Below are 144,179 nucleotides of genomic sequence, written 5' to 3'. Positions count from 1 at the left end.
CGTGCGTGGAGCATCAACATGATCCGAGTTTTGACCTTGTTACAAACTTCACCGAGTGCTGGTCACGAAATACACACAAATACAAAGGAATGCAATTAAGGTTGTCATAAAACTGTTTCAAGATTTAAGCCCAATGAACAATTTCTTGGCTTGACGTCCAAACTTCCCAAAAACAGTCGGCTTCGACTCAAGATTTGACTCGAAATGAACATCCACATGATCTGAGTTTGGACAATTTCTACAAACTTCGCGGAGTGGAATTCACACATAATATACTAAAAAATGCTTTCAAAGTGAGCTTTCAAAGTGCGTGGTCATGGTTTCAGAAAAACACAACACCAAAATAGTTCAAGGTATTCGGAGGGAAGCCGTCGTATTCAACAACTTCACGCATCATAGCCATTTTATGCCACTGAACTAACCTTATCATAATACATATTTGAGTGGGTTGTCACAGATGAATAATATTGAATCGGTGGGAACAGAATCTGCCTCGGGTCAGTACATCAGATATTTGACCTTAAGGTACAACGTTGAAAAAAGAAAAAAAATTGTTGCGTCGGGGATTAACAAGAATAATTAATTTTGGTTTTACACCGATGTGTGTTTAGCACTGAATACTCAGTACTTTCCCGAGCTCTGTGAACAAAAACCAGGCATATATTACTCGGGTGGGGTTCGAACCAACGACCATTTAAAGCATTACAAGGTTAACAAAGTGTATACAAATATAGTGTTATTCTATTTTCGAAGGGGGGGGGGGGCGGGCTAAAGAACCCTGGTCCCTTTGGTTTCGCGAAGCATGGGTTCAGACTGACTCAAGTCGTTTAATCATTCCAAATGGTATTCCTGGCTGATGCACCAAACTAAATAAACTTCAGTAGCATACAGTTAACAATGCTTGGGACATCTCGCACTATATAGGGGAAATTATATAGTGACTCTTGAACTTTTATCCTCTGCTCAATTTGATATGGGAAGTTCCAGTGCCCGTTGAGTCATTTCCCCTCTAAATAAAAACACCCCTTAAACACCGATGCAATCCAATGGGAGACTTTTAGGACGCTTGGTGGCAGCAGACTTACCAGGTAAAATCCATTGTTTACGGTAATGTTCGCGTGCTCAGAACTACATAAACAATAGACCTTTTCGCAAATACCGGGGCGCGCGCGTAAAGCTTGGAATTAGGTGCATTGTGGTCTTGCTGGTATCCAAATTTGATCCATATATATTCCACAATGCACCTCATTCAACAGTCTGCGCTTGCGCAATGGTATTTGCGAAAAGGTCGTTGGAAATTGACCTGGTAAGTCTGCTGCCACCTAGTTTTCAAAAGTCCACCATTGTCCGAGCATCAATCTTGAACATTGTCCCTCCTCTGGCAAATAGGACAATTTTCAGGGCCTATGTCATCAAAAATTTCCAAAGTCGTGGGTCAACAACGACCAGTACAATAGGTCACAATTTGTCAAATGTTGACACTGTACCCCCTTTTGCTTGGCTCTTAAATCAGCCTATATACAGAATATTTCTAGGGCATACATAATGAGGCAGACGCTCCATGTTTTCTCACTATTTATTTGGTTGCTCTAATGTTATATTTCTGTCGACACTAACTGCACTGTCACAACAATTTCACAACGTTTGCTGTTTCACATAGCAATTGGCATAAAACAAATTCTCTCTTTAATTCAATCAAAACAATATTTTCAGCCGAAGGTCGAATGACAAACTCGATACTAAAAATCGACACAAGTCATAAACAAGTTGCTTATAATATTAGGCGCCCAGCACCTTTTCTTATAATCATTTTCATTGTTGGCCCTTATTTTATTTAAACATATACTGATGGTTAAAAGTCATTTAGTAAACAAGCAAACTATGTATACAAAGCATACTAATTGGCACAATTTAATTGGTATCATCTTGTTACTTCTAAAAAGATGTGATAAAATTTGTTTAAAAAAAAAACGAAACTTGTGGTAATAGCAGCTGTTTTCAGCTGGTTTGGGGACTAACACTAACACACAAAATGTACGGTATTAACTTCATTCATTCATTCATTTTTATTAAAAAAACAACTGGCAGCACGAAGCTGAAAAATAAGTGTCATGTAAATGTAAATAGAAATACTACAAAGTATAAATAAATATATACAATATGAACTTTTACAAGTGAGCAAAGTTGCGTTTGGCACCAGCTATTATTATTTTATTATTTTAAATACCCCACAAATATTGTCCTTTCATCATTATAAAACAAATGAATTCATATTAGATATGGTTTTAATCAACGTACCAAACTTCGACGTTCCGAAAAATTCAAGTGGTTTACCAAAATGTATTACTTCGAATCCATAATGTTTTTTTGGAAACGTGTGTTAGTTGCGAACCAAAGGATAGTTGTTTCACGGTGTCATGAACTAAATGATAGCGAATTATTTTAGTCAAGAACCAGTTCCATCTGTGTTCTGTTGTGCAGTTCTAAACCAAAAACACCCTTAATAGTACTGCTGACGATGACTAGAGCAAGCTAGTCGAAATGTTGAGCCCAATTTATTTTTTTTCTGAGGGTTTTTAGTCCATTCTATGTTTTTTTATTTTCCATTGTTGTCCCTTCCTCTTATCGCTGCGGTGTTTTGTTGTAGGTGTAGTTTTTTGTTTTCAATAGTCTGGTTTTGCTTGTGTTTTAATGATTTTCTATTGTGTGATTCTAAAATGTTTCAGTGCAATCACCTTTTTATATTGTATAATTATATTTTTATCGTTGGCAGGGGTCTGGTTTTACACATCTTTTGATGACAGATTTATACTTTTGTTTTAACCTTGACAGCCCCTGTACAACTTGTAACTATTGTGTATGTCTAAAGATTTAAAATAAAAAATAATTAAATAAGAACCGACTCCGCGGGAGTACAGTTAATCACGATCCTATAAGATAGTCCCCGCCTATTTTCTATAACCATCCGCCCAGGTATAAATAGTTAACAAGCAGGACAGTTCTTTTCAGAACTAAGAAGTCTCCCGAACACCCGAACAATGTACTCCGCGGTAGTAGAATTAAGCGAGACAGTTCTCTAAGAACAAACTCTACCTGGCAAAGAGATACACACACACATGGTGTTACCGCAAACCAAACATTATTATATTAACACTGCTGTTCTTTCTCATCCTCACATCAAAGTTACAGTCTCCACTAGGACATTGCCGGTATCCTAGTGAGAATTGTCCGCCGGAGTAACTGTCATGGGCTGAAGAAGGATGATTCAAATGAGGGAACCATCAGAAGAAGTGTGTAAACAGTTCGCCGTATTGGGGGGGGGGGGGGGGTCAGGGGGACAGCGGCGAAAAAAGACCGCTCGGCAACGGCAAGTTACAATCGTTGTGTTTGTAGCTCCGCCCACGGTTTAGAACATTGTGTTTACCATGGAAGTTGATAGCGGTGAAGGGCTCGTCTTGAAGCAGTAACTCCACACGTGCATATATAATATAGGCTGTCACTCGCTAACGAGTAAGACTATCGGGGTGTTGAGTTTCGGAGTTTGGGTTGGCAAGCCTTCTCATTATGAGAGTATAGGCCAATCCTGGCAGATGTTTGACGGCCACAGTATCTGCATTAGAGGGATGCTTCCTCGGGATAAACCGCTCTCTCGTGACGCCGCATCATCCTAATCTCTGCAGCTTCTGCCCTGGCATCCTCAGCTGACGCAGCCCCACTCTTGGTTAGTGAACGCCATGTGGGCCTCTCCTTGGCCATGTCTTCTCAGGTGTTAGTTGGAATCCCAGCTGCTTAGGGAAGACGTTTCAGACAGTGCCAAGCCGCTCATGTGTAGAGATCTATACTACCAGCTCCCAGCTGCTCAAGCCTGCCAGCACCGCCAGAGTCTCCATCGCCATGAGATTTTGAACCATCTCCTCACCTCAGCCTGATCCCGAAGGCCTGCGCCATGCGTTTATAGTGCAGCATACGTTGAGATGTAGCGACACTCTCTGGGTTCCAGTGGTATGTATCCAACGGAGAAGCCTGGGCTCGACAGCTGGAGAACACAAGAACTGCCCCGCACGTGGTCAGAAGAAAGAGAACCCCTTCCACTGAGGTGGTTCCAACCATGCCATTGACCAAGCAGTAGTTCATCTGCCATGAAGGGATACCAAACCACTGCTGCCTGGTTTGGGGATTTGTGGTCAGAGTACACCGTCTCCTAGATGGGTGTCCTATAGCAGCCACACGTGCAAAGACTATAATAATGATGATATGTATGGAATTTATGCCCCTTTGGCGATCCATAGCTAGGTCTTAAATCTACAGAGGTGGATTTCACAAAGAGATAAGACTAGTCTATAGTCGAGTTAAAACGAGTTACTCATCCCTAACCTAAGACTAGACTTAAACATTATGTATAGGACATAGTCCGAAACTAGGTCCACCTTTGTGAAATCGACCCCAGGTTCCAAACCAGTAAAAATACATTCCTTACATTTTTAATAAATAAGCAAAAAGTAAAAGCTTTCTCCAGAAGTCGATCAGAGCATACTGATCGAAATGTCGAGTTGAAACCAACGGTTCTTTTCAGAACCACCCCAACTCATTAGAGATAGTCATTACATGGTGTTGCCGCAAACCTTTCCATGTATAAAAAGTATATCGTCTCGTATTCTATCATCAAATCGAGAAGCTAAGTGGTTTGAGCGTCCTGTTCCATCGTTTCTTGCCCTTATATTTCTTCAGAGCAATCCGATCCATTAACGTAGTCTTGTATCTTAACCACGTTTCTTGCCTCTCTAAGTTCTCGCTCGCATCCTCCTCGGACATAAACTCACGAACCTGGTGAAAACAAATCAAATTAGAGAGGACAAATTTCGTGTAACTCATTTACAGCAGAGTGGAATTAATCGTAAAATTATTTCTAAGAAATCACTGTAATTTGATTTTCTTCTTGAATTTGTGTTCACATGAGCTGATTTTATATAATACTTGTATTTCATGTATTCCCTGCACAGTTATCCTTGGCACAATTAATCCATTTGTATTATTTCAGCGAATACATGACTACTACCTACGAGCTTCACCTTTTTACTCTGAACAGCAGTGTACCAGAAAGAAAAAAATAATAAAATAAAATAAAAATGCCAATCAGACTGCCACTAATAACGACCAAATCTAACTTATCGAAAATACACTTATTCTTAGAGTTTAATAAATGAAGATGTGGCAGGCGGACTGGGTAACATCTCTAATTGGTTCAAAAAGTTTGGTCAACTCACAAAGTTGAGCAACTCTGCTTTAGCCAGTGATTCCTTTCACAGAAAGTGCAAAACGTGTGCATTATATAAAAATGACAGAATGGTGGAAACCAACACGTCTTTGTGTACATACCAGGGTGTCCAGTTTGAGTGTGGTGACTGTTCCAGCGTGGGTTCGAAAGAATCTCTTATTTATCTTGATGATTTCTGCTCCTTCACTCACCTAGAAGGGGGGAAGATCACATCAAACAAAAATTGCATTTATAATAAACATTGGAAGGCATTTCCTTTTTGGTAGTTTTCAATCTCACTAAGAATTTAAATTTACATGCATATGTTGTCTGTTTATACACTAAAATTACATCCCGTATCATAATTGATCCAGTTCTGGATCCAAGGGGGGGGGGGGGCAGACCCTTATCTGAAGCAGAGTGACACAGAAATTGATCATGTGTCAAAGTGACGCAGAGTCTGAGCTAACACTTCAATTTATCAAAATAAAATAAAAATGGGTAAGGCCCCCTGGGACTCGGCATCAAGTTGTTTCTGAGTCGGGAGTTTTATAGTGTGGTGGGTGCATCATAAGATATAAACGGACTTAATTTATGCGATTATAAACCTTACCACACTAACGCCCGATGGTTCACTGCTAGCAGTACTAGCTACGTCATTTAAACCCTGCAAGAAACGGAAAACGGTAATTCATATAAAACTCAAATATTTCTAACACTTTCTGCCATCAAGCAACTTGACACAACAAGCCTAAATGTCGTTGCACCATTCAAGTTTGGTGGGTACAATTATAAGAAACTGATTGTTCTCGACTTTAAGAGGTTATCACGGGAACAATACACAGAGAACATTAACTATGACTTACAAATATATCTCCAGTTGTCATCCCATCAAGCTGGATGTAGGCTCTTCTTTGTGCAGAGGGTTTACCGACATCAACCTCAACATGCCGTGCAAGTCTCCTTCTACTTGGCCCGTCTCGATGCTTCATGAAACAGCCGTCTGGTTGGTTTGGTTCATTCTGATCCATGAAGGAGAGGGGAGGTAGGCGTGGCTTCGCATTGTGGCGGGATTTTAAGGAGTTTGTGCTGAGACGTCTCTTCGTTCCGAAATCCTTAGAGAGAAAATTAATGTCCTTAGGCAAGACACTTAACCATTGCTTAGTCCTTCGGATGGGACGTAAAGCCATTGGTCCTATGTGTTGTGTAACGCATGTAAAAGAACCCAGTGCACTTTTGAAAAGAGAAGGGGTTCGCCCCGGTGTTCCTGGCTGTGGCTGCTTAATGCGCCGTAACACCTTGTAAACCCTTATAAGGTGCTAAATAATTGGGTCTCAAAACTCATCTTTCTGAAAGTTTGTATTTACTCAGCGCCTTGAGTACCTTGTTTGGTAGATACGTGCGCTATATAAGACTTCGAAATTATTATTATTATTATTATTATTATTATTATTATTATTATTATAAGTAAGATACCACCTTGTTTTTTTGCCCCCAATTGAAATTGGGCTGTTCCAAATTAACAATTTATCTTCAGATAAATGCATATATAATATTGTGAAACAACGAGTTTTTATAACTAAACTATCATCTTGTTTGTTTCCCAATTGAAATTAGGCCGTAGTCAAATTAGGGAATGTGGCTCAGGGATGATCGTAATGCAAAGATGCGTAGTGGGCCTTTAGCAACACCCATAGCAACATGCGTAACCGTAGCCACGGCTGCCGTATAGTGTAACCATTTTTTTTAGTTACCAAAGGTATACCTACCCTTAAATTGTAAAAACAAAGTTGCCACAGAGATAGTGGATTTATGTGGTCAAGAACCAACCAACTAAAGACACGGGGACATAAACAGCATTTTAAAGGCAGTGGACACTATTGGTAATTACTCAAATTAATTATTAGCATAAAACCTCATTTGGTAACGAGTAATGGGGAGAGGTTGATAGTATAAAACAATGTGAGAAACAGCTCCCTCTGAAGTGACGTAGCTTCCGAGAAAGAAGTAGTTTTCCACGAATTCGATTTCTAAACCTCAGATTTCGAATTTGAGGTCTCGAAATCAAGCATCTGAAAGCGCACAACTTCGTGTGACAAAGGTGTTTTTTCTTTCATAGTTATCTCGCAACTCCGACGACCAATCGAGCCCAAATTTTCACAGGTTTGTTATGTTATGCATGTTGAGATACATCAAGTGAGAAGACTGGTCTTTGACAATTACCAATAGTGTCCAGTGTCTTTAAGAGCAACAACAAGGAAACCAAGACGTCTCCCTATCCAAGTCTTACCTTAACAATCAGAGAATCCTGACTATTGAACGCCTCGTCACCTGGAGTACGTCCAATTAGTGCTGTTGATAAACATCAACAAATATTTATGGGAAAGAAAATACACCAAAACACCTCAAAAGCATTGGACAAGTTTGGTATAGATATACTTAAAATATTTATTAGCATAACAAATGCCTTGGCAACGAGCAACGGAGAGATGTTGATCGTATAAAAAATTGTGAAATAATGATTTTCTCACTAAAACATTTGGATATGAAAAGACATCAGGTCTGAAGCATTTCTCAGACAGCCAAATGCACACAGCGTGTGCAACAAGGATGTTTTTCTTTCATTATTTCGTGCAACTTCGATGACCAATTGAGCCCGAATGTTCACAGATTTGTTGGGATACACCAGCGAGAATACTGGTCTTTGAAAATTACCAAACGTGTAAAGTGCCTTCGACTTTGAATATGTTGTGGGTTTTAGTTTAGAAAATATAGTCTCTAGAACACACTACACGGTATTACGAAATAACTTGCAATTGGAACTATTTTGACTCGATCACTGCAAGGCTCCCATACTTACAGTCAAGAAACTCGGAGTCCGGTGGCGATACTATAGAAGATCTTAGACGTAATCGTGACGTCATGTGACTAGGCAATCCTGGTGTCTTTACAAACAAACATACAAACAAACAAACAAACAGACGGGGAAAAACAAGAAAATCGTATTATGACATGTTAACATAGTAGCAGTAAATAAAGTTTGAGGTACACTACAGTGCACAACTACAAAATATTAACGTACATTGATGTGACAAAAAAGGGGAAAATATTAATTTACAATTATGGAGAATTATTTATAAAAATAATGAGGAAAAAAATCACATAGTTTATAAAAGAAATCAACAATCACAAGGAACTAAAGCAACTAAACCAAAACAAAAAGCGAGAATCAAAAATCTTATTACATATTTACGTATGAATAAAACATTGTAATTACCGCTGGTGTTTCTCTGATGCTAATACCAAGGGTACCGACGTACGGGTTACCAACACTGTTGGCTTTCTCCACTTCCAAAATTTGACTCATCTACAAAACAAGAGAACAATATTTACTACCAAGCATATAATTATTTAAAAAAAATATCAGAATTCAGCAGAGCGTGAATGTTTTACCTAATGAAGCATAAACTAAAACTTTTGTCAATATCATGATAAAGAAACCACTTCATCTAATCAATAAAAAAGAAACTCCAGGAGCTTCGTAACTGTTCATAGTGTTGTTAATTATTGCTGTGGGCGCCGAGGGGTATTTCGAGGCCTGGGAATGGATAAAACAAAAACAGTTTTTGTTTGTACATACCTCATTATCATGGCCAAGAACTCTCTGGCCTTCTTTTACAAGTTTCTTCAATCCAGCTCCAAGCATAGCTATACACAGTAAAATAAAAACAAAATAATAAGTTTGGGAAATTAGACTTTTTAAAATCAACATTCATTTTGAAATATTTTGATTGTACTTTACGTGATTGCTGTGTCATTTGCAACAACATGTTAATTTTAATTACAGTGAATACAGATGATTAAAAGCACTGAACACTTTTGGTAATTACACAAAATAATTATTTTAACTGAGCAAAACGGCTCCCTCTGAAGAAATGTAGTTTTTGAGAAAGAGGTAATTTCTCACTCAAACATTAAAGACACTGGACACTATTGGTAATTGTCAAAGACCAGTCTTCTTACTTGGTGTAGTTCAACCTATGCATAAAATAACAAACCTGTGAAAATTTGAGCTCCATTGGTCGTCGGAGTTGCGAGATTACTATGAAAGAAAAAACACCCTTGTCACACGAAGTTGTGTGCTTTCAGATGCTTGACTTCAAGACCTCTGAGGTCACGAAATCAAATTCGTGGAAAATTACTTCTTTCTCGAAAACTACGTCACTTCTGAGGGAGCCGTTTCTCACAATGTTTTATACTATCAACCTCTCCCCATTACTCGCTACCAAGTGAGGTTTTATGCTGATAACTATTTTGAGTAATTACCAATAGTGTCCACTGCCTTTAAAAGACTACAGACTTGAAGCCCTTGTTGGGGCATATGAAAGCACAAACATGTGTGCGACAAGGGTGTTTTTTCTTACACTATTTTCTTGCAACTTTGATGACTAATTGAGCCAATTTTTTTTTTCAAAGTTGTTATTTTATGCATGCTGAGATATACCAAGTACTACTGGTCTTTGGCTGTTAACAAAGGTGTTCAGTGCCTTTAAAACATTACTGTGAATATAATTTTGATGGTAAGTGGGTGTACTTACCGTCTGCATGCGACGGCTGTTTGACGTATCCAAGTTTGTCTATCCCCTTTACCTCACTAAATTTGGTATCACCTTTGATATCTGCAACTAATTGCCGTCGTATACATTTACATTTACCCTGAAAGAAAACAATTGTGAGTTTGTCAATACTTGGTGTCGTAGTTAAAAATAATTGCATTCAAATAATCATTATTAGACCATAAAAGGGGTAATTAAAGTGCTCGCATTTACATTAAATTAAATTGAAACATTAAAAATATATAAAACGGTCTGAAAAAATTGGTCAAACTATACAATGACTTAATCTAACCACAGCGAATGCTATCTTTGCAGAGGTAATTAATTGTGATAAAAAATTATACAACCAGAGTTATATGTGAAAGTTTCAACTTTGAATTAACTCACAGATTTGATGACGTACATCCACCGTGTATTGTTCGTATCCTTTGTTACAAGCCGTTCTGGTCTGTAAACAACAACAATGTAATAGCAAAGCTGAACAAATTGTTGAACATTAAATGGTAAAATTGAGAACAAACAAATAACAAGACACGTTTAACGGTGGCAGTGCGAGTTACTTTTGGTATGAAGACTCCCTTTCAAAGGCACTGGACACTACATTGGTTACTCAAAATAATTGTTAGCAAAAAAACTTATTTGGTAGCGAGCAATTGAGAGCTGTTGTTGATGGTGTAAAACATTGTGAGAAACGGCTCCCTCTGAAGTAACGTAGTTTTTTGAGAGAAAGAAGAAAATCTCTCACTGAAATATTTGAAATGAATTCGATACCTCAGCTGAAGTCTCGGATGCAAAGGCATCTGAAAGCACACAACTTCTGCGACAAGGGTGTTTTTCTTCCCTTATTCTCTCACAAGTTTGATGACCAATTGAGTTGAAATTTTGACAGGTTTGTTATATTATGCATGTGTAAGGATACACCAAGTGAGAAGACTAGTCTTTGACAATTACCAAAAGTGTCCAATGCCTTTAAAGTGCTGGAAATTCAATATTTCGAGAGGGAAAAAATATTATTATTAATTTACCATTTTGATGAAAGATGGAAACAATGCACAATACGAAGAATAGGCCAAGTAAATTATTTAAAACTAATACATGTTTTGCTTACTACACATTTATTGCTCACTCATAAAATTTGTATTCTATTGCCTCAGGATGGTTGACGAAGAGCTGACAGGGAAATTCCATGAATAAATATTGCGATCTGCAACAAAATAAATTGATGAAAAAACAATTATTCGATTACCGAGATTAACTAGTTGATTATCTTCTGAAAGGACATAATATTGGCTGGAGGAGTCAACACCAATGTTGAGGAATCGAGAGACTCAAGCCGTAGTCGAAGCCAAAACCGGTAAGGAAGATAGTCTATTGGTCAGTCTATGGTCATAAAGACATTCTCACTGTGTATCGATTAGATATCATCTTTGGCTGATGTCCTTGGTTTGATAACAGTAGATGAACTGATTAAGCCTTAGTTGTAGCCATTGTGATTAGATTCAAGCAGGTGCACTGACGTCACAATGACATGGGTTTATTAATGAGAGGTAGGAGCTGTAGGCCTAATGCTATTTTTCAAAACCGTTTCACAAAATACTAATTTCAAACAGCAGCCTTCATAATAATGTTATAAATGAAGCCAGTTTATCTGGTCGGTGATCAACGACTGTAGAGGTAGCCTTGCTCAAGGCAGTCTTAATAAGGTTAAAGCTTCATTATGATGTCAGCATTGTTATGAAAGTTTTGCTCACCTTAAGAAATCTATCGGCGGTCCTGCGTGGGAGTTATGGAGATGAAAGAAATCCTGAAAAGTACAGCAATACAAACCAACATCAATCAAACAAATAAATTCGAAGAGTCTTAACCACATGCTCCAGAAAGCACTCTCAATTATTGGTTCGTATAGTTTACATCATGAACTGTTTGTTCTGAACAGGATTATTACAGGATATATAACACATCTCTCTAGTCCTTCCATTACGAAATAACAGGTTATTAGGTGGGCAGGTGTGTCCAACAAGTTGGCACCATGTACCACTTCTCTGTGTCTCCCTCAGTCCGCCAGTGATTCAGGGTGCTAGGGACAGTACACATGATGCTTTGACGTCATCAAGCGGACATCTTAAAGGTAGACCAATGACGAAAAAATTTGAAAACGCACAGATTTCTACTAGCGGGACGCACAGGGTTGGCCAATTACGCACAGGGTTGGCCAATTACGCACGGAGTTGGTCAATGACGCACAGGGTTGGTCTATGAACAACCTTTTTTGACCTCTAGGCGAGGGCGCCCTGCCCTACTGAAACGACGTCATGCCGAATGATACGGGGGGGGGGGGGCTTCTCACCTCTTTGTTCAAGAGAAGAACCTCTACTGATCCTTCGCATATGAGACTAGATTGGCGATTCCACTGTTTCTCCAACTCTTCAGGCTGAGTACAACAGGAAAACCAGATTGGAACATGACAGCATACAAACCAAAACTCAAGGCAGGTGTTAAGGCCCCGAAGTCCTATTTCTCAAAGAGCTTAAGTGGACAAGAATATTAACTGCTATGCATAGTGTAATGTCTTAACACAAATCTCTTTTGGTAAAATTTACAACTCATCTTAATATAAAATCAAGCCCAGGTCCCTCCCATACTTGATCTTTTTGCTCATTGGTGCAATGTAACGATTAGGTGACAAAAGTGTTTGTATTCTTTGGTCGTATACTCACATCCGTAAAGGTGCCCTTTTTAAGATACCCGAGAGACTTCGTCACTTTACCGGTTTGAAGCTCATATTCTCGCTGAAGATTAACTAGAAAAAAATAGAACAAAAATGGTACCCGGTCAATAAAAACAAACTATTTCTGCCCTATATACAAAAAGCTTCGATCATCTCAAATGTGTGTTGATACCACACCATGTAATGGCTCACATCCTATAAAAGTATAGGTTGTATATCGTATTCCACCATGCAACGTTTCAAATTCTACGTATTGCTTTTTGTCAACGTAAAGAAATACACTATGTACCTTTTCCGGACAGAATGTAGTAAAATCTATCTGGAGGTCTGCCCTGGTGAGCGATGATTCTATCGGCGTCATAACGCTCGTAGGAGATACGACGAGCTAACTCCAACTCGGAGTCACTTGGAAACATCTTGAAGGCTTTGTTTGCTCGAATCATGTATAAAATCTGTAGCAATAAAAAAAACTCGTAAATAAGCATATCAAGTAATCAAAACAAGGGAAATTGACTGGGTAATCTAAACAATAACTTAGAGTTAAACAAAGGCAAAATCGGACCTGCAACCTCCGGCAAGTCCCAAAAGTTTGCTAGCATTTCTGATAAAATGTTACTTAGAACATTGGTGTCATAAAGTATTTGACAAAGGTGTAAATTATAAATCTGTTCGAAAAAAATTGTATGTATAAGATAGAATGTAGTAAAATAAGAATGTGGTGAGTAACCTACGTGTTTCAAGTGACCAGGAGTTCGGTACTGCGGCTGCGTAATGAGATTCATCTGTAAATCCCAACCGATCTATAGAAACAAGATTTGTTTATTAATGGTCAGCACAATATCAAGACAAATTTAATTGTAGGTATTTAGTTTATCAATTTGGCCAACTTATTGGAAGTGTAGAGTAAAATGTATATATGGAAAATACAAATTAAAGAACAGAAAATAAAGATACGTAGGAGCAACTTATGAAAAGTTCAAAAAACAACAATGATTGGAATGAAGGTTTGCCTCCTTAAACTTTCCGGCTCAGAAATGGCCCAGACCCGGGTCCCGTATTATTCTTTGTTGTCAGTATGACCAGAATCTGTGTCAAAATTATCCATAATTGGTTCAATCCGAGTTTAAACCTCCGTTTCTTTAAACCACTGACACCGAAATTGGTCAGTTTGGCCCAGAAATGGTTCAGCTTGAGGTAGACACATATGAATCAGCTTGACCGCGAAATGGGTCAGGTTCCTGTGGAATCTGGATCAGTTCTGACCCGGGAATTTTAAGAGTGTTTGAAAATGTTCAAGAAATATTTGACTCGAACATATTTGACTCGAGACTTACACTTGCTCTTGTTGCTGATGGCCCCGAGTTTAGATGTCTGAGTTCCGACTCGTGAGTACCTGTTGTCTCCTCCAGAGATGCTGATCCCGTTCGGGAACCAGACGAAAGGTTCTCAAAAACGTTTTCTGGCTGCGCGTACCTGTTTACATAAAGTACATGCAAGTTCAATAACTCAAACGAACAACAAACAAGTGCGAAGTGCAAAGGGTATTGTAAATATATATTGATTTGAAGTAACACAAGGATATGTATTGTGTGAATGGCATAATAAGCGAGCCTATCAAGGCGTAAGAAGTAGTATATTCCGAAATTAACGACACTCATCAATGCACCATAACATGCTTATTGATTGTACACAATGTTCATTATCTTAAAATAGTTAAACAATACAGTGCGGTGTATAGGTATCCGAATAAAGAATTGGCGGTGACTGTATAACAGAGTGGACTTGAGAACAAAAGAATATTCCACACAATGCTCTCACTGTCGGTACCATGGACAAAATGAAAACAGGGAAAATAAAATGACTCCATTATGGGAAATTAGAAAAACTGGATTGCACCACAAGGCAGTTTGTGTACAAAGTCGATAATCTGGTGTCCAAATTTGCAGTTTTTAGTGCGTGGTGCTACTTTCCGAAAGTGTATTGTCTTTGATGTTTCATATCACAGCTAATAATATACTCCCCAAGTGTGATAATTCTGAGAGCGTATAATTTGTAAAAATGTGTAAAAGATATTTATAAAAAGAAAAATGTTTTTTTTTTAAAACGACAAAACGTGCGTCTTACTTCCTCCCCTTCCGACAACCTCGTACCAAGATAAGGACCATAGTCGCAGCATATCGGAACCTTTGAATTGCATGACTCTGTGAACGAAATTAAATTATACAAAACAAAACAAAAATCAAACGGCATATACAACGGAGACTGGTGAATTGCTGATAAGAAACAAAGCTTCTCTCTAAAGACTCTCTTCTCGGGCTAGATCTAAGAATTTATAAATCTAAAGATAATATCTCAATACATTTCATCTGTTTACGACATCTCAAAACTTTAAAGGGTATATGTACTTTTTCCTAACAAAAAACACAATGTCCACACATTTACATTAAACTTACACAGTTTGAAGATTATGATAGTAGAAAGCTGACCTTGAAATTTTACTTACTGAGGTGCTGTAGTTTTTGAGAAATGAGTAAAGTAATAATTTTCGTCTCAGTTTTAGCATGTAAAAACGTATTAACCAGTTATGCTATGGTTTTGGTCTAATATCATAACTGGCTAAGAGGATTTTACATGCTAAAATAATTTTGGTCGTATGAGACCAAAATTATTTTGCAATTTGTTTTACTTATTTCTCAAAAACTACCCAACTATAGTTAGTAATATTTGAAGGGAAGCTTTCCACTATCATTATCTTCAAACCCTGTAAGTTTAGTGTAAGTCTGTGGACATTTTGAAAAAGTACCCGAATCCTTTAAAGACAAGGATTTTGTTAAAAAAAGAAAAGTTACTCGCGGATCTTTTAAAGAGGCCTATAGATCGGAAAGTTTTCTTAAAATTATATTTTATAAATTAATTAACCCGTTATTCACAATCTATCAAATAATAATTAATTTATATTCAAATATTATTCTTTGGGATCACGATCAGCTTACCCACCTTCAAACCTCTTTCTTTTTGTCTCTGTCTTCGATAAGTATGCGGTGTCACTACCGTCAGTCGCTGATGAGAAAACAAGCAAGAAAATCACATTATGATATAGAATAAGTAGGGAAAACATTCAAAAGCCATCGTAACGCGAAGAGAAATTGATTTATCGAAACAGGGCCAAATTCCATAAAGCTGCTTAGGCAGCAAGTGGTGCTTAAAGGCAGTGGACACTATTGGTAATTACTCAAAATAATTATTATCATACAACCTTTCTTGGTTACGAGTAATGGGGAGAGGTTGATGGTATAAAACATTGTGAGAAACAGCTCCCTCTGAAGTAACGTAGTTTTCTAGAAAGAAGTAATTTTCCACGAATTTGATTTCGATACCTCAAGTTTTATCTCGCAAATTCGACGACCGATTCAGCTCAAATTGTATGCTCACGTTGAGATACACCAACTGTGAAGACTAGTCTTTAACAATTACCATAGTGTCCACTGTCTTTAACAATTTTCTTCGAAGTAAAAATGAGCAGGATACAGTTATAGATGATACACATGGAACGGTATTTTTGATGGTAATGTTTATCTGGTAAGCATAATTTTGTTGGATTTGTTGACAAATTTTTGCGCTTAAGCAGCTCTACGAAATTAGGCCAGAGCCCGTGACTTGTAATTTAAATAAGTTCAGTTGTTTCGTCAACATTTTGCATAGATTCAATGATAAACTTAGGTTCTTATTGACAAATCAGTGCCCAAGGCAACAAAAGAAAACACCTGAGTCAACTACATCCCAGCCATAAACAGGATTACAGGATGCTAATGTAATTAGAGGCACTGGACACGTTTGGTAATAATTGTCAAAGACATGTGTTCTCACTTGGTGTATCCAAACATAATTGTATGCATAAAATAACAAACCTGTGCAAATTTTGGCTCAATTTATTATTGGTCATCAAATTTGCAAGAGAATAATGAAGAAAAACACCCTTGTTGTATTACTTTGTGTGGTTTCAGATGCAAAACAAAAGGCTTCAACTGAAGTATTTTATTATTTGAGTGAGAAATTACCTCTTTCTCAAAAACTACGTTACTTCAGAGGGAGACTGTTTCTCACAATGTTTCATACTATTAACAGCTCTCCAATGCTCGTCACCAAGTCAGTTTTTATGCTAAAAAGTTATGCTGAGTAAATACCAATAGTGTCCACTGCTTTTAACGAACGAGTCTTCAAGAAATGTGACGCAACATCTGAGAGTGAATATTAAAGAGGATAATACTATGCTGATCATATATAGCGGTCTGGAGGTTTGAGTTATTTCTCCATATACCTGTACATGACGTCGAAGTGGTGTGTTTAGTCTGGCTACAGCGTTGTCTACAACCCTTGGAGGGTCTGTAGTATGAGACATTCCTCCTACCTCCTTAAGACGTCTCTTTATCGTCTCCATTGGATCTTCCTCTGCAAACAAATGATCAAGATGAAAGAGAAAATGAGAAAAGGTATGCCGATGTGCATTGCTTACATCGCAAAACAGTACAGTATAATTGCAAAAAGGTAAAAATAGTCATTGCTAATGGGGTTCACGTTATTCCCAGAATTATTTCATGGGAGCTTACAAATACCCTTCCCAACGATATGTTCTGATGAGAGTGGACATGAGTTGGCTCACGAAGCAATAAACTCGTTGGCCTAGAGACAAATATCGTCACTGGTAATAATTAATTTACTGACGTGCCAAATGATATCTCAATTCAAAGAGAGGTATCGATTTAACCAGTTTCATGAGTTTTTACAACAGTTTTGATGACGTGCCCGATGAGGTACCTTATCTTGATTCAAAGTGACTATCCGATGTGCTTTAACCAGAACAGCAGTTTTGCCAACACTGACAATGGTGTGGGCTTAGCCTATATATTGTACTGATTCAAACATCTACAACAAAAATGAGCACTCCAGCCAAACTGCAGATGCCATTGATATATGGCGAGCTGCCCATACTCAGAAGTATCAATATTTCAAAACCCATACTTTTGCATCATTACAAATAACGTGTCTCCACAAACAACCGTTTTGCATTCATCAAACACTAAGTAAATGCACAGCACAAGCAACAACAACCCGCGTCGTAAAGTCTACTTCATTAAGTTCTTTCAATAAATTAAAACAAGAGCGCTTCCAATCATTAACTCATCGGTAGCTGCCACTTGATCTACAGATTATACACTTGAGTCTGTAGTCATCAAATTTCCGTCGACGCCTTTTACATTATAGCACTAGGCGGTAGGCCTATCGGTATTCAACCGTAAGCTTTTAGTTACCATAAGAACCGGAAGTTGTTTTTAACTTTTTATTACGGCAGGTTTTAGGTGATGATATTGTGCATTTGGTGATAGAAGTTTGAATTTGTATACGTGGTCAGGGTTTGGAGGAAGGATGGTCAGAGTATGCCATGATAAAGATATTTGAATCATGGCCATCACAGATTTGCGAAACAGTATAAAGTTAACAAGCAATGGCAGCCATTTTGAATATTTTTTAAGTCGCTTGTAATTCTACCAGCTTGCTTTCAAATGTGTGATTTCCACAGCTCAAAGCCGATTCTCTGTCTCATTACATACTCTGATCGTGGCATAATTGCCCCTATCTGACCAACTATAAGGCAACTAATAGATGAAGCATAAAAACATGGAGATGTTTATCATGACGCATTTTAGGACTGTCCCAAGTTATGTCCAGTCTCTTGAGAAATTGAATACCAAAATGCAGCTGATCTATTGTGGGAATAAACATAATAGAACAAGAACCATAATAGGAAATTGAGAAAAAAAAAAATAACAAAGCAGTCATCAACATAAATGACCAGCACAAATTCAATATAAATGGAAAGCTGTACACGTAAGCGACCGCTACTGCATGATATCTGCAGTTATTAATTTGAATTGAGTTTATATCAACGGTCACCATATCAACGCAGGGTTAATTATCTTGAATATGATCAAAACAGATTGACGCTCGTCCTAAGAGGCTTTTGTAGTGTCCACATGGTTGACTAGAAGGCTAGCATATGGGTGAAGTCCTCGTTGGTGAACTAAATGATCGGTTTGTGTCCAATGCTCACTAATTAAAAGTTCACCGGTGTTTCAACTGGGTTCTTTAGTAAAGGCATTGGACACCTTTGGTAATTGTCAAAGACCAGTATTCTCATTTGGTGTATCTCAACATATGCATAAAATAATAAACCTGTGAACATTTGAACTTATTTGGTCGTCGAAGATGGAAGAAAATAATGACAGAAAAAAACAATCTTGTCGCACAAGTTGTCTGCTTTCAGATGCTTGAAATCGAGACCTCTGCTGAGGTATCGAATTCAGTTCACATATTTTAGTGAGAAATCCCATCTTTCTCAGAAACTACGTAACTTCACAGGGAGCCGTTTTTACAATGCTTTATACTATCCATTTCTCGCTACCAAGTAAGTTTTCATGCCAGCAACTATTTTGAGTGATTACCAATAGTGTCCAATGCCTTTAATGGCAGTGGCATAGTTGTTCATGTTTGAATGGAGTTGGTTACGGATTGACGGGAAATTGGTAACGGATTTGATCGCAGATTGGGACACGGGTTTTGGTGGGATTTGATACGGTAACATTTTATAGCATGGCATCGGCAACTGGTTTCTTGATTTGGTAAAGGGAGTTTGATGAAATTTACAGACATGGTGGAACGATGGTACAAGGCTGGTACATGGAATTGGACTCTGAAATGTTGGACTCTGAAATTTGATGTCATGATATGCCTCAGAGGCAGAAACTACTCTATTCCAATTTTGTACATACTTATGGCCGACACGTTTATGAATGCTCTTTCATTTATCAGTACTGTAGCAACCTTTCGTGCAATAAAACACTATTTGACCGACAATTCCATCGTAAAAATAAATCAGATTATATAGCATATTGCTATACATCCATGATTATCTCAGCACATTTGAACGTATTGCTTTGTCCAAACTCACAAACTAGCTGTGTGCAGATCCAGAATACAATAATGAAACTGCATCATATTATCTGAACACTTCGATTATTAACTAGGTAAACATTACCTTGCATTTCACCATCGCGGTGCGTAGCCATGTTGTTTAACCCCTTGTTGATTATCACATAATAGGCAACTATAATAACCGAATTGAGAAATCCTGTTAACAGCTTTGAAAAACCAGCTGTTCTATTTCTAAAGCAGTGTTGTATGTTTCTTTTTCTTACTGCACATAATTATAATATGTACTAAACACAAAAACTATGATTGGGCCTAGTTCACAACTTCCGTCTTTACAAACGTTGCCATGCCAGGGTCGGGTAGGCAACAAAATAAAAACTCAGAGGTCAACTATTGTGGCACCAACAAAACATTTGATTTTTTTTCGCAGTGAAATCGCTCTCTGTGGGGCTGAATTGTACAAACATCGGCTAATGAATAGATTTACTTGAATTTTATTTGGTTGCAAAATAATCCAATAAGGTCGCTGAGATTTGTTGAATTGTTTGGTTTCAAACTATTTGTTTGTAACACAGTATTGGCAAACCTTAAAGTTAAATTGCCCGACGTATACAAATGAAGAGACCCATTTTTATTTTGTTTTTCTCTGATGTCATCAGATATTTTAAGATGTTGACTAATAATTTTGCACCATTTTAACGTGAAGTTAGAGGAGCCTCCTGCAAACAAAGATTGGTACAAATTCCCCTTCCTCCCAATAATGGAACAAACTACCACAAGACAATCGCGAAGCATCAACTATTACTTTTAAGAGTAATCTTCAAGCTATGGATACGGGTAATATCATCAGGAGGGGGGGGGCCCACTTCATATAAATCATTGCTGCTCAGTCACCTGCACGTGTACATCCCGATAATGTGGATGTGGAGATAATGCAGTAATTCACCAGAACCAGAACCCAGGACTATATCTATTGGAAAATTATTACATCGCAAATTATATAAAGACATAATATTATGGTTGGTACGTGTGTGTGTATGTAAAAAATGAACGGCTGATTTCGAACCTAACATAATTGACCTTACCGTTTGCTGTTCTATTATGATCGTGAGGCCAACCTTTGCTGCTTCTTTGAACCATGCATGTGCCAAAAGGACTATGGGAACAATTACTGATGTATTTTTATTGATGCGTTTTGTATTTTATCTTAATCGGATTTCAGGTATAGGTATATTGATGTTAATCCAACCTTTTTCTGAAACGGTCCAGGACAATTGTGAAGATTCAACCTTGGCTGATAATATTTTGTTATCGGCAAGAGACAGTTGTCAATATTTAATTGCAGATTCATTACAGCTTATGATGATAATTGGTTTAAACTCGTATGAAATACTAAGCTGGTGCTTCAGATAAAGAAGTCTTCTAAATCAAAAAATTCAAAAAAATTCGGTTTGAAGTTGATAATCAGAGGGGTCACCTATAGCAACAAAAATAAACGCCCGGTCAGAATTGACCCGGATCCGGGTCATGAGGTTGTTGGTCCTGACTCTTTTCAGGATCAGTATGACCCAGAATCTGTATCAAAATAACCCAGAAATTGGTAATCAGTACGAGATAATCTGGGTTGAATCCTATTTGTTGACCAGTTACGGTTCAAACCTGACCCATCAGACCCCAAGGGACCCGGAATCTCAAGTCTGACATGTATGGGATCAATTTCATAAAGCCTGTAAGTTAGTACCCATAAAAGTAATGTGCTAAGCACATAAAAAAACCTGCTCAGCAGAAACGGGTACTATAGTCAAAACTCTATAAAGTTAACATTGTTGCAACTGGTGCCACACCCATGTTTTGCTAAGCAAAGAAAAATGCAGTATTTACTGCTTAAAGGCTTTATTACATTGGCCCTGTGAGTTTTTGAAGTGCCTTACGAATAAGCTTACCTCTTTGCTTTTCCACCTTGCCTCTCTCCTCCCACCATCTTAGAAACTGGGCTTTGTACATTCCTGAATCTCCCAATCCTCCATGACTTATTGAAGTTGAAGATGCTCCTCCTGAAGCCATTGGCAATTGAGCTGCGTACGAATCCATCTCAGCTCACTCAGACGAACTCGTCCCAGCGGTTTGATGTCACTCGGTTATTTAACTATTTCAATGAGTCAAAATTAAGACGTAAAGATTTGTATATGCTCTATTCTATACAAAATATACTAAATACGAAATTGTGATTGACGATGAGAGGCACACATTAACCTTGTTGCTAATTAAATCCAATGAGTTATTTTCTTCCATAGCTCTATTACACTCACAGGTAGAGTATGCAAGTTTTTCGTTTTCGATAAACCATTTTCCCAAACTACTTATCGCTTACCCGTTCTCTTATAAAAAGTTTGATAATAAATACAGCAGTCCAATATGTTGATTTCTTTCAACCTTTTATGAAGTATTGACGTTGTTGAAGACGATTAACTTATCGTCTAAACATAGAGCAAGGAACTCACAATTCTCGACGAGACAAACCAAGTCAACCTGAAGAACCAACCAACAAATAAAGTCCGTGCACGGATCAGTAGGGCCTATGTTTTCAACTCTTTTTCTGCATTAACTCATTAAGTCAAGTCCAACAGGTAGATTTTCCTCTAAATTATGCGGTAAGCCTCATAATATAGCAAACGGGCTGTAATGTAATTTACTGTGAACCTTGTGTTGTGACCATTACACCAGTAACCATTACACCAGTAGCATGTTTAAAGGCCCTGGACACTATTGGTTATTAATCTTAAACAAATTGTAAGCATCAAAACTTAATTGGAATTTAAAGAGCTGTCGATAAAACGTTGTGAGGAACGGCTCCCTCTGAAGTAACGTAGTTTGTGAAGGAGGTAATTTCTCACTGGAATAATTATAGAAGAGTTCAGCTGGTTTGAAGCCTTCTATCTGAAAGCGCATAAAGTTGTGCAAAAAGGTTGTTTTTTTCTTTCATTATTCTCTAGCAACTTTGATGACCAATTGACACTAAAATGTGCACAGATTTGTTATTATGCATATTTTTGGGACACATTAAGTGAGAACACTTGTCTTTGACAATTACCGAACGTGTCCAGTGCCTTTAAGCCAGCAATCGACGCCAAATATATACAAATAAGTGTTTCATTACAAAATACAGTCAAACTGCAGAGAATCTGAAGGACTTACTCAATGAAGGAATCCGACATTCGATATCCGACCTCTTATTCTCGGCACAAAGAAACCGCTCCCGCTCTACTCCCCGCCGTAACTTTATCTGATACCTTCTCTAATTTGAGGAAATAATCAAAGTTCAGCGCATCGATTACTGAGAAGTGATTTCCTATGCATAGATGGCAATCTATTGAGACATTTCCTCTATTTAAATGATTGTAATCAAAAGCTAGAAATTCGTTCTGACAGCGCAGAGCAACTTGCAGGAAACTCAGTTTACGGGGCAACGCTGGTGCGTGTTCTATGTCACAATTAATTAGACCGTTCCCTGCCCTCATTCCCCGGCTCGTCTTTAGACCTGCACTCGTCTTATCACTGCATTGTCACCTGTTGCGACGCAACATTTGTATCTGGACGCGATCAAAGTGCAAGAGTAGTATAAATAACAGTCATATAAATATAGTTTTGCCCTAACAGACCTATTACATTGTTTAACATTGTAAAAACTGCAAACCAACATTGCACGTATTGGACATACAACATTCATGAACTGCAAACTTATTCGAGTGTCAGCATTGTTGCTATCTGTGTAATTAGGTAAACAGTACCAGACTCAGGTCGTAGGGCATTCTTTTATGTAGCCGACTCCGTAAAGCAATTAACATTATAAGGGTGGGGTTGGTTGTTATACCCGTCACAGTCACGGTGCATGTAAGTAATTTGTGTACAAAAAGGGAGCGGGGAACCTATGTGAGCAACCATAATCCATTTGGTAAAAGGTGATAAACACAACAACAAAATCACTTGGACAACATGAATAATGGTAGACACCTAAGGCATGACATTATTTTTGTCATGAGAAACAACAATCGGATTTTTTACTTGGAATTGCGCGTATTTTTTTTTTCTTCTTCACTTTTCAGGGCATTGTTATAGAAATTTTGCTTTATTTTAAGGGACAACAATATAACCATGCAGACCTAAGTAATGGAGAATGTCATATTCCTGTGGATGAATGCGCCGTCTATTTGTTTGTGTGTTTGTTTGTTTTTACAGTGTCCTCAACCACATCTTAACAAAATGGCGAATGGTGTTGTTGTGAACATGAAAATACTTATGTTACGCTTTTTGTGTGGTTGTGATTGCTAGTCGGTGGTGGTGGGATGGAATTTGGTTTTGAGACATAAGGTCCACAGGTCGAAACACTATTCCTATACCCACCCTAACCATGTTCAAATCCTCGAACAGGGGCACGGAACATAATTCTTTGTATGCCTAAAGGGCATTTTAGTTAATTCAGGACTTTGTCAAAAAATATTTAAACTACTTTAATCATCCTGAAAAAGGTACCAATGTAATGGAAGTTTGGTCGTCCATCATAAACTGGCACGTATAGCCGAAATTGATCAACTCGAACTGAGATTCAATGAAAACAGGTACTCTTTGAAAATAAGGCTATGCTAAAAAATTCTTGAAAACAAATTCGACCTGCTGTAAATTTAACTTATTTACTGTGTGTTGTATATTTAAATCTGTCAATAATAAACAGAGAAACAAGTCGAAAACCTGGGATACCTATTTTTTAGAAACCCCATAAAAACAAATTGCAAGTCAATCCCGAATTCTGTGACCCTGGGTCGTGGGGAGGATAACGCCACCAACGTTGACAACTCTCTCACTCGACTTCCGCGTCAGGGACATTTCGAAGTTCGCTCGGTCCCATCCTCTCATCCTCGTCTGGCAGATTCAAATTATTTTGAAGATGAAAAATACTTTGAAAGTTGAAATGAAATACGAGAGGGCGAGTGTGAACGTTCGATTAACTCTTTGTCAGGGGCTCACCGGAATGAGCACCGCCGGGTCGACCAAGGGAAGCCAATTCGAACCGGAACCACCTAACGTACCCACTGTTCCTACAGACCACAAGTTACCCTTGCATTCATAATGACCACGCCTGTATTTAATGCTATTTATTATCGAAACCTCCGAAAATCCACTTCGCAACTCAAGATTACATCCAAATTTTGGTAACCTTAGGGTGCATTTTTTTTAAAGTCATCTCTCGTATTCCAGACATATGCCAGACTATATCAACTATTATATACTATCCATATGCAAATCCCAACGCCCATGATCAACGCCTACATGATTCAAATCGACAGGATTCTGGGTAAAGTCATAACACTGTAAACCATCATGGCACACCAATTTGAAGCAATACAGTTTACCATTACACGTATAAAAGCTGGCATAATATACAAAATAGACATAAATTACAGCATAGCATCCACCTTGGCAGCTTGATTTATTTACTATACTGTTTTTACTCATGGATTGCCGTATTATATTTAAGGGCAGTGGACACTATTGATAATTACTCAAAATAATTATCATAAAACCTTTCTTGATTGCGAGTAATGGGGAGAGGTTGAAAGTAAAAAACATTGTGAGAAATAAGCTGAAGTGACATAGTTTTCGAGAACCAAGTAATTTTCCACGAATTTGATTTAGAGACCTCAGATTTTTTTTTACTTCTTGTAACCACAGTGCGACATATCTCGCAACTTCAACGACCGATTGAACTCAAATTTCCACAGGTTTGTTATTTTATGCATATGTTGAGATACACCAACTGTGAAGACTAGTCTTTGACAATTATCAATAGTGGCACCTATGCAAAATGGGCATTGTAACTCAACAACAAATAAGACGACAGTAAGACAGAATTATAATCTTCCGGTAGCGTGATGCTATTTTATTTTCCAGAAAACATCTTAAACCCCACGAGTCCCAACATGAATAAAGTCAGCCCTGAATCTGTACACGCCACAGATTCATGTAGTGTTGAGACACTTCAAATCTCTACATTCCATCAGATCACCTAGTACCAGGTCACTTTGGAACACTACATTCATCAAAAGCATCAAAAAGTTGTCCGCAAACCCCCAATATCTTTATAATCATCTAGTCCTCGCTGTCTACGTTGACTGTCTGTAATCCTGTGGTAGAAAAAAACAAAAGAAGAAAAAGTATGAGAAACTGAAGATCAAATATTTGTAGTTCCTTTTGAGTTCTACTAGGCTGGTTTCATATTTAAAGTACAAGTTCAACACAATTTAACCTTATAGTCAAAGCAGGGTTTGCCCTTGACATTTTTAGTGACTAGTCAACGCAGTCACGTAAAGTTTTGTCAAAATCGCCTGCTGGCCAAAGCAGTCCCAACGTTTTTTTAATTTGTCCATAACTCATAATAAACACGAAAAGCTTATTAGTTTTGACAATAGGAGACTTTCCAACGCTAGGTGGCAGCAGACATACCGGGTAAATTTCCATTGTTTACGTAGTTCTGAACATGCGCATAATTCTGAGAACAATGGATTTACCCGGTAAGTCTGCTGCCCTCTATCGTCCTAGAAAGTCTCCCATTCTGTAGATGTTGTTATTGAATTAAAGGGTTTGGGTACTTAATTTCAACAGATTTACATTAAACTTACATGGTTTGAAAATAATGAAAATAGTGGAAAGCTTCCCTTCAAACATTACTAAATAAAGTTCTGCAGCTTTAGTCAGACAAGTCACAAAATAATTTTAACATGTAAAAACCCATTAACCAGTTATGATATTATACTATAAACATAACATAACTGTTTAATGCTTTTAAATGCAAAATCTGAGACGAAAATTAGTTGCTTTACTTATTTCTCAAAAAGTACAGCACCTCGGTGGGTAAAATTTCACGGGAAGCTTTCTACTATCATTATCTTCAAACTGTGTAAGTTTAGTGTAAATCTGTGGACATTGTATTTTGTGTTGGGAAAAAGTACATAGTACAAAGTATCAATTTTGAGATGTCAATGTTGTAGCCAAAGGTGGGCGGGCGGTGCCAGCCCCTGAACTAACAAATTTCTCCCAGCACTCTGAGCAAAATACACTGTACTGCCCAGAATAAATTTCCCCCAGATTGCACTTCAGCAATGATGGCCCCATATCTAAACATGAATCATTTTACTGAAATGCTCGCCTCTGGTGGACTGAATTGGATTTAGCGCCCTCCACTAAAATTGGTCTAGCTACAACACTGGTCATAGTAAAAATAGATGAAACACACTTTCTATAGTACCACAACCAATGAACACATGGAAATCTTAAAAGTACAGAAACCAGACATGATACTTGGTTATTTGGAAACATTTTAAAAGAGGAAAGTTTCATTCAGTAAAAAGGCTGCCCTACATGTGGTATATGCTAATAAATAAATACACTTTAAGGTTATTCAATCTAAATTTGTATTTTTTGTTTTTTTCAAAGGGAAAACAACCCTGAAAATCAGTCGGTAGATGGCATACCATGCAAGCTGAATACAATACAGTTACATTAAAAAACATGTAAAATGGCAACAGATTTCACCTATTTACAAGACAGAAACACAATTCAATGCTTGTTGATTGAAGAAAAAATCACAAAACAACACAAATTTTGAAACTTCAGATTGCAGGAGGGAATGAAGACTAATTTGGTTGATGTACAACAATCCCCCCCCCCCAAAAAAAAACCTACAACAACAACACAACAACAACAACAACAACAACAAAACAACAACAACAAAACACGTGCAATAATGTACATACCCTTGAATGTTACAACATCGACGTGGGTGACTAACGTGTAAAGCTTGTTGGGAGAGTCTTCATCCTCATTTCTCTTTCTGGCCAGACGTACCCTTACTCTGAATGGTACACTCCTGTCAAAGGTCAAACAAATTTCACCAGCATGTCAACACAGGCCAGAAGTAATGATAGACATTGTAATAATTTATACACAAACCCAAATTATTGGATCTTAAAGGCAGTGGACACTATTGGTAATTACTCAAAATAATTATTATCATAAAACCTTTCTTGATTACGAGTAATGGGGAGAGGTTGATAGTATAAAACATTACGAGTAACAGCTCCCTCTGAAGTGACAAAGTTTTTGAGAAAGAAGTAATTTTCCACAAATTTGATTTAGAGACCTCAGATTTAGAATTTGAAGTCTCGAAATCAAGCATCTGAAAGCAAACAACTTTGTTTGACCATGGTTTGACAAGGGTGTTTTTTCTTTCATTAATATCTCGCAACTTTCACGCCCGATTGAGCTCAAATTTTCACAGGTTTGTTATTTTATGCATACGTTGAGACACACCAACTGTGAAGACTAGTCTTTGACAATTACTAGTGCTGGGCGAATAGTGAAGTTTTTGTATTAAGACAATGTCACTCGGTTCATTCATAAAAATAACCAGATCTAATTTTAAGATGGCGATTTGCTTTTTCTTTTCATCGTGATTGACTCTACGTGTAGGAAAACCTTTTTTTTTATCTTTAAACAAATTACGTCAGCAATGTCCTTGTTTTAACTCTTCATGGAAGGTGAGCATAGTTAAATTCTCAATTTATGCTGTCTGAATAGAAGTTTCATAAGGATTCAGAAAAAACTTTCCTATCAGTTGTCGCCCCGATAATCGCGGATAATAGGAATATCCGGTTACTTGATTGCAATTACAGGACTATCTGGTTTACAAATCGATACTCGTGCCCCTTGCGGATATCCGGTTAAGAAAAAAAAAAGGCATTCGCGGTTACAGATACGAAAACCTACTCGCATTTAACCGGATATCCAAACTATTCGCCCAGGCCTATAAGACAGGGTGTCCAAATTTAAAATAGGGTGTCACTGTCCAAACGACTCCCATACACCCCTCTAGCTCACACATCTTGTTCCTTAATAAACATGTACTAGAAGCTGATCGTGACAATGTAATTATCCGCAGTCGTTATTAATTTTGTTACATTTTAGCAAAGTTTAACCAGCCTGTACAAAACATTAATTGACCTGACCTGACTCCTCTGGACCAGACGTGCTTGTTGAGTCTTGTGTCTACTCGCACATCCTCTGTTCCCATCATCTTCTTGGCGAATTTGCGGATCTCCTTGATGGCCCTTGGGGCACGCTTCTTGAAGGAACTGGAAAAAATAAATAAAAAATCTTATTAAAATTTTCGTATTTCTTCTACCTTCAGAGAAGGTTTATCTCATTCTTACAGGCATGAAATTTCAGCTGTTAAGAACTTATCACAGGAGGCAACTTGGAGGCAACCAACTGCAGTACATGCTACAGGAACACTTTGGGAGCACAGTTCGTACTTCTAGCGAATCCGAAATGAATTTTGTTGCACAAATCGTCACAAATAATTCGCAGCAGTTGAACTATGTGTTCAACTCCTGCTAAACATTTGCTGCGAAAACGGCAATGTGACATCAAAATTCGCTTCACATTCGCAGGAAATATGAACCAGGCTTACTCTCCAAACAATAAAAATTACGATCCCCATTAAGCTTGGGCGATATCGATTTATTTTATTCACGATATATCGCTGACAATATATCGCGATATTCAATATAATCGCGATTAATGAAATTTGACATCATCAGTCTTAAAACTCCAAGTGAAAATTGTAGAAGAGACAGTCCTAGCATAAGAGAGGTGTTCTAATGACCTGTTCTTCTGGTTTTACTCCAAACCTATGGGGTGCAAGATGTCTCAGCTAGCAAATACATCGCGATATTTAATCGATATATCGATATACCGCGATTATCGATATTTCGATTAAAACCAAATCCATCCGATATCGTAATCGTGTCCAAATTAATATCGCGATATTCGATAATATCGTGATATCGCCCAAGCTTAATCCCCATGAACAATATGTGAACAGTCAGTGAATTCTCTGCCTTGAATTGGTTGGCTGTAAATTGCCTTGTGTGACATGAACCTCAGGGTTTGATGATAGTTGAAGACTGACTTACATTCCATGAATGCGTTTATGGAGATGGATCGTGTACTCCCTGGTCACCACCTCGTTCAGGGCGGAGCGACTTTTCTTCTTGTCCGTTTTCTTGGCCATCTGAAACAATAACAAATTTAGAAACTGTGAGTGAATTGACAAACAAATATCAGGTTTACACAATAAGACTCCACAACACTAAACGATGTCATCTTTGCTCAAATTGAAAATATCTGTATGTCAGACAAGCATTCCACCTCTCAGCTCTCACACGATCGACGCACTGCCACCAGACAGAGTTTATCAGTCCGACGAGTAAACATAGAATATAAATAATAGCTCGGACATGTGTAATAAGCGTGCACAAACAAAATAAGAGAATTTTGACAATGACAATGATATGAAAACAGAGAGTGAGATTAGAATCTGATTCCGATGAGTATCGAGTATGTATTTTTTTTTTTTTTTTTAAGTGTGCAGAGTGCTATTTTTAGCTATTCTTTCCAATTCTTCTCTTGCTCAGGATCAGAAATGCTCAGTTTTCAGTCTCTAACTAATCATGTTTCTAATGTTCAATTCTATTTCTAGTCTGAATCTTCTCAACTGAATGAATCTCAATCCGTCATCTGGGCCCAATTTCATGGCGCTGCTTACCCTGAAAATCAGCGTATACGACACCCACTATGAGCTGTATGACAATGCAACTTGTAATGTAAGTGCAGAATAGTGGGGTTAACCGTTAACAGAGCCATGAAATTGGTCTCTGCGGGTTATGTCCATATCTCACTCTCCCAGTCTCTTTCTCATCTCATGTTTTTAGTAAAAATAGTAGGATGGATGGATTGGTTGTTCAGTTTCTATCTTTGCTCTTGTTGTAAACTAAATGTAAGTTGTTGCAAAACGTTACATACATGGCTGCTTCAGAAACAAACATACGGTTTCCATTATTTATTTAATTCTACAGGAACTGTACCTCTAGTTTTATTTGTTGTAAAAGTAGGGGCTTAATGTAATTTTAGTTAAAGCCTTCCAACGCCAACACACACATGTACGTACAAATTTACGTCGAGTACGTACAATATTATTATGTTGCTGTTGCGGAATTTGTGTCCAGTTTGTTTCGCTTTAATCGACTTCACACAATCAATAATTGTCGAAAATATCAGCAAAATATGATGGGGAAAATTCTTTAATTTACGAAAATTCCTAAAAACATGGCAAAAAAATTAACAACAAGTTGATGTTCATAGATTTTAAAAGATATTTCTGATCGGTAAATACCTTGTACACGGATCGGCATTAAAAGAGGAAGCTCAAAGCATTGTGGGTCGTCACGACGACTGTTTCATATACAGGAAAATAAGTCGCGCTGTGTTTACGACGGCTGTTCATCCAGTGGAAAATGAATCCCTCGTCGGTCGCATGATGACTTTTATAATCACAATGTTCATAATCATTCTAGGCCCCTCGTGATTACTTCTGTGGCATTCTCAAATAATGGGACGTTTCCATATGATGTTTGGGTTTCCGGTGTGGTGGGATTTCGAGACTGTAACCCGGGAGATTCTGTCCCCAACTGTGTATAGCGCCCTCTTTTGAACCTCCTTCAGCAGCAGCTCACGTTCATTTCCCGTTATCGGGGGACACATTATTAGGGACAAAATCCTCCGGTGGACAGATTTCCCTACAGAACTTTATCACGGTGTGGCCATCTTGATTTTACTCCATTCTAACTAATGTTAGCATCCATTACTGTTATTGGAAACAGGGGACATGACCAAGACGGTGACAGCGTGATAAAGGTCTATGCAACCGTCTTAGCGTGAGCCTCGTCATCAGTGAGTTTTGGAGCAGTGTGCTTCGTACGCCGGTGTAAATATCTATAGAAACGGATCAGCTCATCAGGAGGGAGCTAGCCCGGAGCAGGACCACTACTCCACCAGACCCCCATCCAACCCCTATAAATACCGATGTTTAGCAAACAAAGCCATGCCATATTATTTTTTGAAGAGGATTTTTTTTAAGGGGGGTCGAAGAAAAACGCATCTTCAAGCGAAAACTGTTCCCTTATTTCAAATGTCCGCATCTGATTATCCTTGGCATGAAATAATGATCATAGCGCAACAATCGACGTGGATCGACTAAGTATTTAGCCCACCTCGTTAGACTGTGTAGGTATGTATGTCGATCTTATATCTTATAAGACCGATATCAGACGATACCACACAACAAGCTAGGTGGGATAGACCTTGCTCTACATTTTTCCAGACTACCCATACATGATTTTCAATCCGGATTGGGGGCACGGAAATCAAGAACATCCCCCTCCACCCCCCGGAGTTACGCCATTATGGATTTACAACGTTTATTAGTTTCGGGGCCTGCGCTGAACACTGCATTATGCATTATGATGACGTCACGACCATGAAAATTAACTTAAGTTTCTGCGGCAGTTTGACGAGTTTTTTTTTGTTTTTCTTATTTCGGTATTATACTGATCGAATGTCTTTTTTGTGTCACTGTGCAACTTGAGAGATTGGCTGATAGGTTCTGTTAGGACACTATCATTGGTGAATACCCAAAACAATTGTCAGCATACAAACTTACTTGGTAACAAGCAATAGAGAGCTGTTGTTGATCGTGAGAAACGGCTCCCTCTTACTTGTCCCTCTAAACACTCTAAAGTAGTGTAGTTTTCGAGATAGAAGTAATTTTTCCCACAAAAATATTTTGAATTTGATTTGGAGACCTCTGTGAATTAGATTTTGAGGTCCCGAAATCAAGCATCTGAAAGCACACAAGTTCGTGTGACAAGTGTGTTTTTTCTTTTATCTCGCAACTAGCTTCGACGACCAATTATTGGAGTTCAAAATGTCCACAGGTTTGTTATTTTGAGCATAATCTTGAGATACACCAAGTGAGAAGACTGGTCTTTGACAATAAAGGTGTCCAGTGTTTTTAAGTTACATCACCAAAGACAGACAGGGGCTCAGTCTTATCATAAAGACCCACCCATTTTGTTTCGAGACGCTCAAGAAATCGACCACCCAAATGGCGGAAATGGTGGACGCGCATCTTTTGGCAAAGCTAGATGCGTTCTATGATGGGATGGGAGGGGCTGAAACCACTGATCCCCTTTTACAGTCAAAGTCAAATCAAGCATTGTTTCGTACGTCACATCATAAAGGTTTTCTATGGTAACATCGAAGGGCAAGGCCAAGACAGAGCCTGTAGTCACATTTCGTTGATTTGTTTTAAATTAGGCGAAAGATGACGCGGGCTCCATGATGCAGAAAAGTGCGTCATGTTGCCGAAGATATTGATGTTCCTGCCTGCCTTGGTGTAATATGGTAGTATTCGTGCGTAGTTAGCACGTGTGCCCACCATTAGACCAGACCAATAGACCTAGCATACAATTAAAAAAGGTCGCTACATGTCGGTCGACAGGGCATGGGTGTGTGATTAGTGATAAGATACACCATTGAAATTGTCACGTTGAGTGGAACGTGATCGAGAAAGGATACTAAACTTGTACATGTCATGCATTCGAAATTCACTGTGCCGCGTGCGCAATGACTTCACTGCCAACTGATTTTGCGCAGAGTGCTGTTTTGCGCACTTGGGTGTAATTGAGATGGGTGCAACTCGAAAACAATGCAATTAAGTTTCGAAAACACCCAACTAATGGGGTAGTGCAGCTTGGGGGTAGTTCATCCTTCTTGAAAAATATGAATCACAGCTCCGCTCAGTCCTGTACCGACTTCTGCAGAATATTCGAACCCGTCATCCGGATTGTGACAGTTAGCCATAGCTTGAGTATCACCTATTACCTGACAGGTCATCGCATGGTGCTACCGCAAACCGAAATATATTGAGTACAGCATGGATGAATAGGCAGTAACTTAAGTAACACAATTAATATGGTTTCTGTTTAGTACTTGTACCTCCATGTTTTTTTCGTATACCCTGAATAATATAATAAAATATTATGTACTTTTTGAGCTAGCTGCGTGCACTTTTCAAAATATACATCAAAATAATTGTAATAATCACTTGTCAAACACGTTTGGTGCTCTCTATAGGCTTAGTAAATTAAGCCCCCCCCCCCCACCATATATTAACGGAAAAATACATTAAATAAAATAAATAAAAATAAAATAAAATAAATGAGACAATAAATAAAAAATTAAATCAATCAATCTATGCAGCCATACATACGCATTCAATTCTTTTGTCGCATCTGAATCCCCGGTCATCATAAAAAAAGGTTTTAAAAAAGTAAGCATGTGACAACTTATTTTAAGAACGATTTTATATAGATTGAAAGAACATGTTGAAATGAAATTATTTTGTCAAATAAAATTATTACATTTTTTATAACAACTTGTATTTTGTGCCGTCCCTTTGAAACGTAGTCAACGGTGTCCGCAAGTATATTAATCAGTCTTTTATTCAATCGTTGCATAATGGCGAACATGAGAGAACTGAACATGTAACAGCATGACCCACAAGAGTTCGATGAAACGGTTTAATGATGAAAGTATATAATCCGTAGAGTAGCCAGGACCATGGAGGTAGGATTAGCCCAGGACCTTTGAGAAAACTACGTCGGGTCAAGAATGATATAACTCCCTGATGGCAAATCTTAATGTTGTGTACTGCGCAGCTTCAAGATGCACGCGGGATGGATCTGCGCATGCATCCGCATCAAGACCTTGAGGCTTGTTTACAAGAAGCGTTTGCTTTTGTACACAACGAGCGTTTTTGAGATTTGCTGATTGAAAAGTCTATAGATTCAGTTCACCACCGTACCACCGTGTACAGGTTGTACTAGTTACCGATAACTACCGACAAGTAGCGACAACACAAGCAGAAGCAAAAACACCATATTACACAATCACCCGACCGACACTATTAATTGTTTTGTATATTATGCTTAGGGTCCTAAATCTCACAAGAAATGTCGGAAAAATGTGTAATTTTCACCGATGCGGTTAGCAGCCTAAAACTTTGAGTTGTTCCCATATGCACTGGTGACTTACGGGGTCTTCCTCCATGGTTCGAAAGGAGAAACAAACGTAACCAACTGGCACTTGCAATAGTAGTCCCCTCCCTCAGAATGTTTATAATTAGTTACTTATGGTTGATTGAAGAAAGGAATCTAATTTATTAAGTGTTGTTTCTCGTTCATTTGTTGATGACAAAAGGAGAAAATCCCCAAAGTTAAAATGAGAAATGTATAGGCCCTTAAACATACATAGCAAAATAAATCTTCTAAATACTATGTTTTTTGTGTGCAAAAAAGGCTTCAAGAATAATTGAAGGGGGTTGGGCTACTAAATTAGTGCTGTTGCTTTCAATTGGAAAAATCCGAAATTATGTCTTAACGTTTTAGGGAATAATTATTTTATTTAGATGCACTAATGAGATAGCAACAAAGATTGGATCAGAAATGAAACTTCCATAGTAAAATCATTCTCTCTAGGTTTTTGTTTAAACAAATTTCTGTCTATTTTTTGTTCAATTTGACATCTTGCAAAATGCCCTCTGCATCAATGTGAACCGCAAGAAAACATGACACCCCGGACGATGACTAGTCGAAACGTTGAAAGTAGTAGCCGATTTCACCTTCTGCCCGGGTAGTTAACGGGAGTGCAGGACAGTTCTTTTATGAACTGAAAAGTCTTCCGAAATCCGAAAATCTACTCCGCCAACCAAATAATGACACACCTATTGCATAATGACGGTCCCTTGTGATGGAGATTGACCTGCATGTCGTCTCGGCAGTGAAAGTGAAAGTGAAGTGCGCTTTTGTTTTTACTCGAAAATACCACTTTCTGAGTCGTTGCGTCAATTTAAAAAAAAAATTAGAGCGAGTAGTTTGAAGGTTATTGCCTTTTATACCGCCATGGTTATTGTGCTGTTAGTACTTGTCAGTACTTGACGGTATATGTCGGTATATTTTTTAAGACCGTGTTGTGTCGTGCGCGCGGTTACGGACGGGTACGGTACAGGTGTACCACCGCGGCAACAAATCTCACACAACAGCAGTGTAATTGTAAATGTACACACACACACACATCGATCACGCAACAGCTAGCCTCATCCAGGGCTAGAATTGACGGATGACAAACAAATAATATGACAATCAGTCCATATTCTACAATCCTCATGTGACTATAATCACTGTCATTTCCTCTTCATTTCCCTCTACGAATAACCAAAGAACAAAATGGACAATCTTCTTAAGAACCTTGGCGGAGTGACACTGAAATCTCTACTGGAGAATCCGAGTCTTTTGCAGCCTCCGCAGTTGGCTTCCCTCCACCTCGACGACGGACTACCTGCCGCTGCTATGGCCGCTGCGGCCACCCTTGAAAGTGTCGCTGCGGACAACGTCACTAAGGAAAAAGAACGCATTACCAGCAGCATGACCGCCAAAGAACGTAAGTTTTACGGCCATTTTGTCTCATTTTCCCCTCTTTAAACTTTAATGTGATTTAGTTGAACCATAGAGTAAGGACTCTATGGTTGAACAGATCACATGACCTACAAAAATTTTGGGCATTTCATTTTTACAATAGCTGGTGGGGGTTGGGGCGGGGCCGGACCAGTGGGGCACAAAACGAAAATGAGAAGAAGAAAAATAATAGTTACTAATACACGCCTGTTTTACTTTTACTTAAAAGTTTTGCTTTCAAATTGTCGTATTCTTAATGTTACCTCCAATTTGTTTAGTTTTTAAGTTTATTATCATGAGTTGGATTTAAGTTGAGTTGAGTTGAGCACCATGCAGCAGTTCAAAATTAAGGATGTATTTTTCTTTTTTTTTTTTTTGGTGGGGTGGGGGGGGGGGTAGTCGTTATTTTTTTATTATTTCTTTTACATTTTAGTTTGTTATTAGTAAGTTACTGCAAACCTTTCCATATCTTTTTTCCATTATAATGATTTCCACCATGCAAAGTTTTAAAAACCTACTAATTTTTGTCATCATTGGGTTAGCTAGCGGGATGGGCAGCTTGAGAACATTCAAGGATAGGAGTTACTCTTTTCCTAAAACTATAAGGCTCCCCCTCCCCGCTCACACCGGGGGGGGGGGGGGGATTATAGATTTTAGAAGTAGGATTCATTATCAAACATGAAAAATAAACTAATCACAAATACTCATCAAAACGTATATTGAATGTTCAACTTCTTGCTAGAAATCTCAAGGGTTGATAAAAGCTATGGCAACAACACATCAATAACTGAAAATTTAGACACTACACTACATCGTTTTACAGACATGATGTTATAAAAAGCGAGAGGCTCTACTTTATTACGACATGAAATGAATCATTTGTGTTTACAAGTATCAAGACAAGCTGATAATTCGAAATAAGAGTGGGAAAGGTTGCTCTGACTTATAAATCAGGTTATGTTTTACTTTTCTCCCAAAATACAGTTCTTGAGAAAAAAGTAAAGGAAGTCGAAGGCGACTTCTTTGCACCGACAGATTTTGGAGCAGCTTTCTTGGGACCCAACTTATGGGACAAGACGTACGGTGATGATGATTTCAACTTCAAACTGGAATACATGGAGTTAGATGAGTTTCTATCCGAGAACGGCCTCCCAATGAGCTCTGTGGATAATGTGTTGACAATTGAGCAACAAAAGGAAGAGGACATTTCTAAGAAGGACTGCGAGGAAGTAGATTCTAATGTCTCCGATGTGAACTATCAAAGCGATTCTGAAATTCCAGGTAAGGGATTAAAAAAAAAAGGAAAAAAAACCTGGTCGGAAATATTTTTGTTTCAGTGGTGTGTCGTGGCCAAGCAGTCTTCTGCATTCAGACTCAAGTTCTGATGGTTGAATCATCAGAGTGTGGGTTTGAATCCTGGTCGTGACATTTGTGTCCTTAAGCAAGGCACTTAAAAATAATTGCTTCTCTGAACCAAGGTGTATAAATGGGCACCTGAGAGGGCTGGGACAGTATGGGGCTGGATTAACCCCTTAGTGCTAATTAATTAGGCAGCTTGGGGGCTGTACTGTATGTTCCCCAGGCTGCCAAGAAATTTGGAAATACATGTTTGCCAGATAAACAGATTTATAAAAATATAGTGTTGTAAAGTGCCTTGGTCTAGCTACTGTGCCAACCATTTTACCTGTTGGAAATTTCCTCAAATCACACTGGCTAGTCAGTAAGTTTAGAAAAAATCATATTAAAAGATTTTCTGCTGAAAAAAAAAGTTGTCTGAAAATTTGCTATGTAATGTTCATTTTCCTTTTCTGAATCCACCTAAAGGGACAAAGCAATCCATGTCGTAAATATTTTTTAAATCTTGATATTAATAGCCGTTTCTTTGTGCTTTTACCAGAATCTTTAGAACCATCTAATTCGCACCATGCCGCTGGTACACCGAGCCCGATTAATGTGGATGTTAACTTTGACATGGATGCTACTGATGCTGCCCTAGCAACAGTCCCGGGTCAAGACGTCTATGATCCTCGTACTAGAACCTTCTCAGAAGAGGAACTGAAGCCTCAACCCATGATCAAGAAATCTCGCAAGGTATTGATATAGTTTCTCTTGGTGAGAAATGCACAATGAAACAAACCAGAACTCGAGGTAACTCTGGGGTTGAACCTCAAATAACCCTGGAACAGAAAACCTATTTTTAAAAACCTCAGGGCTGTAGGCTTTGTTTTTGAATGGGCTAGGGCACCTGTATTTACTCCTTGGTAAAGGGTACCATGTATGAGGGAATTGTATATTTTGTACTGGAGCATTTCAAGGGCACCAAGGCAAAGACCAGGGGGGCATGGAGGCATGCCATAGTTGTCTCCGTGAAGTTTCAGGCCTGTACAAATAAGCTCGAGTTACCAACTTGTTTGATTTTGTAATCCTTCCTTGATAATTGTTTAAAAAAAAGAATTGCCACAAAACATTTAGTTCTGTGTTCCTCTCAAATTTCTCTATGTCCTCTTTGCTAAAAATAAAGGATTCAGGACTGAGAGTTGTTGCCCCAAATAACGATTCCTTATCAATGGTATTGGAAAGGCATTCCAATCTTATCCAAGTACAATCATTTTACATGTAGTTTGAAGCAGAGGAAGATCAAGGTCACTTGTTGGCACATACAATACGAAGTTTCAAGGTTTTGTTAGATTGGCGGGATGGAGGGTGGGGGGGGGGGGGATGGGTGTTGGTGATTTGGCGCAATGTCTTTCATCATAATCACTTTGTTATTGCATCTTTTTCTGCGTCATTAAAAAAAAGGTTGCAGGCTATTTGCTCGTCCTTATCCTTGGTTGCATAAAACAGTTTTCTTCTTGCCCTTTCAACTTTATCTAACTGTAGTACTCAAAGGTTTCTCTTTCAAAGCAATTGTTTTACATTGCTTTGTGTTTACAAAGACATATTTTACTCACAGCTGCTTTCAGAATTCATGTATTGATATTTTCCCCCTATTTGAATGATTATTTCATAAAGGTGTACGTTCTTCCGGACCAAAAGGATGACAAATATTGGGACAGACGTAAAAAGAACAACATCGCTGCCAAACGCTCACGGGACGCCAGGCGTATCAAGGAGAATCAGATCAGTATGAGAGCAGCGTTCTTGGAGAAAGAGAACAATGTCTTGCGGAAGGAGCTATTGGCAGTCAAGAAAGATAATGTCAACCTTAAAGGAATCGTCAAGAGCTATGAAAGAAAGCTTGGAATACAGTGATCATGAAAACAAAAAGTTGCAAAAAAATGTCAAGAGGAGATCTTAGTGCAGCAGGACTTGAGAGTTTTTATCTTGAAAGAGTAGACATGACTCTTTGTAAATTAAGAGTGACTTGCATGTACCTCATTTCTACCCAGAAGAACTTGTAAGATTGATAAAGTGATTGCTTGGCATGTTTTGTTCAGGTTTCAGAAGAAGGAACAAATTGCAGTATTACTCCCTCCTCTTTTCTCCCCCTACCCAAACTCCTCTAAATTTAATCTTTTAAATTAATTTTTTTTTTATGTCTGGCTGTAGTAAAGATGTTTTTTGTTACTGAGCATTGCACACAGATCACTGTATGTCTATGTAAGTTTTATTGCAAAATTGTAAAGGTTTTTATCAATGATTGAAGGTATTGCAAAGTCATAAACTTCTCTAGGTTAATATTGCAACAGCTATCATGTTGTTGGGTACTGGTGAAAAGCAACAGGGGGGGGGGGGGGTTGTTAACACTACACAAAAATGTCTTAGTATGGCCCCCCTAATCAATGACAGGACTTGGTAAAGTGTTTGCCTAAAGTTGTGGCTCTGTGCCAAGCTGTCATTTAGGAATGTGACCTTATCTTTTGATTCAGCTCTAAAATAATTATACAAGGTGGGGAAATTTTCACCTGAAACTTGAAGAAATTTTTTACAGTAGGACAAATATTCGGTGTTGTAGTTGGCGTGGTCACGTTAATGTTTGGACAATAAAAATGTATATTTCTGTAAAAAAAAAAAAAAAAAGACTCTCGTTAAGACTCTTGGAAAATGTTTTTCTGAAAATTCATTGCAAAAAAAGAGAGCAAAAAACAGGTCTGTGGGCTCTTCCTCTTGTTTAAGAACATTTTTTGAACTTGGTTTTGCCTTCACATTGTAAATATTTGAAAAAAAAACATATACGCTTTATGTTAGTACATACTCTTAGTTATTTTTTTGGAGAAGGACTTGGTAAGATTTTGGGTTTCCTCAGACTTGTTGGTGTGTGTAAACCTTTTTGACCGGGTTTGGCTTTTGTAGACCATTACTTGTTTTACCCCCACCACAGGTCTGGTGAGTCACTCTTATTGTATATACTATTAAAAGTGGTTTACATTTACATTAACCCTCCCACCATTGGTGCCATTTTGCTAGACAGTCGACCAATCTTTAAAATGCCCCATACTGTCTGGTTTGAATGTGAATTTGACGATTTAAACTTGTGCATATTTCTCATCTGCAATGCAATGCAATGCATTAAACAAAAAATAACATTTTTTTGCAATTCATTGCTGTCATGAAAGCATGGTACCAGCAAATTCTGTGTGCCATATGTTTTTGAACTGATTAGAATTATTAGTAAAAAGTACATGCTATGATTAATTAGATTCAAACATTCTGCTTCTTCAAACATTACAGGGATTTAAATGGATCTTTTGTGATATATAAAAGGGATTTCAGTTAAAGCAGATAAGATAGTACATCATTGTGTTTGTTAAGTTGTTCTTCGTTTTGAGAGATTACCAAACTTTCATCCAGTTTTTAATGAACACTTTACGGCCAACCTTTGTTCAAGTTTGATTAAAAACACAGAAAAACAATCAATCCTTTGTCAGAGATTTTGATCATTATCATTTTCAGGTGGCCTTATTTTGATTGCTGCGCCAAACAAAGAAACATTGAGTTGGGATATTTTGCTCATCTCGATTTAATTGGTAGTTTTTCAGACCATGGAGCTCCATGTCCCCAGACTGTTTACCATGGAGAAGTGATGTACATTACGAGTTGAACTTTGAGGCATTGCATGGTGAGGTATCAATGTATATTCTTATTAGTTAAATTAGTGTTCCGAAGTCCACTTCGCGACAGTATTATTGCGAGACCACGGTAGTTCGAAAAGGACAGCAATGTACAAAGTAAAGTACATGTACAATGTAATAACAACAGAAGTACAAATGGGGTGTGTTTGAGCGGCTGTCACCAATAATTGTATTGGTCTTTGACCAGTGATGACCACTTCAACCAAAACAGTTACCTGTAATTAGTTTTTGGTCAAGACTGCCAACACCATTGGTGTTATCACGAACTGAACAAATAGCCACACTTAAAAACAAAAATAAATGGTTATCAATCACTGATGCTACGGAGGAAGGAAATGTACCTAACCCACACTTCGTTTCAAAGAAACATCAGAAAATGGCAGAATGCTCGTTTGGTTCACTCTATGCTGGTGTGGAAGGCCAAAGACAAACTGAAACTTAATTGTTACTTGTCCACTGTATCAGTTATATATACACAGAATGTGTACACAACAGGAAACAGTCAGGGATATATCAATTAAAAAAGGTAGAACATGTATTTGCATTTTACTTGGTGATTGGAAAGTTGCCAGCTGCCGCCTGCATATCCCACCCACTACATGTACATTGAATGTTTCGTAACAAGTACATGTACGTACGTGTTACCATAGAGACTATTCTCTATGGCGTTCCCATGTATTACATAACATCACCCGTATATTTTATACGCTGTGTACACTATTAACGAACGTCTACAGGACAATTTTCAGCTACAATGTAGCGGTACTATTTAGCCATGACCTTTGACATCAGAATTTGATAATGAAGGGGGTTCATCTCATTAAGAGGGATTATAGTGATCTTGTGGTGGTGGGGACTTTGTTGCAGATAAAAATAATGTAGTTGTTCCTGCTTCGCATCGGTGCTTTATGCGTGAACAATCAGTTAACAAAAATTCTACTTTCCATGTCTAAAATTAGTGACCATTTCAATCCATTAGAGCATGGAGGAACAAATTAGACAGAGCAAGGACTTGCTCAATGGCCTGAAGCCTTCTTACTCCATTGTCTTGGTTCTTCCATTGATGAATACATGTACATGTAAACTAATATTTATTCCTCCATGGTTCTTCCTTCGTGGTCAGCGGCCATTGCCAATCTTTGGTCAGTCAAAGGAAAACAGAGTTTAATATATTATTATCTTGTTTTGTCTGCCGGGTAGTTTATTCTTAAATTTAGGCAAATAAACGAATAAATCATTTGTAGCCAATTTGGTGAACAAACATGCGAATGTTAGTAAAATACTTCGAAATTGACTCCATTCAAATAAAGGCCACAGAGTAATCACACAAATTCAGCATTTAAAATAAAATTATTCTCAAAAACTTCGATACACATGTACAATGTACGACATGTTATTAACTTTAATCAGACAACTGTTATTAACACATGTACAATGTACGACATGATTGTTATTAACTTTAAATAACTGTTATTAATCGTTTTTCTGAAAGGCCGATTACTATTATTTTTTTTTTTTAATCCCTCGAAAATGGAGTGAGATTGGTTTTGAATAATTTACTGAATAAATTAAAGGTGTGGGGAAATGGAAAATAAGAAGTGCTATAAATAACGAGCAAAATCAGCGTATGCTTCTTCATTTGTTGTGGTTGAACTTTTGTTCATCTCATGCATTTTTGGTATTAGCCTCAAGTACTCCGGGGATAGCTAGGAGTTATGACCGGTCAGTGCCAGCGGTGAGCCACAATATAATTAGGATGTCTTTATTCATGAAGAGTATATGTATAACAACTAGTTGCCTGCAATCATTGCTCAAATTAAGTCAAATCGGGGGTGGTACAAAGCGGGGCCTACAAAATTAGTTTTTAGACGAGCAAATTTCAGTATTCGCCTGTTTTCTTATTGAAGAGTACAATGCATCAATTTGTTTTATGTTTGGATAATAATGGTTTATACGACGTCGTCTTTTTATCAAATGTGAGGCAAATTTAAAAGGGGCAATTCCTAGTGATTTTTGAGCTGCCAATAATGAGACAAAATCTATCCTGTTGAACCATCTACTCTTTAAAAAATAAATGCTTGAATAAAAGAAGAACCTAGTGCATCTTAATCTCTAAGAGGTTTGCCCTCCGTTCTTAAATAATAGTCTTGCCAAATCATGGCGACGGAGAATAAAACGTTCAGCCATTTTTGTGTGTGAATTGTGGATGAGTCTTCCATCACTGATGACCAATAACTGTACTGCACTCGGATACAGGGTATTGTTACTTTAAGTTTAAGGTGGTTTCCTCCAATACGAATTAAGCCAGGATTTAATGGGTCTTAAGCTCTGATGACGTCACAATTTGTATACCGCTATGCAGACCAACAATTATGGCGGCTCTGCTCCACTGTCATCTGTACCAAGTTGCAACTTATGCAATGTAGTAAATAAACCGTGACGTCATCAGTTCAATGGTGTATGTGTACAAGGTCGATGTATTGATCGGAAAAAAGCCTTTACTAAAGTTGGAAAAGGGTCTGTGTTTTATTTCCATTGTATCAAAGCCACAGACCGTGCACTTAAAATGCATTGCCTTTTCGAGTAATTCTTAACTTAACACTGCCAGTGTGTGTTTGCGTTCTGGTTTATTCATCAGGGCTATGTCATGAATAATTTAACAGGCTTACGGCTTATGCTGAGGTTTGTTATTGGTCTATTAAAATAACCGTGTGAATTTGTACATAGTGTCTATAATTATAGTACTTCATAACATCTATTTATGCATAATGTAAAGCATATGTAAATATCTGGAGATACCATAACATTTTAACGTACGCCAAACATTAGTACGTATGCTACATTACAGTTGATTTTCTGTCAATGGAATTGATCCATAAAACATCAACTTAAAGTGTTTTCTTTAAAAATGCACCCATTGTAAATTGTAGGCTACCGGTTCGTTTATACCTGAGAGTAACATATTTAAACATTTCTTTTGAACTTAATTTCATCACGAAGCTTTCCATCAATCATCAAGTACTTAATAACTTAAACTGTTGCATCATATTATTTTATTTGGTGTTATGTTAGCAGACCTGCATATTTCATTTTTGAAAGGGCAGGGGGCACCAACGCCCTTTCTCCATAAAGGGTATAAAACAAACCTATAAACTTCTACTGGGACATTTCAAGGGAACATAATAAGGCATTGACCAGGGGACATGGAGGCAATCGCCTTCGTTATCAGACCTGTATAATTATTTGTGAATTATGTTTGCATAGATCTCCGAGTCCTACGCTATATGGTTTTTGTTAAACAGACTGGTGAGCCACTCAACTACCTACAAGCTAAAGTCCTCCTCACATTTTATTTTTAAATTCTATTTTATTTTCTCCATTTGTAATTGTCTGCACCTTGTGTTTCTAAGTGCAGTTTGTACTCACCATTACGTAGGCTATGTATGTCTTGACTTTTGGAGGAGTTGTACAAAATAAATCAGGTTATTCGATACACAAGTTGTTTGGTGTTGTCATTTCTTTTAAAATTCAAGTCTGAAATATAGCAGACGGGCTATAATGTTAAACCCTTAAGAACAATTATTAAACTTGGTAAAATTTAACCCCCTGGAGAGTAATTGTAAAACATTGTTAGAAATGACACTCTTTGAAAGAGGTAAAATTCACAAACGGGACCCACGGATGAATCTCCACTTGATTCTTCACTTGTAACCATGGAGGTAGGATTGCAACTGGATGACCATCAAGACGTTCTCCTCCTTTGTATTGTATTCCGATCCACGCTTCGGTATACCACTGATAACGTGGACTTGTAATATTCATAGGCCTTGTATCAACTTGGGGGCCTCTCACGAAAAAAACAAAATAGATTGTATCCATGCTTCGGTGGCTCTGTGCCTGGTACGGACTGATACCAGTGATAACATTGACTTGCAATCATGGGCCGAGGTATCAACTTGGGGTCTCACAAAAACCAAAATCGATTGGAGTTTTCCTCCAACCCCAACCCCATACCCCATCGATCCCCTCTGCTCCTTTGTGTGTCATGCTTCAGTGGCTCTGAGCCTGGTTCAGACTGTTACCACTGATCTCTAAATAAAGACTAGAGATCAGTGAATGGTACCCACTGTAATCTTCTGTGGCGCAGTCAAAGCCAATCTTATACGCATTCAGATCCATGATACTGCTCTAGAATTGCTCTAGAGTTGCAAGGGTCGTGGGTTCGAATCCCACCCGAGTAATATGCCTGTGATATTTTTTTCACAGGACTCGGGAAAGTACTGAGTATACAGTGCTAACACACATCGGTGTATGGGTAAAAACCAAAATTAACAGATCCATGATGAATGATTCGTATGGAATATTGGTACGGGGCCGGCTCAAAATAAATTGAAAGAATGTGCGCATGAATGATTCGCGGCTGTTTCCAGGCAGATCTCTTTCATTCTGAGATCAGTGTAAATCAAAAATTTGTTGTAAATGGCCAGACGTTTTGATCCTAGCAAATTCTTTCTCGTCGAAGGCTGTAAAAGATTTATTGAATAGAGATCAGTGGATGCCATTATCTAAAGTTAATTCCTATAACAATGTCAACACCAATGTTCGGCTTCCAATATCCACCCATTTATCATCCACAGGACCACAAAGGCCCATGGGATTTAAAGCAAATGCAAATGGATCTACCTGGCGACAATAATTGAACCAAGCTATATGATGCAATCATTGTATAAACTTTGCACAATGTGAGAATTTTTTTCAGGTGAGGTTTATCACCATGTGAAAATCTCTCTTGGAGGAACCGGTGTCGCATGCAATATTATATGTCCTGTATGCAATACTGTCCAGAGAACAGTTTTGCATATGCAATAATGCCCGCTGGACGGTTTTGCATATGCAATTGTGTCCACCCGGACACATTTGCACATGCAGTTGTGTCCGCCCCGTGCAAAACCGTCCTTGCAGTAAATTAAACACCCTTGGTCGACAGAATATGTTCGCCATGTTTTTTTACAAGCTATAAGTGCATGTCATGAACGACATGGGAAATGTTCGGTCGTTGGGTACCGCGGTGTTGGTTGACAACTCAACATTTCGACCGGTATGCTCGGCATGCTCTGATCGTCTTTTTTTTATTGACTACATCACTTATTTTTTCAACTTAAGTCATAGGTCGGACATGGATAAACGGTGCCAGATTATTTTCAAGACAGTAACCCAAATAACACTTTTCGATTCTTTGTTTATGCCAAGATTACCCTTTTTTAATGACCGAAAATATATTGACGGAATCTGACATTTTATCTTAATGATGAATCAATAACATCTTCCGCAATCCTTACGTCACACATCGTTCAATGTGTTCCCTATGGTAACCATGAAGGACGACATGGTTTGTATGGTATCCAAGTTGACATAGTTACGCAGGGATGAGATGATTTCAGACTTGTATCTGAATTCAGACTTTTTAAGTCAGATAATAAAGGAAAACGCTCATCTGCGCGTGGGCGACACTGGCAAGGATGGATTAACGAGAAACCTTATTTTTGAACTTTGGCCGAGGGCGCCCTACTCAAATGGCATCCAACGGCAGGATAATAACATGACAACTGCCAAGTGTAACTGCATCACTGTGCCATCCAGCCGAAATGACCCATGGTAACACTATTGCACAAAAACAAATTGATTTGTCAGACGTTTCGATCCTGGCATGGTCTTTCTTACAGGCTTTTATGGAAGATGTTAGTAATTTCAAACACAACAATAGACAGGCTACATGCATTGCATCCAAGTTTACTAAAACTTTTGCGCCCATCATCAAATTATTAAAAATGGCAATCACTCAATGGGTTCCTATCTTGCTTTTCTAAATTGAATTCAGGTTCAAATGGACTCTTAAAATGAAAACAGAAAGAAAAGATTATTAGATACAAACAAAAACATGTGGATCTTCCTACTGCACAATGAATAATCAGTCACACAGGAGAAAATAAAATGTGTTGCCATTCCATTGTTTTTAATTTCTACTAAATAATCAATTCAAAACAAAAAAATTATTAGTTAACAGATATATTTACATGACTACATTACACTAGCAATGACAAACATCTACTTTGTTGTAATGTTGTTGGATTTCGTGTTCATATTCCTGTATACAAAAATTAACTAAAAAATAACACAACTTTAATTTGACCTGTCAAGTTCTGAATAATTAGGACCTCAATAATAATACACACTTGACAATATTGAAGAATTACCTCTTATTACCTTTAAAAGAAAGTCAAATCAAAGCATTGAATTAACATTACGAAGAGTTATGTTCTTAAAAAAAATCTTTACAAATTCAACAACATTTTGACAATAACATCTTGGATTTGCAATACCCCTAAAGTATCAAATGTTGACTAATATAATACTTCTCAATAAATTTTCTCTACACTGACTTTGGATTGATCCAAATCCTACCCATTTACATAAACATAAACTTTCGCAAATCGTTGAACTTCTTTTCCAATCTTGTAACCGGTATTTCCTCCAATCCCCGCAGTACAGAAAACTTAATTGTATCCGATTCACACACAATTCAATCTCTCAAGACTATAAAATACAAACTAAGGAAATATTTCTGATTTTTTTTCTCAAGTCTGGAAAACATGTCGGCTCAATCGACCTACCAAATCTCAATAGCATTTCATTAAAAAAAGGATATACAAAATGAACTTCCTTAATTGTTATTCAAAGGAGAGGGTCGAGGGGAATAAACTGGTTGACTGTTACAATCTATCAAGAATTTCACTTGAACACCACATCAGTACCCAAACTCATTGAGCTGCTTTACGGACTGTAAAATACCCAAAAAATTGCTCAGCAGAAAGTTGTTAAGTAACGTAATCTGTTTATATGAATATTGGTCTCTTTTGTTAAAAGCTTCCATCTCAATCCATTTCCACATTGGTTCAATTTCAATGCAGCCAGACCTTACTGACCAACCCACTGTAGACCTACAAAGATTCATATTTAGTCAGATATGTACAACCATGTGTTTTTAGAACCCTTGGCCACAAGCTTTTAAAAAGAAATTCTACCACCACGAGCCATTTGAGAAATGGCAGACACAAAAAAACAACACTATTAGAGTTGGGGTAAATTTATGTCTATGTACACCCAATCCAAACAGTGCACTCATTTAGTATCGACCATATCTCAGAAAGGCTCTACTTTAAGTAGGTCGAAAGTTGGCCAAGTGAGATTGCAAACAGCAAGACCATCTTTAATATTCAACACAGTGTCCAATGCATCCCCATAAACCTAACTCACTCTAGTTACTTTAAACCTCTGCAAGCCTTTATTATTACAACTCATAAAACATGAAGCTATTCATTCCAAAACAAACCCGTCATTTCAATCAATGTGTTGACGATTTAAACCTTTATCACAATGCAGCCATCTTTGTTCTTTCCTTCAATTCAAACCAATGTCACCAAAGTGAGGCTTACAGGTAAAAATAGTAGTACGAACCCCTTTTTATAAATTGAGAATTCAAACTATCAGAGTCAATGTGTATACAGGGAATCAGACGATGATGACTGCAGTGTGATATAAAAGTCTATAACGAGCAAACAGTCACCGTCTGTATTAATACTTGATTCAATGGAATGATAAAAAGACTGAGATCATTGGGTACCTTTGCAAATTACATGTTTCAACTATTTCATTTAAGGGATTTATGTGTAGATAGACCCAGCATGTAACTAAATACACATCACAGGTGAACAATTATTTCTGATTCAAATGAAATGGTCTTGTTGCAAGCTTGTCTCAGAATTGAAAGTGGAGCCAACCACAGGCACCAGGCTATACAATATCTGTATTCGCAGTGTGGCTGTGGCTTAATCTCCACATTAAGCCTGTGTCTGAATTAATGGCTTTGACAGTGGCTACAACTGGAACACCAAAAACTTCTATTCTCCAATGTTGTTGCCGCAGCCAATGGCGATAGCGGTAGCCTAAGTCGCTTGACTCTAGGACATTGCCTTTTGTTGAAGCATAGAAGGTCCCCAGCAATAGCCGCAAATTAACTTTGAAAACAGCTGAACACTATAGCAATGCACTTGTGTGACTTTGGTTATGGGTGAAGTCATTGGATTCAACAACCACATTAATGGTTAGGCATTCACGATGAATAAAGTTATTGCCACTGTAGCACTATGCATTAACAGACTGACTCAAGTGTAAATGTTTGAGGCTAGTCAAGCTTTATTCTCGACAAGCCTCAAACATTTAGAAGTCGTTACTTTCTTTACAGCCATTATCAAAGTACTTGTTTCAGTCACAAGGCCATTTCTGAGTTGCCAAATAACCAGCCATAGTCTAGCAGTAGCTATAACAAACATGGCCTTAAAGGCAGTGGACACTATTGGTAATTACTCAAAATAATTATTAGCATGAAACTTTTCTTGGTGACGAGTAATGGAGAGAGGTTGATGGTATAAAACATTGTGAGAAACGGCTCCCTCTGAAGTGCCATAGTTTTTGAGAAAGAAGTAATTTCCACGAATTTGATTTCGGGACCTCAGATTTAGAACTTGAGGTCTCGAAATCAACCATCTAAACGCACACAACTTCGTGTGACTAGGGTGTTTTTTTCTTTCATTATTATCTCGCAACTTCGATGACCGATTGAGCTCAAATTTTCACAGGTTGGTTATTTTATGCATATGTTGAGATACACCAACTGTGACGGCTAGTCTTTGACAATTACCAATAGTGTTCACTGCCTTTAAGACCAGTTATAGAGATTTGTTATATAATTGTACAAATAACCCAGAGATTACCCAGAAATATTACATAACCCATGGCTGCAAACCCAATTTGAAACACAAACGAATACAATACCAAATGTGACAAACAGTAAAAGATGATTGTTATATAATTGTACAAATAATACCAGAGATTACCCAGAAATATTACATAACCCATGACTGCAACCCGATTCAAACACAAACAACTGCAATACAAAATGTGACAAACATTTTAAAACTTAACAATACAAAACTTTTTAGATTCAACATGCCAATGCTGATTGAATTGTAGGATTTTTCGATAATGTTTCAAGTTAAAGATATAGGTCCTTTGCAAAAGCGTGACGAGGCTTCGCCTTAGGTTCCACCAGTTATTAAGGAGCTTTCCCTACAGGGCTCTGGCTGCCAAACAAGACCAGGCAATGGTTTTTAGAAAGTGGCCATCATGGAACTACATACAATATAATATCCACATCTTTTCTTATAATTGAGTTATGAATGGTTGCATTTCCATCGACTCACATGAACAAAACAAAACAATACATTAACAAAACAAACAAAAAATAATAAAAATGGTGGACCTGTGCTGTGCACACATTGATTATTACTTGTACATGTACATGTACTTATTAATTATGAAACATGTACCTTCGATCCATTTGCATTTACCTCTTCATTAGTAAATTATGTATATATTGTAGTTAGATGCTCTTTTAAATAACCCTAGCCATTAAGAATAATTACAGGGGTAAAAGGTCAAGGGAGTGGTGGCCTAATTAAAGGGACACGCTGCCTTTGTTCGGTCGAGTTGGTCCCCAAAAAAGTATGAAGCCGTGTGTTCTGAAATCAATATGGTCAAAAACTTGAATGGTACAAAATAGTGCCGTGTTAGTTCACAACGTACATGTATAAGAAAAAACGGTGCCATTTTGAGGCATACTTGTGTGGATAAAACTTCTTTCTAACCTTATGCATTTCATAACAATTGGTTCCAAATGCTTTCATAGACCAACTCGCCCGATCCAAGAAATGCGGGTGAAAGGTCAGGGGAGTGGTGCCCTCATTAAATACCTGTCACTCCTCCCCGACATAAAAACACCCAGAGTGTCCGCTCAAATTGTTAAAGACTTAAACAAGAATAAATACACAAACAAATTTTATCCATACAATTAATTCCTTACAAAAATAAATTTACAGCAATTTTTAAAAACGGGTCTTGATTACACTGGGTTTCAACCTGTACAAAGCTTTTCCATTAATTACTCATTTCTTTTTATGTAAACCCTCAACGAGCCTTAAGAAGGCCAACCAACCTTAAAGAAATTTTAAGAAACAAAATGCAGTAAGTTGACAACAACACAACTTCAGGATGCACTCGTGACAAAACTAAGCTAAGGCAAGCAAGTATTTCCAGGGTTAAATTTCATACTTAAGCAGATAATATTGCTTAGCAGAATGAGCAGGATACCAGTCACAAATTGTACATGCATTGTGGTGTTTTGTCTGGTAACCCTGTTCTGGTAAGCATAGTTATGTTCTGCTAAGCAATGTCTTGTGCTTAAGCAGCTCTATGAAATTGGGCCCTTGGCACCAATCAACAGCAATGTAAATTGTGTTGAGTCCTGCTTGGTAACCTACTTCTGCTAAGCATTGATCGCAGGTCTTCAGCAATTCTGTGTATGTAGTGCTTTATGAATATGCATCAGCACACTATACGAATACTAATCATATGCAGAACCAAATCTTGCATTATTCATGAAGAACAGAGGCAGACAGTTTTTAGAAGAAAACAAAAACCGAACATGAGGAAGATGCAGCTTCATCTCATGCAAGTTGGCCCTAACATATATAAACAGTAGAATTCAAGTAAGTCAAGGATGAAGAAGACCAAGCAATACATCAACTGTGTTACTAACCAATGTATCGAATAAGCCGGGCAATCGTCATGGCTAAAATTCATTTTTTGAACCAAATGTCTGTAATGTTTCAACCTGAGCATAAAGTCAGATGGATATGTAAATGCTGACCCAAAATAGCGTCAATAAATAAGATTAAGGGACTTCAATACAAATCTGTGTAAAGTTTCATTGAAGTTAAAAACACAAAATATCTCTACTCTCCCGAAAATAATTAGGGATGAAAAAACACACACCATTTCCAGAATAGCCTTAATTCTAAAAATGGAAAACCGTCTTGTGAAGAAGATTTTCGCTCCATGAAAACGCACACACAGTTTTATTGTAATGTTACAAAATCGAGGGCTAAGCAAAAACAAAAATCCTGCTTTAGAAGTATCAATAATGATTAAGTAAAAAGTATTAAGTTAATTTTGCGTATATCGGGGAATTACCGTAAAGTTACTCCTATATCAGGGTATAAATGCTACTCCTTTTCGGGGTATAAATGTTACTCATAATAACGGTATGATATTTAATGAATGAGTGTTCCTGTAATGTTGACTATTACAGCCAAGCTACAACAAAATTTTGAGCAGAAAATAAATGCTTAAAGCTTGTAATAGCTAAGCACTTTTTAAGGGAACCAGTCACAAACAATGCACGTCACATACTACTTTGGTTGGTAAGCCGTTTCGGTTCAGCCCTGACTTTTCTGTGCTACCCCGATAATGAAATTAGGTCACTGATGTCAATGAAGACCAATAATTAGCTGAGATTTGCAACTGAAAGGTTACTAATCAAAACACTGTCTCATGTGTAACAATCGTGACTGGTACCCTGCTTAGCTTTCAAATTCTGCTTAACTTCAAATTCTGCTCAGCTTCAAATTCGTTAAGCAATTCTGCTTAAACATCTCGATGAAATTGGGTTCTGGCTTCACGTTTTGCCCCATGGTGGAATTGTTCCGAAAGGGGAATGTTATTGATGAACAGAGAGGATATTATTAAAGACATTTAAGGGCTGCATATTTACAGGACTGATACCCTATCCCCAACATCATGAAGAAGATGATGAAAGGCCCTGGGTACCGGTCGAAGGATTTTGGAAGTTCTAGAGTACTGTGTTTCAACTCATGAGTGACATGCTGAGCATAATACCACTCTGCCAGGTCAAAGGTCAAACTCTCCAAACAGGCTGCGTATCGGCCGTTGGTTTCACCAAACTCTTCCTAACTTAGGATTAATCTTAGGACTTAGAACAAGTTAGGTTCTGCATTGAAACCATCCTAAGTTAGGATGAGTTATTTGTCCTCGAGATAGGATTAAGCCCAGTTCATACATGTACTTCCTGCGAATGCGATACGAATGTTGACGTCAAAAATTTGCAACGAAATTCGCACTGAGTTGAGTTGTGCTCAACTCTCTTCGAACATCGCAGCAAAAGAGGGGTTGTGACGTCAAATTCACACCAAATTTGCATCGCATTTGCATACCCAGGAAGTATGATACACTCTCACCAACAGTCTTGAGACTTTCATATCGTGTTTTGAATCTTGAGTAATGTATTTTTTCATATTCTAACCGTAACTCTTGAGAATGTGCGGAGCGTTAGAAATTTCTTTAGTAAATATGCTTCACTTTAAGTCCAAAATTGACTTCCTACACACAAACCATGACAGACTAGACTACTGGCTATGGTTCACTGCTGTAAATGTTGTGTAATGTACATAGCTGCAACACTCTGTTTTTTAAACTGTCTGTACACTGATGTCTCGATAATCGACATTGAGTATATATACAGGAAATTAAATGATTGATTCAAAACATCCACTCCATACTGATGTCTACTTGTAGAAAATAAGGTCCGTTAAACAAACATCAAAATTCCAAAATAAAAACAACCAATTGTAAACTCTCCGTCTTTTTGTTCATTCAGTAAGCAATCAAAAACTGTTTTCTTTTAGTGTGTGTGTACGTGTGTGTACCAATCGCATGATACAATCAGCGCCTCTTTAATGACGTGTATCCAACAAATCTATGGATACACAATTTGTTTCACACATGAAACAGTCACTATACATCAACATCAAAGTGTACTGACCAATTCACAAATGCATATTTGGTTTTATCTTCTTAAATATAGTTATAATATACAGTGCAATAAAGTGCAACATATACACAACTACACCGTATGCACTCAGGCACAAGCAAAGACCCAACAAAACAACTTAATGCTGAATACTAGACAAAGAATGAATGTTTTATGGGTGCAACAATGAGAATATTTTAAGGAGTTGAAACATGGAATGTTCGATTCAACGAGGCGAAAGTGACTGGAACACTCCATCTCTTACTGTAATTCTCCCAAATGCAAAGAGGGAAAAACATTCATCATTGTTTGACATAACATCCAAGTAGATCTTAAACATTTGGTTGAAGGATAAAATTGTAAGAACAAACAATTTGTAAAATGTTTTCCTGGCATCCGGAACGATGGCATTTTGTACGGGATGAAAACACGCATGGTGTATAGAACCCGACAACAATCCTCCAGTCAAATGACAAGGATTTAATGCGGGACTTTAGAGGCTCGAGGTGGCAGCAGACAGGTCAATCCATTGTTCTCAGTAATGAGTGTACATGTATACGCAAAACTACGTAAACAATGGAAAAGTACCTGGTAAGTCTGCTGCCACCTAGCATTCCAACGTCTCCCATTGGGTGTTATACAACTTTGTATGACCAACAGGTATAGAGTGTGCAAATCTTGAGTGTATTTCAACATCTTGGGGGACCTAAGGTGATCACAGTTCCACATACATTCCTCAAACTTGTGAAGAAAACAAAAGCTGCGCACGTCAACTAAGCCCATTGTGGAACAAAACTTGCGCAAACATTGTGCAAACAAAACTAGCACAGTCTATTCAGGATACTGAAACTCTGTTAATTGCGCAACAACAAAGTACAACAAACTGTAAACAACCATCAGAAACTCGCGCAGTATGCAGTAAATAAAAACATGAACTCAAGCTCTTGGTAACAATCAAGTCTGGAATTCATGAGAAATGTTGATGACTTTGTTTGTGCCTGGAATTGTGTTTTCACAACATGGCGATTTGGAATATTTTGTCATTATTTACAATTTTTCACAAAAGATCTTCGTAGATGTGTATCTGACTACTATTTATCTCTCTTGACATCGTACATTTATATTATAGCCTCATAGGAAATACTGCAGCCGTGTCCGAATCGACGGCTACAGCTAGATTGCCACTTCATCATGCATTGAGGTATAGGGCGCCATTAGCAACATATGTACATAGCAACAGCCGTAGTCGTTGCTGTAGACACCAATTCGAACACGGCCCTACTACATTTTTTTACAGATGGAACCTGAAAATGAGTACTAATTTGAAGTTAGTGTACCGCATTGGTGACGATGGTTAAACTTATTATAGTGGAACTTTATATGTTAACTCAACTAACATCAAGATGCATGTATGGCTTTTTTTCGCTACTTTAGCCAATAACTTTTTTGGTCATTGGCCAGTTGATAACCAATGGCCAATTCAACAGAAACGATTCGTCACAAACTTGAAAACGCACCCAGTTCCCACTTCAAGTATCCAGAATGGTGCAGGTACTGGTCTTTAAATTGGTTTGTCTGTTTGGGGAAAGAATGCAATGCAATTTGAAATTTTCCTTTCCAATCCAAACGGAAATTTAGTTCAGGATACCTGTCAATTATTCTTTTCTCTTCTAAATATACTAATGTTTCACTTGACTTCAGTTGACATGTACATGTAGATGACTAAGCCAATATTATCACTGCACATTTTAAGTTACTAGTCTTTCAAATTGTCCAATGCTGTAAATTTATCTTTTGTATTTGCTCGACCAAAGAACCAATTTGAATTTTTGTACAATCCCTTCGCTAAAAATAACTGGTTTCTTAAATAAAAATACTTACAGAAAAACTGAAGGCAGAAACGCAGCCGACATTTTGACAAAAATACCAAAGGCGCTAAAAGTGAGGTCTGCATGTTTGCCAAAAAATTATTCACACCAATTTTATCAGACACTAAAAGGCTATTTTTATACATGGCACAGATTTGTCTGTAATTTTGTCCTTTTTGTTACTAGAACGCTAATTGGTTTTAGTTCACATATCAATTCAGTGAACGATTCTGTAGGTATAAACGAGGGGGGGGGGGGTCTGCAGATCAAATGCAGATTCATAACATCATTTACATGTATCAAATAAATTCACCTGATTCATAGATTACCTAATTCAAATAGAGAACATGTTTCTGCTAATGTTCTGTTTCAAACATCCGTAAGACCTGTCCTCTCTGTGGAGTTCAATCCATAGATGAGGTTGTTTTGATCACAATCGTGAAGATTAACCGTGAATTAAGCCGTAGGCGCTTCAATAAAATGGTAACTTAACTCAACAGTGCCGTTAAAAAAAATTACTTTATTTGACAAGCCATCTAGTGGGAGACATCCTGTTGACACAAGAGAAGTTGTTGTTGCCGGTTTTTTTGGAGATTGGTCGTTGAAGACAGAGAGAGTCGGAGAGTAGGGGGGGGGGGGGGGTGAACAAGAAGAGAACAAACTGAGACAAACATGACGTGGAGACCCTAGCTTCATCACACAAGTACACAGCAGTTACTTTCTTCTGTTTTTCCTCGGTTTCTCTGTCCTGTAGCGAGGGAGAAAAAAAACAAAAATGAAAATGGAGAATTAGAAGTTAATAACAAAAGACTGTCACTCAAAGTTTCCTGTGACTCAATGGGTATTTTTATTTTATTTTATCAAAAGATACCAAAGCCTGGAACTTCATCCTTGAGAGGGTAATGTCAATTACATTTTGCAAAGGGCACTTCCAGTGGAAAATCTTAAAGTCTATATGAAACTTTTGAAGGGGCACCAAGGCCAAGACCAGGGCAACAGAGGCCATGGCCTCCGTGAAATTCCAGGCCTGATACTACATTTCAACGCAAAGATTTAAAGGCAGTGGACACTATGGGTAATTACTCAAAATAATTATTTTCATAAAACCTTTCTTGGTTAAGAGTAATGGGAAGAGGTTGATATGGTATAATACTGTGAGAAACAGCTCCCTCTAAAGTGACCTAGTTTTCAAGAAAGAAGTAATTTTCCACAAATTTGATTTTGAGACCTCAGATTTAGAATTTGTAGTCTCGAAATCGAACATCTGAAAGCACACAACTTTGTGTGACAAGGGTGTTTTTTCTTTCATTAATATCTCGCAACTTTGACGACCGATTGAGCTCAAATTTTCACAGGTTTGTTATTTTATGCATATGTTGAGATACACCAACTGTGAAGATTATTCTGTGACAATTACCAATAGTGTCCAGTGTCTTTAAATAATCTTGCTATAGAAATAGTTGGTAAGTATTTCTAAACATTCTAAGAAAGGTTTCGCAAGGCTAAGGATACATACAAACACGTCCACACTTTGTGTGTTCGTGTGAGGCGTAACCTCAGATATCATGCTTTGCATGAATGTTGACAACAGAAACGGGAGGCCATCTTTCATGAAGTGCCTCATTAAGCTTGGGGCGAACCTCATTAATCTGAAAACTTACTTGTTATAAAAGAGGTTTTGTAACGACATGTCCCGTGTAAGACTTCATAATGCAATCAAACTTGAGGTCGGTTTCACAATAATTGTGTTCATCTGATCCAACTATTCATGTTCAATTACTACTACGAACTGATTCCATGGACATGATGAAGGCAAAACAAGCAAGCTTTGTACTTGTTTACCTTTGACAGAAATTAATTTAAACAAATTTGTTGCATTTCACAGGTGTTACTCGTTTGATTAGTACCAGATGCAACAAAAACTACCTGGGTGTGGGTTCAAATCCCGGTCGTGACACTTGTGTCCTTGAGCAAGATACTTTACTATAATAGCTTCTCTTCACCCAGGGGTAGAAATGGGTACCTGCAAGGGTCGAGGTTGATACTCTGTATGAAAAAACACAAGCGCCTTACAGGCAGCTCAGGGCTGTATACTCCCAAGGGACACTAGGCATTCTTTGCTTATAATGTGCAGACAAATGCACAAATTTGGTAGAAAACTACTGAGTATACACATCGGTGTATGGGTAAAAACCAAAATTAATCATTCTTTATCCCCGATGCAAATTTAACATCTATTTTACTGTACATAAGTGTACAGCTTAATGTCCCATCCAAAAGACAAGCAAATTGTGGTAAAGTACCTACATTGTACATATGTACCTTGCCTAAGTCAAAGGACACAAGTGCTCCGACCGGATTTAAACCCAGTTAACCCACACACTGTTGATCGATCAGTAAACACAAGAGCTTGAGTCTGGTGCTCTTAACCAACCGGACACGCCACAAAACTAATGTTGACTCTAGGAGACCATTTAGGATGATAAGATCTAGGTAAACTCATTGTCCTCAAACCCTGCTCAAACTATGCAAACATTGGAAAATTACCAGGTCTCCCTTATACAGCCACCAACTCGCCTTTCAAATTAATTAATTTGCTATTTTCAATAGGTATTGTATATTCTTATTAAATGTATGTGAAGCAGTTTTTGTCAATGAACAATAATCCACCCAAAATATTTCTGAGAATGTTTAACGTCTTTTTATATTTTGATTGAAGATTATTTATTCCGTTTGAAATGGTTTTTTTTTTGCAATTTTTCACTTTTACTAAGTGTAATTCAACGACCACTTTGGCTTGTGGGCCATGAAATTTGATGACAATTGCTTTGGTTGCACTATTTACATAAGATGGACATCAACTGAATAAGGTTGGGTTATCATCGCCCATTTTATGACAAAATTATGTAACTTCAATGCTTTTGTTTCCGTTAGTTAGTTACCTGCTCATGTTTGTTGTGTTGTCATTTAGCTTTCGAGAAAGACTCTGCTAGGGTAGAAAGGTCAGGCCTTTTAACTATTTGTTTTGGCAAAATTATGTTACATAAGATGCAAAACAACGCAGCGAACACGAGATTCAAGAGACGACTCTGTCCGGTTCTCAATGTTGTTTGCATTCCCCAAACATGTTGCAAGGTCTTATTGTCGTAGCTTCCGTACATAGGTTACCGTGGTAACATTACACGATGCACATTTTCAATGAAAGAAAAGCTAATTGCCCTGTGGCTTCAAGGCACTGATTGGTGGTAAGATATAAATGCTATTGAGAGTCAATGTAATCAGTATGTACTGCATCACACTTATTGACAGCCACAACTAAAAAGAAGAAAACAGACGGCTGCTACACATTACACTTACTACTAAAGGTTTCCAAAGAGACTTCTCAGTTCTGAAAAGAGCTGTGCCGCTTTTTCCCTACTTCCTGGGCGGAAGATACAAAATCGTCTCTACTTTAGCTTATAGGATCGTTTTGTAACTGCTCTACCAAGGAGTCAGTGAGTTCTTAATTGGTCTCAATGTTTCGACTAGCTTGCTCTAGTCCTCGCCAGGAGACTAATAATTAGCTGCAGGTACAGAATTTATCTAGAGCCTCGGATTTAATGAGAAACTATATTCAGTTAGGCAGAGTAAAAAAAGAAACATGGAAGGAGGGGCTTTTTATTTCAAGATGGCCGCCATTCTTTTTAAAATGTCAAACATCCATTGTTTTTTCTACTGCTAAAACACACAATACACAAATGAACCATTTTGGAAATGATAATCAGACAAGACATTCTATTATTTTAGCTGAGAGCGTTTAAATAACCCTTTTTTCATAAAAAAAAGGAAAAAAAAAAAGAAAACAAAAAGGAGGCGGCCTCTAAAAAGGAAGCGGGCGGGTACGCTAAACATGTTTTTTCTTTTACTTGGCCTTACATACAATTTTTCCAAGGCTATTTTAGAGAAAACACATCTCATCTCGAATCAAGGGAGAGCTTAAGAGAAGTCCGGTTTATACTTCCTGCGAATGCGAATGCATTAGAATTTTGACTACAGAGCCCTGTTTTCGCTGAGAATGTTTCGCAAGAGTTGAACACATTTCAACTGTAGCGAATTCTTTGTTGCATATTTGTGACGTGACAATTTGTATTGCTTTCGGAAGTATGGCTTTAAGGTGTTTGGTTCATCACACAAACACCAAATGACCCCATGCACCGGCAAAAAACTGTTCTTACTTTGTTTTACTATATCTTGATTTAAAGGCAGTGGACACTATTGGTAATTACTAAAAATAATTATTAGCATAAAACCTCACTTGGTAACGAGTAATGGGGAGAGGTTGATAGTATAAAACATTGTGAGAAACCACTCTCTCTGAAGTGATGTCGTTTTCGAGAAAGAAGTAATTTTCAACGAATTTGATTTCGAGACCTATTTTAAGATTTAGAATTTGAGGTCTCAAAATTACTTCGGAGTGAAACGTCGCTTAAATCGCTGTATACCATACTATCGAAAGCTGCTGTAGGCTTCTAACCAAAAGTTATTATTGCCATTAATTTTAAAAGTGATTACAAAACGTATGCCTTCCCTTTAAAGGATTCGGATACTTTTTCAAACTGTCCACAGATTTACAATAAACTTACAGGGTTTGAAGATAATGATGGTGGAAAGCTTCCCTTCAAATGATACTAACTAAGGTTGTGTAGTTTTTGAGAAATGAGTAAAATAAGTCACAAAATAGTTTTGGTCTCATGAGACCAAAACTATTTTAGCATGTAAAATCCCCTTAACCAGTTATGATATATAGCATAACTGGTTAATACGTTTTTACATGCTAAAACTGAGACGAAAATTATTACTTTTATTCATTTCTCAAAAACTGCAGCACCTCAGTAAGTAAAATTTCAAGGGAAGCTTTCTACTATCATAATCTTAAAACTGTGTAAGTTTAATGTAAATCTGTTGATATTGTCTTTTTTGTTAGGAAAAAGTACATACCCTTTAATGGGAAGGTACACGTTTGGTAGATACTCAAAACAAATATTAACTTAAAATTGACTTGGTAACGAGCATTGGAGAGCTGTTGATAGTATCAAACATTGTGGGAAACGACTCCCTCTGAAGTAACATAGTTTTTGAGAAGAGGTTATTTCTCACTAAAATAATAAAACACTTCTAGCTAGAAGTCTTTTATTCCTATCTGAAAATTACGAAAATTCGTCCAACAAGGGTGTTTTTTCTTTCATAATTTTCTCGCAACTTCGATGACCAATTGAGCCCAAATTTCCACAGGCTTGTTATTTTATGCTTATGATGGGATACACCAATTGAGAACACTGGTCTTTGACAATTACCAAACGTGTACAGTGCTTTTTAAGGCAGTGGACACTATTGGTAATTACTCAAAATAATTATTAGCATAAAACCTTTTCCCTTAGTGTCTGTTTATTGCTTTATTGTTCATTTGTTGTATAATCTGCATTGCTATTGTTCGTTTAAAGCGCTGTGGTCTAAATGAAATGGCGCTATATAAAAACCCAATGTCTTGTATTGTATTTTATTGGTGACAAGTAATAGGGAGAGGTTGGTGGTATAAAACATTGTGAGAAACGGCACCTTCTGAAGTGCCATAGTTTCCAAGAAAGAAGTAATTTACCACAAATTTGATTTAGAGACCTCGGATTTAGAACTTGAGGTCTCGAAATAAACCATCTAAACGCACAGACCTTTGTATGACAAGGGTGTTTTTATCTTTCATCCATATCTCACAAGTTCGATGACCGATTGAGCTCAAATTTTCACAGGTTTGTCATTTTATGTATATGTTGAGATACACCAACTATGAAGGCTAGTCTTTGACAATTACCAATGGTGTCCACTACCTTTAAGACCCTTATGTATTGATGTCACAAAGCAACTGTAAGGCATATATCGCCCACACACAGATCCTTGTCATGATCTGTGAAACATGCATCACATTATGTCATCCTTTATTTTGCCATGAATACATCTGCGACGCTCCAAATGTTTTCATACAGGAGTTCTATATGGACATGGGACGTTTCCAAAATAATCTTCCCTCGCCCATTTGTTCAAACGAGGCAAGGTCGTTTCATCTATGAAAATGTGTGTTTCTTTGAAGTTGAAAAAGGAAGCCTCTGAACATTTTTGTGCAGATGAATTACATTGACTTTTTAATTTCACTGGCTTGCATTTGACAAGCGAGGGCGCCGACATAGTGGTTTGGTTGTATAACTTGTGACGACAGCATCAAGATTTGGATGGAAAAAGGATGCAGAGAAGATGGACAAATTCCAATGTGGTAATTGCCTCACGTTTCAAAGGGGACACTTTTCTAATAATATCTTCTGTGGTTAATGAAATGTCTAAGGCCTCGGAGAGAGACTCTCATGAGAATCATAATGTGAGGTGATTTCCACTTTTTTGCACGTACATGTACATGTACACAGTCTGCATGTACATGTACAGTACAGTACTCGCCGACACTACTCGCCTCATGAGACCTAACTTAATCAAGCTTCTTAAGTCGGCCTCAAGTCGCACATTTTGCTCCACACACCTGGAATGCACTCTCCACCTCAGTCAGGAAATCCGACTCTCTTTGAACATTTATGAAGTGTATCAAACATTCTCTATATCCTATCTAATGTGCTGTGTTCTTGACGTAGTGGCGCTATATAAATGCCCTATATGCATGTATGTACAGTAAACTACATTTGATTTTAATTGGTATGTTGCAACTATAGACAAGGTAATCTGCATTGTACATTGTATTTCTGCTCTCTCAAGACACATAGGGCGGGTAAACCTTTGGTAATAAGAAAAAGAAAAAAAAATGACCAGCACCTGCTGATAATGTATTTTAACACTTTGAGAAACTATATTTCCTAAGAAATAAGAAAATGTGGTTTTACAGAAAGCCACTCAAAAGTAATATTTGATAGTTTGGCTGGTAACCTTATTCTAGTGAGCATAATTGTATTGTACTTAGCTACTTTTTAATTATGCATTTATAAGCAGCTCTATGAAATTGGGCCCTGGGCTACATTTCACAAAGCATTAAAGACAATGGATACTTTTGGTAATTGTCAAAGACTAGTCTTCTCACTTGGTGTATCTCAACATATATACATAAATAACAAGCCTGTGAAAATTTGAGCTCAATCGGTCGTCGAAGTTGCGAGATAATAATGAAAGAAAAAACACCCTTGTCATACGAAGTTACGGCTTTCGGATGCTAGATTTTTAGCTCGAAATCAAATTCGAGAAAAATAACTTCCTTCTCAAAAACTATGTTACTTCAGAGGAAGTCGTTTCTCAAAATGTTCTATACTACCAACCTCTCCCCATTACTCATTACCAAGTAAGGTTTTATGCTAAAATTATTTTGAGTAATTACCAGTAGTGTCCACTGCCTTTAAGATAAATTGTCGGTATTACCATAGTGATGTATCGTGACATCACACTTTACTTAGCAACTACATTTGATTTGCAGTTAAGATCAATCTAAGCTCTTTGTGAAATCGACCCCCGGTCGACAGGTTTTGATAATAGTTTCACACAAACCTTGTGAATTGGGCTCTGGGAGTGTCTCCCTGGCCATAAGATGCATCACGGTTATCTTTCCTGCCGGTAGCTGCAAGGCTGAAATGAACAAATGAAAAAAAAAAAAAAAAAAAACCAATTAAACTGGAGGGAAAATGGTGTACATTTAGCCACACATTTTGTAGTATTAAGTGAAGATCAAACTGATAAATGACTGGATGAAAATGAAAAACAATAAGCTGTCCTATCTAAAGTGAAGTTTGAAGCTTTGCATATAAGTGTGAATAATATACACATAATGAATGTTTATGAGTGCAATGGTGCGAATATGTTCATGAGTTGAAAGATGGAATGTTCTATTCAACTAGGCGGAGCCGAGTTGAATGGAACATTCCAGCTTTCAACGAATGAACATATTCGCACCATTGCACGAATGAAAAACATTCATTATTTGTTTTATATAACATACAAGTAGAACTTTGTCATTTTGATTGAAAGAAACAACTTCCAAAACAAACAATTTCAACTGTAGAAGCCGAATGCTAGTAATTTTACTATGCTTTCTTGCAGTAACACCTGCTGCGTTACCAAAGACACGCGCACGCAGTGATGTTTTTACTCAGCTTTTTCGTTCCATCCGAAAAGTACCATTGCACGCTGGCAGCGTGCCAGCGTGCAATGGTACTTTTCGGATGGAACGAAAAAGCACGGCGAGTGACTCAGCGTGCAATGGTACTTTTATTTGCTATCACGTGACGGACAATCCTCCAATCAAATGGCAAGGATCTGCTTGGGTGTTATATAATAGGAAATAACTACATGTACGTGTAGGAATAGTAAACTTGCAGGTTTAATTATGTTTTAGATCTGTTTCATGGGAGTGTTGGCTCTGAAAGGAGCCGCTTTTGTCTCGACATTTCAAATAGTACAATCTGGTCGTCTTCAGGAGTGAGAAAATTTTTCAGAGCCAACATTTCAACAATTACAAAAGAGATTAAATACATGGTTGTACCCGCATGCTAACCATTTATTTACAGTAATTTCTTGTCCTATCTAATTAAATAGTAAATAAAATATGGTTTAGTACTAACGGAATGAAAGAAAAAAAACAATACACTACACTGATTAATTAGTAATACGATTCGGTACAAACAGTGTACACGTATGAATATAATCAACACCAGGCCTTAATAATTACAATAGTAATAATAATACTACTAATAAAAACAAATTAATAATAATACATTTCTAAAACCCCAATCCCACACGCTTTACAATGTACATGTAAAAGCAGTCCTGTTTTACAAATACAAGAAAACATCAACAAAGAAATTGATAAATTGGGCACTAGTAAGCTCCAACTCAATTAAAGGCCATTATTATGGCAAGAAACGCTTGCACAAGACAACACAAAACACACACAAAAACATCTGGCATAAAAAAAAGGAAAATAGACAGTACATGTTAAAACGGAAGTAAACAATTTTTATAATGGATAAGTAAAAGAATGAACAAAAGACGAAACATGTAAAGAATGTTCTAACTTAATATGTACAAAATAACTACTACATAGTACTACAATCCAATACATATGAGCCATAAACTTTGAAAAATGAAATTAAAATTTCGACGGAAAAAACATCCTGGTAGCAGAATAACGAACACAAACATTTAGTATACCAACTCAGCTTAAATTCATTGGTTTCCCATGCGTAACTAACTAAGGCCTAACCCAATGTATCATGTCTTTGAACGTGACCCAAATTACCTATCTTAGTGAAAAGTTATTTCACGGTCTAGACATACAGTATACGAGGGAAGGATAAGGGAACAAATGAATGGAGTACAGACAGAGTGATTCAATCATGTAAATACTGTAGTAGTGCAAACAAATTTAATATCCTAGCCCGACGTTTCGATCTTAGCATAGTCTGTTTGTCTTCTTTTTTTCTTTTATAAGCCTTCCAAGTTTTGTTAGCCTTTGAGAAAGACTCTTAAGCCCGGTTCATACTTCCTGCGAATGCGAGGCGAATTTGACCTGAATTTGACGTCACAACCCTCCTTTCGCAGCGATATTCGCAAGTGAGTTGAACAAAGTTGAACTGCTGCAAATTATTTGTTGTGAATTTGTGACTTCAACATTCGCATTGCATCGCATTCGCAGGAAGTATGAACCAGGCTTTACTAGGGTCAAAACGTCAGGCAATGATCTACTTTTTGCATTTACATGTATACCATGGTTGGTAAGTGGTTTGCAACAGCTACATTTCTCAATCTCGTAGTGTCAGAGTATTGATAAGGTCATACTGACAGAGAATCAGGGTGCTCCAGAGGTTTTTTTTTTTCAAACTAAACCAGGGCATTCTTGAACCAAATTTTGCAAGAATGTTTTATTTTTGGTAAAAAAAAAAAATCCTACTTTGCAATGTAATGGTTTGTTCATGATTTGTAACCAATTTATCTGAAGTTTCCTCCCCCATTCTCTTTCCATACGTAGCTTCAAACAGGCGTACAGAGCCCAAACTACAAGCTATGGTTTCAAAAAAGGCCTAAATGTAACCACAGTGAGAATGAAATAACAATTGTTCTGGTACCTTTGTGGTATAATATATTCAGTAATAGTGCAGGAAAGTGAAAGGAACACGTTGCCTTGGATCGGTCGAGTTGGTCTTTCAAAAGCATTCTGTAACCATTTGTTTTAAAATGCATTATATGGGTAGAAAGATGTTGTAAAAGTAGAATACAATGATCTACACAAATATGCCTCGAAATTGCGTGGTTTTCTTACCTCGTTGACTTACACTGTCGGCCATTTATGGAAGTCAATTTTTTGACTCCCATTAATGGCCGAACGTGTTAGTCGCGCTGTAAAACGAAAACCGTGCAATTTTGAGTAATACTTGTGTGGATCATTATACTCTACTTTTAAAATATCTTTCTAACTATTGCATTTCATAACAACCGTTTCAAAAGGTTTTTATAGACCAACTCGTCCGATCCAAGGCAACGTGTTCCTTTAAAACGAACATGATCAAGATGACAGTAATATAAGGCCGTGTCCGAAACGTGACTTCTGCTACAGCTACGGGAAGATCAACATGTCTGCTAATGTTGAAGAATAGTCATACATGTATGTGTGCGCTGAAGTTGCCATTTCGGACAAGGCCTAACTGTCAGTCAGCCAGAGGTTATCTGGGATTTCTCTTTTAACTTTTTTTCATGCGTCGTCAGGACACGTCAACAAAAACTGTGGATTGCCTGCAAGTTTTTTTCACTAGCCCACATCCAGAATGTGCACAATTTTTGAAGAGTATTATAACAACCTTTTTTTTAAAACACCAGACGTGAAGTTGGCAAGCCTAACGGTCGGTTGTATTCACTCATTTCTGCCCTGGGTTAGGGAGAGGTTCATACAAATGCACATGAAGTCATGCAGACACAAACACTGAGAAATGCATGTTTTTATAACATAGACATCATTTACCTCCTAAGGTGACGTTACCATGAATAAACCTTCCTTGATAAATGAGGCGTAGAATAGTTGATGACGATACGCGATCACTTTCCCACTCTGAAGGAGAGAAAAATGAAATAAAAAAATAATGATTTCATGATGAATGAATACACAGGGGGATCCTACATGTAACTCCCAATGTATTAAGTAATATAGACAATGTGTGGTGCATATTTCAAGTACTGTAGGCCTACTGTACAACAAAATAATTTTTTATTGACTCAACTATACTGAGTTTATTATAGTGTTCATGACACAGTAAGTTGTGTTTACAACACTGCTAACGTACATGTACATGAACTTTATTTTGTGACATAAATCATGTACAGTACATGTACATCTTATACTTGAATGACGAGTATTCACCTTATAGACCTTATGCACATGACGTCATTTCAGTAGGGCGCCCTCACCTAGAGGTCAAAATGAGGTTGTTCATTGGCCAATCCTGTGCATCGCGCGTACAAATCTGTGCGTTTCGATTGTTTCGTCACCGTTTTTCCACTAAGATGGCCGCTGGATGACGTCAATGCATAAGGTCTATTGTTTTTATCACAAGTTTATTTGAAATTTAATACTGTTTGCAAATTGGGAACGATTCATTGTACCGATTTGTCTTGACAAATGTTTGTGTGTATTGGTAAATGTTAAGAAAACATTTAAATTAATAGTCACACAGTGTGTGTACATTTATACATAGAGCAACCTTGGGAGGTTTCTAACCTTGCCTTATGATGTAAGCATTATGACAAGTGTATTAGGAATTAACAGTACTGAGTAACAAGTACTCAATGAACAGTACTGAGTAACAAGTACTCAATGAACAGTACTGAGTAACAAGTACTCAATGAACAGTACTGAGTAACAAGTACTCAATGAACAGCACTGAGTAACAGGTACTCAATGATGTACACCCACGGTAGACAATCCCCATACTACTGTACTTTGAACTGCAATATTGTACAAAGGTAAACAAACTTTTAAGATGCTTTGTCACATGGACAATTGGTAAACAAAAAACCATTGCAAGAACAACATGGTTTATAATTTCATTTGATATGTTTTGAAGCATGCTCTGAACTACAGAACTGAACTGGGATCTGACAAAGATTATTGTAAATTGTATTGTACAAACTACATACACTACAATGTTTTGTACCAAGGTTAACAAACTTTGTTGATGTTTCTTTCACACGAACAATTGGTAAACAAAAATTCAAGAACAACAGTGTCATTTGATGTGTATAAAAGTTTGTTTTTACACACATCCAAAGTGGCTTGTTTTAAAGAAGGGGGGGGGGGAGTAAGGGCAGGCCTCGACCTCTACAGCGGCCACCAGCGGCCAGTGCCGCGATGCCCCAGCGAATTGCCGTGAAGCCCTTTTAAAAATCAAGTACCTTACGGCCACTTGGCCGTTGTGCCCTTTTCCATTGATTCCATAACATTATTTATTCGAAAATGTTGTTTAATGTTAACATTGTGACCCATTTAATTTATATGAAGGTAAAATTCGGAACGTACGATCCAACACAGTAGTTTTCACAATGTTTTTCTGTGCAATAAAAAATGTGTCGAGAACGTGGCATGGTAACCATATCAAATGTAGTCGAGCTGTTTACTACTAAAAACGCAGCACCAGACTACTCCAATGTATAAACTCGCAACAAGTCCCTACACTAAATTACGCATTTTCGCACTGATTTTGTCTATTGAGATCTGTATTTGTAGCGGATGGGGCGGGGAGGCGCGCGACCAGGGGCTGGATACAGTCTATGTTTTTCCCCTGACTTTTTTACTGGTGTCCAAGGCTTTTACTGGATTAATGTTTGTTACCCACCACTACCAGTGATCTGCCTGCCTTGCGACTTTGTTTTTCATTGCCAAACACATGTTTGTGTACACACATTAAGCGTGGAATTGTAAAACGTCAAAATCGGATTATATGGAGGTAACGGCAGAGCCCTAATTTGTTGATTAATCAGCATGCCATCCCACAAAGATGCAAAAATAAGAAGGAAGGCGAAAGGGCTGGAGTGGCAGCAAAGTGCCAACTTTGGAAGCATTTTTTAATTAGGTGCGTTTGTTTACATTTTTACAGTATTTATTTAGCGCAGTCTAGCGCAGTCTAGCGCAGTCTAGCGCAGTCTAGCTGGAATGCACAATACAACTTACAAGTTTAGCTAATGCTGGGCCAATTGCTAAGGGGTTGGGGGTTCGTTTTTAATTTTCATAATCATATTTATATATAAAAAGAAGAACACAAAGTAATAAATATTTGTCAAAATCCACGGATTTAGCTGAGCCTCCGGGTTGTTGGTGGGTTGTTGGCGTGGGGTTGGGTGGGGCTCGTTTGTCTCGCAGAGTTGGGGTAGTGGTGAGCCAGAGACTAATTGATCTTTTTTTCTTCAGATTAGCACGCAGGGAATTAATTTTCTTAATATTTTTTTCTGTATGATTTTTTCAACAATTCTTTGTTCTGGAGCAATTATTTGTTTTCAGATGAGCAGAAGGGAGTTTAATTAAGGCGATGAACAAGGGGAGGGGGTAACATGGGGTAAGTTAACTACTGGGGTAATCGTTTGCAATTCGAGTGCTGAAAAAAAACCCTAAATAATTCAGAAACAAATATTTTAAAACTTTTATTCAATTTCAGTTGCACAGCATGTAAACAGCGACAATGAAATAAATATGGGTTGGAAAGTTGACCACCATCTTGAAATCAGTGGAAAGTATGTTAACATTATCATAATCATCAACAAATAAAGGTTTAAAAATGGCCTTGGAGCCCTTTCAGTTGGCCTTGGTGCCCCTTTCTTTTTTAGAGCATTTGAGGCCAAGTGGCCTTGCCCCTCTGAAGCTAAAGGTTGAGGCCTGCAAGGGGGGCACATACTGTGTGTATTCCAAGAAAACAGAAAGTACCCCAAGCTACAAAGACATCCATGTAATGGTGGCTGAAGTGACAGGGACATTAAGTCTATCTTAGGGGAGAGTTTGTAATAATCAATAGCTGTATACGATGTACAGTGTAGCTGTGTGCTTTCAAGCACATGTTTTTAACACACACCTGTCAAAGCTGATAGTAGACAACCAACATGCAATAACGCTGTCTTCACAAACAGCAAGCTCTTCATTCCCTTTTTTTCATGTCTTTTTTTCTTTCTTTCTTTTTTGACAGTAAATCCTGTCATTCTATCGAACAAAGGCTTCTATTCCTAGGGGGATATTTACTGGATGTTTGGCAGTGACACTGACAGTCCATCACGCTTTCCAATATATCTGTTCGGGTTCTCCCAATGATGCTCAAGCTAGTGTATCAGGCTGAAATGCGCGAGTTGCAAATAAAAATAATATCAAATTTGTATTATAATTTTGTTTTGTTTTAATTTCACAAACATTTAAATGGTCAAGATGCCCTCTCAATGATGAAACTCCAGGCCTGAAATCAATTTTTGTTACATGTAATGTGAGTACTCGAGTACCAGGTACATGTACATGTAGCCCTATATATAGGACTCTTTCTCTGTACACAGGAACAGAGTCCTAACTATTGAGGCCCGTTTCTGGGGCGGAAAAATTTCACAGCTTCATAACTTAAATCTTACCTGCAACAAGCCACTAATTTCAACAGATTCACATTCCATGGCGGCATACATTTTTCTGCGGTGGGTTTTGGTCCTCATATTTTCCTCACAAATCGGTCATTTTCGTGAAATAATGCAGCTTCCAACGTTACAAAATTCCTGTTTGGATTGTTTTCTCACAGTGTTGTCTGTTGATGTGCGTACGCGTGCAAGACGCATGATGCAAGCTTAGACACATGAATTCTTGGTCACCGTATCTTGACTGCACAGCGTTAACAACACAATTCAAAATTTTCGCGTCGTGCGTCTTGCGTACACACGGCAGACTGTGAGAGTACGAACAAACATGGGAATTCCTTACATTGGGAGCTGCATTATTTCATGAAAATGACGGATTTGTGACGATCAAAACCCACCGCAGAAAAACATATGCTGCCATGGAATGTGAATCGGTTGAAATTGGTGCTTTCTTGCAGGTAAGATTTGAGTTATGAAGCTGTGAAAATTTTCCGCCCCAGAAATGTACCCTGATGTCCAGGACGTCACTGTAGTACAAAACGAAAGTGTAAGGCCGCCAGGGCTAATGTACATGTATACAGCTGAGAAGACATACATTGTACCTCCAAAAACTAAATCTCATGAACACGATCTCAAAATGTCCTAATGAAGGAAACTCCCCCGGTACATGTACATGAATGTATTCATGAAGTGGCTTCATTAAATCTAGGCCTGGAATTACACGAGGCCGTTTCCTTCGTTGCTCTTGTCCTGGCCTGGTGCCCCTTCAAAATTTCCCCAAAGATTTTAAAGATTTCCGATGGAAGTACCCTTTGCAAAATGAAAGTGGCCTTGCCCTTTTTAAGATGAAATTCAGGCCTGCAATCAACATTGAAACCATTCCTAATCATTAATAGACTGTGCAAATCTTGCGCGAATTCAAACTGTCCACCCAAATTTGGGCAAAGTAGTTGGGGAAATTTGGGTACAGCAAGAGAAACAAATGTACAGAGAAAGCAAACAATATTTTTTATCCAATGTAAGAAATTTGTTTGTTTAGAATTTCTGGTAAACTAACCCTCTGCCCCTTCCCTTCAACCAATGCAATTCCCATTAACCCCTGGTTTGTGTATTTTTGTATTATTCTATACTGCCCATTTAAACTTGTTTTATGGAATTTACACTATAATTTTCATAAAAAACGAAGACATGATTATTATTTTTTATTATCCAATCCTTTTATTACCTTGTGGCCAGTTCTCAAAGACAAATTGCGCTACATCGGAGGCTGAATCGTTTGGAGTGAACATAAACTCCTTGCTGTTGCCATTCATAGGATGGATCAATCGTAGAATGATCTGCAAATTCAAAACAGGTCAAAGATATTATTTAATGTAGATCATAGATGACAGGGATGTGATAGGCTGTTGAGAAGAAAAAAAAACTGAACTCTGAGTGCTAGCGCAAAAGCATCAAAATTACTTTAGTACATTATACAGACTGCAATGCCTAGGAGATATGTGTATGATGATAACATAAACATCATGTATACAAATAAGGTGTTATTCCACGAAGATCGCAGAACAAGAGCTCTGGGGTCGATTTCACAAAGAGTTAGGAACTTAGGACTAGTCCTACAATGTAGGAGATATACAAAACGTGTGGCTAGTCCTAAGTTAGGACGAGCAATTCGTCCTAACTCGAGATAAGACTAGTCTTAACTCTTTGTGAAACCATCCCTGGAAACATTAATAAACCATGGAGTAGGAGACTTCCTCTATCATTGTTTTTCAAAGCAGATTCTAGTTGGCAACCAGAGGCACAGACAATTATGTTTACTACCTGGCAGTTTGCCTGATAACCTGTTTCGTTTCAGCAGGAGTTTCTGAGTGCTGTCAAAACTTAATTGTCTTAAACCCTTTTTGATACCACAGCTTTTGTATGGGCTTATTTAAACTTTAAGGCTTCTTCCACCTGTTGTTTTATGCCCAGTAGGTGTATATTTTCAAAATAGCTGATGGCGGCCGAGCCCAAGCTCTTATTTCAAAAAGGGCCTAATTAGACGAGTTTGATGTTTCAAAACACTCAGGCCTGATATTTTTTTACCCAGCCTCTATTGCCCTAGGTTTGGCCTTGGGGCCCCTTCAAAAGTTCTCTATGGAAAGAATTTCAGATTTTGCAATTGAAGTGCCCTTTTGGCAAATTACAATGGCCTTGCCCACTCGTAGATGAAATCCCAGGCTTGTTCACTGAAGAGTGTATCCCAAAAATACCCAGTGATTTTATTTCCCTTATAAAGCACATGTACAAATGCTGCAACAACAAAATCTGTTGCTAATACAAAATTATCACTAAATTTTACTAACTAGCACTCAATGTGCTCTAAACGTATTCAGTCTACAATATTTGCTATGCATTTGCATTTAAGCAAAACTGATATCATTCCCTAACACGTAAGTAGTAGCCAATTTTCTATACCTTTCGCCCGGGTAGTAGTTAAGAAGCAGGACAGTTCTTTTCAGAACTGAGAAGTCTCTCGAACATTTCTATAAATCTACTCCGCGGTAGTAGAATATTTAGCAAGACAGTTCTCTAAAGAACAAACTCTATCTGGCAAGTAGATACACACATGATGTTACCGCATTGATACCTCACCATGCAATGCCTCAAATCCTAGATACAAGCATGCAACATATGAAAGACTGTAGCCAATGCCAGTGTAGGGTATAGACCTTTATTACGGTGCGGCCATCTTGAACTCCCCACCCCCCTTGATATCAATGTTACCAAATTGTGGCCAATACGCCAAAAAAGAGGAGAGAAAAAAAGTAAGGGGGAGGGGCGGGCTTCAGATACAATAGACAGGGATGCCAGTGGCTCTTTCCTTCAATAAAATGTAATTATTTTCTCCGGCCAGATGAAATACAGAGCGCCGGAAAAGTTTTTTTCTTTTTTTCTTTTTCCGACCAGATGAAACACAGAGCGCCGGAAAAAATCGGGGGAAATTTTAAAAAGCCGGATTTCCGGCAATAGCCGGAAACTGGCATCCCTGAATAGACTGATCCATTAAGCTCTGGCCGCCCCATTACGTGTTGACCAATCACAACTCATTCAGCAACCAAAAACAAAATAAGGTCCGACATGCGTGCGCATATGCTTGGCGCGCGTGTCAGAGTGGTGCAGAATGGCATTGGAGAGGCTCACTTGTTCTTGCTCACACGTGCGTCGTGGGCGGAGCATAATGGATCAGTCTATTTAAAAAATAAATCCATTTAAAATGTCTCAGATTGCACAATGGCGCTTTCAAAACCAAAGAGTCTTCCGAAGATCTTGTTTCAATGGGAGACTTTGAAACGCTAAAATAGGTGGCAGCAGACTCAGACCAGGTTAATTTCCATTGTTTACATACATGTAGTACTGAGCAAGAGCACAGCACTGTGAACAATGAATTAACATAAAGCGTAGCAAGTCCAGGTGTCACCAAAAGTCTCCCATTGACAAACATAATGACAAATTTACAGACTGCCACTGTGCCAGACAGCTTTGAAAATACCTGGTGACTAGCGGGAACCCTGAACAACATTGTCACTAATGAAGTAAACACACTGAATTACACAATGCACATTGTTGTATGTAACAATGACTTGCATTTTACAATACAGTATCCAGCCCAGAGGCATTGAACTTCCAAAATGTACCATACATTGATGTACTTGCTTCACCAGAGAGCAAGGCTTTATACACTCACTGCACACCTATCAGTATCATCATGTCAACTATGGCTAATATTTGAGCAAGTAAGCGAGATAAACAATGTTATAGGAATGGTCAAAACAGAAAATGCAATTCAATGCGCGTTGACATGCTTGACAGGGCATGTTTAATAATAGCATGTCATCCAAACAGCATATTATTTGTACCTTGGTGTGGGTGTATTTTTCACACCATTTTACAATTTTGACTTCATACTTCCGTCATGAAACAAGTTAACATATTGTATAAGCGCACCTGGTTTGCCAGTTTTTAAGCACAGCAAATTTGATCAACAAAGTTCACATTAATTTAAATCCTTTGGGTGCATGAACTTCAAAATGCAACAGGACAGTTCACGTACATTATACATGTAATATGATGGCAAATTAACTGCTCACAGCAAAACAAAATTTAAACCTTAATTCATTTTATTCATAAATACCTCAGACAGTTTCGCTATTCCTATTGGTGGAATTATCAAGAATCAGGCTTCGTTGGGATTAAACCACTAGTTAAAAACCTCTTCACCATACATTGATTCCCTTATTTATAGCCTACAATCATGGCATAACTAACTTGTTAAAAAACATTACAAACTTGCGGGTACAACCATGTGCAAATCTCTGTACATATATTGTACATGTAGTGTTGGCTCTGAGAAGAGCTTTAGGGCCTCGACAATTCAAACAGATAAAACTTACTTCTAAACAAAACAAACTCAAATAGATGCCAAACTGATTAGAATCAGACTAAATCTACTTAAGAGGAGACACTGTCCTCCATTTCATTAACATTTCAATGAAGTGCTTGAGTGTAAGTGTAACAGGAAATTAAGATCTTTCAGAATAAAATGAGAGGTTCCAGAACATGTTTCTGCTCTGTTATGCAGCAGAAAATGAAAATTGAGGTATAATGTGTTCTCCTTTATACATGTACACAGGGAAGACACATTTCATGTTTGGATCATGACAACAAATATTTTGTCATCTTTAATTTAGTCTTAAAGGCAGTGGACACTACTGGTAATTACTCAAAATAATTATTAGCAGAAAACCTTACTTGGTGACGAGTAATGCGGAGAGGTTGATAGTATGAAACATTGTGAGAAACGGCTCCCTCTGAAGTGACATAGTTTTCGAGAAAGAAGTAATTTTCCACGAATTTGATTTCAAGACCTCAGATTTAGAATTTGAGGTCTCGAAATCAACCATCTAAATGCACACAACTTCGTGTGACAAGGGTGTTTTTTCTTTCATTATTATCTCGCAACTTCGACGACAGATTGAGCTCAAATTTTCACAGGATTGTTATTTTATGCATGTTGAGATACACCAAGTGAGAAGACTGGTCTTTGACAATATCCACTAGTGTCCACTCTCTTTAAATTTTGAAGGAGCAAGAACTACATAAGACTGATGTTGGTGGCATGTACATGTACATTACATGTGTCCAGAATACTCTCAAGGGGACAGGTGTAGAGAAGAAAAGGTCAAGAAGGCAAAAGAGGTCACCTCCATGCTCCTTGTAGTGTAAGAAATGCAAGAACTAAGTCAACATTGCTCAAGCCCGATTCTTTGTTTTTGTAAGGAAATGAGCATTTTTATATGGGTAAAGGGCACACCTCTTACAGATGAGGGGAATGCAATAGGACTTAAGAAATTCTATATGCCCACGAAGGCAAGGTCCAGGGGGCATGGAGGCAATTGCCTTGAAATTCTGTGAATAACAATGTAAGAATAAAAATACACGTATGTAACGTTCCAAAGGCATAAACATGTGACATTAAAAAGCATGTCAAATAAAGACCTTCAATTTTAAGGAGTGCGAGTGTACTTGCTCTCCGCGCATTCCTTAATTTTGTCCAAGGAGTGTGAATATAGAACTCTTGGAAAAAAATGTAATCATGACAGGAAATTAGAACTATCGATAGGCCTATGCCGTTTATTTGCTTCATGGTCATCAGGAAAACAATGGGGATTGAATTTGCCAAATGTAACCCTGAAATGTGCTACGAACAAGTATCAACATCTGAACTTAATTGCTCAATCAGTTTTAAATAGTGAACAGATTATACATTTTTGTGTTTCAATTTAAACTTTAAGACTGATGTGTGCATTTTGGTCCTGAGGACTCTGCAAAGCCCTCTCCTAAAATTTAATGACAGCAGTTTAAATAACTCTCCTTGCATTTCTTCAATTAGGTACTGACCTTATTCAACCATAATTAAAACAAAGCTTTTTTTTATTTTAGTATTCAACTATCCAATGACGGTTTAATATCTTTTCACATACATGCAGGCCTGCTACTATTATTTTCCATATTAATATGGACATTAAAATGTTATTAATGTGATAAGATGGAAGTTACCTAGAGCAGTAATTACTTCTTGATACATGTACATGAATAAAACACACAAGGAGACCACAGGGGCCATTGATCTTGGCCTTGGTGCCCTTTTTAAAAGTTTCATATAGACTTTAAGATAGTCAACTCAAAGTGCCCTCCTCAACATAAAAAATGGCCCGCCCTCTGAAAGATGAAAGTCCAGGGGCCGATTTCACAAAGAAATAAAATTCATCATAAGACAAATTGCCAGTATTTACCATCGTTTGTATTGTGACATCACACTTTACTTAGCAACTACGATCGATTTGCAGTTAAGATCAATCTTTAACGTCTTTGTGCAATCGACCCCTGGGCCCAATTTCATAAAGCTGTGTTAAGCGGAAAATACTGCTTGACAAATTTATCTGCTATTCCAAAGTGAAAATTGAGTGGGGCACCAACCACAACAATGCAAACTCATATAATTTTGGCTGGTAACCTGTTTCTACTAAGCAATATTCTGTGCTCAGCAAGTGTTTGTTATAAATGAAATTTGGCATTGGCCTTGGCCGGATGCACATTATTCAAGTCATGGTTGTATCTGGTCATGATAAATTACTTTTACTACATATTGTAAATGTACACAGGATGTGGTTTTAAAAAGAAACTGACAGAACTTCAGAAAGGCTTACAAGTATACCTTGTGAAGGACTGCTTTGTTTGGAATTTAAACAAGTCACTAAATACATCCAACTCTTCAAAAGGATGTGAAACCATAGAGTAAGGGTAAAACTATGGTAAACCATGGATGTAGAAACAGACCCAATAGTTCCTTGTGTACATGAAGAACAAAGAGCGTGGCAAGACAAATCAATACCTGTAACTGGACCTTGGCCTTAGGTGTTGAATGACTCATAAAGATAACATGCTGAGATGTATTGGGTCAGGACCAGAGTATCAATGTGTTTAACAGTGACCATTGGCCACACATGTAAGGGTATTCAGAGAGCATACAGATAACACAGTGAGAAATATAAGAATCTTGCTTTAGTGTGTAATACTGCATGCAGTCTTGGGCAAAGCAACATTTTTTGTAGCAACTGTGTGTATCAGGCATACTAATTGGCCTTAGAAAAATAAAGGAATTAGTACCAGGGCTAAGCTATTCATTGGTAAGGTTTAATACAATTTTCATGCCAATTAACCACAATTTGTTGGATTTTTCCAAGGGTAAGCTACTCAGAAAACCGACTCAAGTAGGAATGACATCCATCCTGTGCCCATTTTCAAAGCGCTTTTAACGACAGCAAATTGTTGTGCTTACTGAAGCAGACAAATTTGCTACATGTAATAAATTTTATGTTGGTGTAAACATATTTCACAGCTCAGCAGGAAAATCTTGTGCGTTCACCATGTATTTGTATTGTTACATCATTAATTAAGTTTCAGACAGTAAGCACTGGAATGTTAGCATGCCGTTTCTTGTGATTACAGTTAAGCAGTGCTATGAAATGGAAATTGTACAGTACAGACAGTGCACAGTACATACGTACATGTATACAGGGTACTACATTTATACTACATTTATATTACATTGTAATGTACATGTACATTGACATGGCATTGGCAACACTATAGCCCCTACATTAATTTCCAGCTGACTGGAATCAACAATTCACTGGTAGCTGCACACGATTGTTTGATTAATGTACATAATGTATCAGAGGAAGTACAGTATGACGCAATACATGTATTGATCCAAGCAGCTTGTCTTTTAATTGTTTTCTACTCATAGTTACAGGTGTTAAGTTCGCTAGGGGCCAAGTGTATGTTGTAATAACGCACACCCTTCCTAAACACTTATAGCTTGTGCATCTCATCATGTAGGCCTATATTCTGTATGCAATCTAGACCTCTGCTTTCCATGTGGGATGCCATCAACACTATCTAAACTGCATAAGATAAGTAAGAAGTGGCCTTATTTGAGTGATAGACCTTCTCATGATTGACGGGCTCTTTGTGGAATCTAGTCTACTTAGAACCTAATTTACATGGCATTTCATACTTTGAAAATAATTATGAAATGACAGACCGGTAGGCCTACATAAATGTCACAACTCGGTTCTTTATACTTCATATGGAAACATTTCCGCCTGAGGCCAGTGTTTTAAGCAACCGGCCAGTAAATTCATTCATGACTGGACAAGTTTGATATTCTTGAATTTTTCAATTGAATTGCATTTGAGTACATAGGCCTACTTAGTCGTAATTTATGTATTATTGCATACCCGTCTCAGACCTAACGTAACGGGAAAAAAACACGTGTTCAAATGTTGACTATGAGTGACTAATAATCTCTCAATAAGACTTTGAAGTGAATCCTACCATAACCAATATTCTATGCATACACTATACCCATTACAGACCATAACAGACTCATTCACTTTTGTGAATCATAATCGAACACCAAGACTTTGACTTACATAGTAAGTCACATTGCTGATACATGTACTTTAAATATTTTGTTTTTCTTTGTAAGGCCATGTTTTAGAAACATAGACATTTTAACATGATAACCATTTGAAAACGTCAATTGTTGAGGATACTGACATTTACTTTGACCTTTGTGGTTGAGTGTTACATTGTACGTATAGTATAATATACAGGGTGTATAGGCCTATGTACAATGTGTATGGCGTACATGTACGCCAGATCTTGCAGTAGTTTTTCGGCCGCTATGGGCAAAATGTTTTAGTACAACCCAATGACAGTTTATGAGTGTTAAAAATGTGTATTAATAACGGTTTTTAAGAAAGAACTTATCGGTCCTCAGATTTTATATTCTTCCATTTGTGTACAAGCTGTGCCTGCATGAAGTTCAGGCACTTTGGCCCTTTTGTAAACTCTGTTAAATGTCACAAGTTTTACTGAGGTACCTTTAGACATTCTATGATACTGTGAATTGGGTCAGTGCTAATTAAGTTATTTTTAATTAAGTTAATTTTTAATTATGCCTAATGCAAAATTAATGGACAAACTCGTTCCCTGGTAGAGTGCAGTGTTAAAAAAGTTCTATTTCTGCATGACAAATCATGGAGGAAAAATTAGAACGAACACTTTTTGACTATCGCAATGATCGCTGAAACCATCTGAATCTAAAGGCACCGCTTGAATTGGCGGTTTTGGCTACAGCTTGATCAATGTCATCATGCACTAAGTATAGGACATCCTTACATGTAGCTACAGCCGTAGCTGTAGCCACATTCGCTAATTCAGACATGACCTTCCATTGTCTATCTGATTGGATACATGCATTGGACGTACTCATACACAAAATACAACTGCGTCATCTTACTTCGCTGTTTATCATTGAAAAATAGGATTACAGCCTAACTAGCCTTACAGTCGCAATACACCGTAAATGCTACATGTACAATACAAGAAACAACAAACATGTAGACTCCTACATAACGTTATCATAATCATAATCAGAACTAAAATGTGACATCGTCTTTCATCGAACTGTCAGCAATGACAGGTGACTCAGTAATAAAGTGATGTCTACTTTTGAAACGCAAACAATTTTTGGCAATAAAATGACTCAGTCATCTCAATCTCAAACAGGGAACTGTGCGCTCTGTAGTTAACTTTTTATCTCTTGTTTACCCAAACAAAGGGTGCCAAAAAAACTTAGTGCCAAAAGCGAAATTGTTCTTTATTATCATATCCTACACTCTGCATGGAGGATGATACACGGAAGTTAGCCAGCATTCATTTTAACTAGAAAGGCGCCATAAAAAGGTAATGAGTGTAAATTAAAAAAGGTTTTGTTTACAAACGTTTTCAATCACATCGATGTAAACGGATGGAAAAAGTAGAGAACCCTACATGTATTTCCTAAGTCAGCCAGTCTGGTTTTAGAATTGAGTCAATTATTTGGCTGATCCAGTGGATACATGAATGCCACAGTCAAAACCCTTTTCTAGTAGGGTAGCATTTTCTATTCCAATTCATTCAAGTGAAACTAGAAACAGTTGAGTTACGAACAGTTTTTGTACACAATGTTTCTGGCAAATTCTGGCACATACATGTACATCATGTAGCTTGGTGCAAAACTATCAATGTATTTGGAAATGGTTTTTTTTGTAGTCATTTGTGTTTGTCTAGACATTAACATTTTTTCCCCTACTAAAAGTAGATATGAGATTGAAGTTACATAACTTACATCATTGTATGAGATTGTAGTTATATCATTGTAGTCAATTATCTGGCTATTCGTTCTAAAGGTTTGTCTACATGTAGGATACATGTAGAAGACAAATCAACTGTCAACACATGACCAAAATGGTCCTTTGAAGTCAGTCTGCCTTTACCAGTTCAATTTGTCAAACCTAAGCGCAGCATACACAATGTGTACATTTACCAGTTACCAGATTCATTGGGATACACTCATTAGTACCCATGGTTACCGAGTACACTTAAGCCATACTTGAGCAGCCATTCCTGGTTATCAAGGCCACAGCACATTGTATAATGGATTATACTGAACTCAACTGTGAACCACTGAACCAGTTTCAGATACATGATATAACTTGTGTGGTGATTCAACTTGCGTATATTACCCATTAGTATAATAAGGGAATAAAAGGGTAGCGACGAGTTCTTACACGGCCGTTTAAAGCCGGCAGGGTCAGATAACCATGTCGGGCGAGGGCCTTTAAATGCACGGCAACAACCCTGCAAAGTTTCAAACGGATGTTTAAGATGAGGCACTACTCTTTTATTACCATTCATAATGCCCTTTTGTTAAAATTTGAAAAAAACAAAACAATAACAGTCCTTTTGATAGTTGAAAATTTGAGATTTGAAAAAAAAAATTAATAAACTTTGTGAAGAGTCTGTTGCGTGTGGGTTTGTGTGTACGCGCGTGCGCTTATTAATAGATTACGCGCATGCGCTTAAAATTAGATTACCCGCTGTTATTAATAGCGATGAATTTCGTTCCGCATGATAATCTTGGGCGCCTGACACACGGAAGCCAGCTGGTTATAATAAAGTTAAAACACTGGTCATTATCAACCGTTTCCATACCCCCACCTGACCACCAATAGGAGTAGAGAAACTGTCTGGGGTATTTATAAATAAGGGAATAAAAGGGTAGCGACGAGTTCTTCAACGCACGTTTAAAGCCGGCAGGGTCGGCGGCCGTGTGATAAGCTCTGGCCTTTATCGCACGGCAACGACCCAGCAAGGTTTTAAACGGACGTTGAAGAACGAGTCACTACTCGTTTATTCCCATTCATAAATGCCCTTTTGTTAAAAAACGTAAGCAAATACAGTTATAGGCACTTAAACAATTGCAAATTCAGATTCAAATTTTCAACCTGGAATTTTTTTTACTCTTTCGCTCGGGGATCTGGTAAGTTTTTGTCTTTTTTCTTCAAATTATTTCCTCAATGGTGTTTTGAGTGATATTGTAGGATTCATTAGACATTGAGGATCAAGTTCGTGTTCCTAGAATTTGTGTCATGATTTTCAAAAGTGGTAAAAATGGAGCAAATCTGCTGACTAGCTGTCGAAATTGTACGTGGGTAACTTTCCGTATGGCGCCACCACTTTTTCACTCATTTTTACAAAAAGGGATATATCAATGAGGTAAATTAGATACTATATTATTTCATATCGAATGAAAAAGTGGTGGCGCCATGCGGAAACTTTTCCTTGTACGTTTTTAATAATTTGGCCCTGCACACATTGCGGAAGCTTCGAAACCCTCCGGCTACGCCGTCGGTAGGAGGATTACGTTATCATAAACACAAATAAATTGGATTAGTTTGTGTTCAATAGTTTTCACCTTAAAAATGAAACTAGAAGACATCCTGAAATTGCGAGGAAAGTGAAACAAATGCTTTGATGTACAGAATAGTTAACAACATATGTTTGTTTCAACTCAAGAAAATGCATTGTCACTGATGCTGACAACTTATATAATTATGTAAACAACAAAAAATTTTACAATATTTGCTTTTCAACAGCAAAAACAATTGCTAAAGCTAGGTTAAAAATAACTAAATTACCTTGTCATTCTTTTTTGATGAATTGCTGGACATCCTGATTCCGTCCCACTTTCAAATGTTCAACAGTTTAAGACAGCACTTGACTGAGTTATTGTTAATGTAAGGTACTAATTTATGTTTTGTCAAGACTAAATTGAATTGAATTAAGTTGGGGTAAACTTTGGTTGTTGATTGATTGATTGATTAATTAACGACGTTTTCTCGGGATCGAGAGGCAATGCTGCAGTGACGGTTCTGTCCCGCAATTCAACTTGACTGCATCCTTCTACATCCAACTGACATGGAATGAGTACAAATCGGTGAATAAGAAGGGTGAACGGGATTGTTTGGACCGCCAATAGCCCGAAGTAAATTCATTGCGTTGTTGAATTCCGGAAAAAAGTCAGTGCATAGTGCCGTGCATTGGCGGTGACGGGACCGGGAACAAACACGGACGGCGACGACACTATCCCGTCGTAATGACGGACTTAAGCCCGCTGAAACACACCTGTCCAAACGATAATCAGGATAAACTATAGTAACTTTTACTCACGACTACATGACAACTCGAAATTAAAAGAAATTCACGATCAATCAACCACTTTGCGTCGTAACATCGTCGATAAATAAACAACAAAACTACACGGCTGAATTCATCATGGCGGACATAGCGAAATCTACGACTGGTATCCGTCCGGTTTTCACGAAAACCTGACGGAGGTGAAGAGGGAACCAGTTATGAGAATAATCCTGATGCATTGTGGGGAAAATGTACTTTTGATTGACGTCATCGACTTTGCAGACAATGTAAAGATTGATTGTTTTGGAAACGGTTCAATGATTACAAGCCAAACCCATAGGGATATAATGCTTCAGTGACCTCAAAGATATCAAAATGGTGTCGCGGAAACTGTCATCAATGCCGGATCCCAAGATGGCTCAAGGTGGAATAACCTGGGAGCCAATGTGGAATAGTGAAAACAAGTTCATCCTGACCGTAAAAAAAAATATATATATACGAACAAACACACGATTCAGCCACTTCATTTTGTCATCAGTAAAGAACAAAATAAAATGTCAACTTCGCCAAATAAAAGGCTTAAAACAATTTAACAAAACGCATTCGTTTTGGAAACCGGGTAGTGCCCGAGTAGAAAAAAAATGTTTCCCTTTTTTTTGTTATTTTATTTAATATTTTATTCGTTTATTTATTTTAATATAGGTTTTCTCGGTCAATTTCGGAAAATGATCACTCAATTTAACAATTCATCGAAGCTGCATTCAAATTCGCAGGATTTTTTTGAGGCGTGCATTGAGTCGTTCAATGTCATTTTGGGGCAGTCAATTCTGGAATTTGTGCATTCTTAACAACGCTTGGTTAACTTGTTGTTTCCTTATACGAATGTTAAAGGCATGCTGTTCATTATTTTGGCACTCTTGAACATAAATGCCAAGATGTCTGGCACGCCAACAGATTGATGGTTCGCAATAATTTTACAAAAAAAAACATTACATAAAAAACAACATTCAAACACATTCAAATCAGGTCTTGCTCATAATCTCTCCCGAAAAAAACCCCCAAAAATCAAAAAAAAATCTAAGGGGCCCCAAGTAAAGTCTACTGGAACCATAAAATAAGGTTCGCTTGATTTAAATGTGAAGGTACGAAACAGTTGCCTTTTACATGTTATCTGATTATTCGTATTTCTTTAGTCGTATACTTATTTGGATCCTCGTTTAGCGAAATTGATTGCCTCTTTACGAAATTGAAAGTGATTAAATCAGCCAATATAGCCAAACCAGCTTTGCTAAATTGAATGATGATTGTGTGTCATTAACAAAAGAATGAGTGTGCTAGGAATTTGAATGCCTCAAAACGAAATTGAATGACCTAATTCTGAATTTGAAACGCAGAAAAAACCGGAGAGGCAAATTAGCTTTAATTTGATCGCCTGAGAATTAAATTGGCTGCTCATTTTCCGAAATTTACCAAAGAAAGCTTTTTTTTACCTTCGAATAATAATATTCACGCGGGCCGCAGAGTGACATCAATGACCGTTTTGCACACGGGTTTAGTGTCACTTTATCACCAAGTTTTTGCAGTGAAGACGAATTGCATCGCGAGGTTAAAGACAGTGGACACATCTATGTACACGTCCGCCGGACGGTTTTTGCATAACCCCGGACACGATTGCATGTGCAAAAGTGTCCGGAGCGTACAATATTGCATGGCGGACATAATTGCGTCTGACACCGGCACCCCCGTCTGCCTTTAGTTTTATTAATGCATTTTACGGAAAGCTATATTAACTAAAACATATATAATAAAAACAATCTATATCTATTCACATTCTTTGCGCTGCAATAATTATTCAAAACTGTCTCTCACGGGCCTAATGTAGAAGAAGCCTACTGAATATAAATTAAGGAGATACTAAAATGAAAGACCGCATTAATTATTCCTTTACGATAACACGACACTTTAGCCTGCATGCCTCTGGCGTTTGCTGACCTTTCCAGTCGATCGTAGAAAAACTTATCGGTAATCCTTGTGTAGAATTTATCTCAATATAGTAATTCCAAGAGGTAGCCCATAGGTTTGATTTGTTTGCTGATTTGATCCGGAAATTTAGTTTTAATGTTAAATAGGTTTTAGGCTATCTTTATGGATTCGAGAGTGAGTTTTAAGATTTCGTTTTGATCTATTGCACGACATTTCAAAATAAATCTGCTACAGGCCTATCGGGTAACCATTAGTCAACTAAAAACTTAAGAGAAAAAAAAGAAGAAAAAAATGGGGAAAAAAATAGCTCACATCTTCTTTCAGCAATACAAACAAAAATAATCGCCATTGCCTTAATAATATATGAACGCTTATATTATATTGTTTCGTTTCAAACACTACATTGGTTTGATTACTCATTAATTGCCAGCAAAAAACCTACTTCGTATCGCGCATCAAGAGCTGTTGATAATATAAAACATTGTGAGAAACGGCTCTTTCTGAAGCGTATATACTGTTTCTTTTGAAAGATGTAGTTTCCTCTTTGAAGCATTTTATTTTAAGGCATCTTAAAGGCAGTGGACACTGACTATTGGTAATTACTCAATAATTATTAGCATAAAAAACTTACTTGGGAACGAGTAATGGGGAGCTATTGATAGTATAACACATTGTGTGAGAACCGGCTCCCTCTGAAGTAACGTAGTTTTCGAGAGAAAAAAAGTAATTTTCCACGAATTTGATTTCGAGACCTCAGAATTAGATTTTGAGGTCTCGAACCAAGCGTCTGAAAGCACACAACTTAGTGTGACAATGATGTTTTTCAATTAGTTTTCTTCCCTTCTCGCAACTTCGACGACCAACTGAGCAAAAATTTTCACAGGTTTGTTATTTTATAATGAGAATACTGGTCTTTGATAATCACCAATAGTGTCCTGTCCACACAAATTTGTGCAACATGTTTTTTTTGTTCTTTTCATTATTTTCTTGCAACTTGCTTCGATGCGTCAATATGGAGTCAACATATTCACAGATCTGCTATGTTTTGTGTATGCATGTTGGGATACACCACGTGAGACCGTGTCCCTGATACCTTTACCATGCTGCCTCCATCTTGGTCTCATCCTCGTATCGAATAATGAAAGCAAAGTAATCATTTTCTGTGAACCCCATTTCGAATCCCACCTCAGACCGGAGCCTTCACATGTGAATTGGGTTTTCAGTCCTCCCTGATTGCGTGTTCCCCTTTAGAGTTTTCCGTCACAACTAAAAGTAAACTGAACATTATTTTCTTCTTGGCATTTCTATCCTGTTATTTGCGCTATAATATCTGTAACATTACGTACACAGAACCCATGCAGTACACTTATCGAAAAGAGATGGTTCGCCTAGTGTTCCTGGTTGATGGCAGCATTGCGCCACAGCCGTATAAACCATTACATTATCATTCTAACGTAGTCAGTCCCATTTACATTGCAGAAAAATACTGTATGTTATTGGCCCAGTGGACTCCTAGCATTAAAAACGCTTTTTGGCGTCCAACTGAGTGACGGATAATATGCGCGCAAAGAAGACACTATATAACTGGGCATCATCAACAAATAATGATTTCTTAGTTTCTGAAGGAAACAATACTTATTTCATATCCACAAAAGCCATCAGACCATGATCAGACATAAATGAAAGTCTAGATTCAGTTTTAAGTCTGGCATGTCTAAGCCAATCAATCGAAGGTCCCCTTCATTAGCCCCCCCCCCCACACAGAAAAATAATAATAATAATAATAATAATAGTATAGGTTTTCTTGGTCAAATTCAATAAATGAGCAGCCAATTTCATTTTCATGCGTGTTTTGCCCCTCCAGTTGTTACTGCGTTTCAAATTCAGAATTCGGCCGTTCAATTTCGTTTTGAATCGAGTCAAATTCCTTTAGGACTCCGTTCAATCTAGCGTATCGTCATTCGTTTTCGTGGCACACACGCCTCAAGAAGCGTCTGCGAATTTAAGATTTGTTAAATTGGATGATTATTCTGTCGAATCGAATGACGCAACATTACATTTGACTAATGATAAAACGAAATCGAATGACCCCTTTCAGAAGCATTCGATTTCGCGCGAAATAGAATAGCTTGTTGGTTTAATTGACTGCTCATTTGCCGAAATTGACCGAGAAAACCTATACATGTTTAATGGCCTACCTTAATTGTAAAATGGAAGGCGGGGTCCCATTTTCTCTTTAAATGGCCGCATGACTTAAAGAAATTTAGACAACAAGCAGGGCTATTCAAGAAAAATCGGCAAGATCGGTAAACATCTTTCTTTTCTTTTCCAAAGAGAGCGAGAGACAGGGAGAAAAAGTGAGCCATCTAAAAAGGAGGAGCCTTACTAAAGATATTCGTATTCCCAGATCTCATTAGCAAACTAATGACCACATGACTCTTCTCAACTTCATCCCGACACAATTTTGTTTCCCTTTCTTACAAAAAATTAATGGTCGAAAGTACACTATACGTCAAGCAATCTGGGACAAACAAATTACGAAACTCAGAGAGAATTTATAATTAGGTTTGGTCCGTATTTTGGCCGATTTTTTTAAGCGATAATTAAAACTCGTATTGTATACATGTCTAGTTTTTTTTATATTTATAAGTCGGGGGGGGGGGGGGTATCCTGTGAAAATCTGACTATGTAACTTTAAAAAGTCCTTTAACTTTAAAGGCAGTGGACACTATTGGTAATCACTCAAAATAATTCTTAGCATAAAACCTTTCTTGGTGACCAGTAATGGGGAGAGGTTTATGGTATAAAACATTGTGAGAAATGGCTCCCTCTGAAGAGCCATATTTTTCGAGAGAGAAGTAGTTTTCCACGAATTTGATTTCGAGAACTCAAGTTTAGAACTTGAGGTCTCGAAATCAACTATCTAAACGCACACAACTTCGTGTGACAAGGGTATTTTTCTTTCATTATTAGCTCGGAAGTTCGATGACCGATTGAGCTCAAATTTTCACAGGTTTGTTATTTAATGCATATGTTGAGATACACCAAGTGAGAAGACTGGTCTTTGACAATTACCAATAGTGTCCACTGCCTTTAATAGGCGCGGCCGAGTGCACTACTTTTTGGAAAAAAAGGTGCAACACTGTATGTAAAATACACAATGTTCATCCCAACCCAAAACCTCAAAACAGTGGGGCCTGGCATGTTCAGATAACCCATCGTGAACCACATACTAGAGCTTGGGTAGGGTTTGGAACATACATTAGGGGTGTCAGAACGTGGGTAATTAACTTTACAACAAAAAACTGAAACTAAAAACTTAATAAAAAAATAAAAAAATAAAAAAATAAAAAAGTAATAATAATAATAATAATAATAATAATTTAATACAAACTCATTGAAATTATTGTATAAAGTGTTTCCATCATTCATAAAAAGGACAATAACAAACAAACAAACAAACAAACAAACAAACAAACAAACAAACAAACAAACAAACAAACAAAAAAACAAACAAACAAACAAACAAACAACAATGACACAAGGGTTTCAATTCACCATTCCAGTTCAAATCAAGAACTTTTATCAAAAATACTTCTGCTGGGGTCGAAACATGAAGCCATTAAAGGGGTTGTGTCGTCATGATCAAAGCATGCAATGTATGTGGCTGCACAATACTAACTCCCACCCAGTTACTACAAGCATACACTCCCTCCGAATATCATCTGTAACTGGGTGAGAGTTCATAATTCAATTTACAGCCAGGCACAGCCAGACACAAACCTGTTCTGATCCCGAAATTTAATGCTGCAATACAAAAGTGTACCACTGTATATAAATTTAACATTAAATAATTTTATCCACACAGTTATACTACAAGCAGCCCTGCCGCCCCCTGCCTCGTATACAATCTGTAACTGGGTTGGAGTTCATAATTCCATATACAACCACAAACCTGGTTTGGTCATGGCCCCTTCAACCATTTCATTATTGTTTGCTTTTGCATTTACATAAATTAAATGTGTTGATAAGATGTTTGCATAAGAGAATACAATATGCTAGTATTAGTAAGGAACACTTATATATAATATGGAATGATAAGGAATAATAATATTAAAAAAGAACCAGCTAAATTCCCTTCCAGTACTCATTAAGGCTGTGTCTGAATTAGCGGCTACGGCTAAGGCTGGATCAAACAGAGTATGCATTGAAGTATAGGACGTCCTTGGTAACACTCTTAGCAACAGCCATAGCTGTAGCAATAACTGACAATTCGATTACATTATGAAATGGCCACTGCACAAAAATATTGTAAAATGATAAGTACATTATGTGCTATGTGTAGAAAAGAGCATTTTCAAATAATATTTTAGTACTTTTTTGTGACTTGTTATTAACATTAGATAAATTATTGGAAGTATATAATTACAAATATACAAAATTTGCTTCAGTTTAAGACAGCCAGTTAGACATGTATAACACAATTTAAGCCTTGATTCATTCACAACCACTCAAGTACACCTATGTACAGAAATATATTACAATATTTTAAAAGGAGTACACTTCAAGTTTAACTTCACTCTACAAATAAAAATACATCAGAGGCCAACTTCATGAAGCTGTTAAGTAGAAAATACTGTTCAGCAATTTCCTCTGCGATTGGGCAGTGACAGCACTTTTAAATATTGGGCCTATTATTTAACTCTCTGCTTTGTTACTGTTCAAGTGTGGTACGTGTGACATTTGACAGCTTTGTGATTGGCTGGTGACACCTCCGTCATCTGATCTATTGTTTTTAAACACTCTTACTCCAGTACTGTTCAATGGGGATAACTGTGACATCTGACCTTCAGGCACCTTTGTGATTGGCTAGATCATTCTCGCTGTTGATTCAGGTTTTATCTGATACTCGTTGTGTCTTGAATTTAAAGTCTGTAACTTGGTTGTGACTTATGACCTCTAGGCACATTGTGACTGGCTAGAGACATTATAATAGTAAAAATGATGATAAATGGTTTATACATTGCGCTTTATGCTCTTGTTTCGGGCAGTTCTTGGGCATTCTCGTCGATATTCGGCAGATGATTGACGTTTGAGATCGGGTGAATCCATGTTGTACCCTGGGTCACATGACTGTTAAAACAAAAAAACCAATAACATCAATACAGGAATATAAAGAAAAATCAAAATCGTGGAGGCAAAACAACCCCAAACACATCCATCAATGAAATCAGCAAAACAAATAAGTTTTTAAATGCACCAAACAATCATTTGATCCCATGCCTTGAGAATTTATGAAGGCACTGACGGAAGCCCCTTAAAACGCTAAATAATTCCCAGTTGTATATTAGCAAGCTGCTAGAAATGACCATTTTGTTTATAAACATCCAATGGTACTGTCACGGTATCATAATAGAGCATCTACTCTGGATTTGGAACAGGTTATAAGAAGGGTATCATGCACGTTATCTTTTCACTTGACCACTTCGCTAACAAACCTCCCAAGATACTACCATGGTATCACAATAGAGCATCAACTCTCAGTGAGGCAGATCTAGAACAGGTTTCAAGAAGGGTATCATGCACGTTATCTTTTCACTTGACCACTTCGCTAACAAACCTCCCAAGATACTACCATGGTATCACAATAGAGCATCAACTCTCAGTGAGGCAGATCTAGAACAGGTTACAAGAAGGGTATCATGCACGTTATCTTTTCACTTGACCACTTCGCTAACAAACCTCCCAAGATACTACCATGGTATCACAATAGAGCATCAACTCTCAGTGAGGCAGATTTAGAACAGGTTATAAGAAGGGTATCATGCACGTTATCTTTTCACTTGACCACTTCGCGAACAAACCTCCCAAGATACTACCATGGTATCACAATAGAGCATCAACTCTCAGTGAGGCAGATCTAGAACAGGTTATAAGAAGGGTATCATGCACGTTATCTTTTCACTTGACCACTTCGCTAACAAACCTCCCAAGATACTACCATGGTATCATAATAGAGCATCAACTCTCAGTGAGGCAGATCTAGAACAGGTTATAAGAAGGGTATCATGCACGTTATCTTTTCACTTGACCACTTCGCTAACAAACCTCCCAAGATACTACCATGGTATCATAATAGAGCATCAACTCTCAGTGAGGCAGATCTAGAACAGGTTATAAGAAGGGTATCATGCACGTTATCTTTTCACTTGACCACTTCGCTAACAAACCTCCCAAGATACTACCATGGTATCACAATAGAGCATCAACTCTCAGTGAGGCAGATCTAGAACAGGTTACAAGAAGGGTATCATGCACGTTATCTTTTCACTTGACCACTTCGCTAACAAACCTCCCAAGATACTACCATGGTATCACAATAGAGCATCAACTCTCAGTGAGGGAGATCTAGAACAGGTTATAAGAAGGGTACCATGAATGTTATCTTGATACTTGACCACTTCGCTTACAAACCTTACTATATACTGTATTATGGTATCATAATAGAGCATCAACTCTCAGTGAGGCAGATCTAGAACAGGTTATAAGAAGGGTATCATGAATGTTATCTTTTCACTTGACCACTTCGCTAACAAACCTCCCAAGATACTACCATGGTATCATAATAGAGCATCAACTCTCAGTGAGGAAGATCTAGAACAGGTTATAAGAAGGGTATCATGAATGTATCTCGAAAATTGACCACTTAGCTTACAAACCTTTTGATACTTGACTTGACTATAAGCCAGGTGGATTTAGAATGGGTTATAATAAAGTTATCATGAATGTTATCTTGATACGTGACCATCCCGCTTATAAACTCCAGTGGCTAGTCGAATCGGGAGAAAAAGTTCCAGTAGAAATTTACATTTTCCTCGTACAGGTGTGACCCTCACTGTTACCCTTAATTCAAAGACTCAAAAGATGCTCAAACCACAAACCAGGTTGACTCATTCTATAAAGTGAACTACGTTCTAACGTGGGAAATATTCTTGACAATGTTTTATGACGTCACAGTTTAATTGGATAACGTAATCAAAAAGTTTAGCTTTTCATCCTCTAGATTTGAAAAATGTTATTATTTCTTTAGATTGATGTACTTACTTTAAGAAGTACTTCATACCGTCCGCTGTGTAGGCTTCCTCCCAACCATAAGGCAAAGCTGCAACATAAAAACAAAACGATATTTTTAGTTGTCAATGTAATTCTATTTTTTTTTTTTTTTTAATGTTGTTCAACAAAAAAGTTTAGTCCCTAGTCTTCTCATGGGTAAAAAAAATATATATAAAAAAAAAATTAAAAAAAAGAAAATATGAAAGTCACCTGGAAATATAATTTTTTTTTCTTTCAAACATAAGAGTATATGCTTACGAACAATAAAACAATTTTTTTAGTAATTGTTTGTCACGATTTATATGTTAAAAAAAAAAAAAAAAGTTGTTTGGGGGGCTGACTCCGCCTGCAATGCGTATAGTAAACACACGTGCAAAGTACATGTTCGTCCAAGTCATGAGTTGGTACATTTCAAAAAGTGTTTTTCTGCATTCAGCAGCAATACACAAATTTTTTTGGAAACGTACAAACTCACAACTTGGTCCGTACATGTACTTTGCAATTGTGTTTACTCTACGCATTACAGGCAAAGTCTGCCTCGATTGACGTCACAAACAGCGCCCTCTCGGGTCGGTGTCTTCTCTTAAACGTGCAAATAACATAAGAACTGATTTTTTAAAACCTTAGTTAACTGTTTATTCACATTCCACTCATCAAAACACATATATTAGTGACAAAAGCTTTATTTTGAAATAATACCACTTCCAGGTGACTTTAAAAAAATCCCCCAAAACCCCAGAAATCTGATTGGAAACATACAAGAATTATAAAATCTTCACTCATGTCATTGTGGTAAAATTGTGGTCTCCCAATATTGTTTTATCTTTATTCAGGGATGCCAGTCAAAAGCCATACAACCAGTAACTTTTAATTTTGGCTTTTGATGTATATTTTGTTTATTAGCCTTTAGTCCTTTTAGCATTTCCCTGTTTATTGGTGTTTTCTAATGTTTAATAAATGAACCTATAGTTTTTTTTAAGTTTTTTTAAAATAAATTTTACGATGCATTGGCCACTGAACTCAAGTTAAACTGATTAGGCCCAACCTTGGAAAATAAAAAAAAAAATGATATTTTCAAAGAAAAGTTATTGTTCCAAAACCTCACAACAATTCAGAATGAAAATACTGCGGCCAAAAAAAACTCAAACAGAAAAAAAAACTTACGCTCAACTTCCAGCAGTTTCTTGACAGCCTTCACAGTTTCCTTAGCCTCAGTGGCGAGATTAAAGGGACCGTGCTTGCTATGTTTAGCCAGATACCCAGGGGGAATGAAGCCAGTATTACCCCGTCTGGCACTCTCCCCACGCCCCCTGGGGCCGCTACTCATGGAATTAGGCCCGTTACTGGAGTACTCATGAACAACCTGCGTGGAGAAATTAACGGTTGATAAGACAGAGATAAATCTAGAGGAAATGTGGGATTATTTCTCTATGAGTAATTATGACATTGTGACAGTAGTGATTAATCTTGATTTGATCATGCATTGCATGCAAGTTGTAGACTGGATGTGTATGATAGTAGGAATATCGATTATGGTAATTAAAATAATCAATAAAAGATTAATAATAATAACACAAATCTTTTACGTGTACGGCTCAAAATCTGTTAAATTTATGCTAAAGGTACTTTTAACCAGGGGCAAATTTCATAGAGCTGCTTAAGCACACATTTTGCTTAGGTACAAAAATAGCTTGCTTATTTTGCACAAACTGGACAAAATTTCATGCCATATACATTGCTTTGTATTTAGGTGTTGTTTACTTAGCATAACAATTGAGGGGAGTCTTGGCAGGTAATCTAATTTTACTGAGCAAGGGTTTGTTTAGCTTGATCAAATTTCGTACTTAAGCAGCTCTATCAAATTAGGCCCAGTAACAACTTTAACTTGAAGGGCAAGAACGCCTATATTTTACAACCGTTATCATTCTCTGACCAAACCCTACCCCAGACAGTTTTCTCTGTCTACTTCATATCTACTGTTATAAAACTCACTTTTAGGAAAGGGGAAGGATGCCCATGCCCAATCTACCCCTATCTTACACCCATTATCATTCTCTGACCGTACTTAATCCCAAACCTGTCTCAGCTAAAAGGGGTTAAGTTTTCTCTGTGTACTTCATATCAAAACTGTTATCAACCTCAGCTTGAAGGAAAGGCAAGGTCGCCCAACCCAACCTCAGAAAACAGGTATCAGTTTTTTCTTGGTACTCGATTGTATCTTTTCTTTTAAAACTGGGCTAAAGGAAGGGCAAGGATGTCTGTAGTCAGCAGTGACTTTTAGACAGACATGACAAAAATTATGAATGGTTATTATTAATGTATATTTGGTTTGCGGTAACACCATGTGTGTATCTACTTGCCAGGTAGAGTTTGCTCTTAGGGAAATGTCTTGCTTTATTCTACTGCCGCGGAGTATATAATCGGGGGTTCTGGAGACTTCTCAGTTCTGAAAAGAACTGTCCTGCTTTTACCTGTTACCAGGGCAGATGGTATAGAAAATAGACTTGGACTACTACTTTAGCTTATAGGATCGTAATTAACTGTACCGCCGAGTCAGTTCTGAAATGGTCTCATTACTTTTCCTACCTCAGCAAACTGCAGTAAGTTCTCTGTTGCTACTTCATATGTTCTCTTGCTAATAGTAGCTTTCCTCAGCTCACAGCTAAGTATTGCCAATCTCTTCTGCAGGTTCTCGATATCAACTGGATTAGACTGGAAACATAAAGAAATACACGTAGGTCAATACAACAACAACTTTACTGTCCCTGCAAGGGAAATTCATTTGGCCTTATTGCTCACATCAAAATACAGTCACCAGTAAAAAGGTACAACAATAAAATGGGATAAACCTTCCAGCAGATAAATAGTGGGCCTAATAAAATACAGAGTTAAAAAGTGAACCACAAACAGATTAAAGGGCATATTTAGTTATCATTTAAGCACTTGTGGAGTAGAGTAAAACTATAGCACTTATGCATCCTATTTCCATTGAGTCAGAAGGCAAAGTTAGATATGGGAAGCAGATGTGCTATATTTTTTCCAAAGGCCAAGTTGTCTTTAATTTATCTTCAAGAAAAGTTGATGCGTAGTTTAAAATAGCACAATATAAAACATGGTTTGATATCAATATGAGTGTATATCATACTGTTGTCGCTATGGATCTGCCTTTTAGCATGTTTAGAATCTAGGATTATTATCATTATTGTATAATTCTGGGAATGAAACAAAGGATACCTCGTAAGTGAATTTTAATCACTGTGGTTTACAAGCCTGAGGAAACCTGTAAGCAAAAGTTCACCCCTATTCATCCATGATAAAGTGTTCTGGGTTCTCTTACGTGCTCGACCATTCACATAAAATGGACCTACAGCTTAATTTCCCATCAAAAGGGGAAAAAGTGGTATTTAAGTATCTTGCTCAAGGACACAAGTGCCTCGACTGGGACTCAAACCCACATATGGCACAATTGTCAAATAGTTTGAAACAAACTCAAAAGTTTAAAGATATAAAACAAATATACACCATTTAGGTCACGGCTTTCTGAACATTTGCTGTTCTGTCAATTTGCTAAATTTCAAAACAGAACAGACTAAGAAACAAAAATCAAAACCATTTAAAAGGTTTGTAACAAAAATATTTGTTTCAACAAGTAAATTTACTCAGTCATTACTTTCTGAAAATAAAAGTGAGAAGTATTCTACCTGTGGTGGTGTCCTATTACTCCTCCGTTGTAACCTTTCAACTTCAGCTTCCAATAAATGAACCACCTCTTCGTAGTCTATCTCAATATTACGAGCCTCGTGTTGGGCAGCTTCAGCAAGATGGACACGACTCTTTAAGGCTCTACTCTCATGGATGGCTCCTTGAGCCTCCTGGGGAAAACCAAGGAATACCAAAATAAGATTGAAATACAATTTTACCTTTTGTATATAACAAAAACAAGGTGTTCGTGAGAAACGTCTTCAAATTTTTGTGACACATTTTTACCTTATCAGTCCAATGTCTTGTTTGAGAGTTTAATTTTCTTTCCAATATAAAGTTTTTATTTACTAGGTTTGAACTTAAAGTCAATGTTAAATAATATTATAATATTAATTTGAAGTCTTATATAGCAGACGTATCAGCCAACAAGTTACTCATGGCACTGAGCAATATACATGTACAGTTATACAGAAAGATAGGATTTTTAAGTTATGAATTCTGAGATTCAATTATGCAGTACCTTATGAGGGTTTACAAGGTGTTACGGCCCAATGGGGTCACACTCTGTATAGCGGTTGTTAAGTGTTTGAAGACATTTCCAATGGTTTTATAGATTGTAAAAAAAAAACAGTCTTTTGGTTCAGCAGCTACGATTAAAAACAAAACAAAAAACACAACATAAATAATATCCGAGTGACACAAACCTTGCGAATTCTGAGTAACTCTTCCTCGGCTAAATTGAAGGATCGATCTTTCTCTTGAAGTTGTACCTTTAACAGATAAAAATAAATAAATATAAAAAAAACAAAAAAAACACAGTCGATGAATGCGTACAAACCATTTCTTGAAAACATTTCAGATGCATACAAAACATTACAGAAGCACAAATTTCCATGTTTGCATCCCTGTGAAGATATATAATAGCCGGGTTAGTTTCAGATTCTTTTAGTTTTAAATTTTCATCAAAGCAGGGTCAATTCTGACTAGTAGTTATAAATTGACACTAAAACCTAAACTGATAGATTGCGAGTGACTTACTTTTAATCTTTCCACTTCTCTGAGTGCTTCATCGCGTTGTCTCCTCATCGTTTCTAACTCACCATTCGGTACTGTGTCTAAACCTGCGCGCTGTGGCTAAAACAATAAAAACATTATATTATCGTTGTGGTACCGGCTACCAAAACATAGGATTCGAACTGCCTCAAGCTGCCGGGCAACCTCGGTAGTCTAGTTGGTAAAGACACTGCTCTAGAATTGAAAGGGTCGTGGGTTCGAATCCCACCCGAGTAACATGCCTGTGATATTTGTTCACAGGACTCGGGAAAAGTACCGAGTATACAGTGCTAACACACATCGGTGAACGGGTAAAAAAACAAAATTAATAATAAAAACATTGTACTTTTTTACGCCGGAAATCCATGCGTCTGTCTTTTGTTATGCATACTGCGTATAAGCTTGGGCGTTATCGATTTATTTTATTCACGATATATCGCCGACAATATATCGCGATATTCGATATAATCGCGATTAATTAAATTTGACATCATCAGTCTTCTAACTCCAAGTGAAAGTTGTAGAAGAGGCAGTCATAGCATAAGAGAGGTGTTCTAATGACCTATTCTTCTGGTTTTACTCCAAACCTATGGGGTGCAAGATGTCTCAGCTAGCAAATACATCGCGATATTTAATCGATATCGCGATATATCGCGATTATCGCGATAATCTCGATTAAAACCAAATCCATCCGATATCGAAATCGTTTCCAAATTAATATCGCGATATCCGATAATATCGTGATATCGCCCAAGCTTAACTGCGTAACACGTAAAATAAGCATACACGCCAAGCAATGCATAAAGTTTCATGTATCCGTGTTGCGTGCACTACTTGGCATGAATTTTCATTTTATAAGGGTTGCGCATAACTCAATATGCACGGAATTCCAAACTTAGTATTTCAGTAGAATGACTGTCAGAGAAACATCTGTAATATCCTCTATGCATGTTATTGTAATACTGTTGATGTTAGATGTGAGAATCTCACATGAAAGCATACACATAGCGAGTTGGAATATCGAACTCATTGGTCCTAAAGTACTTGTCTGATCCTTACAACAAACGATGGGTCATATTGTTTAATACCAGTGGTGTAATAAATTTCTTCATAGACCAGCTTAGCAGAAAATTACAGCTATGTGGAAATCTGTGCAGGTAACCAGTCACAAACAGTATATATTTCATGGTATTTTAGCTGGTAACCTATTCTAGTAAGCAACATATTTCTGTACTTAGGCAGGTCTCTGAACTTGGGCTCATGTTTAAATCACAAGTATTTTACCTGTTGTTGGAATGGTGGCGGCTCTGCAAAGTCAGTGACGTCGTGGGCTGCAAAGGTCAATGACCCCGCTCCTAGAACACTTTCATCAAGCTGCATCTTAAATAACTCTCTGGAGACGGCAACAAAGACTGAAGTAGATGGAAATAAAACAGGTGTATTAGAAAATACTAAGAGGTTGTTCACAACTATTCACATTTTCAAAAGCGTACAAACCGTACACTTTGTCAATACCCCCTACCTCCCCCCTAAAAGTGTAAGAAGAATTTTGCTTTTTCTCTTTACACTATTCTACATAGAGATGTACTTGAATGTAATTGCATGCAAACCCTGTTTATTAAGAGCACATGGGTGGATTTCGCAAAGAGTTAGGCCTAGTCTTATCTTGAGTTAGGACGAGTTACTAGTCCTAACTTAGAACGAGCCGTACATTTTTGATATCTCTTAGGACTAGTCCTAAATTAGGACTATAGTCCTAACCCTAATCCTTTGTGAAATCAACCCCAGATAAAACAAATATATCACCTCCATATGGCACCATTCCTGATTGGTCCACTTGCAGTCGTCTTCTCAGTTCCATCTTTTCCTCTTCCGATGGATCTATACCAAGATATTTCAAAGCCTAAGTTGGATGTTAAAGTGAGATAAAATTGATTTTATTCAATGCACAAATCTCAAATTATTAGAAAGTTAACTTATTCAGTGTCAAGGTCGTACACATACAATCTTTTTTATGTACTCGAAAATGTGCCATCAATCATACATGTCGAACCTTAACAAACATGTTATCACGAGAGGGCATTATCAGTTACCACCATACAGCTATAGAGCTATATATACATATATTGACTAGAGCGCTAACACCCCGTTATACATGTTATACACGCAATAAGGTTTATGTACAAACCAATACAAAAGCTTGAAACTTTGTACAACAGTTGTACGGCTATTTGCATGATAGTGCCTTTGTTCTTTTCTATGTGTTACGAACCAAAAAATGCAGCAAATGTGAACGCACAATCTGCTGATGAGCATACAAACTGCGAGTGTCATGCGCATCATGTTTAAAATGCGTGTATGCTTTTTTAGTACGTCAATCAAGTCGAACTTACGGTTTTCGCAGCGCGGACGTACGCGAATGGGCAGTTGCGTAGGTAAGCGCACATGTTAAAAAATCGCGGCAATGTGTGTTCTTTTCAAATTAAAATCGTTCCGTAGTCACGCAAACATGTCTGCACCCAGAGTGGCTTCAAAACGCAGAGCAAGTAAGCGCTCTAGTCAATATATATAGCTCTATGGTGACCACTCAAAAATTACTTTGGGATGTACCAGCAACATGAAAAAAGCAAGATGCATTTTGTTTGGTGAGAAAGATGCATTTTGTTTGGCTTGCCCGAAACCATCTGACATAGCAACTGTATCTGAGGAACTCAAATAAAAGCGATAACTTGTGACTATACAGATTTTTGTAAAACCTCACATGGGCATTTTAGGTTCAAAAGGAAAAAAAAATGGGAACTGAAAGAGTTAAAAATAAAAAATAAAGCGTGACTGGCCAGTTGGCTCGTCTGTCTGGTGTGTCGCCATCAGCACCAGAATAATGAAAGTACATGTGATAGATTCAGCTCCCATCCAAGCAGTCTGTGAATTATTGTTTTTCACACAACATTACAACCAAACATTGGAATGCAAAGTTAAAATGAGTTGTAGTTGTACAAGACGTCAACAAATTTTGTACGGCTCAGCTTTGCCCTATAATTACCAAAGGTGTTCATGTCTTTAAGGCACCATTCCTTATTGGGCCACTACTCCCTCCCTCCCTAAAGCACTATTCCAAATTGGGTCAGTATTACAAAATCTGTTGACGCCCCATACAACTAGAACAGGCCAGAGATCTGAATTGAATTGAATCTATTAGCAATCGCTTCATGTTCCTCGATCTCTCTTAACATAGCACCAAGACTTTGGAATTCACTTCAAATGAATAACATCACTCTCTTCCAGCAGAAACTTTTAACACAATTGTTTCCCTACAATTTGACAATTCTTTTACTAGATCAGCGCCTTTGAATGGTTTACATGAAAGTGGACCTTACAAATGCTTATTATAAAGCTAACGAGTCTGCAATCTTGTTGGACTTACCACTTCCAGTTTGTCGACCCTTAACCTCACGTGAGGATCAAGGGACAAACGTCTACTTCGAGACATCCCCCTTGGGCGGGCGGGGCTTGGTGATAATGTAGCGATAGTGGGAGTGGCTAACGAAGATGCCGATTGGCCATGATGTTGGGTTGCCATGGTAATACTGTTAGCAGGCAGGACTGGGGATGGCTCAGGCTGTGTGCTGTGTGGTTGGGGTACACGGTTGTGATGTCCTGAGGACAAATTAGTGCAAGGGTTGGCATAACATACATGTATGTACATATCACTAGAGTGAAAAGTAGAGACCATTTAGAACCCACTCTGCAGTTGTTAACAATGATCCACTCAAAGCTTAATTTTTCTGCCGATTTTCAACCTTTCGCCCCAGGTACATGTAGATATCAAAAAGCAGAACACTTCTTTTCAGAGGTCTCAAAATCAAATTCGTGGAAAATTACTTCTTTCTCCAAAAACTACGATACTTCAGAGGGAGCCGTTTCTCACAGTGTATTATACTATCAGCGGGTCCCCATTACTTGTTACCAAGTAAGGTTTTATGCTAATAATTAGGAAGAAAAATTAGGAAGAATTTCATGCCTGATTTTTTTTTTTTTCACATTTAAAAAATATATAGAAATCCACACACAGATTGGTAAAAAAACTAACAACTTTATATTATACAAAACTACGTAGGCGTAGAGTACAACAGTAAAAAAGACAAGCATTTACCGTTAATGTTGTCAGTTTGTGGAGTTGAAGACAGAGCTGGTTGAATGTGAAGACGTTGTTGAAGATGTAACGGCATAGCAATGTGGGAAGGAGCTGGTTGGCTAAGAGCTGTTTGGGACAATAAAAACCAATCAAGAAAACTAGAAGACGAGTCCAGTTGATGTTGTTTGCAGACCCCAAAACGAGGCACAGGTATATTTTCTTCACTTCAAGTTCCGGTTTCAAACGATTGACAAGTCAAAATAATGATCGCAGAGCAAATGCTACACAGAGAGTGACATCATTGATGTCACTCTGTGTGTAGCATTTGTTCATGTTTTAAAGCCCTATTTGATAATGTTTAAGTTGTAAAATACATTGCAAGGTTCTTAAAGTATTGATTTTTAATAGTAAACTTTAATTTAAATTACTTCAACACCCGATGACATCATTAAAGCTTTGTCTTCTTCTAGTAAAGAGCTATGTACAAAGTTTATGGGCGTGGAGTTTGAGGCAATGTCACCCTACGTGTAGTTTTGCTGCCCATCTATGTGTCACTGAGCCAGTACATAGTACGTATACTTTGAACTGTATAAAACATTCTTGCTGATGATAGATATCCCTTGTTTACATTTTATACACCAGATTTTGTAGAAAAGGGGTTGAGCTTTGTCCATGAGTTTAGGAATCGAGAATAAAGGATGGGTCAATCACAATTTTGTATTTATTTTTTATTTTTTTCAGGTTTCAGGTTTCAGGTTTATTTATTATCATACCTGATAATGGGTAACCGTTGATCATTGCCTGTCCATACAATGGTGGTGAAGTGGACTGATTAACTGCTTGTGAAGAGACTAATCCATTACCTTGGTCATGACCATTCATTGGCGACATTCCCATATGGGGTGAAGGGGGCAACCCTACACCCCCATGGGGCGACTGTCTGCTAGGTAGCGGGTGGCTTGTCCCAGTGTACGGTAACCCTTGGGGATGTTGGTTACCGGGCTCAGATAGGTAACGTTGAGGTGATGGGTTTGAGCTCGGGGAAGAGGCGTAGCTGGAACTAGGTGTTTGTCGAGACGGATGACCGTGATGCATCATGGGAGAACCACCAGGAATGTAGACGAGACGAAGGGTACTGATGTCACTTCTGCAAAGAATAAACACAGAGTACGTCATGGGGTGTCGTGGCCGAGAAGATAAGAGCACCAAACTCAAGCTCTGGTTTATCTGTTCAGCAGGGTGTGGGTTTGAGTCCCGGTCTTGACACTTGTGTCCCTGAGACACTTTACTGTAATTGATTCTCTCCACCCACGGGTGAATGGAATACTGTGAGGGCAGAGATGGTTCTTGTGATTGATTTAGCTTAGTGTGCTACATAGTTGCCAGCACTGGCTGCCCAGGGATCTGAGATGGTTAAAGGAGTTAGTTAAATGGCCCAGTGACCAGGGGTACTAATGTTGGAAGCGCGTTGAGACGCCCTTTGGGTGTATAAAGCGCTATTTAAAAAGTTACTGACAGTATTGCTTCTCAGATTCAAATTTTGGAGCACAAAAACCTAACCAAATTACTTTGAAGTGAAATGTTTCTCAAAATGCTTTATACTATTGAAAGCTGCTGTAAGCTACTAACCAAAAGTTGTTATCGGCATTAATTTTAAGAGTGAAAACCAAACGTAATCTTTCCCTTTCATACATATTGGTGTAGGATAAAAGACAAAAATTACACACCAAAGTGGAAGATAAGATAGCTGTATGACAGATTATACTCTGAATGTATGCATTACCTGAGTGATTCTCGGGTTAGGATCCTCACAGCTACTTCATTAGTCAGACCTGTCAAGGATTCTCCGTTAACGGACAAAAGACAATCACCAACTCTCAATCGCCCATCCTGAAATCAAGATTTGGAACATTGAAACTCATAAAATTATCCTCTCATGGTTTTCAATCAAAAAGGTTCTACAAGTCTCTAAACCTTTTGTTAAAATGGTGTAAAATTAAATTTCATTTGATGACACTATCGAACAGCAAAATTAAACGGTCTGTACATTCCAAAGAGGAATTTTGTGCCAGTCCAAAGGTCAAATCAAATGCTAATTTGATTGAACGTCATCAACAAGCCAAGCAGAATAAGCAAACATAAATCCTTGATTCTGATTGGATGATCCATGGCAACAACAGTGTGATGATCCATATACATTGTACCATCCTGTGTAATGCGCAGCTCTAACTCTGCGTATTGCGGTATTTTTTAGCTGTACAGGAAGTTTGCTTGAAGATCAATTTTTCTCTCACCACACTCATGGAATAATATAAACAAATAAAGCACCTGTGCATATGGCCTTGTGGTACTTACGTGTAACCTGTATTCTACTCACTCTTGTGCAATAAACAACAACTTACCCTGTAACAATCTCCGTCTTGATGAACATTTTGGATGTATATCGATGGCCCATCAGAACGATCGATACCTCCCGCTATACTCAGCCCTAGACCACTCAGCTTATTTATAACAATCTCACGTGCGTTTGGTACCCTGATAAAAAACAATATTAAACTTTTGATACAGGACAAATAGGTTACCAGCTAAAATACCACAAGTTCAGATTTTTTTTTAACTGTACTGCACTCTATGCTTCACTCTTTTAACAACTGCCCAAAGACCAACACCTTGAGTAGGTGAGTAGATCATTTGACTAGAGAATTATTTTGTCACAGAGCATTCATTAATCAAACATTCATAAATACCCCAGACAGTTTCTCTATTCCTATTGGTGGAGAATGCGTCACATGGGGGTGTTTAAACCTTTGATAATTACCAGCTGGAGCTGTTTATAACAAGCTGGCTTCTGCGTGTCGGGTGCGCAAGGTTATCTAGCGGAACACAATTCATAGCTATAGTGACAGCGCGTAATCTGAGCGTGCGCACGTACACACAACCCATGCGCATCGAACAGATTCTTCACAAAGTTTTTGAAAAAAATATTTCAAACCTCTAATTTTCAATTGTTAGAGTGTCTATAATTGTATTTTTTAACGTTTTTTAACAAAAGGGCATTTATGAATGGGAATAAAAGAGTAGTGACTCGTTCTTAAATGTCCGTTTAAAACCTTGCAGGGTTGTTGCCGTGCGATAAAGTGTGATTTATCACACGGCCGCCGACCCTGCCGGCTTTAAACGGCCATTGAAGAACTCAATGATAAAAATGATCAGATTTTTCTTACCTGATATTAGCAGACTCAGGACTGAGGTCTCCAGGTCCTGAGGAGGAAACTACACTTGGAGATGGAGACTGGTTGGAGGTTCTTTCTCTCTGGGATGACCAACGTCTTGGAGCTAAGAAGTTAAAAGAAAGTTTAAAGTCACAAGGATTTTACTAATGAATTATCTATTTACATGCTGGTTCAATGGTGTTTTTAAATAAAAAATACTTAAAATTTTAGGGGCCTAGAATCAGATTACCAGCCAAATGCCATGTCACATGTACCATCCTTGACTGGTATTGGGCTCAAAGTACCAGATTATTAAGTTAACCAATATTTTCTGCTTAAGCAATAATTCATTTCAACAAATGTATTTTTTTGTTGTCATGGACTGATTTTAGGGGAAAGAAATTTATGTAAGGATTTCTGTTTTTATATGAATTTGGCAGATAATGTCGTTCCAAAATAATAAAAAAAGCACATACCACTGAAAATGAAAAGCACAATGCAGAAAATTTATGTAACATGGAAAATCGTTTGTACATGTCTGATAAACACGAAATAAGATCAGCATCCAGATAATAATTTCCTTTGGTAAACAACCAATTAAAATTGGCAGATGTTTTCATGCAATTCCCTCACCAGAAAGCCCATTAACTTACTCAATCTACAAAAATAGCTATTTGAAAGTCTAAATTTGAGAGAACATATAAAACAAATGGGCCCAAGACAAGATTTGCATAACTTGTTTGTGTCCTTGACTGTGCTGAGATTCAAATACTTTCAATGATGAATCATATAACAAAAAAATCTATATAAAATAACAAAAGTGCGTGTGGTCATTAGTTCGCTAACGAGATATACATGTAGGACAAAGATATTAGCAAAGGTCTTATTATAAAGGGGGCTTCAATAATTGCAAATTGCAGCCAAATATAGCATCAGTGGCTGTGGCTGTTTGCTTTTAATGATGTACTACAGACAGATTAATTAATTCAGCCATAGCCACTTTAAGGCAACTGGACCTCTGGTTTTAAGAACCGTTGGATTTGTGTAACCCTATAGAAATGTAGATACACAATTATACACTTTCGAAACAGAAAAAAAAAAAAAATCACAGATTTACAAATAACTTACAGGGTTTACAGAAGGTAATGGTAAAAGACTTCTCTTGAAATATTATTCCATGAAATGCTTTACTTTTTGAGAAAACATTAAAACAATTATCAATTCTCAACAACGCGAATTATGGATTATAGTAAACACATGTCATGACACGGCGAAACGTGTGGAAACAAGGGTGGGTTTTCCCATTATTTTCTCCTGACTCCGATGACGATTGAGCCTAAACTTTCACAGGTTTGTTATTTAATATATAAGTTGTGATACACAAAGTGTGGGCCTTTGGACAACACTGTTTACCGAAAGTGTCCAATGGCTTTAAAGGAACACGTTGCCTAGGATCGGTCGAGTTGGTCTTTGAAAAAGAGTTTGTAATCGTTTGTTATCAAATGTATATGGTTAGAAAGATGTTGTAAAAGTAGAATACAATGATCCACACAAACATGCCTCAAAATTGCAGGGTTTTCCTTTTACACGGTCTGCCATTTATGGGAGTCAAATTTTTGATAATTTTTGATAAATGTTCATAAATGGCCGATTGTGTTAGTTCGCAAAGTAAAAGGAAAACAACACAATTTCGAGGCAAATTTGTGTGGATCATTGTATTCTACTTTTAAAACATCTTTCTAACCATAATTTTTTATGCATTTTATAACAAACGGTTACAAATGCTTTTTAAAGACCAACTCGTCCGATCCAAGGCAACGTGTTCTTTAAAATACATTGTAATAATCTGTTTTTGAGATATCACCAGAGTGAACGTCCAAGCAGGAAGACAAATCCCCAATAAGAATACACAACCTCAGATTCAAAATTTGGGGCATAAAAACTGTTAAAAGTTAAAAGTTTTTTTTTTAAATACCTTATAGCTTTGGAAGCTGCGGTAGGCTTCTAACCACAGGTTTGTATTTCCATTAACTTTAAAGCCGGCCTCAGGTCGACCTACGCTTTTCTTGTGCCCGCAACAAACCGTCGGCAATGCGCAGACAAAATATGCTCAGGTCACAATTACTGAGAAATCGTGCGCCTGCGATTGGTTCCCGACCGTCGGGATCACATAGTACAAGTTGAAATTGTTCTAATCTGGAACTGTTAATTTTGTCAAGCTGCGATTGTCTTAAAATCATCGCAGTTACGCTCAGGTCGTAAATAATCGCCGACTGAAAAGTTCCCAAAGGTCTTAGCTCAGCTGCAGTGTGATCTTGAAAAGTCAGTCGCCGACGTTTTTTTTTTGACGCAAGGTCAACCTGAGGCCGGCTTAAGAGTGATAACCAAATGTACACATTCTCTTTAAATCATTAACTCACCTCCATCATTGCTATCTGATGCTTGATCTGATGAAACCGACTGTGAATCCAAGTTGAAAGTGTTTCTTGTGTTAGCAAGTTGACTTTCTAACAGCAATGAAAATTTGTGTCTGTCAAGAAAAAACGGAGATAACAAGACATGAGTTGAGTGGATCTCCTTGAGCTTGATTTAGCAGCAGCTTGCGACTTCAGGGCAATAGACCCATTGCATATGACGTCACACTCTCAAAAAGGAGGCAGATCATCAGACAAAACATGCGCATAACCTCAGCGTACCTGTGGCGTTTCGCGTTATGCAAGGGGTAGGAGCTATTGATTTCTCACACAATACAGAACGCGCCGCCGAACAATGCGCGCATTTTTGGGTGTCAACTCTCTTTTGTGCATGGTTGTATACGATTTTGACACCCAAAATGACACTCAGGAGAGTGACAAGTCTATTATAAGATCTATATAAGATGGTTTGTAAGATTAGCTGTGGTACTCACGTTGCCGACGCATTCCTTGTTATCACCATAGTGACGTTATTGGTCGCTGATGCATTACGAAGATACTGGACTGCCCTGAAATAAAAAAGGATAATTAGACAATTTATTCATGTTTATCGGCCAGGAGCTTTCCAATGTCCTTCAACCTTTGAATTCCTTAAAATATTCTCCTCCCGGCGGAACAGGGAAATTTTTATCAAAGATGGGACCCCAGCTCAGAGACTAAAATGGTTGTACAACTGTACCACAGTGTATGATAGAACTGTGGTTTACTTACTGTTCATTGGAAACCCGCAGTAAGCTTTCACCATTCACACTGAGAATCTGGTCCCCTTCACAAAGACGTCCTGAAACAAAGGAATGTATAGTTGTGAAGAGAAGTATAGCAGAACAACTAGTATTTGCTACCTTAAGAAAGTTGGCTCAGTGGATCGGTCCCTTCCTTTCACCTCTGTGGACCTCGGATTAAGCCCGGACTGGAGCCTTGCATGTGGATTAGGGTTGCTCAATTCCTACCTGACTCAGTGGGTTCTCCATACAGGGGTTTTCCTCCTACATGTACATCTTAAAACTGAAATTTCTTCATTGTCTTCTCTACAAAAAGTTGGTGTGATGTTTCCGTTAGGATGCTTTGCTGGCTATATAATTCAGATTCAGACTAAATACTGAGCAAGGGACGTGCATTTGCACGTTTTTTTTGGTCCACTTTGGTTACACTTGTGAGCTTTGCCAGGTCCCAAGTTCAAGTAAGCGCGAGACTTGCCCAGTCTACAGGAACATTAGTTCTCCACAGGGAAATTCTAAAGGGAGAAACGTTCATGGAATTTACAACAAAAGAAGTCTCCACAGGGCGGTAGAAAATGCGAATGTGTATTTCCACTAGCAACATACTCTTTGCTAAGAAGCAGGGTCCAATTTCATTAGGCTGTTTAGCAGAAAATTCTTCGCAGCACATTTCTTGGCTCAGCAAGAAATGAAAGCGGTACCAGTTGCTGCAATGGCAACTGTATAGTGTTCTGGCTGGTAACCTATTTTTGCTAAGCGAAAGTTTTTTCGTGCTAAGCAAAAGTTTTTGTGCTAAGCAAAAGTTTTTGGTGCTAAGCAAAATGTTGTGCTTACAGGCTCTATGACATTGGGCACTGTAATAAAACTGGATCTTGACAATTTTAACTACTTACCGCTTTGTTCAGCTAATCCTCTAGGGATAATCCGTCTAATGAAGATGCCATAATCCCTTCCTTCTTCAATCTCACTCTTACCTCCGATAATCTTAATTCCTGAAGGATTATAAGAAAGTGAAATCATGGATGACTTATCAATATTTACTTTGTCATGTACCTACATTGTAATTTTACAAAATAGATGGATTGAGAATTGAGAAATTTTTGTATAGTTTTGTTTTTATGAGGTATCACCTAATTCACAAGGCCAGATGGCCACTTCAAGGGGAGGCCTTACAATAAACTGACTTGGGCTGTCAACCCATAGAGTAAGGGTAGAGCAGAAGGCACCACTCACCTTACCGCTTCCCAATTGTTAAAAAAAAAATTATGTTGAAGTATCTTGCTAAAGGGAACAAGTGTCATGACTGGGATTTAAAACCCTCACTCTGCTACTGACAACACCATAGCTTGAGTCCGGTGAAATAGACCCCTTAGCCACAACACCCAACATATTATGACAATTGACACTGTAGCTGTGAAAGATCTAAGTAAAATGAAATGTAATATTTTACAGTAATAATTCACACGTCGGGCGCTGACCTAAAAAAAAATAACTGGGTGACATAAAAGCATCAGCCTCCATTGCTTCAGTGTATATCAGGCCTTCAGCAAACACACAATCTGTTCCATTGCAACAAGTAAAATAGTTTCCAACAGACTTTAAATCCTGAATATTTAGACTATTCTCAAGGAATACCTTAATATTGGAACAGACTAGTCTCCTACCAAGGAGTAAGACTACTCACCGAGTCCAGACTTGCAGTTACTGAACACAACTGTCTCCGTATCACCCATGTGTTTACTATGTCTTGGTGATCCCTCGAGGGCGCTGTCAGAAGACAAGGTAAACAAAATACAGAATTACTGCAGGCCTCGAGTTAAAAGCAGGCCAGGGAGGCAATTGCCTGTTGCCCCTGGTTTGGGACTTGGAGAACCTAAAAACAAATTCTCACTGACTTTATTTAAAACGGACACAAATGGAATTTTTGGCCCTTGCAAAATAAAAATGGCTTCTATGTCCTATTTAATGTCTCGCTGTGATCCCATCGACAGTGCTCCTTTGTAAATGTGAAATATCAAAGTGATAGTAATTTAACAAACAGAAAAGGTGCAAAATACAAATACAATTTTGTTTTACGATGTAATCGCTACATTAGTCATAATAAATGAATACAAAATTTTCAGTTGGATGTCGGTACTTTTCAAAAGAAAAACATTTTTTAGTATGGATCTAATGCTAAATACATCAACAATCTGGGCCCAATTTCATAGAGCTGCTAAGCACAAAATTTTGCTCAGCATGAAAGTTTTGCCTTGATAAAAAAAACAGGATGACCAACCAAATTTCCATGTGCTTTTCAGGATAAGCAAACATTAGCTGAGTACCAGTAACAAGCCAATATACATGTATGCATCAAATAGAAATTTGGTTGGTAATCCTGTTTTATAAAGGAAGAAATTTCACGCTAAGCAAATTTCTATGCTTGGATTGAACTTGCAAACTTACCTGATACCTGTCTCCGTCATAGTCACAGTCTGGGACATCTTGCTCGTGTATCATTCGTTATACAGGCTGCGTCAGATTCATCAACTAACAAATGGATAAGATTTCAAAAAGCAAAGAAATTAATTCTCAGGCATTTCATTATGCGATGACTGTGATTTATCTCCCCCAATCTAATTTAAACTAGAACTAAAAATAGTTTGAGTATGACTGAGCGTGATGCTCCCAAGTTGTCATGTTCCAGCCGTTGATTTCACCTAACTTAGGATTAATCTTAGGGCTTAAAACGAGTTAATTTCTGTATCCATAGACAGTAGGACACATTGAATCCATCCTAGAGTTAACTTGAGATAGGATTAATTCTAGCGTTTTGCGAAATCGGCTGCAGAGCTCTTTGTAAATGGAGAGCACGTAGCGCAAACAATTTGTGTTCTTGTTTTGTTTGTGTTTGGTGTAATTTTATGAGCATGACATCACTACTAGTACTAGCTAGACCTGCCTGGCTGATTTTTTTCTTGATAGTCGAAGGGCAAATTGTGAGAAGGAAAAGGCCAAGGGGGCTTGTTTTATTTCAATAATATGCCCCCTTTTCCTTCCCACAGCACAATCAATCACAATGGCAATGCCTTTCGTCAATTTGACAATTGAGAAAAATCTGTGGCGAGGCTAGCATATTTATTGGTACAATACAATCTTTCTTCTTCTTCTTCCTTTCTACTATCTATAATATAAAGTACGTGCTGCTTCGTTATCGAAGACACTCCACCACCCCATCCACAAAGAATTTTGTTTTGGTTGATTGGCCGTAATTTGCTAGAAGTAGTACATGTAGTAGTAGAAAACAATCATGACAAAACACCACAATAAAAATTACGAATTCTAATCTACGTACTTACAAAATACAAATTACAGTACAAATTAATTACAAATAGAAAATACAATGTATACAATTACCAAGCAAGGCAATGAACAATGTTCAGAACATGATGAATTGAATTGAATTGAAAAATGAATGAATATTAACCATAACAAACACACCGGAAAACTGACCAAGGACATACTATCCCTCATGGAGAATAAAGATTAAATTAAAGAAACTTACCTTTGACTAACGTTATCATTTATGACTGAATACATAATGGTATGGAAAGAAACCAGAAATCCAGTAGCCCAGCATCAACGAAGCATACAAATTGTACACAAACATTTACATCTACAACCTCGTTCATTTCAGTTGACAGTTACCACTTTATTCTTCTCTCGTCCCCTATATCTGGTAGTATTGCAGCTACAGTAGCACCGAGTAATTTGGGGGACGAGGCTTGAGTTCACAAATACCTCTCAACAGAGGGCAGTATGACCTTTTTGCACTGGTCGCGACTGTTGTCGGCTAGCTGCCCTGCTTGAGGAAAAAGGGTTGGTGCCCCAAGGGTACACGTTCCCACTGTAGGCCTATGTGCACTAAAGTTTCTTTTCACATAGCAATTCGGAAGTTCAGCAATAATATTACTTAATTAATGGTCTATAATGTATGTTTGGAAACGATGGTAATAAACGTGTACGTTGTAAGAAGTAATGCATACAGGCAGCAGCTTCTGAACGCTTCAACTTCAAACGGATGATGGCAAAAGGGTCCCCCTAAAAATTGAATATTATGAGAAACGTCTTTCCGCGGTAACACTTCACAGATATGGTTTTCTGATAAGTATTATTCTTCCTGCGTGGACAATAATCGCTCCTGGTTTTCGACAATATTTTTATTTCAAAAACGCGACTATCTTTTGAAACAAAATTAATGTTTACAGGTAGATTTATTTGATTGTAGGATAGTACATATCTTTTTTAAAATATTAATAATAAAGACATTTTTAATGCGCAAAAACATATCCACCCAAGGGGTGCTTCAAGGCGCTAAAAAGAAGAACATTTATTATATATGGGGTGCCATGAGCCGTGTTTTCGGTTTAGTGTTGAAGCTATCAGTCCAACATGTCTTCACTGCGTTGGGACAGAAGTTTGTTTCATCACAAACGACACAAAACGAGGGGCGGCGGCGGCAAATTAAAATGCTCGGTCACCCGTACCGTGTTAGACCTTTTAGCTCATTTGCAAGATCGACTGCCCTATGGTCGCAATTATTCTATTTCATTGTAGTTTCGCAGTTGCAATTCATGCCCACAGCAAAGTAATGTCATGCTCAGTCTTTGACTGAATAGAGCCTGTGTGTAGAATAAGTGCAGGATCCCGTGGGTTAGTTGAATTGGCCGGAAAACCTTTGAAAAGCCATAATTTAAAAAATCTTTGATTTCTCCATTTTGCAATCTTGTTCCTTTTGTAAGAGAAAACCCATATCTCGCTAAATATCTAACTTACTCATTGTTGGCCCTGCCCCATAGAAATTGGAAATGTCATCCCACCCAAGTGTTTCGTCGGTTTTAATGGTTTTGTTTTTGTCTTTGTGAAGGTGAAACTGATTTTCCTCTTAAAAACTAATAAGATTGGTAGGGGGGGCCTTCCTCTATTTTAAGAAGAGCAGAACAAAACAGAAAAATTTACTTTCAGAATTATGGGTAGGCCTAAGTATTGTCAAAAAGAGATTACTTTACTGAATAGATCTTGAATGTTAATCTTGTGTGCATTGAAAACGAAGTAAGAGGCAACGAAATCTGATAAGTAGGCTACTGTGTTTGACTTTTTTTTTTTTAACCAGATTATTTCGGGACACTTTTCCCCCAAAGTGACTTCCTTCCTGAAATACCTCAAAAGTCAAACACACAAAAAGAAAGACAAACTACAAAAGTGCATCTACACTTAGACACAACATCCAATCTGCTCGCAAGGCCCCCTTTTCAGCCTTTCAATAAAAAGTGATATAAATCTCAAAGACTGGCGCCACAAGTTCAATATAATTGTATTATACTTTCAAAAGACGGACTTTTTCACCACCGTAGAAGAAGATTTCAACCCAAATTTACAGTGGAAATTTCTGCGACATTTTCTGTGCCTTCCCAAGGTCTGAAAGCTGTTAGTTTTTAATTAATTTTTTTCCCCATGTGACTCAAAACAGGTTTTCTGATAACAGAGGAGGAGGATGATTAGGTTAGTGGGTGACACCGTGTTGACAATTTTGCATTTGAAATTTCTGTTTTATTTTGTGTGCCTTCTCGAGGTCTGAACGCTGTTGTTTTTTTAAATAATGTTTCCCCCTTGTGACTTAAAACAGCTTCGTCTTCTCTAATGACAGAAAAGGAAGATTAGGTAAAGAGGCTTATGTTTGCGTGACACCATGTTGACACATTTTGCATTTGAAATTCCTGTGATACATTGTCTCGACCTTCTCAAGGTCTGAAGCTTTAAGTTCTTTAATTAATTGTTTTTCCCTGTGACTCAAAACAGGTTCTCTGACGACACATGATGAAGATTAGGTATAAGGTAAAGTTTAAGGTGACACTGTGGGCCGCATGTAAAAATCTCTTTTGTGAGAGAGGTGGCTCTGCATGACGTTTTAATCTGTGATCTGACCATTTATTCCTGGAGAAAGGTTTTTCAAAGTCATTTTGGACCAGCTACACTGAATTTTTTTGTCTTTTTTTTTTACAACAACCGTAGTTCGAAGAAACTTGGAGGAGCGCAATAATGACAGTAAATTGTAAGGGTATCTAGAGTACACTGAAAACATCACTTAGTCAATTGTCTAAAAAAAATTAGTCATTTACATGGTTTAATTTGACTAATCATTAATTGGTCACTCAATCAAAAGATTAGTCAATACACACTGAAATGACAAATTATAGTTTGTCTTTGAAAATGGTTTAAAATGACTAATTGATCTGGAGATTGGTAATACACGAAATTTAATTAGTCATCCAAGAAAATTAATTAGTCATGCAGCACAACTATTTAGTCTTTCAATTAGTCTGACAATACCAATAATTAGTCTTTTACACATTTCTGTTATAATTAGTCACTGTAAATTTATTGCAAATCCAACACAACTCCAACTGAAGCAACTTTGTTAACCATCAGTTCCTTTGAGAACAATCTGCTGAATAACTACTGAATCTCAAATTTTTTTTAACATTATTAAACAAACTTCAATAGATTTTTTTTCCCCAACTTGCAAAGTCAAAAAGTTGTTTTAACAACCCATTAGTCCCACCTACAGTACACACCGTGGTGACAGGACTTTAATAAAGCGGTATTTAAAGTCAAATTCAGTGATGTACCATTGTTTCAATCGACAGTGAAACAATTATGAAAGTAAAAAAGTTATCACAAGTCTCTAATTTTACGTGAAAACCTGTAATTTTGTATGCCCTTTCAGTGCAAAATTTTGAACACAACTTCATTCGCTGCCAACAATAACTTTAAGAGGTATATTCCATAGAGGAATTTCATTGTTAAAAAGTGTAATTTAATACAGTTTAGACACAATATTATGGAAATTTAGTATACAGAACCATATAATGGAATTACATTCACATTGCACACGTTTTGGGGGTGCTAACAGATTTTGCACTGAAAGCGTATCAAATAAAGTTAAAACTTACACAGTTTAATAATGTAAGATTGGCCATGATGATTTTGTCTTTCTTTCACAAGTGGACTTTGACTACTGAAAAATAATTGTACTGTTTTATTTATGGTTAAAGATTTGCACAAAACTTACATGGTATAAAGATGGTCATGGTAGAAAACTTCCCTTGAAATAGTTTTGCTTGAAATGGCATAGTTTTTAGGAAATGAGTAAAACAATAGTATTTATAGTAGGGTCATATCTTTGGATTCCGTGACCATTTTTTTGCTACCTTTTTTTCTCGATGGATTTGACTTCAGGAACCATCTAAAAGAAGAATAAGCCCCTATGAACCTCTGAAATGTGATAGGAACTTTTTTTTTATTGCGCAATATGCAAAATGGCCGCCGACGCCATCATGAAAAACATAACTTGTAATAGCTCTGGCACCATATGAGCTAGACAGACAAAATATATGTCCTTTTCAACTATATCTGGCATGCCAAACACACTGGAATGGTAATTGTAAGGTTTGGGGACCATCTTGACCTCTAAATCCAAGATGGCCGACATCTCCAACTTGAAAAATATACTAGCTATATGGAACCAGATAGGGAAAAAGAGGTGTATATTCCAACTATTTCTGCCATTACAAAATCCACTGGAATGGTAATTTTAGAGTTAGGGATCATCGTGGTCACAAAATCCAAGATGGCCGCCTCCGCCATCTTGAAAATTATGAAATGTGACAGCTCTGGCACCAGATAAACTAACAGAGAACAATCAGGGTTTCATTTTTAACATAATTCAATTATGGTTTTTGTTTTGTTTATAGGGATAATATTTAATAAGATTATTATCTAAAAATATCATTGGCCATCCTGAGTGATGAAAACCTATTCATGCCTCTATTATATTATTTGATAGTTAGAGTCTATGTCTGTCTAGGTCATCTGGTGCCAGAGCTAATTTGGAAGTTATGTTTCAAGATGGCGAAGGAGGCCATCTTGGATTTAGAGGTCAAGATGGTCCCCAAACTTTACAATTTCCATTCCAGTGTATTAAGCATGTCAGAGATAGTGGAAAAGGACATCTCATTTGTCCGTCTAGGTCATCTGGAGCCAGAGCTATTACAATTTATGTTTTTCAAGATGGCGTCGGCGGCCATTTTGAATATTGCGCAATAAAAAAAGTTCCTATCACATTTCAGAGGTTCATAGGAGCTTATTTTCTTTTTAAATGGTTCCTGAAGTCAAATCCATCGAGAAAAAAAGGTAGCAAATAAATGGTCACGGAATCCAAAGATATGACCCTGCAGGATAAATTATGATGTTTGAAGTCTTATTGAGCTTAAACTTTCACATGTTTGCTATTTTAAGTGCATGTTGGGTCGTATCAAGTTTGTTTTTACATTTTCTTGGAAAGTGACCTTTTCTAAGTTAAACGTGCCAGTAGGCTTAAAACTGACTTATGAATACCAGTCTGGTCGTCTATCTTAAGAACACCATATTGATAAAAAGCAATTGTCTTCACTAGTTCTGGGATGTACTGCAGGTGAAATACAAAAAACGAGGAAATGTAGCACGCGACTGCTGTTGTTACATCATCAACAACAGAAACTACCTCGCCTTCTGCAACTCCTTTAAACTCTGTAGACACATGTGCCGATTGTTCATCCATTTCGATGTACACAGGATGTGTGGTGTCTTCATCCTTCAATAAATAAAAGTAAAAAGTAAAATTACTCAATATTGCTGTAAGCAACCAGATGTCTTATTCATACTTCAAGTAGTAAATGGACAAAACTTTATTTATGCTACAATACAGCACATCAGTGCTTTGGGAAGCAATTTTGCAACATTTTTTTCTACAATTTGAGACCACTGCATGACATCACATAACACTATTAGTTATTATACAAGCATGAGAGGAATACAGAAAAACACGACAGTCCTTCTGCGTCCCATGTCAACATGGGATGCAGATTTTTTTGGGGTGCATATTCCACGAGTTCGTGGGTGATCACCCCCCCCCCCCTTTTAAAGGAATAAACCATAAATAGGCAAGTTTTCCACAAAATTGTGCAAATTTGGATCAGAATAAATGCTCTAATCAAAAGTCCTTAAAATAAGTAAAACAATAACTATGATCTTTGACACAATGCCTTGACCTTTGACCAAGATTAAAAAAAAAAATATTCCAGAAATTTCATGAAAAAAACTCTGCTTGATAGAGCAGATTACCACGTACAAAAACCATTACAATTTATTTGGGGTCATAAAATGAAGGTTCTGTGGTGGTTTTGCCAGAAAGGAGGTGGGGTGCATGCAAGTAGTATTCAGTTGACATACATTACCGCTTACACTAGAATTAAAAAAAAAACTCGATCCGTGTTTTGTGTACCAAACATATGGACATGCGTCTAGGAATCAGACATCTGGTTCCCAGACGCGTGTCCATATGTTTTTGTACGCAAAGCACGGATCAAGTGTTTTTTAATTTTAAGAAAAAACGTGTGTAGATAATTCTCCACGTTTGTCCTGGGAAAAAAATAATATGCGCACGCTCGTCACGTGTCGTGACTTCGCGATGCGTTCGGCAGAGTTCGGGGACAATCAGTATTTGTAGTGTAGAGGTAAAACAGAGCATTTGGGGACTGAATAACGGTAGGAATTTATAACTTTTGACATTTTTTGAGATTGCGGAGTGGGTTCTCTGGTCGCCCCCTTGGACATTGAGATATCAAAGGACACATAGAGCCTAATTTTTGCGAGATTAAAATAAAAATAAAGAGAGATTTTTGATTCCAAAATTCATTGAACAATGATTGAACCATCATTAATGCGTGAGAGATATAAACCTATGAGGTTACGGAAGACGATAGCCGGACGATACCGAAATAGTTCTAGGAGTAGTAGCTACTCTAGTACACTTCTAGTAGAGGCTAAATCTCCCTTGTGCAACTTACATAGTATTAATGATTGGGTACGAAACGTCCTGCTTCGGGTAATCATGCAGAAATTTAATTTTGCCATCAATAAATATAAAATGTGAAAAACTGTTGACTGTGTCTGTGCAGGCAGTGAACTTACTTTGTCGAGTCCATGGTGAAAGTTGTATGGGATGTATGTAGGCCTGTGTACATGCACGTCAACCTGAAATACAAAACAAAGGTTTCTTAATTAAAATCCTTAAAGTGTTTGGGTACTTTTTGTTCGACCCAAAACGCAATGTCCACAGATTTACATTTAAAGTAAAAATTAAACTTACACAGTTTTAAGATAATGGTGGTAGAAAGCTTCCCTTAAAATACTTGCTGTGGTGCTGTAGTTTTTGAGAAATGAGGAAAACAATGTCACAAAAATAACTTCGCCTCAGGATACAAACATTATTTTAGCATGTACAACGTATGTACCAGTACATAGCAGTACTGGTATTTACTATTTAATACGAGACTCTCCTGAAAACATCGCTTTGCCCTTTGTGATTTTCACCTTTTTTTCAAAAACTTGGCGACTATAAATCATGCTAATAAAATTGTTCTTTGGTTTAGTTTGTTTGTGACTCACAGCTAATTTCTGAATTGCTCATGGTCATAACTTGCCGTCACTGCACTGGTGACTGGCTCAACAGAAACCGGTTGCTCGTGTATGGTGGTGTATTTACTTAAAAGTAGTGTAGCAATAGCAGTTTTATACTACGTACAGCAGTACAACATACATGTACTCCGCAGTACGTTAGTTCATGAAACTTTTTTGAGTTGAGATTGAAATTTGAAAAGGGAAACTAAAAATGTTGCTTATGTAAGTTAACGTTTGTTCATTCTCAGCCAGGCATGTCCTCTATGCGTTACTTATTAACATGTTATTATATTTCTGAATAATTACAACAGAATACAATAAATTAATTACCTTATTTCACATTCCACCACCCACCAACAGCACACGTTGACACGGACGACTATAACCTGACGTTCTTGTTCTGCTCTGCACTGCTGGCAGCAGACGATCGAGAGGGAAAGTTACGAATCGCGCGGGCGATATTTGCGCGACAGTGAAAATGACACGCTATTTTTCGATAATGGTTTTTGAACAGTGTATCAAACTGTGCTGAATTGCAATGCTGCGCGACCATCGCGCACTAAACAATATCGGCGCGAAACCGGCCTGACCGGGGGGTGCGATTTGTGTTCTGGCTGTTCTGTTAATTGTACTTACCGTGCTGATTAATGACAGCACTGTTTACAGACTACCTCCCAAGGTTACAAGCGGCGCCCATATTTTCCAAAAGTTGAAACAGGAGTTTATTCTTGTATTAAATTTATTAATTAAGAAATGCCCTTTGATGAAGAATACACAATTGTATTTAATTCACAACCTCTTGATAGGGAGGAAGGGTCGGTGGCACTCGACCGAACGTTGTACGAGTAAGTTCTGTACAGGCTTTTGTATCGAGTGCCCGCCTTCGGAGCCAATTCAATTAGTATTTTTCTCACACATTAGTCGACAAATTTGTCATTGCTATGTCAGACTGGTCATTTCATATTTTGGAGAGAAACAAATTAGTCAATCAGTACTCTGTATCAACTTATCTACGGACAAAATTAGAAATAACAAATCCGTATTAGTCTTTAAAAAATATTGATTAGTAATTTCATTAGCTCAATTAGTAAAAATGTTTCCTATTAGTTAGTTCGGATTGAAAAATTAGTCATGAATGGAAAGACTAATTTTTATTGCGTAGTTGACTAATTTTTTCTCCAAATTGACTACTAGATGTTTTCAGTGTATGTTGTTTGCACAGTGCCGCTGACAGGCACCCTAGGGGCAGCTCTGTGGTTTCCACCAACCCACCTTTCTCATGCTGCCTCCATCTTGGTCATGTTCCTCGTATCGAATAACGACAATGAATGGTAGTAATCATTTTGAAAATATGAACCAGACTGTTTTGTTCTTCCAGCCTCTGTTTGGGTAACATTGATATCAATGGGAGAAATTCAAGATGGCTGCACCGTGATAAAGGTCTATTCTCCCTACCACCAAATTAACGGTCACTGCAAAAGTAGGACAAAGTATTTCGACCCTATATAGAAGGGTCTTTCTCTAACTATAGTCTTCGAGAAAGACTCTGCTAACACAATCAAGCCACCACTGGTTACATACCTTACCATCTTGTATGTATTTTTTGCGCTAATTAAATTTCATTTCTCATAAACAGAGAGACAACACTATGTAGCGGTTTTCGGTAGACGGTGTGGGGCTGACTCGGTAAAGCAAACAATCTCCGCTCCGTTATTTTTGCAGAGAAATGTAAATTAGGAGCAATTTACTTTGTCTCCTCGTCGTGCGGCTCATTAGCCAAACTAACTCGTAGCTCGTCCCTTTTTGTTTTTTACTGACTTGTGTTGCCGTGCTTGGTACATTCCAAAGTATTTTTTTTTTCGCTAGAGTGATAATGCTTTCTCGTGATAACATGCAAAAAAATGAATGGGTAGTCATGTACTTTCTGAGTAAATAGGCCTAGTACATTTAACATGCCTGGGATTTTGTTCACAGAACTCGGGAAATTATAAGTAAGTGCTAACACATATAGGATTTGAGGTATTGCATGGTGAGGTATCAATGTATATTTGGTTTGCGGTAACACCATGTGTGTCTACTTGCCAGGTAGAGTTGTTCTTAGGGAACTGTCTTGCTTTATTCTACTGCCGTGGAGTAGATAATCGGAGGTTCGGGAGACTTCTCAGTTCTGAAAAGAACTGCTTTTTAACTACGTTGAGACCAATTCAGAACTGACTCCGCGGCAGTACAGTTAATTACGATCCTATAAGCTAAAGTAGTAGTCCAGTCTAATTTCTATACCATCCGCCCTGGTAATAGTTAAAAAGCAGGACAGTTCTTTTTAGAACTGAGAAGTCTCCTGAACCTCCGATTATCTACTCCACGGCAGTAGAATAAAGCAAGACAGTTCTCTAAGAACAACTCTACCTCGCAAGTAGATACACACATGGTGTTACCGCAAACCAAATATACATTGCTAACACATAACTATTATTATGGGTAAAAATAAAAATGAATAGGCCTATATTACATGTACTATAATGGGGCTTTGTGAATTATAATCATTATACAAAAAAATATTGTTCGAGTTCGACCTTGGCACGAAAAACAGGAAAGCACCGGATGCAGCACTCACCGGATGAGTTTATCTTGAGCTTTGTCAAAATTTTGGGATAATAATATCATGCAGGGAAATATTAAAATCCACTTATTTCTTCATGACGCATGGCAAGGACTTTTATAACAAGCGGACACTCCCGCTTAATTCCATGGGTCCTTCCCCAGGGGCAATCAAAATTGCCATCCTTAAAAATTTCATAATTTTTGTTGTTTGAGGATTCCCCCTTTTGAATAGACTTAGAAAGACACAAGTTCCCCATTGAAAAGCACTATAGGCAGTGGCAATTGTGATGTACAGAAAAAAATGCACCCTGCCGCATTTTCCCTGCTGTTCGCTGCATCATACCATCGCAAAAAAAAAAACGCTCCACGGGGAGTCAACGAAGATGTCCTCCAAAAATCAATAGAAGAGTTTAATTTTAAGCTTTTTTACAATTCATTAAATTTCCATTGCCGTTATTAGTAAACTTGATGTACTTTTTGTATTGTATTTATCCTCGTCACGCACTGTATAGGACACAATTTAATTAACTTAAGTGCTCAATAATCCAAACTAAATTGGGCATTTATTCATGGTCTACTCCGGGTATCTTCCTGCTGAAAGGTTGCAGGACCTATAGTCTATACTATATGGGAGAGTCCCTTAAAGTCACCTGGAAGTGGTATTTTGTCAAAATAAAGCTTTTGTCACTAAAAGTATGTGTTTTGATGAGTGGATTATGAATAAACAACTAACTAAGGTTAAAAAAAACAAAACAGTTTTCCATTATATTTACAAATTTGAAAATAAGCCCGACCCGAGAAGGCGCTGTTCGTGACGTCAATCGAGGCGCGATTAATCGCATGCAGTGCCAACACCAGACAGTGACGCTTGGCGCAAGCTAAAAACATGCTCTCAAAGTTGAAACAATACCTGATTTTGTTCACGTTAGGCAAATGCCCCTTTAGGTTCGTTACGTCTTTCAGGTACCTTCTTCGACTTCCCCATTAGCTGGAAAAATTGTTGGGATGGCGTCATGTTTTAGTAAAGAACTTTTCTCTTCGTGTCAAAATGTGTGGTGTATTCCGGATTCTCGAAGCACGACGGCTCGAAGTGTTTGCTGCACAGCGCTGGAAAAGACTTGTAAACTGACCCAATCTTTAGTTGTTTTGCTGCATCCAACAGCAATACACCTGGTCGACATTGCCGGAAAAATGCTAGAAAAAAACTTTTTCGAAACATACTACTTGCACGGACTTGTGTTCGATGTTCGTCGATCGAGGCAGAGTCTGCCTCGATTGACGTCACAAAAGGGGTAGGCGGAGTCACCCCCGCATAACTTTTTTTTTTTTTTTTTTTTTTTACTCAATTACTCAAAAAAATATGTTATTGTTCAGAAACATATACTCTAATGTTTGACACTATTGGTAATTACTCAAAACAATTATTAGCATAAAACCTTACTCGTTAACGAGTAATAGGGAGCTGTTGGTAGTATAAAACATTGTGAGAAACGGCTCCCTCTGAAGTAATGTAGTTTTCGAGAAAAAAAAAGTAATTTTCCACGAATTTGATTTCGAGACCTCAGATTAAGAACTTGAGGTCTCAAAATCAAGCGTCTGAAAGCACACAACTTCGTGTGACAAGGGTGTTTTTTTCTTTCATTATTATCTCGCAAACTCGATGACCGATTGAGCTCAAATTTTCACAGGTTTGTTATTTCAATGCATTTGTTGAAATACACCAAGTGAGACGACTGGTCTTTGGCAATTACCAATACCAATAGTGTCCATGTCTTTCGCCACCGGACTCGAATACACTTGTAATAATTTAATTAACCGACCAATCAATCATGCAATCAATCAATCAGTCATTTATCAATATGCATCGGGGATAAGAGAATATTAATGTTGGTGTTTACTCATATACACCGATGTGTGTTAGCACTCAGTACTTGCCCGAGTTCTGTACAAAAAAACATAGTCAAATTACTCAGGCGGTACCCGAACCAACGACCCCAAGGCTGCAATCCCAAGAGCAATGTTATACAAACTAGACTGCCGAGATTGCACAAGTAATTTCTGAATAAAATATTTGTATCGAATTCGAGGCCTCAGCTGAGGTCTGGAATTAAAGCATCTGAAAGCACAAAACTTGTGTGACAAGGATGTTTTTTCTTCCATTATTATCTCGCAACTTCGACTACCAGGAGTTCAAGTTTTCACAGTTTCTTTTATTTTATGCATGTTGAGAATTCTATACTCTTTGACAATTATTACCAAAGGTGGCCAGCCGTTGATTTCACCAAACTCTTCTTAATTTCAGGATTAATCTTAGGACTTAGGATGAGTTCAGTTTCGTATACAAAGACGTTAGGACGCATTGAACCCATCCTAAGTTAGTTAGGACTCGAGTTAGGATTAATCCTAGCATTTCATGAAATCGGCTGAAGTGTCTTTAATGTAATGTTTTCATTTTAGCTTTCGCTGTTTTTCTATATAAATTCTGTTTATTTTGTGAATGAATAAAGTGTTTGTTTTGAAAAGTCGAAAGTCGGTAAGTTATTTAATTAATCAATCAATCGACCAATCTATCAAGAACACACCAAACACATAGTGTTTACCTTGTTTGTTTATTATCGGTAAATAACTTTTATAACATCAAATAATAACATACACAGATTTTTAAAAGAGGTAGCAATGGCATGGCTTACGCCGTCTGAGCGTTAAATATCATGCAGAAATAATATTGATACAAATAAGGCTGTTGTTTTTCAGATATGTTAACCAATAAGACCGGGTCCTCGCACTGTTATTCCGTAATTGTCGCGCACCAACAATGGCACACCAATTATGGCTTCCAGTAAGTTTGATACTGAAACAAAAAACAACAAGGAAACCCCCCCCCCATAAATATACAAATAAAAATAAATAAAAATTCATGGGTCTGGCCCCTCTAAAATAATTACAAAAGTGCTTGCAATATCAACCAAACACCCAATTACCACATTTTACCAGCTCTTGTGCAGAAAACAAAACAGTAGTGACATTATAATTTTTGTCTAGACACTAGCCAAGAAAGAGAACGTAGTGACTGGCCAGCCGACATGTAATTGCTAACAATTTAAATTATGCAATGACACAATATTTCTCACAGCAGTTTTTTTGTATTAAGTGGCCTGAAGTATCGACCATGTTTATATAGAGCCTGTCTCGAAGGTGTCGAGAAAGATTTTGCTTTGGTTTAAACGCCAGGTCACTTTGTCCGCATTTTAAGCCAATGTTCGTTAAGTAGGTAAACATTGTCTGATGCTATTTTCTCACAATTGTTTTCTCACAATTAGTAGGCATAACGATAATGCTAAGTTGCTCTTTAAAAAAACGCACCGTCGTAACAAAATTGGCGCCTGTATCATTGTTTTTCACAGGATTTTGCTGCCTTTCCGACTTCTGTAAAGTGCTCCCATATTGGTTTTTAATACTTCGTATAATTTCACGTTCAATTTCTTGAACATTTCTCAACTGTCTGTGACTTAAATAACTTTACTTAGTTTATATTATTCTCCTTGTCACCGATAAGGAAATAAATTTAAGGGTAGCAACGGGAGACTTTTGGAACGCTTGGTGGCATCAGACTTACCAGGTAAAATCCATTGTTCTTGGTAATGTGCGCATACTCAGAACTACGTAAACAATGGAAATTTACCTGGTATGTCTGCTGCCACCTAGCGTTCCAAAGTCTCCCATTTAAAACTTGTAAGTACGATGATTTCAAGGTTGGCGTCCATGTTCACCCAAATAACCCCAATCTTTGTAATGCCAACCCGCTATACCATGAATTGCGAATAACTTGGCGTAAGCTCATAGAAAACTCCTCTGATGTGGTCATCAAATTCACTCATTTAGTTCATCATCCAATCATTCATTCATCCACTCTGAGTTTATTCCTTAAACATAGATTTCCCATTGCGATCAAGGATCGAATTACATAATGCATGTCAGTCTGTAAGATGACATTTTTACAACTCGGTATTAATGTTAAATTAATAAATTTTCTAGGAATGACCCATCATGATGCCTCATAAGTGAACTTAATCACTGTTGCTCGCATATAAAACATGGTGATTGCTATGTTCAGAACACCGGGGTTAACCCGTGTCCTTAGAAAAACCTCAGTATTAGGTTCACTAGTTGTAATCACCAAATTATTTTTTTTTAGGCGGATTCGTAAAAATACAGATAAGAGAAAATTCTTGCAGCAAATAGTTTTTTTTACGGAATATGTTGTTTGAAGTTTGTAAATAATTATACGGAAAGAGTATATTCAATCTTTATGTAAGTCTAAAGGATCCGTAACACGGATCAATTAAGCTTTTCTGGAAATGTTTTTGCGAAAATTTGCTTCCGTAGTTATAACCGGTGAACTTTTTTATACAGTGCAGCCGCTAATTTCACGTCAACTCGTGCAAGATTTCCTGTGTCGTGCACTACTTAAACACTGTTGCACAAGTGGACATTCAGAAATCGGTATCTTGAAATCGGAATTTTGTGCGTGGATAATATAGACTACTTTTAAGACTACAAAAGCCAACTCATCATGAGTTTTGTAATGATTGTCATAGCATTTAAATCTACACAGGATCCTTAATGTACGGATCAATAATTGACACGTTCGGGAAATTTCGCTGTCAATTGTTTTCCTCACAACTCTGAACGGTTGCTTTATCTTCACAGTGGGCAGCCGCTGTTTTTACTCTGAACGGTTGCTTTATCTTCACAGTGGGCAGCCGCTGTTTTTACTCTGAACGGTTGCTTTATCTTTACAGTGGGCAGCCGCTGTTTTTACTCTGAACGGTTGCTTTATCTTCACAGTGGGCAGCCGCTGTTTTTACGAAACCGTACGCAACTGCATACAAAATTTTCTCGCGAAAGATTTCCTGCCATAGGCCTAATGCACACAGAGCAATACATGTCGCTCACTCCCAAGTGCCAATTGGACTTGACAAGTTGCGTAAAGTTTCATGAAATCAGTGGGATACTTTTTTTACCAACTCATCTGGAGTTTTATAACGATTGTCAGAATCCCCTATCCCAGCATCTGAACCCACGGAACATCTTTACAAGCCCCTCCCTGAACGTCTTATTCGTGATCCCGTAAATCAAGGGGTTACATGCGCTGTTGAACATACACATCCACTGCGCAAACGCAGTGACCCAAAAGTTATTGGGGGCACATCGCAATGCTTGAACTGCACTAACGATGACATAGGGAGTCCAACACACAGCGAAGGTGCCAACGAGTAGAGCAACTGTTATAGTACATTTGCTGGTTCTCATACTCTTCTTTAAGTTGGTTAGTTTCTTCAAATGTCGTTTTGTTGTCTGCGTGGTGGTGCTTATTGGCGCGCTTTCCTCAGCCGGTTGAATGCTGCAGTCACCCCGTGACACTGCACTCACGGTCACCACGTGTCGAACTGCGTCAATCTTACGGGCTTTTCGCGCCACTTTCATAATTTGAAAATATGAGAATGTAATGAGGGCTCCTGATGGAAGCAACACGCCCAGTATCATACCGATGAAGTATAGAGGTTCGACTTCCCATTGGATATTACACAGAGCATTGTAAGGTTGTAAACCTACCCCTTTCCATAGACCAACCACAGGAAACAGCGATGCGACGACGCAGTACACCCAAACAACACCACATACGTATAGTGATCGCTGAAATGTAAACTTAGTGACGTGGTTGAAGGGATGAACCGTGTAGCTATACCTCTCGTAACTCACCAATCCCAGTGATATCAGAGACACAGAGCACAGTAGACATATCGAGAATCCAACAAACTGACAGTAGATGCTATCCTGCCCACCTGGCCAGTGACACGTAATAGCGTAGTAAAGGGAAGGAGGTTGACTGACCACGCCTAAGAGCAGATCACACAAAGCAAGGTTCATCAGGAAACAGAATGCTGAGTCGTGTAGAGCTTTTGATCTGTACACGATAAGTAGAGCGATTATATTCCCGAAAATCATGAGGAATGTGTTCACGCTGATGAACACAGCTTGTACGTATCTGGACCATGCGTCCTCGTAACACGTCAGGTTACCATACATGTTTGCACACATCGCTGGCTTTTGATTTATAGTGTGGTATCTTTAATTGAATATTATTCGAGCCAGCTACTGGTTGTTTATGGTAATTTGTTTATGACATCTTTTTGAGAATATAACACATACTTCTCATTATGAACTTCAGATTTTCCCCGCAGATTTAAAGAATCATGTGAAGTGAAAACGCTGAAGAAATTCAGTTTGAGATGCAGGAGACAAATTCCACACTGTAGAAAACACAATCCATAGAATTAGTTTTCGAGAGTCGAACTTCGGCCAACATAAGTGAAAAGAAGTTTCAAGAAAGCGACCATGGAAACGTTTCCTCCACGTTCCGTAAACGTAGTTCCGACTCAAAGGTTCGTATGAGTAATCTCCATCCATCTCATGTAAGGGGAAGTAACATGACACGGGTTACACGTTTCGAAACTTCCTTGCACTCAATGTTATTGAATCTCAAGTTTCCTTTGAAGAATTTCTTGATGGGCAATTACGGCAATCACCGGTGGAGAAGTACTCCTTTAAAAAAACAACCGCATCAGCGGGAATTGCTCTTTTGATGGAGTGGTTTGTTGTTTCATTCCTGTCACGCATAATTGAAAACAATCTTTCTTATCGATCTTTAGCTTCCAAGTGTTTCATTAGCCAGACCCGTCTCTTCAAGACATCTTGTTGACCTTTTAAGGTGTGTTTTAAGGTGTTTCATTCATTTATTGAAATACACTTGACAACTCAAGGTTCCTCATCTTCATCCTTCGACATTCTTCAACTTCCAAGAGATGTTAACGAAGACGGTTAAAGGTGTGTAGGAAGATTTATCTAAAGTTTTTTTTTCATCGAAAACACATGACAAGTCAACTTGCACATCTTTCTCATTTCCGTTCGTCCCCACAACTTCAAATAGTTGTATCAGAAACGTCTCGTCTCTTGAAGACATCTTGAAGACAGTTTATGATGTGTGGGGAAGATTTTTAAAGAAAGATACTTGACCACTCAAGTTGCGCACCTCTCTTTCATTCGACCGAAAACTTCAATAGTTTGCATCAGCAAGACTCGTCTCCCAAATAAGGCTTGAAGACAGTTTAAGGTGTATATGGCAGGTTCCTCACAGTCCTTTATCGGAAGACACTTTAACACTCAAAGTTGTATACGTCTTTCTTTGTTTCAACATCTAACTAAAAGTTGTATTGGCAACCCATCTTCTAAAGACATCTTGAAGATAGCTGTGGGTGTGTATTGAAGGTTTCTTTGCACTAAACGACACTTGACCGACCAATAAAAAATGCACACCTTTGTTTGTTTGTGCAAGCTTCAACTTCAAAGAGATGTACCAGCAATACCCATCTCCTAAAGACGTATTGAAGACGGATTCATAAGGTGTATAGGAATATTTCTATTTATTCTTTCCTTCCTACCACAAAGAGTTGGTCTTGACCCGTCTTCTAAAGACATTTATGGTGTACTGGAAGGTTTTTTCATTTCACAAACGACACTTAACCACGTCTCAAGGTTGCACATGTGACGTCCGAACGTCTTGTAGCCAGCTCATCGATTCACACAGCTCCCATTGGCGTGATGTATAGATTGTAAAAAGCAGTCAGAGCAGACCGATGGTAAAGGGAGGGTGAATAAACTTCTATCAAACGGCGTTAACTGACATTAATGAAGAGAGAATGGATGGAGGATAGGGGTTTGTATCTATGAACGGTATGGAGCATTGCGGTGATAGGGTAGTGGTAATCGAGTATAGTACTTAGCCATTACACATCCGTGTCTCACTACTCGAGGGATCGGAGCACACTAAGTACTTGGAGCCAGGATGCAGTAATTTAATCATTAAACTCCTAGTAGTCTGGTATCATTGCCAAGGAAACCGGGGCATTGCAGCTTCATGATAACACGGGCGTAGACTCGGCCGATTGACCTATTGGGAAATAGAAAATGGTATAATGAATGAAAGTGCAACAAACTGATTTATCCTTGCAACGTTTTCTCACTGAGTGTTTGTTTCTTGACTGGTTTATTGGATCAGCAAACATGGGAACCAGTCGCCGCCTCGCTGATCGTAATCTTTCTAGCGACATTGCAATTTATGTACTTGGCTGTGTGAGCGGTTGCCAGGGACCAGACGTAAAAAAAACAGAAAAGGAAAGCACAAGTATGAAAAGATTGCAGATTAAAGTAGTAATGGCTACAGCTAGCTGGACGCAGAAGACAGAAAAACAAGAATAACAGGAGCAGCCAAAACAACAACAGTACAACGACAACAGTAGCTCTTGTGCATAATCATCATGAACCAATGATAGCAAAAATCAACAACGGAAACATCATATATACATTTCATATGCTTCCATATACTTTCAAGGCTATTATCGTATTTCTGTATTTCTGTATTTAGTGTTTAAAGGCAGTGGACACTATTGGAATTGTCAACTAAGATTAGCCTTCACAGTTAGTGTATCTCAACATACACATACAATAACAAACCTGTGAAAATTTGTGCTCAATCGGTCATCGAACTTGCAAGAAAATAATGAAAGAAAAAACACCCTTGTCACACGAAGTTGTGTGCGTTTATATGGCTGATGTCGAGACCTCAAGTTCTAAATCTGAGGTCTCGAAATCAAATCCGTTGAAAATTACGTCTTTCTCGAAAACTATGGCACTTCAGAGGGAGCCGTTTCTGACAATGTTTTATACCATCAACCTCTCCCTATTAGTCGTCACCAAGAAAGGTTTTATGCCAATAATTATTATGAGAAATTACCAATCGTGTCCACTGCCTTTTAAAGGTAAGGCCTTTTTAACTCAACAGTGCATCAACTTCCCAAAATGACTTTAAATTTAACGAAGCGAAACTTGATGTGCTGGTTTCTGCATAACCAGTTCTTTATAATTTCCTCGTGAAACTCAAAGTGTCTTGCCCTAAAAACGAAGCAGAAACAAATCAGTTGTCATAGCAACCACATGTTATTTATTATTGTCTTAATTTAATAACTCGGTCTGAAGTGGGTCTCCCGTGATCGATGAGGATTGGCAATCGATAAATCAATTGATTGCTCTTAGTGTTTGGTAATTAAATAACTTGATAACCTGTTCTTATAAGATACACAACTTTAATGGTAATACCAAACTTTGCAGGCATGACAGATCTAATCAAATTAATATTTCGAGGTCGTGAACAGTTTTCAATAGTGTTGCTTTACAAACACTTCCAACTAATCTCCTGCGGTTCTTACAGTGGTTTTTATTTTTAATTCTATTATATAATTGTTCAAATTAATTATTTCAGTGGACATTATTCAGAGTGGACTAAAGGTGGCAGCGGTACATACAATTATTTAAGCACAGTGAACTTCAGAACAAGGTGTTTTGTAGGTCTATTGCTTAGATCAAATAAACATTAAGCAGAACAATACAGTAATAGGAAAACACTGAGGCATACAACTAAATTACAACTTAAATAATAGTTTAAGGCAGTGGACACTATATTTAATTGGTAAGTACTCAAAATAATTATTAGCATAAAACCTTACTTGGTATCGAGTAGACAGGGAAAGGCTGATAGTTTTAAACATTGTGAGAAACGGCTTCCTCTGAAGTGACAAAGTTTTCAAGAAAGAAGTAATTTTCCGCGAATTTTATTTCGATACCTCAGATTTAGAATTTGATGTCTCGAAATCAAGCGTTAGCAAGCACAGAACTTCGTGTGACAATGTTTTTTCTTCTTACGTTATTATCTCGCACCACGGCGACCAATATTGAGCTCAAATTTTCACACGTTTTTTATTTATGCAAATGTGGAGATACATCAAGTGAGAAAACTGGTCTTTGACAATTACCAATTGTGTCCAGTATCTTTAAAAAACATGAGCAGAATACCACTCGATTGCGCCTCACCCATACCTTGCGCCTCACCCAGACAAGGTCTTTTGGCTGGCAAGCATATTTTTAATATTCTCAGCACAAAACAATTTTTGTTCTTTAAACAGCTATATTTTGTGCTTAAATAGACCCCTTTTGGTGTCAGGCCATGTCTTATTTTTTTAGCGGCTACAGCCAAATTCATGGCTACGGCTGCGTCTATGGTTAAGGCTTGATGGCTGGCTCACCATTCGTTGAAGTCCCTATGGCATCAATAGAGGTTTATACATAGCTGTAGCATCTGATTTTGATAAAGCCTATAGTACGTCTTTGTATAATTTTGCCCCAGATAACATAATTAATTAATCTTCTGGATTCTGATAAAAAAAAATAACCAGGATATTTTCCGTCTCGCTTGGGGAAACCGGGTTAACGAGGAAGTGAAAGGAAATTAGAATAAGGAAAACGATGTCTGCTCTTGAACTAGATCTAATAAATCAAATTCTGTTCATTAATGTTAAATTGACATCAGCTATTAATGTTCAAAAGTTGACCATTCATATTCAGAGAGGAACCGTCTTCAACAAAATGACGGGCAGCACCCACAAGCAAAAAACCGTAGTTGCTATGTCTAGACTTTCATTATTAACTTATAAATATTTGTACAGTTCACATGAATTGCAAAAGGCCCAGGTTGGACGGCAAACATTACAACAACATTCACCAAACAATCCTCCATTTGGTCTCTTCTGTTAATGTCAATGACTAATGTCAATACAATGCATGTTATTCGGCAATGTGAAACTGAATAACAAAGATCAGAGCCAAGTTCTTCCGTTCTTGCTTTGCGTAAAAAAGGAGTATGGAATCTTGAAGGTCTAACTAGACCACTTTCAGTTTGTCTTTCAGTCAAACTATGGCCCTTTTCGAAACCACGTCCTTGGCTTTGGATTCGGCTCAGGCTAGCTTGGCCCTGCGGTTGTTTTGCGTATAACGCGCTCAGGGCTTCGGACGAGAGGACGGGGCGAAAGCCGAATCCAAAGCCGAAGCCGTGGTTTCGAAAGGGGCCTAGGTTTATTGGATTTTATCACGAGGCTAAATCAAGGTGGTTTAGGCAAAACCTACAGAATTATATTTTTGGACGAATGTAAAATTCACTGTCTATTACTTTATGGCATTATTAATTTATAAGCAATCGTACAGTTCACATGGATTGCACTTGGGGCCAGGGAGGATGGTAAACATGTTACAACATTCAACACTCAAACGATCCACTGTTTAAAGTAGGTCTTTTTTGTCAATGTCAACGACTAATGCATGTTATTCATCAAAGTGAAACTGTATAACAAAGAGCCAAGTTCTTCTGTTTGCTTTGCAAAAAAACAAGCATTGAATCTTGAATATCTCAAACATTACTGTAACATTCAACAACCAAACAACCAAACAATCCTCCATTTAAATAAGGTCCTTTTCTGCCAATGTCAACGACAATGTCAACCGAAGTGACCTTTAAGTGGCCTTCAGGCCTTATTATGTGTCTGGCGACTTGCATACACAACAAAATATAAATACAAAGCATGTTTTTTTAGTAATGTGAAACTAAATAACAAAGAGCAAAGTTTGTTCATGTTTTTATTTTATTTTTAATTTGTACACAAAACAAGCAGTGACGACTCAAGGAAGGTGTTATCAAATTGGACCACTGTTAACATTTTGTCTTTCAGTCAAATTAGGGCTGGATGATATTGATAAGCACAAGGCTAACTCAACGTAAAGTCACGTTCAACACATTCCAACCAATCTAAGGTAGGCCAATATAGTTTAATTGCTCAACAAATTAACACAATGAAATTAGGATAACGATGCTAAATATAACATAAAGTGGATGACAACATCTAGCAACCGGGCAATCTCGGTGGTCTAGTTGGTAAGACACTGCTCTAGAGTTGCAAAGGTCGTTGGTTCGAATCCCACAGAGTAAGATACTTGTGATTTTTTTCTTCATAGAACTCGGGTAAGTATTAAGTATACAGTGCTAATACACATCGGTATATTGGTAAAAAAAATTATAATAATAATATTCTTTATATCCCCATTGCATGTGAACATCTATCAAAGACAGTGGATACTATTGGTAATTGTCAAAGACCAGTCTTCTCACTTGGTGTATATCAACATATGCATGAAATAACAAACCTGTGAAAATTTGAGCTCAATTGGTCATCGAAGTTGCAAGATAATAATGAAAGGAAAAACACCCTTGTCACGAGAAGTTGTGTGCGTCTAGATGGTAGATTTCGAGACCTCAAGTTCTAAACTTGAGGTCTCGAAATCAAAAACGTGGAAAATTACTTCTTTCTCGAAAACTACGTCACTTCAGAGGGAGAAGTTTCTCACAATGTTTTATACTATCAACCTCTCCCCATTACTCGTAACCAAGTGAGGTTTTATGCTGATAATTATTTTGAGTATTTACCAATAGTGTCCACTTATTATGTTTTATGCTGATAATTATTTTTAGTATTTACCAATAGTGTCCACTGCCTTTAAAACATTGGGATTGTATAATTAAATGGCGTGAACTAATGAATACACACAGGACCAGTAAACGCATAATTACAAATGAATTCATTCTACGAAGACAAATTAGAGCATATTGATCGCAAAGGTTTAAGTATAAATCAGCGGTTCCTTTCAGAACCAACAACACCAAGTAGAGATTCTCATTTTCACAATCTCATCCAATATTACTTTGCCGTGCAGCTTAGACAATTTCTTCCTTCCAGAATCTTGAACCGCTCCTCTTATTTTATTCGTTAAGCTTTAATGATCGTGTTTTGTGCTTAACGACAACAGTTTGGTCTGGTGACTTTTAATGATGGGAGTTAGGGACGACCTCTTGCAGTCGACTCCTGGGGGAATAACCAAATAACAATTGGGTGGGATAGAACCAAAGTGCAACAATTAAGCTGAATTATAAGCGATTTATCACCCCGTCAAAAGGTCGTATTACCAATCACTGCGCTAATCAAATTAAAATTCTGCTGAATGCAGGGACAGAACAATCCACATTTTACCCGGATGATACTTTGTCCTCAATTAGATGGTTCTATAATATCGACATGGCATGGCCTTAAGCGTTTACTTTTCGCCTTTTTTCCTCAAATAAATTGCAGAGTCACTTATTGACTATAATTGTGCACGTGACCCAGTCCACCTGTCTTCGTTATGCCAATAAGATAGGCCAATTACAATTATCTTCAAAATCACAGTCAAATGATATCTCACGGCAATTAACTTGAAACAACAATTAAATTACAGATCTTAAACTCTTGATTTAGGCGCTCTACACGTGACCTTTGATTTGTTGATTGCTTGATCTCAAATGGCCATTTCAATTTGTTTCAAGGCTACATAAACCCTGGGATAAAATACATTTTTCGTCCAAAGACATTTTTGTTTCCAATTACCAGGGGTTATACATTTGCATACTTTCTGATAAAAAACATCTTTGTCAGCCAATACCTATCTTAGGCTAGGTAATATTCTTGACATGGGAAGAACAACTATGTAATAAATAATGCTGGATCAGTCAAATTACAGAGCAGTATTTCTGCATTTCCTTGACATGATCTTAAAACGAAATACTTTTGGGTTAGAAAAAAAGGTATATGTTGTACGAACTTGAAACTTTTGGGCATACGGTGACATTTTGCAATAAGTTTCCGGGTTTTTCTTCATTGAAGAAAGTGTACCTTTGGTTTTAGGAATAGAACCATTAGAATGTTTTATCTACAATACAATAAACCAAACTGTCATTATGTAATGTCCACGCATAAATATTAACCCATAAGAATTCTTCTCAGATTCAAATATTTTTGGGGATAAAAAAATAATATTTTCTCATAAACTCATGACTTCAAAGTGAAATTGTTCCCCAACATGCTTCAGTAGACTATCGAAATCTGATGCACTTCTAACCAACTAACTTTTCAAAATTTAACATCTATTATATCGTTGCGGTACCCGCTGCCAAAACATAGGATTTGAACTGCCTCTAGCTACCGGGCAACCTCGGTAGTCTAGTTGGTAAGACACTGCTCTAGAATTGCAAGGGTCGTGGGTTCGAATCCCACCCGAGTAACATGCCTGTGATATTTTTTCACAGGACTCGGGAAAGTACTGAGTATACAGTGCTAACACACATCGGTGTATGGGTAAAAACAAAAATTAATATTCTTTATCCCCGATGTAAAATTTAACATCTATTATAACTTTTCATTGCTATTAATTTTCAGAGTGATCACCAAATATTCACTTCGAAATTACTAACGATTTGAAAATCGTACTAAAATACCAATCCCATAGCCAATCGTGCATCACCCAACACAGTCATAAATTCACAGTTCACACTGCCGGCGGATGTATACGTGATTTATATACGTCATATTTGACAATTATCGAAAACATTTTGCCGACTTCTTGAGATTCCGTGGATAATTAAAGAAGACTTCTGCAAATCTGATATTTGACGCAGCGAATTTGTTTGCCATCTATTCACTGATCTACCGCCGGCAATATTAATTTTAAAATGTCACGAACATAGACTGGACATAATGTGCACATTACACATAGCTAGACAAAAAAAAAATGTGGCGCCCGTAGGCCTTATGTCAGCAAGCACTGGACACGTTTTACTCAACATTTCTTAGGTGACGAGCAACGGAGAGCGGTTTATGAAATGGCTCCCTTTAAAGTATCGTAGTTTTTGATGGAAGATGTATACTCGCTGAAATACTTGAATCTGATTAAGACTTAGAGCCCGAAGCCTTTCTCAGGTATCTGAAAGCACATAAATTTGTGCAACAATGGTGTTTTTTCTTTCATTATTTTCTTGACAATTTATTACCAAACGTATCAAGGGGTGGATTTGACAACTCTCTAGAGTCTTATCTCGAGTTAGGACGAGTTCCTTACTTAGGGACTAGCCTTAAGTTTTTAGTATATCCTAGGTCAAGTCCTAAGTTAGGACTAGTCCTAACTCTTGAAGATTGTCCCCAGTGTGTGTTTCGACAAATTAAAAGTTAATTTCCCCCTGGATAAACATAGCAAAACGGAGTTGGATTTAGATGATATTCACCATTCTGTACGTCCGATTTGATTGTCTGCCTGACCTGATTCTAGATTTCCCCTGTGTGCAGGATTCCAAACTCGTGGCGTAATTACTTTAAGACCATTCAAAAGCTTTCACTTAGGCCTATAAGGTCGGTGATTACTTCTACATTGTACCCCCATCAAAGTCATCCAGCATTAATAATGAGGTCGTAAAAAGCTTCTTTCAGACAAATTGTTTTCAAAATATCGAATGTCTTCATATTCTTGAATAAATAAAACAAATAAAAAGTGATAAAAGCGCATAACAACGAAAATGATAAATTAAAAGAACTAGATGATGATGATGATCCGGGCAATCTGGCAACATGGCGAACAATAATAATGAGTTTTACTGAAATACATTATTCATCAGTTAAATCAGGTAAATTGTATAACAAACTGAACTTAAATTTGATATTCATTTATGACTCGTTCAAATAAAAAGGCACCTCAGTGCCCCTCAAATTTGTTTTTTACAGGTGTCGTCAGTAATTGTCGTCAGTTCTAGGCTACAACCGAATGCCGACGTTGTCATGTACAGTTTGAATATCAATCACTATATTATGAGCATTTTCGAAACCACAGCACATGCCGGTAGCCTTGGGTAAAGTTTCGTCAGTTATTCAGAAAGGGTGTGCTTTCTCTGCGGGGTTTCAAACAGGTGGACGGAGCCTGAGCCATACGCCGAAACCCAAGCTGTATTTTCGAAAAGAGCACATTGTACAATGGACCCCACAATAATATTTTCAACCTGGACCTCATCACAAGATAATTGTTTAGAAATGGATAAATCAACTGAAATTCAATTCAGAAAAATGTATTTATCCCAGACTTAAAGGCAGTGGACACTATTGGTAATTACTCAAAATAAATATAAGCATAAAACCTTTCTTGGTGACGAATAATGGGGAGAGGTTGATGGTATAAAACATTGTGAGAAACGGCTCCCTCTGAAGTGCGATAGTTTTCGAGAAAGAAGTAATTTTCCACGAATTTGAGTTCGAGACCTCAGATTTAGAACTTGCGGTCTCGAAATCAACCATCTTAACGCATACAACTTCATGTGACATGAGTATTTTTTTCTTTCATTATCATCTCGCAAGTTCGATGACCGAGTGAGCTCACATTTTAAAAGGTTTATTATTTTATGGATATGTAGAGATACACCAACTGTGAAGTCTAGTCTTTGACAATTACCAATAATGTCCACTGCCTTTAAGCACTTACAAAAGTTTGGGCAGCTCCATGAGCATTTTAGTTCTTGTGCTTTCGTTCATTATAATATTATGATTTGAGAAACAAACACAGTTTCAAAAATACCAACTGGGGCAACGCCACAATAAAAATTAAAAAAGAACAACAACAGGAGACACCAGGAACCAGACCAGTTGGATTAAGCGTGTCTTCTCGTTAAAACCAAACCGAGGACTTTAAGAAAAGGGATCCAGATTCTAAAAGTCCCCACATCGAGTGCAAAACTACGTTTACTGCTAATTTTGTCTAATCGTCAGCATTTTGTTTGTTTTCTGCGTCATCAAAACGGACAACTGGGCTAATGTATTGTAATTATTAGTCAATTATGCTCTCATTATGGTTCAATCACAAATTAAAATCAAAGTGAATGTCTTTGTTTGTGCATCACGGAGCCTTCATCATCAATGCTCCAACATGTAACGCAATGTTTGCCTACCCAATTAGTAACCTACTGCGGAGAAATCCTCTTCGGGAAAGACTCTCTCAACATGAGACTAGGAATTAGCTGAGCAGTTCATTTGAAGCCTATATGCAATTTACCGCATAGGTGGCTCAGGTTGATGAGTTACCAATTAGGAGCATAATAATTGTCTTTAAGTAGGCCTACGCACTTGGATTTTACTTGAAGCAACCTGCTGGGTACAAGGCCTGCACGAATGAACCACGGCAACTCTTTTCCAATATGTACCGCTAGAGTGACTTAGACCAGAGCTGTAAATTGAGAGAGTTAAGAAAACTTGCGATTTGAGAAGTCATGTGTCAAAACAAAAACAATGCATGGGCAAATGCAGTCTGGCAAATTGGACTGCGCATTGGGATGGGCAGTCTTCAGCGACATTGTAGGCTTTCCACAGGTGTTGTCTGTGCATGACCACTTCTCCTTTATAATTTCCTGTAAAAATATATTGTTGGGTGCACCCCATAATGTTAAAACGCAACATAAATACGGGCACGGCAAGCAAATATGGACCGAAGTAGCGTCCAGTACGGAGCCCCTACAGGTACAGGTAAAACAACATTAAAGGGTACAAAATATACTGAAATTGTTTCGTTCCCGCAAAATATTTTGTTGGTTACCTCGAAATGTTATTCCTTGGTAACAAAATGATTTCGAGGGAACAAAATAATATTTCGAGCGACCGAAATTTTGCAGTTTTTTGTTTTACCTTTTCAATGTTTTGTGTTACCTATCCCTTTTGGGGATCCGTTGTCCGGCAACAAAAATTTCCAGAATAAAACAGATAGCCTGATTGTCACAACAACTCCCATACACAGCTTTTGACGTAGGACGTGTCAAATTCCATGTGTGTGTCACAATCCCATTTCCAGCCTAACGATATTCACTAATAAAGATAGATGAAAGTGTGTCCGAGTTGATCATTTTAAAATTGTTGTGATATTATAACGAGTGGCTGGAGGGGAATTGTGTCCACAGACTCATGACAGTAGACCATCTGTTGCGTCTGTTATCATCTAGAATGAAGTAGAATACATAATATAGAAGACACTTTAACAAGTTTATTATAATTCCCATATTCAATGTGTCACAAACTGCACTGATCTTTTTAAAAAGGGAAGATATTTTTCATCTCCTTGAGAATTGAAGCTCTGAATAGTACTGGTTTATTATACTACATGAATGACACCGAACATTGCTTAAATTTGTCGAGAATTTTTCCATTTGAATGTGTAAGAATCGTCACCAAATAGTTTCAATCTCACTAAGAATTTAATCTCTAACTGACCGAATGTTAATCAATGATTTATTGTATAAACATATGAAGGACACCGAACACAATATATTGACGTCAATATTTATGAACTAATCACGACTTAGGCCCTAAAAATCATGAATATTGACGCCAACATTTATTGCAAATTTCATGACTTAAAGGCAGTGGACACTATCAGTAATTACTCAAAATAATTATTAGCATAAAACCTTACTTGGTGACGAGTAATGGGGAAAGGTTGATGGTATAAAACAATGTGACAAACGGCTCCATCTGAATGCCATAGTTTTCGAGAAAGAAGTAGTTTTCCACGAATTTGATTTCGAGACCTCAGATTTAGAATTTGAGGTATCGAAATCAACCATCTAAACGCACACAACTTCTGGTGACAAGGGTGTTTATTCTTTCATATTATCTTTCAACTTCGACGACCGATTGAGCTCAAATTTTCACAGGTTTGTTATTTTATGCATGTGTTGAGATACACCAACTGACATGTCCGGTGTCTTTAAGCCCTTAATAATAAATTTGTACTCGTTGTAGCAGATCTCTTACCACAAGGCAAAGTATACCTTCGGTTTTTTAACCGTTCAATTGTTTTAATCCTATATAAATGTACATGATTACAATCAAACTAACATGTGACTTTCTGTCTTTGCAGGAAGAATAATCACTGATAGAAATATACAGTATAAAAAGCTTTACTGCAATTCAAAATTTTGGGGCATAAAACACCTGATCAATTTTCCCAAAACCATATTACTTCAGAGTGGAATGTTTTTTCAAAATGCTTGATACTATATCAAAAGTTGTCGGCTTCTAAACGAGAGTTATCAAATAAATTAATTTTAAGAGTGCTCAACCCGAACTCATACACTCCCTTTGAATCGTTTTCACAGTCACTCATTAGAAACCCAATCTATTTCAATCCCAATTAATCGAACTAATCAATGCAAACTCACCTATAGCTGTAGACTTTGGACAAGTCGTTAAATGTCTGTCGCGGTGAAACGGCTTTCTCGTAACTATCCCGCGAGCGAGGGCTGCTCTGGGCGAGACTGCTGCTCTCACGACTAGCGACGGTCCAATTAATTAACCGTATGTCGTAATGGCGCAGCAGTCTCGCGCAGATCAGCAGTCTTGCAGCAGTATTGCAGGGTACTTACGAGAGAACGTTTTGCTATAGTTTCACCGCGACAGACATTTAACGATTTGTCTACAAATCTTCTAAAGATGGAGTTTCCATAACATGGGACCCAAGATAATAGTTATGTCAGGTTGATTAAAGTTCAATTTTCTGCGTAACTATAAAGTTTTTTTTTTTTTAAGCAATAATCTGTCAGTTTGCAAGTGTGTACACGGCCGACACGCTCGGCCCCTGTTTTGTTTCACAATTTTCTGCTAACTTGCAGTACAAAACGAAAATATCTTCCAGTAGATTTTTTTTAATCACAAACCTCACACCAGAGCTTTCATGTCCAGTGCATTTTGAAAACTATGGGTATTAAGTACAAAATCACGGACTATTTGTGACGGGGCCAAATACTACCAGTCTCGACCGGAATATCTGGCAGACCAATATAAAATAAAGTCTCGTTTGTGACTTACACGAAAACATTGTGGGGATTTGAACTGCCCTCTGGGTATACCAATCTCTGGAGCAGGTTGTTCAATATGAAAGCATGGATGTGAGAAATTACTGTTTGTTCTACGTCATATCCACATTTGCGGCTAATTTCAGCATTGACCATTAGCGTAATGTGTACACAGCTGCCTATTAAGACAACACAGTTACAGGTCCGACGTGTACTTGCCACGAAGTACTATGTTACATTTACTTGTTCGATTATGTTTAATCGTAGTTAAAAAACCAACAAAGATTGTAATTACAGAATCAGAAAAACGTGGATGTTTAATTTCCCGAACACACCTTACGAACTTTCTCTCTGAGCTTTTTTTATATATATATTTTTTTGTACATGCACAGTGTTTAAAAAAAAAAATCGTTCACAAACCTTTCACATTCCATGGACAATGCAAACATACATGTAACATGCAACGCTGTACGTGCCCGACCGACCTAATGATGTTGGGACGCTTGCAACAATTCAATGTTTACTTAAAGGCAGTGGACACTACTGCATGGTAAATGTCAAAGACCAGTCTTCTCACTTGGTGTATCTCCACATAATATGCATAATAACAAACCTGTGAAAATTTAAGCTCAATCGGTCTTCGAAGTTGCGAGTGTTAATGAAAGAAAAAAACACCCTTGTCACAAGGAGTTGTGTGCTTACAGATGTTTGATTTCGAGACCTCAAGTTCTAAATCTGAGGTCTCGAAATCAAATTCGTTGAAAATTACTTCTTTTTCGAAAACTACTCCACTTCAGAGGGAGCCGTTTCTCACAATGCTTAATACCATCAACCTCTCCCCATTACTCGTTACCAAGTAAGGTTTTATGCTAATAATTATTTTGAGTAATTACCAATAGTGTCCACTGCCTTTAAACTACCACTAATTATTGGCGCTACCGCAAAATATATCAGCTTGCAACATTCTTAATAAACATTTTCTGGTCACATCGGCCTTGCTAAAATCGGTCACACCTGTGTAGGTAAATCACTATGAGGTGTACTTTAGAAAGTGTTTCAAAGCTCAACCCTACCCGAATAACATGCCTGTAAATATTGTTCACAGAGCTTAGGCAAGTACTGAGTATAATTTCAGTGCTAACACATCCGCTGTATATGGGGTAAAACCAAAATGTCAGTTTGGTTTTACCTATAACAGAAGGTGTTCTGAGGAAGCTAAGGCCGTGTCCGAATTGGCGACTTTGGCTACAGCTACGGCTAGATCAGCGCGTCTGTCAGTGTTGAAGAATAGCAGACGCGCGCCCTAGCCGTAGCTGTAGCCGAAGTCGCCGTTTCGGACACGGCCTTAGAATGCACTACAGAGCATCTAGACTTCACAATTTTCCTGAGGCCCTTGAGCGGGCCCCGAACCCCACGCCGAGCGCTACATCTTGCACGGATGGGACTCACATCTCCAGACTGTCCTGATTTTCAGTTTTGTGGTTTTTTTTTTTTTTTTTTTTTTAATGACAATCAAGCACATGAATAAATGAATAATCTGAATAAAATTAAAATAACTATTGATGGAGCGCTGGCACGTTACTACAGTCTTTGGTTCAAATCACACTTTAGTCAATTTAGAATAGAAACTATTTAGAGTAGAAATCGTAAGAATTTAATTTCACTGAAAATGTTCTTATTTTTTGAGGGACTAAATTTGACACATGCGGCCGATTTTACAAGAAAACACTACATTTCATCTCAAGACAAATTGTTGGTAATTGTGATTTGTATTGTGGCATCACACTTTACTGAGCAACTACGATTATTTTGCAGTCAAGATCAACCTCATAAAAGCACAGGAAAAATAACATAGACATCTTACCTTGGAAAATGACCGGTTCAAAGGAGTTTGATTCCTTCATGTTCATGCATCAGTAGTAACATCCGTTGGGTATTAAATTATGATGTGACATGATCGACCGCCGTTGATGTCAATCCAACCATGAACATGGCTTCCAGATTCGTTTAAAGTCTTATCAAATTGTCATGATGATTTTCATCAACATCTAATAGATTTTCATGTCATGTAGGTAAAGCGTGTGTCTGCTTTCTCTGCTTTAGCTGGGCTCAATGAAGTTTGCTGCAGTGGTTTTCGGTTGATTTATAGATACACGTGCGCCTGGTTGGCGAATTACTCTGAGCAGCACTGCGTCTTTGTGGTTATCAACACATAGGATAATAACTGGTAAACGTGCGAATGGCATGTCATCATGGACGATGGTAACCATGCGAGAACCATGCCACTCTATTGGTTCAGCTCCACCAGTCTCATCCAAGACTTATGGACCATCCTAATGAGAAAATCTGGTTACTGACCTTTAATCAATTTGCCTTTTAAATTAGCCATGCGATGTCTGTGTTTTTCACTCTTTAGTTGATTGATTCGTCAAATAATTTGCCGAATTTAAATCTGATTATAATAGTCAGCATCTGAGCATCCTATAGAACAGAGGCATAACAACAACGTTTGCAAAGAAGACAATCAAAATTATGCCAATGAGGCAACGACGTACTGAACAGAAAATTTAATATAACATTTTTTAGTCTAACACCCTATAGAGAGTTTTGTATTTTGGCAAAGTCTCAACTTTCTGTTTTATAAAAGCAAAACATCAGTTCAAATCAATTCAATTGGGTTTATTATAAACATCTTACAAATTACACAACAGAAATTAAAAGGAATTATATCATTGACGTGTTTACATTGTTAAAGGCACCTGGAAATAGATTTTTTTTTCTTCAAACATTAGAGTATATATTCCTGAACAATAAAATAATTTTTTGAGTAATTGTTTTTAACGATTTATAAGTTTAAAAAATTAAATAAAGTTGTGTGGGGGTGACTCCGCCTACCCCTTTTGTGACGTCAATCGAGGAAGACTTTGCCTCGATCGAACATCGAACACACGTACGGGCAGGTACATTCAAGTCCTAGTCGTTAGTTTGTACGTTTTGAAAAAGTTTTTTTCTTAAATTTTTCCGGCAATGTCGACCAGGTGTATTGCTGCTGGATGCAGCAAAACAACTAAAGATGGTGTCAGTTTGCCAAGTTGTCCGGTCCGACGTCTTTTCCAGCGCTGTGCAGCAAACACTTCATTCGAGCCGTCGTGCTTCGAAAATCCGGAATACACGACACATTTTGACATGAACAGAAAATTCTTTTCTAAAACATGACGCCACCCCAATAATTTGTCCAGCTAGTGGGGAAGTCGAAGAAGATACCTGAAAGACGTAACGAACCTAACGGAGCATTTGCCTAACGTGAAAAAAAAATCAGGTATTGTTTCAACTTTGAGGGCATGTTTTTAGCTTGCGCCAAGCGTCACTATGTTGTTTTGGCACTGCATGCGATTCATCGCGCCTCGATTGACGTCACGAACAGCGCCCTCTCGGGTAGGGCTTTTTTTCAAATTTGTAAATAACATGGAAACTGATTTTTTTAACCTTAGTTAATTGTTTATTTATATTCAACTCATCAAAACACATATTTTAGTGACAAAAGCTTTATTTTGACAAAATACCACTTCCAGGTGACTTTAAAAACTACAAAAGTATGGTACGGGAACAAGGTTTAATGGTGAACAAGAAACAAAACAGAAAAGAAAACACAAAAAGGTCCCCTTTTAGAAATTTAAAGACTGGGCACTCTAACGGAATTGTGTGCATGTGAGAACGTGTGAGGTTCTTAACTTCTCAGTAACAAACAAAATAACAAAATCATGTCTCGACGGGGATGCAAAGAATCGAATGTGGAAAGGGGAGAGTTTTAAAACCCCTCTTGCCAAATGCATCACGTTGTGCTGTAGTGCTCGTTAAAGTAGCTTGCACCGAACTCAACCTCTGGTGCTTCTGT

General features: G+C 37.7%; 6 protein-coding genes and 1 long non-coding RNA gene across 12 annotated transcripts; 1 reads left to right on the top strand and 6 right to left on the bottom strand.

The window, feature by feature from the left end:
* Window positions 1–4,620: 4,620 nt before the first annotated feature.
* On the bottom strand, window positions 4,621–19,818 carry LOC117293854. 2 transcript variants are annotated; one of them, XM_033776318.1, is made up of 21 exons: window positions 19,692–19,818; window positions 16,917–17,047; window positions 15,596–15,658; window positions 14,723–14,799; window positions 13,933–14,071; window positions 13,330–13,398; window positions 12,888–13,050; window positions 12,588–12,670; window positions 12,218–12,301; window positions 11,622–11,674; window positions 10,997–11,074; window positions 10,258–10,318; window positions 9,853–9,970; window positions 8,895–8,962; window positions 8,532–8,621; window positions 8,115–8,199; window positions 7,545–7,606; window positions 6,121–6,369; window positions 5,868–5,921; window positions 5,377–5,466; window positions 4,621–4,824 (listed from the first exon to the last, which is right to left on the bottom strand). In XM_033776318.1, exons 1-21 carry the CDS (start codon window positions 19,720–19,722, stop codon window positions 4,663–4,665), a joined length of 2,010 nt encoding a protein of 669 aa, XP_033632209.1. In that variant the 5' UTR covers window positions 19,723–19,818; the 3' UTR covers window positions 4,621–4,662. The 2 variants fall into 2 exon arrangements, with proteins under 2 accessions (XP_033632209.1, XP_033632210.1); XM_033776319.1 differs by lacking the exon at window positions 19,692–19,818 and adding an exon at window positions 17,414–17,468.
* A 5,673-nt stretch (window positions 19,819–25,491) lies between these two features.
* Window positions 25,492–30,914, bottom strand: LOC117293989 (60S ribosomal protein L31-like). Its single transcript, XM_033776505.1, has 5 exons — window positions 30,873–30,914; window positions 29,614–29,711; window positions 28,645–28,770; window positions 27,394–27,506; window positions 25,492–25,764 (listed from the first exon to the last, which is right to left on the bottom strand). Exons 2-5 carry the CDS (start codon window positions 29,709–29,711, stop codon window positions 25,730–25,732), a joined length of 372 nt encoding a protein of 123 aa, XP_033632396.1. The 5' UTR covers window positions 30,873–30,914; the 3' UTR covers window positions 25,492–25,729.
* A 4,720-nt stretch (window positions 30,915–35,634) lies between these two features.
* Window positions 35,635–40,908, top strand: LOC117293381 (thyrotroph embryonic factor-like). The gene is made up of 4 exons (XM_033775681.1): window positions 35,635–36,037; window positions 37,036–37,332; window positions 37,949–38,142; window positions 39,064–40,908. The coding sequence occupies exons 1-4, from the start codon at window positions 35,824–35,826 to the stop codon at window positions 39,301–39,303; spliced, it is 945 nt and encodes a 314-aa protein (XP_033631572.1). The 5' UTR covers window positions 35,635–35,823; the 3' UTR covers window positions 39,304–40,908.
* A 12,260-nt stretch (window positions 40,909–53,168) lies between these two features.
* On the bottom strand, window positions 53,169–82,632 carry LOC117293320 (ubiquitin-like protein 3). Its single transcript, XM_033775583.1, has 5 exons — window positions 82,568–82,632; window positions 71,659–71,770; window positions 66,805–66,891; window positions 63,342–63,419; window positions 53,169–56,523 (listed from the first exon to the last, which is right to left on the bottom strand). The coding sequence occupies exons 1-5, from the start codon at window positions 82,598–82,600 to the stop codon at window positions 56,471–56,473; spliced, it is 363 nt and encodes a 120-aa protein (XP_033631474.1). The 5' UTR covers window positions 82,601–82,632; the 3' UTR covers window positions 53,169–56,470.
* A 5,964-nt stretch (window positions 82,633–88,596) lies between these two features.
* On the bottom strand, window positions 88,597–111,086 carry LOC117293761 (syntaxin-binding protein 4-like). 3 transcript variants are annotated; one of them, XM_033776192.1, is made up of 22 exons: window positions 111,002–111,086; window positions 109,903–109,986; window positions 109,142–109,224; window positions 108,351–108,449; window positions 107,450–107,519; window positions 107,173–107,247; window positions 106,685–106,794; window positions 104,277–104,388; window positions 103,455–103,587; window positions 102,836–102,942; window positions 101,826–102,199; window positions 101,071–101,178; window positions 100,342–100,574; window positions 98,724–98,820; window positions 98,202–98,329; window positions 96,903–96,998; window positions 96,569–96,634; window positions 95,864–96,034; window positions 94,749–94,874; window positions 93,327–93,525; window positions 92,154–92,211; window positions 88,597–90,182 (listed from the first exon to the last, which is right to left on the bottom strand). In XM_033776192.1, exons 2-22 carry the CDS (start codon window positions 109,938–109,940, stop codon window positions 90,080–90,082), a joined length of 2,586 nt encoding a protein of 861 aa, XP_033632083.1. In that variant the 5' UTR covers window positions 109,941–109,986; window positions 111,002–111,086; the 3' UTR covers window positions 88,597–90,079. The 3 variants fall into 3 exon arrangements, with proteins under 3 accessions (XP_033632083.1, XP_033632085.1, XP_033632086.1); XM_033776194.1 differs by having other exon boundaries at window positions 96,903–96,992; XM_033776195.1 differs by having other exon boundaries at window positions 101,916–102,199.
* A 4,667-nt stretch (window positions 111,087–115,753) lies between these two features.
* Window positions 115,754–118,394, bottom strand: LOC117293901. Of its 3 annotated transcripts, XR_004519487.1 has the most exons (4): window positions 118,327–118,394; window positions 117,508–117,570; window positions 115,845–116,128; window positions 115,754–115,770 (listed from the first exon to the last, which is right to left on the bottom strand). It is a non-coding gene; the product is annotated as an uncharacterized LOC117293901 (long non-coding RNA). The 3 variants fall into 3 exon arrangements; XR_004519486.1 differs by lacking the exon at window positions 115,754–115,770 and having other exon boundaries at window positions 115,800–116,128; XR_004519488.1 differs by lacking the exons at window positions 115,754–115,770; window positions 118,327–118,394 and adding an exon at window positions 117,985–118,005 and having other exon boundaries at window positions 115,800–116,128.
* A 6,885-nt stretch (window positions 118,395–125,279) lies between these two features.
* Window positions 125,280–126,953, bottom strand: LOC117293690 (G-protein coupled receptor 161-like). Its single transcript, XM_033776094.1, has one exon. The coding sequence runs from the start codon at window positions 126,697–126,699 to the stop codon at window positions 125,650–125,652; it is 1,050 nt and encodes a 349-aa protein (XP_033631985.1). The 5' UTR covers window positions 126,700–126,953; the 3' UTR covers window positions 125,280–125,649.
* Between the last annotated feature and the right edge of the window lie 17,226 nt (window positions 126,954–144,179).

The sequence above is a fragment of the Asterias rubens genome, chromosome 8, assembly GCF_902459465.1.
Source record: "Asterias rubens chromosome 8, eAstRub1.3, whole genome shotgun sequence".
Classification (NCBI taxonomy): domain Eukaryota; kingdom Metazoa; phylum Echinodermata; class Asteroidea; order Forcipulatida; family Asteriidae; genus Asterias; species Asterias rubens.
Note: the sequence above shows the minus strand (reverse complement) of the source record. Positions and strands in the feature narration are given on the sequence as shown.

Excerpts from the sequence above, each read along its gene's own strand:
- LOC117293761 (XM_033776192.1), bottom strand. The coding sequence starts at position 109,940 with ATGTCCCAGACTGTGACTATGACGGAGACAGGTATCAG. Across the intron at positions 98,330-98,723 it reads AGGAATGGTGCCATATGGAG|TCTTTGTTGCCGTCTCCAGA; the intron begins GTGATATATTTG and ends CATCTACTTCAG. Across the intron at positions 96,635-96,902 it reads GAGAAGTGGAAAGATTAAAA|GTACAACTTCAAGAGAAAGA; the intron begins GTAAGTCACTCG and ends TATCTGTTAAAG.
- LOC117293320 (XM_033775583.1), bottom strand. The coding sequence starts at position 82,600 with ATGTCCAGCAATTCATCAAAAAAGAATGACAAG. Across the intron at positions 66,892-71,658 it reads CTTTGAGAACTGGCCACAAG|AGTGGGAAAGTGATCGCGTA; the intron begins GTAATAAAAGGA and ends TCTCTCCTTCAG. Across the intron at positions 56,524-63,341 it reads CCCAGAGCCCAATTCACAAG|GACAGAGAAACCGAGGAAAA; the intron begins GTTTGTGTGAAA and ends CCCTCGCTACAG.
- LOC117293690 (XM_033776094.1), bottom strand. The coding sequence starts at position 126,699 with ATGTGTGCAAACATGTATGGTAACCTGACGTGTTACGAGGACGCATGG.
- LOC117293989 (XM_033776505.1), bottom strand. The coding sequence starts at position 29,711 with ATGGCCAAGAAAACGGACAAGAAGAAAAGTCGCTCCGCCCTGAACGAG. Across the intron at positions 28,771-29,613 it reads CATAAACGCATTCATGGAAT|TTCCTTCAAGAAGCGTGCCC; the intron begins GTAAGTCAGTCT and ends TATTTTTTCCAG. Across the intron at positions 25,765-27,393 it reads CGATGTTGTAACATTCAAGG|GATTACAGACAGTCAACGTA; the intron begins GTATGTACATTA and ends TTTCTACCACAG.
- LOC117293854 (XM_033776318.1), bottom strand. The coding sequence starts at position 19,722 with ATGGCTACGCACCGCGATGGTGAAATGCAAG. Across the intron at positions 13,399-13,932 it reads CATCAGCAACAAGAGCAAGT|ATCGGTTGGGATTTACAGAT; the intron begins GTAAGTCTCGAG and ends TTGTTTCTATAG. Across the intron at positions 8,200-8,531 it reads GCATCAGAGAAACACCAGCG|ACACCAGGATTGCCTAGTCA; the intron begins GTAATTACAATG and ends TTGTTTGTAAAG.
- LOC117293381 (XM_033775681.1), top strand. The coding sequence starts at position 35,824 with ATGGACAATCTTCTTAAGAACCTTGGCGGAGTGACACTGAAATCTCTA. Across the intron at positions 36,038-37,035 it reads CAGCATGACCGCCAAAGAAC|TTCTTGAGAAAAAAGTAAAG; the intron begins GTAAGTTTTACG and ends CCCAAAATACAG. Across the intron at positions 38,143-39,063 it reads TGATCAAGAAATCTCGCAAG|GTGTACGTTCTTCCGGACCA; the intron begins GTATTGATATAG and ends TATTTCATAAAG.